General features: G+C 42.5%; 4 protein-coding genes, 1 long non-coding RNA gene and 1 other non-coding gene across 21 annotated transcripts in view; 3 read left to right on the forward strand and 3 right to left on the reverse strand.

Annotated features, from left to right (window-relative positions):
* Positions 1 to 4,672, forward strand: part of ASB8 (ankyrin repeat and SOCS box containing 8) — an 8,211-nt gene extending 3,539 nt beyond the window's left edge. For all 4 annotated transcript variants that reach the window (XM_033222275.1, XM_033222278.1, XM_033222276.1 and 1 more), the window contains 2 exons: positions 1,157 to 1,261; positions 2,469 to 4,672. In XM_033222275.1, coding sequence (XP_033078166.1) covers positions 1,157 to 1,261; positions 2,469 to 3,101 — 738 coding nt within the window. In that variant the 3' untranslated portion in view covers positions 3,102 to 4,672. The remainder of the gene's footprint in view (positions 1 to 1,156; positions 1,262 to 2,468) is intronic.
* A 1,666-nt stretch (positions 4,673 to 6,338) lies between these two features.
* PFKM (phosphofructokinase, muscle) lies at positions 6,339 to 53,902 on the reverse strand. 10 transcript variants are annotated; one of them, XM_033222262.1, is made up of 25 exons: positions 52,738 to 52,933; positions 51,601 to 51,691; positions 50,838 to 50,960; positions 29,750 to 29,842; positions 21,897 to 21,970; positions 20,944 to 21,021; positions 19,009 to 19,198; positions 18,627 to 18,792; positions 17,831 to 17,875; positions 17,277 to 17,385; positions 17,068 to 17,163; positions 16,723 to 16,815; positions 14,588 to 14,713; positions 13,065 to 13,129; positions 12,507 to 12,570; positions 11,552 to 11,701; positions 11,023 to 11,093; positions 10,576 to 10,663; positions 10,337 to 10,489; positions 9,470 to 9,634; positions 8,599 to 8,660; positions 8,260 to 8,371; positions 7,311 to 7,410; positions 7,124 to 7,229; positions 6,339 to 6,879 (listed from the first exon to the last, which is right to left on the reverse strand). In XM_033222262.1, the coding sequence occupies exons 2-25, from the start codon at positions 51,680 to 51,682 to the stop codon at positions 6,735 to 6,737; spliced, it is 2,556 nt and encodes an 851-aa protein (XP_033078153.1). In that variant the 5' UTR covers positions 51,683 to 51,691; positions 52,738 to 52,933; the 3' UTR covers positions 6,339 to 6,734. The 10 variants fall into 10 exon arrangements, with proteins under 10 accessions (XP_033078153.1, XP_033078151.1, XP_033078154.1 ...); XM_033222260.1 differs by having other exon boundaries at positions 52,868 to 52,928; XM_033222263.1 differs by having other exon boundaries at positions 52,797 to 52,928.
* On the forward strand, positions 52,746 to 117,816 carry SENP1 (SUMO specific peptidase 1). 4 transcript variants are annotated; one of them, XM_033222272.1, is made up of 18 exons: positions 52,746 to 53,021; positions 57,695 to 57,742; positions 61,017 to 61,147; positions 62,708 to 62,792; positions 70,463 to 70,622; positions 75,605 to 75,776; positions 84,568 to 84,671; positions 84,754 to 85,040; positions 87,647 to 87,701; positions 92,405 to 92,443; positions 93,661 to 93,745; positions 94,121 to 94,276; positions 95,496 to 95,627; positions 108,911 to 109,114; positions 109,956 to 110,035; positions 110,975 to 111,059; positions 111,584 to 111,679; positions 112,677 to 117,816. In XM_033222272.1, exons 2-18 carry the CDS (start codon positions 57,739 to 57,741, stop codon positions 112,737 to 112,739), a joined length of 1,938 nt encoding a protein of 645 aa, XP_033078163.1. In that variant the 5' UTR covers positions 52,746 to 53,021; positions 57,695 to 57,738; the 3' UTR covers positions 112,740 to 117,816. The 4 variants fall into 4 exon arrangements, with proteins under 4 accessions (XP_033078163.1, XP_033078165.1, XP_033078162.1 ...); XM_033222271.1 differs by lacking the exon at positions 52,746 to 53,021 and adding an exon at positions 53,029 to 53,647; XM_033222273.1 differs by lacking the exon at positions 52,746 to 53,021 and adding an exon at positions 53,029 to 53,592.
* Positions 73,623 to 74,329, reverse strand: LOC117090216 (V-type proton ATPase subunit F-like). Its single transcript, XM_033222279.1, has one exon. The coding sequence runs from the start codon at positions 74,287 to 74,289 to the stop codon at positions 73,930 to 73,932; it is 360 nt and encodes a 119-aa protein (XP_033078170.1). The 5' UTR covers positions 74,290 to 74,329; the 3' UTR covers positions 73,623 to 73,929.
* LOC117091170 lies at positions 77,576 to 77,681 on the reverse strand. The gene has a single exon (XR_004440290.1). It is a non-coding gene; the product is annotated as a U6 spliceosomal RNA (small nuclear RNA).
* A 15,131-nt stretch (positions 117,817 to 132,947) lies between the features above and the next one.
* LOC117091078 lies at positions 132,948 to 138,812 on the forward strand. The gene is made up of 2 exons (XR_004440229.1): positions 132,948 to 133,493; positions 138,404 to 138,812. It is a non-coding gene; the product is annotated as an uncharacterized LOC117091078 (long non-coding RNA).
* Positions 138,813 to 143,610: the final 4,798 nt, after the last annotated feature.

Genomic DNA, 143,610 nt, shown 5'->3' on the forward strand with positions numbered 1-143,610 from the left:
TTCTTGTTGAAGAGAAGTTACAGAGTAATTTTTTGATCACCAGAAAATGCATCCAGATGGTTACTTCTGTATATTCTAAGACTTCAGGCTCCTCATTTACAGCCTGGATCTCTGTAGCTGCTTCAGAGTTATTGGGCACAACTGGAGAAAGAAAAGTCATCCAGTGTTAGCTTATTCTCAGCAAAAGTGGTGTCAGAAGACTCCGCAGTGGAAACCTTGTCACATTCTAATTCTAGCTCTGCTGCTGAGTCATTCAGTGACTTTGGTCTGACTGGTATCTCCATCTCCTATGATTTTTTTTTTTTTTTTTTTTTTGAGACAGAGTTTCCCTCGTCGCCCACGCTGGAGTGCAGTGGCTCAATCTCAGCTCATTGCAACCTCTGCCTCCCAGGTTCAAGCAATTCTCCTGCCTCAGCCTCCCGAGTAGCTGGGATTACAGGCGCCCACTGCCACACCTGATTAGTTTTTGTATTTTCAGTAGAGACAGGGTTTCACCATGTTGGCCAGGATGGTCTCAAACTCCTGACCTCAGGTGATCTGACCGCCTCAACCTCCCAAAGTGCTGGGATTACAGGGGTGAGCCACCACGCCCAGCCTGTCCTTTGGTTTTGAATAGAAGCACCAGCAAAGGCTAGATGGTAAAGAATGCTGATACTTAGAGGCTACTTTGAAGATGTTTATGAATAAGGAAAAATAGTGTTAATATGATGCCACTATTAGTGATGGTCATTTGCTGAATGGCCAAAAATGCATGCCAGTTCTGGCCTCAGTCTGACAGACTCACTTTCCTACTTTTTCAGAGCATAGTGGCCATTGAAAGTGGATTGCTGGTCCAGCTTTCATGCCTGATGATAAGGTTTCCAGTGCTTTGACACATAAGATTATGTCTTCAATAATGTCCAGATGACCATCTGGCAGGCTCCCTTGTGGAGGAACTTGGTAACTTGATCTAAGGAATTAACAGTTGTTTTCTTTCATCTTCAGTGTACTCCTTTGGTTTGGACATTGGTATATTAATTAATAGAAAAGGAAACAAGGAACTAGCAGTGTACCTATAAAATACAAAACGCTCTGTCCCCTGAACTCAGTTCTGAATTCTGTCCTGCTGGGCAAGCCAGAGCTGAGCACACTGACTGAAGTTGTCTTCTGCCCACAGGGAGCAGATGTGAACTGCACTCATGGTACACTGAAGCCCTTGCACTGTGCCTGTATGGTGTCAGATGCTGACTGTGTGGAGTTGCTTCTGGAAAAAGGAGCTGAGGTAACGTTTTTAACACATTCACATTAATGATTCACTAAAACTTGAGCTTCATGCTTTCTTAGAATTTCTCCCCATCACTCCTCCATCTCTTCCCTCCTCCAGTCTGAAATTCTAACTCAAGGTAATGTTGGCATAGCCAATATTAAGGAAAATGTAATGGTAAATATATAAAATGATCTAAGGATTTCATTCCTTTGCCTTTCTGTCCCCACCCTGCTTGCCCCATTTTATGGTGCTGATACTCTGCTCTTCTTTCTTCTCCTTAACTTAAGTTGCCACTGGCCATCACTTCAGGAAGCTTACCTTGTAGGTGCTGTTTATATTTCCATTTAATCTTCTCATTGTTTATTGTCTATCCAGGAAATATAAACGCAGAGATCCCTCAACTCTAATTAAATCTAAAGTACCCTTAAAAGTACTTAAAGTACTTAAGAAGTGGTACTTAAAATAGGTTTTAGCCAAAAGAAGGTTGAACTTACTTAAATGTTTCAGGGTTTTCTGTTTTGTTTTGTTTTGTTTTTTTCATTGATGAGGGAATATGCTATTTGGAAATGTGAAGAAAAAAACTGCAAGTGATGCTGACTGTCAGCAAGCCAGCTGCTTTTCCAGCACTGGGAGATTTGTGTTCTTCCTATCACATACTTTCATTTGGGTTCTCTTGTGAACCCACAGCATATTTTTGGAAAGATCTGACTTACATTCTAACATTTTGAACTTCTCTGTATGGTTAAAGAACATAGCAAAAGCTATGTTTTTCAGTTTGATTGCTACATTAGCCACAGGCTACAGAAAGGGTCAGGATAAGTAAAATAATCCAAAACTCTGTGTAGTCAAGCAACTTTCCAGTAAATATCTTTCTGAGCAGTTACAGGGACTTAGACTTCCTCTATTCCTGCCTTACCCTTTACTCTGTGGTAGAGTTTCTAACGAATAAATGAACATTGCAGCAAAAACCAAAATAATGCAGACCAGCTAGTCAATGCACATAATAGTGTTGACTGTTTGAGGACAGTTCTTTTCCATTTTGCTCCTAAGTTCCTGTCATATCTTCATATTTATCACCAGCACTCCCTGGGAGTTGCTTGTTGACCCTCTTGTTCAGAGCACTGCATAGCAAAGGTAGTGGGTAACCATGTAAGCTTCTTTGCTGCTGTCCTGTCTTCCTCTCAGTAGTCTGTCTACTGTAATAGTTCCTCCCTTTTTACAGGTGAATGCCCTGGATGGGTATAACCGAACAGCCCTCCACTATGCAGCAGAGAAAGATGAGGCTTGCGTGGAGGTCCTATTGGAGTATGGTGCAAACCCCAATGCTTTGGATGGCAACAGAGATACCCCACTTCACTGGGCAGCCTTTAAGAACAATGCTGAGTGTGTGCGGGCTCTCCTAGAGAGTGGGGCCTCTGTCAATGCCCTGGATTATAACAATGATACACCGCTCAGCTGGGCTGCCATGAAAGGAAATCTTGAGAGTGTCAGTATCCTTCTGGATTATGGCGCAGAGGTCAGAGTCATCAACCTAATAGGCCAGACACCCATCTCCCGCCTGGTGGCTCTGCTAGTCAGGGGACTTGGAACAGAGAAAGAGGACTCTTGCTTTGAGCTCCTCCACAGAGCTGTTGGACACTTTGAATTGAGGAAAAATGGCACCATGCCACGAGAGGTGGCCAGAGACCCGCAGCTATGTGAAAAACTGACTGTTCTGTGCTCAGCTCCAGGAACTCTAAAAACACTTGCTCGCTATGCCGTACGCCGTAGCCTGGGACTCCAGTATCTCCCTGATGCAGTGAAGGGCCTTCCACTGCCAGCTTCTTTGAAGGAATACCTGTTACTTTTAGAATAGCCCGGAGAAGGTGTTTGCACCATCATGCAGGCAACTCTGGGTGAGGTTGTGCCTGCAGTACTCTTTGTCACAGAAAACAGAAAAACAGTTGTTCCTGTTGTGTGGTTTATAGATTTTGAAGCAACATGTCACAACAGTAACCTCCATAGCACCTCCCCTTCCCAAACCAAACAACCAAACAAAAAAAATCCCTCACTTTTGTTTTCTGTTTATTGCTTACTTGGCTTTTTATATTGCACTTTGCAAAAGAAGTCTCCCTCAATCCTCCCCCTTAGGGAAGGAGTCAACAGTGCAACTAAATTTCTCTAGGAAGATGGAAAGTACTTAAAGAATGTGTGTGTGGTTTTCCTTTGGGGACATGGTTAATGGTCCAGAAGAATCCCTTCTAGAAAGCATTTTAGGCCAGGCTTGGTGGCTCACACCTGTAATCCCAGCACTCTGGGAGGCTGAGGCAGGCGGATCACCTGAGGTCAGGAGTTCAAGACCAGCCTGACCAATATGATGAAACCCCGTCTCTACTAAAAATATAAATATTATCCAGGCATAGTGGCATGCGCCTGTAATCCCAGCTACTCGAGAGGCTGAGGCAGAAGAATTGCTTGAACCTGGGAGGCAGAGGTTACAGTGAGCGGAGATCACGCCATTGCACTCCAGCCTGGGCAACAAGAGCAAAACTCCATCTCAAAAAAAAAAAAAAAAAAGATTTTAATTATCTGTGAAAAAATTTAAGAAAATCACAATTTCAGCTAACAGCAATTGTGTCCCAAAGATGAGGATACTATAACCTCAAATGATGCAGATCCAGAACTGGGCTGGATGACATCCCTAGTGTGCCATGTCCTGGGGCATTCAGAAGGGACTGGAACTCTTTCCCCTCATCAAAGGAAACAGCAGTCTTTGCCTGTTTCTCTTGGTTGTGCCCAAGGGCTACACAGTAGCTCTGAAATAATAAGAGCTCTGCAATAACAGTAATAAATAGCTCTGAAATAACAGTCCTAAGCTAAAGTCCTGAGAACTTCTCTTGTAATGCAGCTTTTTCTCTTCCTGAGAGCCAGTGTGTTCTAATGAGCTTCGCAGGCAGTTCCTACACCTACAGTGTGTGTTCCAGCAGGGAGGACTTATGGGCTGGGCCGCCTTTTCCCATGGGTCTTCATTCCCAATGGAAAGCTCACTCTGCTTAGTTTGGAATTATTTTTCTTTCAGTTGTTCTGGAACCTTTGCTTTTTATTGATTTATACAATACAATTGGCGGGAGGGTGGACTTGGGATGGGAGTGGGAAAAGCATGTAAGAGCTTCTTTTGTGATGGTCCATCTACCCAAAAGAGATCTGCTTTAGTGAACAATACTCTTTCATTTCATGTTTCTAAACTAGATCAAGTTGTTATTGATTTTAGATGACTCGTATGCAAATTTGAAAAACTTTTTTTTAAAGCTGATTGGGCGCTACAAACAATGAATGGAATCTACTGACACAGCTAATTGGAAAACAGATGTCTTTTGTCCTATTGATGCTGGTGTTTAAAAAACACCATTAAAAAAAAAAAGAGGAATAAATAGTTCTAAAAGCAAGTTTGGCAATTTCTACTTTTCGTACTTTTCTCCAACCCCCCTTAGAAAAAGTTCTTCTTTTACTGCCTGGCTGTACAATGTAACTTTTCATCCCAACCTTTCTCCCATTAGCAACAGTGATTCTGGGCATTGCTGGAGTGAACAGGAGGGCTTGGGCAGAGTATCTGAAGAGCTTCCCCTTCCTTTATACCTTCTCCCACCCCAAATTTGGAATTACTACTTTTATGTTCTCAACTCCAGCTGCACATAAAATTACTAAGAAAGCTTTTTAAAAACACTGGTGCCAAGACTTCACCTCATACCAATTCTTTGGAATTTTCTGGTCTCTGGGGGCTTGAGTGCTTCAGATGTAGCCAGGAATGAGATCCCACTGCGTTAGTCAGTGGGTCTCAAGTCTAGTTGTTAATTAGAACCACCTGGGAAAAATTTTAAAAATACTAAGGCCCAGGTTCCACCCCCACAGATTAATTTAATTGGTCCAAAGCAGACCTAGTAGGGCTGGCCACAGTGGCTCATGCCTGTAATCCTCACTCTTTAGGAGGCCGAGGTGGGAGGATCATTTGAGACCAGGAGTTGAAGTCCCAATCTCTACAGAAAAATAAATAGACCTGGGCATGAGTATGTTCAAAGGCCTCAGGTGATTCTAATATTCTGGTAGATTTATAAACTGCTTTAGATGCTATTTCATTTCTCATCATAGATACTTAATATTCTGGAAAGAGAAAGTTTTGTCCATGTGGGAAAAAATGTTACCTGTTTCTCAGTTACTTCATGATCACTTGTGGTTGGTGGCTAATAACTTCTGCTTCACCTCCACTTAAGAGTTCCAACACAATTTCACTTATCTTTTTAGCTCTGGGGAAATAGCATGCACCTTCATAGGTTTTCGTTTTTTTGTTTTTAAGTGGTCTTCACTATGCCTTTTTTTCCCCCGATCGTATCATCATCCTAATTTTTTTAGTCTTTACAGAGTGACATTTTCCCTCTGATTAGCTTCCCCTGAGCCATCCTTCCCTCTTCATTTTCTCGAGGAAACAGCTCTAAGATTAAAGATAGGAAAGAGAACCTATAAATCAATGGCAGTTAGCATTTAAAATGTTCTGAATGAATGCCTGAACTTTCCGTTTCACTTCATTTTCATAGGCCTTATGGTTCTGGGGATTTGATATGGCATGGTAAGGAAGCAGAGGAATGGGGAATGAGGATGAGGTTTGAAGTCAGAACTGAGTTTTGAGTTCTACTTGAATAATATTGAAGGAGACATTATGTAATCAATCATCTTGAGCTCCAGTGTCCTCCTTTCTGAAGTCAGGCTGTCACCATTGCCCTCCAAAAGCTACTTTGAGGATTCAGTGATGAAATCCTACCACAGTGCTTGATATTTATTGTTAATTTCTCTTCCCACTGAAGAACTGTGCAAAGAGTATCTGGCTGCCTTAATCCCTGACTCCAGCAACAAACATTCTCAGTCACTATTTAGAACTGTTTTTAGAGTTTGGCAGTGATAATTTTTCAGACAGCCAGCAAGTAGTGTACTAGAGATAATCCCTTCCTCCACCCGCTGTGATACCCTTAACATCTTTACTGCTTCATCAGGCAAGTGTCTGATACATGGGGCTGACAGTATTACATTCCATTTGGGAAGATGATAACAGGAGAAGCGAAAGCACAGTGACCAGTTGGCATTTATTAGTGTAGTTACAATTTGTCACTGTAGTAAAAGTAGTAGAGGAACCAAGACTCTTTGTTATCACAAAGAAATAAATAAAGCTTATTTTTAGGAAAATTCTAACTGAGCAAGTGATATCTAGCAGTAGCACTAGAGGTGCCCAGCCTTGTGTGACAGATAAAGCTGGGGCAGAAGTCATGTTAAATTCTACCTAAAAGGAGCTCCCACCCACTGCCCCCTCCTCCAGCTCCTGGACAGGACTGATCATGGCTGCAAGGTACAGAATAAAAGGAAACCTAATGAAAAAAACAGCTAAAACACTGAGAAGATGTGGACTTATCAGGGGGTGAGCTGACCATGATCAGATAATCTGTTCCCCTCACTCCAGAGAGGTTTAAACAGCAGCTTCCCCAGACCGCTTCCGGGTGATGTGCTCCAGGTGGGCATGGTCTGAAGTGTCCAAGTCAATCTCGTACTTGGCTAGGATTTTGAGGATGGGCCTCAGTTTCAGCCACCACTGTTCCTTGGGGATTCGATGCCTACAGAGGAATGAGGTAGATGATGATATAATCTTTTAGTACCCTAATCAACTTCTACCAAAAGTTTATAGAAAGAAGTTGGAGAGAAGAGGTTAGATTTAGGACATGTGCATCACATCTGAAATGGGTAAGAATACAGGTGTTACTCCTTAAAAAAAAAGGATTAAAGACAGTGAACAGGTTGAGGACAGTAGAGCTTGAAACTACCAGGGAGCGAACCACTCCAGAAAGCAGATGTACTCACTCAAAATCTGTCTGGTCCTGCAGCTCAGTCACTGGTTGGAAGACCAGAGCCCTCTTACGCATCCCCAGAACACAGCCCGAGTCTGGAGTATTGGCGAAGATCCGCCCTGCAATAAGGGATGGTCAATCAGCTTCTATACTGGGGAACTAGCCTCTACAGAGGGCACTCGGTCTCTCACCCCACCTACCATTACGGTAACTCTCTTTGATTTTCCCAGACATCCAGTTCATAGCCTTGGCACCCATCTTAGTGGCAAAATTCCTATCAAATGGGGTTGGGCTCCCACCCTGGAGAAAGAAACATAAAAATTACAGAGGGAAGGACTCTAATAAACTGGCAGAGATATCGAGACACACAGAGAAAAAGGAAAGATGGGCCCCAGGTTTACGGCCCAAAACAGGAATCCAGAAATCAGACTATGAAAGGGTGTCCTGAGGCAGTGCCAGGATCCAAGGCCAGGCTGGCCCAGCACATTTGGCCATGCATCAGATATAAGAATAACTAATTAAAGAAGATGATTGGCCCCACAATCCCCTCTTTTAGCTCCACAGCTGCCAGATCCTGTTTTAGTCTTATTGGCCAAAGGGTCAGCTGCCTGCCCCTCTTCAGCCCAGCAGCTTTTGTTGGTCACTGTCAATGATGACACAAAAGTGCTTTTTGTGGCCCAATCTGGCTGCCCTTGGTAGCACCTCAGAATAATATAAAATATCATACAGATTTCCTTTGAATTAAGAGGAAGCAGGTGGGAAAGTGGGAATGTTTGGAGACATTTTTGTTACAATTGGGAGTGAGAGGAAGGTGCTACTGGCATCTAGTGGGTAGAGACCAGGGATGCTGTGCAACTGTCCTACAGTGCATAGACAGCTACCCATAACAAATCATCATCCAGCCCCAAAAGGCAAAGCTGCCAAGGTTGAACACCCTCCCCTAAATGAAAAGGATAGACCACATAATCTCTAAAGTCATTTCCAGGGTAAAGATGTTTTGATTCTATGACTGGAAGAGACTGCAGGCCCATGTTCTATGATGGCACTAACAGGCTCCTCCAGAAGACTGGAAAAGGCCAGTGGAAGCCTCAGTGGCTGCTGGCAGGCATGGCTGTCTGATGAAGGGCATGACTAGGGTGTCTTCCCTACCTGCTGCATGTGACCAAGCACATTCTTCCTGCTGTCGAAGATGCCCTTCCCCTCCTCAGAGTACAGGTTGAAAATGAAGTCAGTGGTATAGTTCTCATTGCACTTTTCATTCCTGCCAGGTGGAGACCAAAAGCCTGTGACTCTGTGGTTGGCTTTCCATCCCCCCTTTCTGCCTTTGTTCTTTCCTTTCAATTTTTATCTCCTCCCAGGATTCAAGGGATAGGCTGGCCCCCTCCCTCTATATCTACAGATTCCTCAGGGTGTCCCAACCCTGGCCATTCTATGAGTTTGAGCCAAAGCTTATTTTTCTTCTCCACTTAGGAACCATGGATGAGGTACCTTAACACCAAGCCCCTTTTCACAGTTGTTTTCATCTTTTGCACCAGATGTTCAACATTTGCCTGAAAATGAAAGAGTAAATCCTAAGCCTAATCGGGAGTGGAGAAGGTTGGATATAAATCTCTCTTCTTCCACACCACACCTCTCCAGGAAGGAAGAGAGACATGGAAGAGAGTTGTTTACAATCCTGGGCCTCAACTGGGCCTAATTCCTTTAAGAAGCTCAGCGTGGACTAAAATTTAAACAACGACTCCAAATGAGACAGAACTGGAAGAGGGAGCACTGCAGACAGCTGCACTAACTCAGTGTTCAGCCCCTCACCCTCTCCAGTCTCCCTTTCCAAGCCTTTCTGGTTCCCCTTGCCTCAGAGGGCTGACTTGTGGTCCCAGTGTCAGTCCTAACACTTTATGTCTCTGTTTTGAGACAGCATCTCTCTCAAAAGCAGAACGGGAGTAAGGGAAATCTGAAGGGGAGACATGATATAGTAAAAAGATCACTGACTTTCTCAATCAGTTAAACCATCTGCTCACTTAGGAGTTTAGAAAAGTTTTTTAGCCTCTCTAAACCTTTCTGCGTTATATGGAGATAGTATCTTCTTTGCATGTCTATTGTGAAGATAAAATGCAAAAATGCCCACAAAGGGCTTAGCACCAGGCCACCTGATTCAAAATGAGCATTCCAACAATAGTAGCTGCGGTCATGCCTGTGAGGTGACACCAGAGAATGCCTGCATAGTGCTCTTTCTGGTCTTCACAGGATTCCACAGACCAACCAGCTCTGTCCTCAACTTGAGCTCTCATAGTTCAGATCACTGTGGAAACAGTCTGGAGACAGGGGAGAGCTACCTAGCAGGCTCTGGGAGGCCAGCTACCTGCAGATCTCGAATGGTGAAGGGCTCCTCAAAAATGTAGGCAGCATCGGCCCCAGCTGCCAGTCCAGCCATGGTGGCCAGGTAGCCACAGTAGCCACCCATAGTCTCAATGATAAACACCCGACGCTTGGTGCCAGCTGCTGACTGCTTGATGCGGTCACAGGTCTGCAAGGACAATGGGTTATAGTTAGAAAGACATGATCAGGGGCCTGATTCTTGTCACTCTTTAATCTTTGCCACTAATTAAACTCTAGAACTATATTCTCCATAGGCTGGCAGGGCCCCTAGAGCAAGTTCTTGCATTTAGGGTAACAGGCGTATTTGCCAACCACACTGCAGAACGTCTCTCCTGGGAAGGAAGCTGTACCTATCCTTTCTACTGCTCAGAAAATTAGACTGCATGATCTCAGAAAGAAAAAACAAAACATTTGGTATTCAGGGTATTGGTGCATTTCCAGGTGAGGAAACTGAACACTTTGTCACCCAGGCTGGAGTAAAGTGGCACGATCTCTGCTCACTGCAACCTCCGCCTCCCAGGTTCAAGCAATTTTCCTGCCTCAGCCTCCCAAGTAGCTGGGATTACAGGTGCCTACCACCACACCCAGCTGATTTTTGTTATTTTTAGTAGAGATGGGGTTTCACCATGTTGGCCAGGCTGCTCTTGAACTCCTGACCCCAAGTGATCTGCCTGCCTCAGCCTCCCAAAGTGCTGGGATTACAAGTGTGAGCCACCACACCCAGCCAAAGAATCGTTTTCAGACATTCCCATTTGTTTGGTACAAAGAGAAGCTCACTTTTCAGGACCACACTCAGTTGAAGGATTATAATCCTCGCCAAAAGGGATGGGAAGTGGTGGTGGGCTCTCACCGTGCAGATAGTATTGAGTGCTGTGTCAGCCCCAACGCTGAAGTCTGAGCCAGGGACGTTGTTGGAGACTGTAGCAGGAATGACCACAAATGGGATGCAGAGCTCATCAAACTGCTTCCTGCCCTCCATCAGTTCCAGGCCACCTGTGTAAGCCTAAGAAGAAGAGAGCACAAGGGCAGGATTGGGGAGAGGGAGAGGAGGTGGGCGGGAGAGAGGGAGACACAGTGGCTGGCACTCACCTCAAAGCCCCCAATGATGACAAGGCCCTGAATGTTAAACTTAGTTATATTGGCACTGATCTGTTCAAAGCTCTTCTTGGGTAGAGTCCTAGTTGACCAGTGATGGGGGAGACGGGAATGGGAATTTGCGGAAGAGACAGGAAAATTGAGGGAGAGAAAAGCTAGAGTTAGAGGCACTTTATTTTTAATTTCTTGACCTGTGCCCCACTCCCTAGCCCACCCTCTCAGTCCTATCCAAGGATACATACTGGAGTTCTAAATTGCCAGAGCTGCTAAAAGATGTTGAGATGGGCATGTCTGCCCTCTTGGCAGCAACTGTGAAGTTGGGGGTGGAGGACCCAGACAACAGGGTGGTTGAAGCAGACCCTAGCATAATGAATTGATACCCAAATCCAAGGGCAACTTGAAGAGGTCACTGGGAGGAGGTGCCTCTGCAGTACTACTTACCTTTTAGTCCCAAGTTTAGAGCCACCTTGGCCAGTCCAGCCCCCAACATAGCTCCAGCCAGCTTCCTCTATCTGTGGGGGAAAGCCACAGAGCTCTGCTCAAAGCTAAAGCACTAGGAGGCCTATGTGGGACTGGTGCCACTGCTTGAGTTCTAACCCACCCCTGGATCCCCCTTGGTTGGAAGAGGTACACCAGGTATTAGCTTTTCCCCATGCACTGAACTTCTTCTACCCTTACTGCTCATTCACCAATATTAAGCATCTACCTATGCCAGGCACTGTGCTGAGCTTTGAGATAGAGAATTAAATAGGACATGTTGTTTGCAATGGTGCATTCCAGTAATTCCTACCTGTTCCTACTGCCCTAACATTAAATATCTACTTCTGCCTGGACCCTGAGAGAGGAGAGAGAGGTAGTGAGGAATAGAGGAAGCCAAGAGAATGGACAGGTCATTCTTGCTACACTTATCTTCCCTATGACTGCTCCTGGGTCCTAGAATATGTGCCCTTCTTCCTTTTAGTCCCCATACCTGCCCCTTGGCCAGGCCCTCGAAACCATCATGGACAACGAGCACTCGGTTGCCCTGGATAAGTCCAATCCTCACAGTGGAGCGAACAGCAGCATTCATGCCTGCAGCCGGAGCCCCCACATTCATGACAGCCACTGTGTGCGAACCACTCTATACAGGAGGAAGCAGGGGAAAAAGGAGGACAGAAACCCAGTGTGGGAACAGGGAGGAGGTCAGTAAAGGAGGCAGAGCTCTGAACCCTTGTCATCCAGGGATCAGGACATCTGCCTGAGACAACACACACCCCTCTCCCAAGGAATGCCAGCACAACTTGCTACCACATACTATGGAAGCAAAATTCTTGATCACAGATCAATAAACAAAGCTGCTGTCCCCCATCGCAGATATCAATATTATACAATGAATGAGAGACCTTCCAGAGCAGCACTTCCCAAAGTGTGATCCTTGCATCACCTGCATCAGAATCCACTGGGGGAGCCTGTTAAACCTGTATATTCCTGGCCTCTACCCAGATATGAATCTCCTCTGAGAGAGGGGCCCAGGAGTTTGCATGTTTAATAAGCAACCCAAACAATTCTGGTAATATACTCAATAAGGACAACCACAACTCCAAGGGAAGAGGTGGCTCAGATACACTTAGATGTGATTATTCCCAGATATTCCCAGAGAAAAAGTACATAAGCCCTCTTTCCCATTCTTTGCATGCTATCTTGCCAGTCCTGAAGTGGGCATGGGTCTTGTGTTAGAGATATCCAGGGTACACTAAAAAGGGGGCTAACATCTGGGGTGGTTAAGAGAAAATCATTATAATAGGGCCAGGGACCCAGCACTGAAGATCAGAGTGGCGCAGAGAAGTTGGCAAGGTTTACGTTGTATGGACTGTGGTAGCACTTTATGAAGAGAGACTGGGGGAGTGAGAAGGAAAAGGGGAGAGGGCAAGTCAACTTGCCAGTACCTTAGATACCGGGGGTCTGACATGAGCTAGAAGCTTGTATACCTCCCAGTTGTTCATGAAGCTCCTGTAGGAAGTACAAATAGAGAGAGGTGTCTTTAGGCCACTCCCCACAGCCAGCAGCCATGGGGATCCTGGTCTGAAGTTTTGCTCCCAGAGGGAAGTTCCAGAGGGCAAACCTCTGAGGACAGAACTGGGGCAGAGCAGGGACAAGGCAGGAGCTGCAAAGGGGCCACAAGTTCATCCAACACTCACTCAGTACTCTTCTCCAGGCACTGTGCTCGGCACAAGAGACTGTCCCTTGCTTAGAGGAACTTATCATCTAGCTGGGGCTCACATATAGAAGTAACAGATTATAAAAGGTTGATGCCAGGGACCGCATCCCTGAGATGAACTGATCTTCCAGACACCTCACAACTAACTTTCTTGGGCAAGAACTTGCTGCAGAGAGAATCAGAAAAGGAAGCAGCAGAAGCTTATGTTTTGGGCCTGGAGTCATGGAGATCTTTGACTTCGGGCATCTGATTTCTGTAGCTAGTGAGCTTCCCATCATTTCCTCACCGGCCTCTCAGCTTCAGGGCTTCATCAAATTTCTTCTCACCCATGGCCTTGGTCACGTCTTTGGTCTGAGGGGGGAGCACAGTGACAGTTTCAACTCCAGGGTCACAATTCCGCACAGCTGGATTTCTATCCCACAGTCAAACTCTGCCCATCTCTGGGATTGTGACTAGATCCCGCCCATTCTATACCCCACCTTTCCTATGCCCCTAAACTTTCACAGAAGTATTTTTGTTTTTCCTGAGTTTTCTGAGTAATGAGCAGCAAAAGAAAAGAACTGATTCTATGCTGTTTATTTTATTTTAATTTTTATTTTTTTGAGATGGAGTCTTGCTCTGTCGCCCAGGCTGGAGTGCAGTGGCGCGATCTTGGCCCACTGCAACCCCCTGCCTCCTGGGTTCAAGCGATTCTCCTGCCTCAGCCTCCCGAGTAGCTGGGATTATAGGAGTGTGCCACCACACCCAGCTAATTTTTTTTGGTATTTTTCACCATGTTAGCCAGGATGGTCTCGATCTCCTGACCTTGTGATCTGCCTGCCTTGGCCTCCCAAAGTGCTGGGATTACAGGTGTGAGCCACTGTGCCCAGAACTATGCTCTGTTTATTAGAAGTATGGGTAGAGTGGAAGAATGCTCACAGATAAATAGTATCTTCCATTCCACACCCAGGTCCCCAGCCTTAAAGCAGCCTCTGAAGTCATGAGTAAATGAAGATCCTACAGGTAATCAAGTTAGGAAGAAGGACTGATCCCTGCTGTGTGCTTCTCAACTACTGATTTCAGCTCTGTGGGCCAGTGCCTTCGCTTTGGAGCTTTCACAGATACATTTCCAAGCAAGGCTGCAGGTCACTGGGACTCCTGGGTCTCAGAGAGAAGGAGGCCGGGAGAAGGGGAGCATTTAGACCAGCCCTCAGAACCAGGCCAGATACCCTAGCTCTCGCTCCCAGCCTCCCAGCCACCATGTTCACTCTGTGGTATCAACGGAGTGATTCCTTCATAATAAAGGCCACCATTTCCTGAGCACTCAACATTGGCTAGGTACTGCATCACATGCTAATATAGTGTATCTCTAATCCTTACAATAACCCTCAACGTGAGCATTAGTGACCTCATGTTGGTTCAGAGAAACATGTTCAAGATAGAATTCATAGAGACAAAAACTACCCAGCTAGAATTTAATAATATTCTCCTGCTCTTAATAAAGTTAGGAGGAATATTGCATTCTTCTTCCAACAAAGACATGATAAAAATGTTTGAGGTTGTATATTATGAGATACTGGGTTTCATTACTAAGGAGGATGTAGAATCTCCCACCTTCCTTAGGAACATTTTACTGATGGGAACACTGAAGCTTAGTTAAGAGCTCCTATGCAAAACCCACTGTGTTTTTTCCCCGTATGTCTCTTACTGTACCATCTTGCCTTTCCACCTGCTCCTACACCAGTGGCCTTAGATGTTGGTCTCATGCCCCATGAACTCCAAGGCAGGGGCTTGAGACTGTTAAGAAAGGGGTTTAGGATCAGTACTTACCACCTGGACACATTCCATGAGGGGCAGGCGCACAGCCTGGTTACCAGAGAGGCTTACTACACAGGCTGGGGTATCTGGGGTCCCCTCCAAAAGTGCCATCACTGCTTCCACACCCATTCTGCTGCCCTGCAGGAGTCCAGAGAACAAAGACAGTCTGGCTCAGGCTGCCTCATCTTGGCTCAGCCTAGAGAGTCAGGATACTTGAGGCCTTTTCCAAATCACAAGATTGAGTCTCACAATTAAGAAGGCAGCAAAGAACTTATTGGGCTTTACCTCCCCAAACAGATGTCATCTAAAGCTTGATGACTCTGTATTCTTGCCATCGGAACCTCAAGGATTCTACTTAGTTCTAGAGAAACATGCCCACTACAGTAACCAACAGGATTACTGGGGCTTAATAATGTTCCCTTCTTATTGACAAAACAAGGTAGGAGATTGCTTTGCTCTTCCAATGAAAATAGGATAAGAGGGTTTAAACTGAGTGTCTAAGGTTGGGATTACATGCCTGTAATTCCAGCATTTTGGGAGGCCGAGGCAGGCGGATCACCTGAGGTCAGGAGTTCAAGACCAGCCTGGCCAACATGGTGGAACCCCGTCTCTATTAAAAATACAAAAAGTTAGCCAGGTATGGTGGCGTGTGCCTGTAATCCAAGCTACTCAGGAGACTGAGGTAGGAGAATCCCTTGAATCCGGGAGGTAGAGATTGCAGTGAGCCAAGATTATGCCGCTGCACTCTAGTCTGGGTGATAGAGCAAGACTCCATCTCTAAACAAAAAAGAAGACTGGTCCCGGTGGCTTATGCCTGTAATCCCAACGTTTTGGGAGGCCGAGGCAGGCAGATCACAAGGTCAGGAGTTCAAGACCTCCTGGCCAACATGGTGAAACCCCATCTCTACTAAAAATTTAAAAAATTAGCCGAGTGTGGTGGCAGGCACCTGCAATCCCAGCTACTTGGGAGGCTGAGGCAGGAGAATCCCTTCAACCCAGGAGGTGGAGGTTGCAGTGAGCTGAGACCATGCCACTGCACTCCAGCCTGGGAAACAGAGCAAGACTCCATTTCAAAAAAAAAAAAGAAATACCACTATATACCTATCAGAATGGTTAAAATTTTAAAAAAAATTAAAAATAAAAAAGTGACAACCCCCAAATGCTGATAAGGATGCAAACATAACAGGTCATTTATAAACTGCTGACGGAAATTAAAATGTTACAGCTATTCTAGAAATAGTTGGGCAGTATCTTTGAAAAAAAACTTTTTTCAAGAAACAAAAAACTACCATACAACCCAATTGAACTCCTGGGCAATTACTCTGCAGAAATGAAAATTTAAGTTCACACAAAAAGCTGTACACAAATGTTCATAGTTGCTTTATCCCTAATAGCCATAAATTGAAAACAACTCAAATGTCTGAATTATTAAACAAAGTGTAATACGTCCACTCCATGGAGCACTGCTCTGCAGAAAACAGCAAACTATAGAAACAAACAACACCTTTGATAAATATCTAGAGAATTATGCTGAGTGGAAAAAAAAAATCCTAAAGGGTTGCATATTATGCAATTCCATTTATATAATATACATGAGATTAAAAATTAGAGACAAAGAGACAGATTAGTGGTTGCCAGAGGTTAAGAATGAGGAGGGATGGGTGGGGGTAAAGTACATGTGGCTGTAAAAGGACAACATGAGACATCCTGTGGTAATAGAAATGCTCTGTAGCTTGACAATATCAATGTCAATATCCTGGTGATGATATTGTACTACAGTTTTGCAAGATGTTACCATTGAAGGAAACTGGGCAAAGGGTATGTGGGACTATCTCTGTATTATTCTGTACAATTGAATGTGAATCTACCATTATTTCAAAATTCTTACTAAAAATATATGAAACAAAACGAAACAAAAAGATATTGCTCCTCACCATTAGGAAGGCAAAGTCTCTCATCATTTTTGTAACAGAAGGGGACCCTCAAGTGTATGGGAATGGGTCAGTGGCCAATGCAGCCCAAAGGCTGGTGGAGAGACAACACGACCAGTGGTGTAAGTCCCTATCTGGTGAAGTGCAGCCCTGAGGAGGAAGGACTACAAGGTTGAGGGTTTTAAGGCATGAGGGCCACAGAGCCCAGTGACTTACCAGAATTCTGTCAAAGGCCGATGGCGTCCCACCCCTCTGCACATGCCCCAAGACAGTAACCCGGGTGTCATATCCCAGACGCTTTACCACCAGCTGAAAGGACCAAGAGAGGTACAGAGAGAGGGTTACGCAGAGTCAAAGGAAGAAAACAAGCAGAGACTTGGGTGAACCGTGGACAGCTCAGCCTCTTGTCTTGCAATGGTTCTTTGTGGGAGGCAACCAGGGGCAGGGACCCAGGGAGAGATGTGCAAAAGGACCAAGGGGAGAAGCAGTGTCAGGAGACTCAGAAGCCAGAAAGGAACGGGCTATGGAGTCTGAGGCCTAACTGGTTTCATTCATACGAACATTCTTGATGTCTTCTGAGGTGATTGGTTTTCCATTCTTGTCAATTGCACCCTCAGCCACAATGATGATGTTGAGACGAGAACCACGAGTCCTTGTCTGGTTGAGAACAAAGGGTAAAATGATCAATGGAATGAAGCTGATGGGTAGGAAACAGATCATCAGTGGAACAGGGTGAGGGATTTCTTAAGGGCAAAATAAAGTGCCAGTACCTCGCTGAGTCGGCGACAAAGGTGCTCCTCCCAGTCGTCATCTGGTGGACATTCAGGAATAAAAACCCAGTCGGCCCCACAGGACAGAGAGGTGACAAGGGCAAGGTATCTGAGATGAGAGCCAGAAGCATCCTGCTAGAAGTTGTATTCTACAAATAGCCTCATCCATACCCAACAAGTTCTCCTAGTTCTCATAGTTGATAAAAGGTCTGGAGAGCCTCCATTTTATTCTTGGGGCAAGTGTAAGAGCACCAGGGCCGCTCAATGAGATTCTGTCTCTAACGGACACCTTCCACTTATGTTCACCTGCCACAGTGGCTTCCAGCCTCAGAGCACTGCCCACTCTTTACACCAAGCATGTGCCTGAGCACGTACACACATGCGTGTGTGGGGATGTAATGGAGGGGGATGGAGGCAGGAAAGGGAACCACACCACAAGGAGCATGTGCACCTCCAGATCTGCTGCTACTGAGAGACCTCACTGGACTATCCGGGGAAAAGGAAAGGGCTATTGCCAGGTCCACGGAATAAATGGGTCAGAATGAGGATCTTACCCACAGTGGCGGCCCATCACTTCTAACACAAATGTCCTCTGGTGGCTGCAAGAGATAGACATAGGACACAGTCCAAGAGACCGTATGGCCAAGATCAAGCCACCACCCACATCTAGGCCAATTACCCTCTCTGGGAGATACATGTATGCTGCCAGGCCTTCTAGCAGACTTCCTGAGACCAGGAAGACCCAGGGGAAATACTTTAGCCACAAGGTATCCTCCCCAGGCCTGAGAAAACACAGCAGTAAAAGGTATCTATACAGAGGTTCTGTTCCAGAGAGGAACCTGGTCAGGGAAGGAAAGGAGAGAAAAGGATAAGAAGTGAAGGGAGGACTGGACTAACTGGAATCTTCTAGGATTACCCTGGGGTAAGCGATTACCCTTCTATCCTCCCATCCTACATTGCCTCCCTCCAGCTCCTCTTATCTCTGAGCCATGGTGGTCATAGTAGCACTTACACTTTCTATGATATGGTTGGGAAGTGTAGCTCATGTCTGGGCTCCCTAGATTTGCCCAGTCTGAAGAATAACCATTTAGCCCAAAGATATGAAAGACCTCAGAGCTGCATATTTGGACAGTGGGCTAGACAGTGGCAAAAGGCAAACCATATATCATTAAGGGAGCAGTGCAATTTCAGTGCTCTAGATAATTTTTAGTTAAAAATAGTGTTCTAGCCCCAGAAAACTGGTCACTATAGTCATCATAGCTCAAACACTTCAGTCTTCAGCAGTCTCTAGCCCTTTATCCTGTCCTAGCTGCCATCTTCTTATACTGCCTACCTCCCAAGTCCCCTTACCTCTGGGCAGTGGTAGTGATGGCATCTACAATTTCCATGATCCGGTGCAGGGCAGAGTCAGTGCCAATGGTCATATCGGTGCCACAGAAGTCATTGTCAATTGACCCAACCAGGCCCACAATGTTCAGGTAGCTGGACTTCGTAGCCTCCTCATCTGTGATCTTACCTGACAATGACAAGCAAACCAGGAGCCACTGGGTGAGGTACCTGGCATGCCTAAAGAGGAGATATCTAGAGAGAGAAGAAACTCTAGCCAAAAGGAATTGTAGACAATACCAGAAAAAGGGGGCAAAGACTGCCTATTTGTGTCTGGGTAACATTTTTCTCCAATGGATGCACATACCAACACAAATAAGCAATACTGTTGTGAAAAATCTCTTACCTGCTTTCTGGAGGTCACCCAACAAGTCACTCCACTCAGAACGGAAGGTGTCAGCCCCAGTGAGGCTGCCATCACCCCCAATGACACAGAGATTGGTGATCCCACGCTTCACCAGGTTGTAGGCAGCTCGGAGTCGTCCTTCTCGTTCCCGAAAGTCCTTGCACCGGGCACTTCCGATCACCGTGCCTCCCTTTGGAACAGGTAGAAGTCAGCTCTCCAGAGACAGGGCTCAACGTGCTGAGATATCCCCTATTCCAACGCTGTGATGGCCTAACATAACTGTGTGAGTCCCTAGAAAGTTCCTTGACATCCTTAAGAGTGATCTGTCCTTCCAAAGGAAAGGGAAATGATGCTGGCTGAGGCATCAGAGGGTCATTCCCATATTTTGCTATACATCTTAGAAGACTGCTAAGAACCCGTTTCATTGAAGGCTTTGTCATCCATGACTATCCTAAAGAGAAAAAGTGAATACACACATATCTGTTGGCTTCTCAAATAATCTCCAACTTTCACATCTTAGAAGCAGTGACTCCAGTCTTTAGAAATTCTCCCTAATGGCCTGACATTAAATTATTATTAGGAGTTCATTCCAATGTGTTTTGTAGTATTTTTCCTCTCTCTACACTGAGATTTCTAACTGTACCCAGGTACTGCCAATCCTTTCCCCTCAGCTCCTTGTAATCCATGGTGCCAATGGCAGAAGCTGCAATATCCAGGTATTCACAGGAAAAATAGCTCTGGGTAAAGAAAGCCTTACAGATATCCCAAGAGAGGTATCTATAAGTCCCTGGGAAATTAAGGCTTTCTATCCCTGATTAGGTTTTCATATCTTTTTTTTTTTTTTTTTTGAGACGGAGTCTGGCTCTGTCGCCCAGGCTGGAGTGCAGTGGCCGGATCTCAGCTCACTGCAAGCTCCGCCTCCTGGGCTTACGCCATTCTCCTGCCTCAGCCTCCCGAGTAGCTGGGACTACAGGCGCCCACCACGTCGCCCGGCTAGTTTTTTGTATTTTTTTTAGTAGAGACGCGGTTTCAGCGTGTTAGCCAGAATGGTCTCGATCTCCTGACCTCGTGATCCACCCATCTCGGCCTCCCAAAGTTCTGGGATTACAGGCTTGAGCCACGGTGCCTGGCCAGGTTTTCATATCTTATGCACTCCTGTGCAGCCATGACTTTGGGATACTGGTGGAGAATTCTGGTTCAGAATCACCACTCAGACCACTTTATGGCAGGCACCATTACCTAGCACCTAGGTAGAGCCTTCACTAGATACTGCATATTCAATTTTTACCCATGGATTTTTAGGGAACTGAGCTGAAAAAAGGGGGATACAAATGTAATTTACGAATTTTCAGTAAACCAGCAAATGATTGTATTTCTCTCACTCACTGTGGGCTAGCCCACAGTGGATACACATGAGAAGCCTAACACAACATGGAGCAAGTAGCATAAAGGACTGTGGAAATCCTCAGGATACTCTTAGGATTTTTTTGAGACTCCAAAAGTCTGTCTCAGTTTGTCCTTTAAGTGGTCTGGTTTCAGGTCACCTCATCTCCATCACATGAGGACTGGCAAATTTCAGCTCCACTTCTGGCTCTGGCTCCAGTCCTCTGGTAAGGTTATTTTCAGGGCCAGACCTTCCCCGTGACCCTAGAGTAAGACCTGCTTATGTGTCAGTCCCCATAGTCTTGTTTATGACCTTTCCATAAAGAGCAAAGCATCCTGTGATCACTCCTCCACCCTCTCCCTGCCCCAGGAAACCAGGGTGATATTTTCAAATGCTAAGAGTAAAGGGCAAATAGGGTCCCTCTCTTGTCACTGAATTCCTTCCCATGAAACCACATGACAGGGAATTTGGGAGACCATGAGCCCAAACCAGAGTGGGATGAAACAAGGACAGAGCAAATATGGGACAGGGAGTTCTCTGGAACAACATACCAGCTGAAGCATCATCGAAACGCTCTCCCAGGTGGCTTCCTTGATGTTATCTCCACCATCCACCAGGCCTTGATAACCCTATGGGACATACTATAACTGTTAAGCCCTTGCTAGGCTTCTCCCTAAATTCCCAGGATTAAGACAGGATCCCTGGGAAGACGTTCTCTGAGAGTCAAGCCACCTCCTCCCACTAGTGAGTCCTGGATGCTCGTGAGACTATATTTAACACAGTCCAAAGAAGGAGACGTCAACTTTTGCAATACTCTTTTCTAGTTTCTCCCATTTTTTAAATATCGGGATGTGGATATCCTTCTGAATAATCTTAATTCTTATTTTTGGCTCACCCTATCTCCTCCAACCTGCTTCACAGGGGACCAATGATAACAGATGGTCTTGATAACCATGGAGAAAAGGAGAAGGGAAAGTTGGTGGGAGGGAAGGAAAGAAATGTGACTTGCTCTAAGAGACTATAAAATCTGATAGAAGAAAGCGGGTGGACCTTATAAAAAGAAGAGTGGGTAAAGCATGAGAGAGTACTGGGAGAAGGGTGCAAAAGAAGAGTGAGAACCTCAGGAAGTTATGCAAACTACAGAAATACAGCAAGGCTCTTCCCTCCTGGGGCTCTTCCCCTGGATATACTAAATTTGCTGTAAATACTACCCATTTCCATTTCTTTCTCTGTTTTGAGGGAGATGAAAGGAGGACTGAGAGTTACTTTTTCCTTTAAATTGAACAGGCAACATGAAGACCCAGTTTGTAGATGCCCGGGTCCCACCATCACTATTGGAGTCATGAGTAGGAAAGAGTGACTCATGAAGATAGGGAGCCAAGGAAAATCAAACAGAGCAATGTAACTAACTGGGAGGTAGGGACACAGAACGTGGGAAGGGGATAGAAGGCAGATTTAGAAGAGGGCAGAGAAAGAATGATGAAGAACAAAGTATAGAACTAACCTCATGGACAAAGAAGACACGGGCACCGGTGAAGATACCAACTCGAACCACAGCCCTGACAGCAGCATTCATACCTGAAAGGAGGGATAAAAGAAGTCACGGAGGGGTTGCTCCTAAGAAAAGGTGCCCTGGAATCCACATATATTACATTTGGCTAAAAAAAATGAATCAGTACTTTATTTAGTCTTTTCTCTGAATCTAGAATAATCCTCTCATCAAAGTCTTCTGACCTCCCCATTCCCAATTACTGCAGTCAACGTTACCGGAGCTTCAGATAATCTGTATTCATTGCTCCTCAAGCCCCCCAAAAATCCTGCCTTTCCCAAGACCTTTCCTTGATAGGACCATCTGGGAAATAATAACAACTAGAATAAAGCATTTTCCTGAATGTGTATTGTGGGCTAGACACTGCCAAGAGCTTGTCAAACATCATCTCATTTAATCCTGTCCACAATCCTGGAATTGTCTCCATTTTAAAGATTTGGAAACTGAAACTCAAAAAGGTCAAGGGGCACAAAGCTAGTACTTTTAGAAAGTTCAGATTAGAATTCAAGTTCTCAAATGCCTAAGTTAACACTATCAGCCTCTAAGGTTTGTCCTACTAATCTCAATGGCTGTACTAGGTTTTTCCTTGCTTTCTGCACTATATCGAGACCTCAGCTTTTAGTAGGCATTTCAGCACAAGGACATGACTCTATATGGTTCAGTAACCTGGCAAGTCACAGTCTATTCACAAGTTCACAAGTATATCTGTTACTGGACAGCTGATTCAGTCTACACACACACACACACACACACACACACACACAAATATACCCCTTTTTTGTGTCGCTTGAGTTGGTCTGTGTTCCAATGTGTGCCACACAGTTGTGATTCACTAGTTCCCACATTGCCAGAAGAGGCTGTGACCAAGTGTGCAGGAAGAATTGGTGGGGACTCTATTCTCTCACTGCCTTCTCCTGGCATCTCCTCAATTAGTCAACGAATATTTGTTTGTCTCTTCCTGTGGCCCTGTATATAAGATGTTTATGGGGAACTCGAAAAGTATGCTGTAAATCATTCTCTTTCTGCTTCTACTGGAAGAAAAACTTAGGACTAGGGCTGGTAACTCATGCCTGTAATCCCAGTACTTGGGAGGTCAGCTGGGAAGACTGCTTGAGCCTAGGAGTTCGAGACCAGCCTGGGCAACATAGCAAGACTCCATCTGTAAAAAAAAAATAAATAAAATTCAAACAAAACAAAACCAAAGCTTAGGACTAAAATACAGAGGCAATCCTTTTCCCTTTTTCACAGATGAGTATTATCCCTCTCCTAGTAGCTTTTCAGTGAAAAGAACTCTCTTCCAGGAGCACTGTGAAAAAACCAGCCCTTCCCAACACACAACACACAGCAGGTGTCCCATATGTGTGTTTCATATTAGGAACAATGCACTGATCCTGTGCTAAGCATGGCCTTATTGGTGACAGACGGGAGACATTCCTTTCCTACCATGTAATGTGAGGAGGAGCACATGGTGATGCACAGGGAATCTTACAGCCATGATGGGTCAACTTCTTGTGAATCATTTTAGCCACCCTCTCTTAGATATTCTACTATATATTTTTGTTTCAATCTAAAATCTGTTCATGTTGTCCTTAACCCTGCCTGGAGAAATGTAATATACCAGCAAGCACTAAGAGAACTAGTAATCGGGAAAACCTGCAGCACCGAACTAAAAACCATCACAAACTTTGGAGTAATCCAAAGCTATCAGGAATAGGATGGAATAAAAAAGATCAAAATGTTTCTTTTTTTGCAGGTTGGTATTACATGGCTATTAGCTCCAAATTGAAGGTTCATTTGTTCACTTAACAAATATCAACTGAACACCTATCATGTTCCAGGCACTGTGCTAGGCACTGGGGGTACAGCAATGACCAACACAGAATCTGGGAATACCAAGATAAAGGACTTGGTAATGGTCCTCAAGACATGTTGAGAATTACAATATGGTCTATTGGGCCCTATAAAAGACATGAGCCAGCACAACGGTGCATGCCTATAATCCCAGCTACTTGGGAGGCTGAGGCAGGAGGATCACTTGAGCCCAGGAGTTAAGTCTAGTCTGGGCAACATGGTGAGACCCCATCTCTCAAAAAAGACAGACAGAGGGAGAGAGATACAAAGTACAGTGGAAAGAGGGACATAGAGTATCTAAGCCTGCCAGAAGGAAGTCAGAGAAGGTTATACAGAAAAGACAACATTTGTCATGGGACCTAAAGGACAATTTCCTCTAAAATTTTTCTGTCAGGTGGAGAATTTGAGGGAGAGTGTTCTTGGCAGAGGGAATAGCACAAATAAAGGTGAGGGTCAAAAAACAACCTTAGGTAATTTGGTATTATAAAGAATATAAACTAGGAAGTGGTGAGAGATGAAGCTCTACAGGTAGGCAGGCACCTATGTGCCATGAGAAGTTTGAGTTGTGTTCTACAGGCCAGGGTTTAATTGGAGATCCATGGGTGATGGGTTTCGGGGAATCCAGGAACCCCACAAAACTGTATGAAAAGTTCTGCGGGCACGGACATTTCTTTTGAGAGAAGGTCCACAGCTTTCATTTGATTCTTAAAGGGGTCTGTGACCCCTCCAAAAAGAAAAGTTGCAGACAACAAAGAATCCCTGAAGAATTTAGAGAGCAGAGGGACATGATGAGATCTGCATCTCAGAAGGATAACTCTGGCAGCAGTGTGAAAGACAGCTTGAGAGAGGGATTTCTAGCATTAGGAGGCTACCTGGCATCCTAGATAAGAAATGTGGAAGACCTGGACTGGAAGAGTAGCATTTGGGACAAAACAAATACTAGATAGAAGACATCTAGGAAACAGAAGCAATAGGACTTATATCCAGTTGGCAGTGTGATTACATTTCAAGGATCAGAGAGGGAGAAAATGTCCCGTGATTGATTTAGACAAAGGGTAAAAGTGTGGTACCATTAACTCAGCAGAGGCAGGTTTTGGTTTGGGCAGGTTGGGGTGGGGGTGATACATTCATATTTGGATATGTTGAGTTTAAAGTCCTTATGGAGCATCCATGTGAACACAGAAGAGACTATCTCAAGAGAATATGTAGAATTATAAGGGAAAAAGGCAAGGAACGGAACCCTGAGGAAAACCAACATTGAAGGAACAGGAAGGGGAAGGGAGGTTCCATGATGAAAACTAATAAGGGGCAGCAGGAAATACAAAAGAACCAGGACTTAGCGATGTCTCAGAAGTCAAAAGGGGACAGTTTCAAGAAGTGGGAACAGTGCCAAATGCTTCTGATAACTGGTCTAAGGTAAGGCCTGAAAGGTTGGACTTGTCAACAAGAAGTCATTGGTGAGCACTGATGTCAAAGCTCACTTATGACATCACTAAGGCAAAGCCCCATGAAGTCTAGAAGCCTAAGTTCACACCCTTAAGTTGAAGGCATCAAAACCAAAAAATATGTGAAGAGAGGGGCTTTTCAGTAGCTTGAGAAATAGCCTATGTGTGTGAAAGGAACAAGGTCAAAAGTCAACACAAAGTCATCAATGCTTTAGGAAAGACGAATAAAGTCAGCTCAATAAGATCAGAATAGATATGAAACTAAAGTTTGTTTTCCAGCCTGTCACAAGGCCTATGGGATTCTCTTCTGGATACCTGGAGTTCTGGAGTACGAACTTGTAATTTTAGGAAATAAGGGAAAAAACTGTTCTGAAATGTATAGGTTGGAACATTGTTTCTTGCTCCCAAGCTGAGTAAATGTTCCTGCAAAAACTCTAACTTAATGCAATCCTGTTGGTATATCCAGAGTTAAGAGAGAAAAACAACTCAAAGGTTTTCAGTACAAAAGCAAACAACAGATGGTGGACAGGGACTATCCAAATCAGTTGGGCATAAGAAAAATCTCACAATAAGGAAATTATCTTCTCCCTCTGCCTTCTTCTTACCTCAACCCCACCAACTTCCAGAAGTCATTCATCCTGTCTCCAAATTGAATATCTGAGTATCTTCCTTCAAACCAAATTTTAGGATGCTCTTTGTGCACCTGGTACCTATGCCTCAAACCCCTAGTTCCCTAAAAATCACAAACTTTGGGGTACACAAATAGTTTATACTAAGGAGCCCCAGTAATTCTCTGAGCTCTCCCAGCCAATCTGACTAGCCTAGTCTGGCCCCAAGCCAGTCCTGGCCAGAGTCTCCTTGGCTGTTCCATGTTGCCCTAAATAAACCTCTATGGCAGCTGTCTGACTTATTAGAAGCAAGACGAAGGATAAGATTACAGGCACCATCCAATAAGTATTCTGGGTATAGTCAGGAGGGGCTCTGGAGAACATCATAAGCACGTAGTTTGGAGTCTCCAATTACGGCATATTGGGAAGAGGTTTTAGAAAGAAGAACTGTGGGTGATGGGTCTCTATGAGACTAGACAGAAAAAAATCTAATAAACGACTTGAGCATGACTTTTTTGAAAGCTGATACCAAATAATTTCTGTCTTAACTTTCATAAGATTTTTTAAAATATATGAGGAATAAACATTCGTTAGAGATGAATTGCACTTTCTAATGGATATCATAAGTAAAAATTATAAACCCTAGAATAGCAAGCCAGAGAGGTAAAAGAATCTCTGTTTGTGCGAACCTTTAAAAATAGAAAAGGCCAGGTGCGGTGGCACGTGGTCTGTGGTCTCAGCTACTTGAGAGGCTGAGGCAAGAGGATTGCTTGAGCCAGGAGTTCAAGTCCAGCCTGGGCAACATAAAAAGATCCCTTCCCATTTCTCTTTTTGTTTTTTTTTGAGACAGAGTTTCACTCTTGTTGCCTAGGCTGGAGTGTAATGGTGTGACCTCGACTCACTGCAACCTCCGCCTCCCGGGTTCAAGCGATTCTCCTGCCTCAGTCTCCCAAGTGGCTGGGATTACAGGCATGTGCCACCACGCCCGGCTAATTTTGTATTTTTAGTAGAGACAGGGTTTCTCCATGTTGGTCAGGCTGGTCTCGAACTCCCGACCTCAGGTGATCTGCCTGCCTCGGCCTCCCAAAGTCCTGGGATTACAGGCATGAGCCACCGCACCCAGCTGATCCCATCCCATCTCTTAAAAAAAAAAAAAAAAAAAGGATAAACATACATTTGTAATGGCTGGCTATTTGGAGACAGAGGGCCAGAGCAGATGACTGACAGAGGTCCTTTCCAGGGTTAAAATATGCCAATGTCAAAAAGCTAAAGGTAGCATAGTTTTGGTGGCTGAAGCCATTCCTAGGCTGGAAAGGGAATTAGGATTTGGTATGGCATCAGCCCAGCATCCCAGAGTTCTTTGTTTTTGAGCTCAGGATGCCCGATTCCTGGCCATTTTTCTACCTCAAGAGATGATTAGCTTTCAGCAAACTCAGCAGTTCGGGGAATGACAAAGCTGTGACCTCTATGGATTTTAGACAGCTCAATCTCACTTTCCCATGTGGCCCACAAACCCTCAGGGGAAAAAAAAAACAAAAACATTTCTGTGTTTTCTCCCTGGGAGAACTAGAGTCCATCAAACTCAGCTCTGGGCAGGCAACTTCTGAATTTGAGCTTCTCCTTCAGCTGGGACCTCTCAGCCCTATTTTGAGTTTTCCGTTTTGCCTCCTTGCCTCCATAGAATTTCAGTTTCTATCACTCTCAATCCCTAGTGATATGTTGCTGTGATGTTATGGGGATTTGCAGGTGGGATATTTCCCTGGATACACTATGCCCATCAGCTGGGTCCTTCAGAAATTAGCTTATCTATAGTCCATGCCTCCATAAAAGAGGGTCTTTCTCTTATAGCAGTGAGTTATGGCCATCACTAGATTAAGAGGGCCTCACGGCTCAGGATCAGAAGGTGGAAGGGCTCTGCTGCTCTTAGACCCAAGTTAAATCCTAGGCTGACCTTTTTTTCCCCTCTTTCCCTCTCTAAAAATATCTTCTTCTTCATTTTATAACTCTGTGTATCTCACTTGCATTGTTTAGCAGGCTTTCTTCTCTCTTCCCCTAATCTGACAGTCTGGGTCCACAGACCAGTCTACCAAGGTTTCAGGATCAATGCTCAAGTGCATGTTAAAGAATTCAGTATTGGCATGGTACTCTGCCAGCAGAGAAGAGAGATGCAATAAAAGCCAGGTCTGTGGTTTCTGTAAACTCAACTAGGACTCTGCATTCCTAATCTGGTCACTATTCCTAAACTCAGACCTCCGTACCCTCCTTCCTCAGTTTCTTCATTCTAGCACTTTCTGATTCATAACCTATATCACAACTATAACAAATATTAGTTTAAAAAGTCTAGCTTTACTAATATACTAATAATATCATAAGAACAAAGATTATGTCAGACTTTTTCACTGATGTATCCCTAGTGACCATCATCCTGATTGACACAGTAGATACAAATTCATTTTTAATTAATTAATGATACATGTATTGAGTATTTATGATGTGCCTGCTACTGTTCTAAGCATCTTACTTAAATAAAGAGTTCAGGGCTGGGCACGGTGGCTCAAGCCTGTAATCCCAGCACTTTGGGAGGCCGAGACGGGCGGATCATGAGGTCAGGAGATCGAGACCATCCTGGCTAACACCGTGAAACCCCGTCTCTACTAAAAATACAAAAACTAGCCGGGCGAGGTGGCGGGCGCCTGTAGTCCCAGCTACTCGGGAGGATGAGGCAGGAGAATGGCGTAAACCCGGGAGGCGGAGCTTGCAGTGAGCTGAGATCTGGCCACTGCACTCCAGTCCGGGCGACAGAGCGAGACTCCGCCTCAAAAAAAAAGTGTCTTGAAATCTACCTTCTCCATGAAGTTTTCCCTGATTAATTCAATCAGGGGCTATCATTTCATTATATAAGTAGATTCCACTTGGTTAATGCACACTTGCTTGTTTTTATTTATGTGCCTTATGTAAGAATTCTAGTTTCCTCATTAAACTATAAATTCCTAAAGGAATTCAACTTCTTCACAACATACAAGACAGGGCTCTATACAAAGTGGTCCTTAGCACAAAGTCTAAAAGAGCCTAGGGACAGTGGTGCTGAGGAGGGAAGCCTAGCTGAAATTGCTTTCCTTCTCTCTTTTTTCCATAATTGTCTCCATGCCCTGTATCCTTTCAAAGAAATTCTGCCTCTTTTCAATGTACCAGAATATATCAGAAGATCAAATGAGAAAAAGTTTTTTTAAAACAAAATCACATATTCTCTCTCTCCCACTCCGTGTTTCCTATATACCTAATTTTCACGACTCCCAGGTTTCTTAAATTCAATCTAGAAAAAGGTTTTTGCTGGCTCATTTTCTGCCCCTCCACCTCATAGTGGATCTGTATTGATTAACTGCTGCTCTTCCTATTTTTTCAAGGGGTAATGAAATGGAAGAGGAGGAAAGGCCAGAGAAAACCGAGTGCCTGACTGACCCTGGTCAGTGCAAGAACTCTCCAGACATCAGAGTGAATACCTGAAGACCTCGTTGGGACCCACCAAATACTAATTCTGGGTCTCCTCCCATCCCCACCATGACCAAATACATGAAGTTAATCCACTTACTGCCTTCTCAATAACTTTCTCTCTTTAGTTTCTTTCCAATGCTGCTTGAGAAAACACCACTCTTTAAGGTTTCCAAGGACCAAAAGAGTCCCCAGTCTTCAAAGAAACTTTGAAAGAAGTTTTATGAAGATGTGGGTAAATAAAAGCAAGGCAAATAAAATTCAAATGCACTTGAGGACTTAGGCCTCACAGAAATTTTTAGGAAAGCCCAAAATTCCAGTAAACCTACAGAAGAATAATTCTATTGTAAATGCCAATGGAGTCAGTAAATTCCAAAAGCCCCACCAGTCATGTTTTTCGTCCCCTCCTCCTTACCTTGGGCATCTCCGCCAGAGGTTAAGACGGCGATGGCTTTGCCAATCCCCAGGGTTTTGGCTGCATGGTGCTCTTCATGGGTCATGATCCACTCTAGAATTTAAGACAATGGTCAGTTAAGACACAGCAGGAATCAAGATGCCACTAGCTCAAGAAACGGCAATTAGACTGGCTAGAGCCACCTCACTCAGGCTCTCCCACTATACCAAGTCTGGGCTTTGCAGCCTGAGAGCTTTGGGCTTCTTCCAGAGGAGAGCCACACCCTTGTAGACTGACAAGCTGAAATGTTACGTAATCAAGCCCAAGACTACTAAGGTTCTAACTAATCCCTCTCTGATCCCTCCAACCCCAATTGGAACCTATATGGGGAATAAACTAAGGTCAGGGAAAAGAGAAGTTGACTAAACAGAAATGAGAAAGGGAGGAGAAAAGTTGAGTTAGCCTCAAGGATACCTCCCTTTTCAATGAAGGCATAGGTTATTGCAGAGAGCTGGAATCAGATGAGGTTTAGGGCACTGATGACAATCAGCAAAGTAGAAGTAGAAGAGCAAGGGTAGGTTGGATTATAATTAAGATTAGGGTTGGGTGTTATGGAATTGTGCTATTGGAATGGGGTTAGGTGATATGGAGTTGAAACTGTAGTCTGAGGTTATAAAGGCACATCAGAGTTAGGCAAGTTAATGGTGTCAGTCTCAAGAGTGGTCAGGGACTTTCTACGGCTCTTCCCTCTCAGGCTGTCAGCCTCCTGAGCATCTCTTGATCCTTGGTCTTTGGGTCTTGCCTCTCACATTACTACCTGCTATGAAATGAGAAGATTAATACAAAGTCACTGCCGTATACACACAGATGTGTACATATGACATGGAAACACCTTCATATTTTGTTCTTTAGGGATCACCTCTCTCAAAGGAACACATAAGAGGACATACTTTTGTATCCATAAAATGCCAGTGGAATTATCACTCTCCCAGTTTTCCAGGCTAAAACCTGTTATTTTTAATTTATCTCCTCCCTTCCTCTCAGATTCAAAACAGTAACTAAATCCTATTATTCTCCCTTCTTATTATCTTCCTTTATACATCCCCTTCTTTCTATCCTCATTGCATTTTCCACCTGAATTGCTTACTACAATAGCTGGTCTCACTGTGCTTGTGTTCCTTTCTTCACTCTATTAGACACACAAAATAAACCTTTATAGGAAGGTCATAGGTCCCTAGGCTTCAGCAGAGATGTGTATTCATTCACAGGAACCCAAGTTTTAAGGGCAGCTTGTGCTTGCTTCTACTCTGCATTTGGAGAACTCAAGGTAGCTGCCTATAGAAACATAGGTCACATAAACACACGAATCCACACAAATAATAAAAGAATGCAATGAGACATATATGAAGACATACATTCACAAACATGCATTGTGTTAAGAGACAGAGATTAATGAACGTACTACATATAATCAGTACTGACAGATAAGGTCCCAACTTGTTGGGTTGGCATTCGAAGCTTCTACAGTCTAGCCCTTGCATGTAGCTTCAACTTTTGGTCCTACAGATCCTCTGCTCCATTGTCACCTGAACATTACTTTGCTGTTCCCACTTTTGCGCCTGGGCATACTGCATCCCTTGTCCTGGTGGCTACCCTGGCCCTTTCCACAGATTCATACCCCATTCCATCATTTAAGGCCAGTGATAGTTGTACCCTTATTAAACCTTCACTGATTACCACAGGTCAAGGAAGCCTTCTTTTGGACTTCCTCTAATCACATGTTGTCTAAACTGGATCACCGCCTCCCAGGTTCAGGTGATTCTCCTACCTCAGCCTTCCGAGTAGCTGGGATTACAGGCATACACCACCACACCTGGCTAATTTTTCTATTTTTTATTGAGACGGTTTTCACCGTGTTGGCCAAGCTGGTCTGGAACTCCTGACTTCAGTGATCTGCCCACCTCGCCTCCCAAAGTGCTGGGATAACAGGCATGAACCACCATACTAGGCCTGCTTTATGTGGCATTTTAACTGTTTCTTATGCACTGAAAAGAGGGTTGGACTAGATCAGGGTCAGCGTACAACAGTCTGTAGGCCAAATCCAGCCCTTCTCATGTTTTTGTATGGCAGTAAGCTGTGAAAGGTTTTTATATTTTTTAGTGGTTACAAAAAGTACTTCATAACATGTGAAAAATATTAAGTTCAAATTCCAGTGTGTGTACCACCTTCATTCATTCACGTATTGTCATGGATGTCTTTGTGCTACAACAGTAGGATGGATATTGTGACAGAGACTCATGAGCCGGCAGTCTAAAATATTTACTATCTGGCCTTTTACAGATGAAGTTTGCCAACCACTGGACTGGATGGCTACTAAAGTCATTTTCCCTACGTAGACTGAGAACTCCTCCAGGGCAGGGATCATGATCATTTTTAAAAACTCTCCCACAGCCCACTAAAGACTTGCAAAGTCTATGCACATTACAGGACCCCAATAAATACTTGTTGAAAACAATGAACTGATGAACCACATGAAATACAAATGTATGAAAAACGTAAAATAGGCTTGGATACAGATATACCTCCATATTCTACTTTAAAACACACTCCTAACTTGGATTTCAGAAATCATATAGTGGCAAACAGTGAAAGGAACATACAGACACGTGTAACTAGAGACACTCTTATTTAACTGGAATGTTCATGTTCAAATTTCTGCTGTTTTCAAAAAAGAAAGATTAAGTGACTAGGGCAAACAGGAAGGAAAAAAGATGGAAAGAAAAGAACAAGACATCTGGGTATGCTGATCCCTTTCCTCCCGTTTTTTCTTCTCATTCACTCTTGGAGCTCATGACGGGGGTAGAATCCCACACAGAGCTATTCTACCCCTGGCAGCGTCAGTGAGGGAGAAAATAAGAGTGCTGACCTGTAAAAACCAGCTCATATTCTTCTACTGAAATCTCTACGACAGTTATAGAGGCACAGGACACAGAAATTCATGCAGACTCATGTATAAGCATCCCTTACAGACCCACAATGACACGCACGTAGAGAGAAACAGATATTAAAACATATCTCTAAAATCACGTGTGTATATAAGCACGCGGCAGGGAGAAACAGACAAGCAGCATCATAGGCGCACTGATTTGAATTGGGTTAGTGCCAGGGTAGGGTCAGGCAGCCAAGGGCAACCCGTCCGAGCCCCACCCACCCATCCCTGATTCCCGGGGAATGCAGCTGAGCCTGCAAGCGGAGGGGGCTGGCCAAGGGGCTAGGATTCTTCACAAGTGCCCTGCCCATCCCCCTCTCGGCTCGGCTTAGGATGCCGTATCTCCTCTTCTTTTCCTTTCTGCTCCTTTCAGTTCTCCCTACCGCCTACTCCCGGCCCATACCTTCCCGCCTCACTCCCAGCTCTCCCCCTTGCTCTTCACTCAACGGCCCCTCTTGCCTTTTAGTCTTAGCTCTCCTCCGCCGCTGCTTTCTTGCAGATTGTCCTTGGGAAAGGGGGGAGGTGTGCTGGACGAACACGGGGAGGAGCCAGGTGGAGGGAGGGGGAAGGAGGAGGGGGGAAGGAGGAGAGGCTTCCCAACCTCCACTAACAGATGCTGACAAGAAGGCTCCGCCTCCTCCTGCTTGCCTTTCTCCTCCTCTTCCTCCTCCCCCTAAGAACTCGGCTCAGATATGGCAGCGGCTTAGTTTCTTCACTCCCCAGAGTCTTTATTTAATGGGAATAGCATCTTTATTTAATGGGAATAGGAAATTATTTCGTTGCTTCTCTTGTTTTCAACACAGAACTTTTTCCTAGTCCAGACTCCCTGAGACACCTTGCAGTCCAACATGTTCAGCAACTGATAATAAAACCTGCCCCTGTGGCCCCCATCCGTCTTTAAGCAAACATTTATTGGGAGTCTGTGTGCTAGATTTTGCATTAGGTGCTGAGATATTTTTTAAAAATAAATAAATATAGTCCCTGTCTTTGAGGAACATTGAATTATGACATCTTCTATAGAATAGCCTCAAAAACTTCTTTTACATTTACATTACCTTTCTCAGAGAAAGTACAGAAAAGCTAGCTACTTGGAATGGAAGTGTCAAGAGGGAAGGGCGTGGCTGTGACAGCCACTTCTCAAGCCTGCTGTGGGGAGGGATGGGGGCGGGATTCTGGCAGTGAAGCAAGCATGTAAATTAGGCTTCACAGCAAACAGGATCCATCCTGGAAAAAGGGTCAGATGCTCCCAGAGCAAGAGGTGCATCCATTACTCAAGTCTCACCTTCCCTTGCTCCACCTATGCGTTTGCTTCATTGTCTCCACAGTCAGGTCTCCTCTTGCTTTTACTACTGCCCTCTTCCTCTTGCTTACTTTTATCTCTACCCCTGCACATTCTGGCACAAACAATACAAATGCAAGTGACTAGGAGATAAAACCCCATTTGACTACACAAAATAAAAGCATTTGTGCTCCAAATTATACCATCAAGAAAGTGGAAAGACAACCCATAGAATGGGAGAAAATATTTGCAAATCATATATCTGATAAGGGGCTGGCATCCAGAATAAAGAAAGAACTCATTTGCAACTCATCAAGAATGTAAACCAAAAATAAAATTCTAAGCCCCTCAACCATCTGAATAGACTTCTCCTCTCAGTCAAGGGTATTCCAAAGTTAGTCTGAAAAACTAGTTCAGACCTTGATGGAAAGGGGGAGCCAGACATGCTTCATTATATGCTCCTCCCTTTTGGAATTACTGATAGAACACACTCTTTAAGTCTGATAAGAACCATTTACAATCTATTCTCTGAAACCTACTACCTGGAGGCTCTGTCTACCTGATAAAACCTTGGTCTTCACAACCCCTTATCTTAACCCAGACATTGCTTTCTATTGATTCTAAGTCTTTGGACAGTAACTTAACTCTTTTCACCAATTTCCAGTCAGGAAATCTTTGAATCTACCTATGACCTGGAAGCCCCGCTCCCCGCTCCCAGTTATCCCGCCTTTCTGGACTGAACGAATGTACATCTTACATATATTCATTGATATCTTGTATCTCCCTAAAATTTATAAAACCAACTTGCGGCCCGACCACCTTGAACACATGTTCTCAGGATCTCCTGAGGGCTGTGTCATGGGGGAGCTATTGGTCACTCATATTTGGCTCAGAATAAATCTCTTCAAATGTTTTACAGTTTTACTCTTTTCACTGACAAAAAAAAGAAAACAACTCAATTTAAAAATGGGCGAAAGAGTTGACCAAAGAAGATATATACAGGTAGCGAATAACCATGAAAAGATGTCAACATCATACGTCATTAGGGAACTGCAAATTAAAGCAATGAGACACCACTACACACCTATTAGAATGATTAATTGATTAAAATTCAAAAATCCAGATGCTAATGAGAATGTGGAGCCACTGGAACCCTCATTAATTATTGGTGGGAATGCGCAATGCTATAGTCACTGTAGAATACAGTTTGACAGTTTTTTACAAAGCTAAATATTGTCTTACCACATGATCCAGCAAGAGCACTCCTAAGTATTTACCTGAATGAGCTGAAAATTATGTCCACACAAAAAACCTGCACATGAATGTTTATAAAAGCTTTATTCATAATTGCAAAAAGCTGGAAGCAACCAAGATGTCCCTCAAAAGGTGAATAAACAAACTGTGATACAGCTATATAATACAGTATTTTTCAACAATAAAAAGAAATGATCAAGCCATGAAAAGACACAGTGAAACAGGCCAGTGTGAAAAGGCTGTATACTGTATGATTCCAACTGTATGACAGTCTTGAAAAGGTAAAACTATGGAGACAATAAAAATATCAGTTGTTACCTGGGGCTTGGGATAGAGAAGAGAGATTAATAGGTGGAGCACAGGGGACTTTAGGGGCACTAAAATGATTCGGTATGATGCTATAACAGACACATGGCATACATTTGTCATGACATTATGCATTTGTCAAATTCATAGAACTACACGACCCAAAGAGTAAACCCTAATGTAAACTATGGAACTTAGCTAATAATAATGTATAAATATTGGGTTATCAATTATCATAACTGTACCACACTAATGCAAGATGTTAATAAATAGGGAAAACTGGCCGAGTGCAGTGGCTCACCCCTGTAATCCCAGCACTTTGGGAGGCCAAGGCAGGTGGATTGTTTGAGCTCAGGAATTTAAGACCAGACTGGGCAACATGGTGAAACTCCATCTCTACAAAAATACAAAAAGTTAGCCTGGTGTGGTGGCGCATGCCTATAGTGCCAGCTACTTGGGAGGCTGAGGCATGAGAGTGACTTGAGCCTGGGAGGCAGAGCTTGCAGTGAGCCAAGATTGCACCACCACACTCCACCCTGGGCGACAGAGTGAGACCCTGTCTCGAAAATAAAAAATAAAAAAATGAGCAAAGGCTTGAATAGACAGTTTTCTAAAGATGATATATAATGGCTAATAAGTACAAGAAAAGATGCTCAACATCAATAGCGATTAGGGCAATGCAAATCAGAACTACTTCACTGAAGTGAGAATACTACTTCATGGCCGGGCGCAGTGGCTCAAGCCTGTAATCCCAGCACTTTGGGAGGCCGAGACGGGTGGATCACGAGGTCAAGAGATCGAGACCATCCTGGCTAACACGGTGAAACCCCGTCTCTACTTAAAAAATACAAAAAACTAGCCGGGCGAGGTGGCGGGCGCCTGTAGTCCCAGCTACTCCGGGGCTGAGGCAGGAGAATGGCGTAAACCCGGGAGGCGGAGCTTGCAGTGAGCTGATATCCGGCCACTGCACTCCAGCCTGGGCGACAGAGCCAGACACCGTCTCAAAAAAAAAAAAAAAAAAAAAAAAAAAAAAAAAAAAAGAGAATACTACTTCATATCCATTAGGGTGGCTATTATCAAAAAAGAAAAAAGAAAGGAAGGAAGATAGAAGGAAGGAGGGAGGGAGGGGTGGAGAGAGAGAAAGGGAGGGAGGGAAGGAAGGCAGGAAGGAAGAAAGGAAGGAAGGAGGGAGGAAGAGAGGGAGGGACACAAAGAAATAAAGGAAGAAAGGAGAGAGTGAGGGAGAGAGAGAGGGAGGAAGGAAGGAAGGAAGGAAGGGAGGGAGGGAGGGAGGGAAAGGAAAAAGAAAGGAAAGTGTTAGAGCGGATGTGAATAAATTGGAACCCTGTTGCATTGCTGGTAGGGATGTAAAGTGGTGCAGCTGCAGTGGACATTTGTCAGTTCCTCAAAATGTTAAACATAGAGTTGTCGCATTAACTACCAATTCCACTCCTAGGTATATACCTAGGAAAAATGAAAACATGTGTTCACACAAAATCTTGTATACCAATGTTCATAGCAAAATTATTCATAATGCTGGCAAAATGTGAAAGAACCCAAAGTCCATCAACTGAAGAATGGATAAATAAAATGTGTCATATCCATATGACAAAAAGTGTCAAAATTTGTAAAATATTTGAAGATATTTATTCTGAGCCAAATATGAGTGACCAATGGCCTGTGATACAGCCCTCAGGATATCCTGAGAACACGTGCCCAAGATGGTCAGGCCACAGCTTCATTTTATACATTTTAGGGAGATATAAGTCATTCATTAATACATGTAAGATGTATTTGTTTTCCTTAATTCTCTTAGCATGCAAAAATACATGTAAAATGTACATTGGTTTGGTCCGGAAAGGTGGGACAACTGGAAGCATGGGTTTCCAGGTCCTAGGTAGATTTTCTGATTGGCAATCCGTTTAAAGAGTTATCATCAATAGAAAGGAATGTCTGGGTTAAGATAAGGGGTTGTAGAAACCAAAATTTTACCATGCAGACGAAGCCTCCATGTATCAGGCTTCAGACAGAATAGATTGTAAATTTTTCTTTTTTTTTTTTTTGTTTTTTTGAGAAGAGTTTTGCTCTAGTTGTCCAGGCTGGAGTGCAATGGCGCCATCTCTGCTCACCACAACCTCCGCCTCCTGGGTTCAAGTGATTCTCCTGACCGAGCCTCCTGAGTAGCTGGGATTACAGGCATGCGCCACCATGCCTGGCTAATTTTGTATTTTTAGTAGAGATAGGGTTTCTCCATGTTGGTCAGGCTGGTTTCAAACTCCTGACCTCAGGTGATCTGCCTGCCTTGGCCTCCCAAAGTGCTGGGATTACAGGCGTGAGCCACCACGCCCAACTAATTGTAAATGTTTCTTATCAGACTTGAAGGGTCTGTTCTATCAATAATTCCAAAAGGAGAAGGCATGTCCAGCTCCCCCTTCCCCTGATGACCTGAACTAGTTTTTTAGGTTAACTTTGAAATGCCTTTGGCTGAGAGGAGGGGTCTACTCAGATGGTCAGGGAGCTTAGAATTTTATTTTTGGTTTATAAAACATAAAGACATTATGCTACGTAGAAGAAGCCATTCACAAAAGACCACATATCATATGATTCCATTTATACGAAATGTCCAGAATAGGCAACTCTGTAGAAAGAGAAAGTAGATAGCAGTTGCCTGGGACTGAGGGAAATTGGGGAATGACTGCTAATGGGTACAGGGTTTCTTCTGGGGTTGATGAAAATGTGCTAAACTTACAGTGGTTGCAAACTGTATGAATATAGTGAAAACCATTGAATTGTACACTTTATTTATTTATGTATTTATTTATTTATTTTTGAGATAAGAGTCTAGCTCAGTCACCCCAGCTGGAGTGCAATGGTGCAAACTTGGCTCACTGCAACCGCTGCCTCCTGGGTTTAAACAATTCTCCTGCTTCAGCCTCCCAAGTCGCTAGGATTACAGGCGTGCATCACCATGCCCGGCTACTTTTTATATTTTTAGTAGAGACGGCGTTTCACCATATTGGCCAGGCTGGACTAGAACTCCTGACCTCAAGTGATCTGCCTGCCTTGGCCTCTCAAAGTGCTGGGATTACCAGAAAGAGCCACTGTGCCCAGCCGGAATTGCATAAATAGGTGAGTTTTATGATATTGGATTATATCTCAATGAAGACATTAAAAAACATTTAGAAAGAAAAAGCCTGAAAAGTTCCTGTAGGAAACTAAAATATGCTATTGTAAAATACACTTTGGCATATTTTAAGACAGCTATTCAGAGGCTGCGGACACAGGAAGGGTTCTGTAAAGCTGTCCTTTGTGGGGAGATTCGCATTTGTAGACGAAATCTACATGAGTGAAGTAAATAGTGGATGCAAACAGGCTTTCTCTTAGGCCCCATTATCTGCCTCATCCAGATCTAGGAAAGATTAACTCACAGGAAAAAGAGACTAAAAGTCTGACATTTGTCAATGTTCGATGGATAAACTTTTACCACCGGCTGAAATTTGAGAGGCAATGCATTCCTTTCTCTCTTTACCCACTACCAACTCCTATGTCATCATTAAAAGTGCTTTTAATGGGCTGGGCACCATGGTTCAAGCCTGTAATCCCAGCACTTTGGGAGATGAAGGTGGGAGGTTGCTTGAGCCCAGGAGTTTGAGACCAACACAGTCTGTGTTGGTTTATGGGGCAACATAGTGAGACTGTCTCTACAAAAATAAATGAATAAATAATTTGGCTGGACATGGTGGCGTGCACCCGTAGTGGGAGGACGACTGGAGCCCAGGAGGTCAAGGCTGCAGTGAGCTGTGATGGGACCACACTGTACTCCAGCCTGGGTAACAAAGCAAGTCCCTGTCTCAAAAAAAGAAAAAAGTACTCTTAATGAATTATTGCACTAATAACTCTATCTTAATTAGGTGAAGGCAAGGAAATGTCACTCATTTACTCACAGCCTTATCCCGAGACATTTAATCTTTTTTTTTTTTTTTTTTTTTGAGGCGGAGTCTCCCTCTGTCGCCCGGTCTGGAGTGCAGTGGCCGGATCTCAGCTCACTGCAAGCTCCGCCTCCCGGGTTTACGCCATTCTCCTGCCTCAGCCTCCCGAGTAGCTGGGACTACAGGCGCCCGCCACCTCACCCGGCTAGTTTTTGTATTTTTAGTAGAGACGGGGTTTCACCGTGTTAGCCAGGATGGTCTCGATCTCCTGACCTCGTGATCCGCCCGTCTCGGCCTCCCAAAGTGCTGGGATTACAGGCTTGAGCCATCGCGCCAGGCCGACATTTAATCTTTTAGATCCCTTTTTCTGTTCAGGGTGTTTAAAAAAATTATTCGATGATACTTGCTAAATAACTGTAAGGGGCTGGGTGCCGTAGCTCACACCTGTAATCCCAGCACTTTGGGAGGCCAAGGTGGGCAGATCACCTGAGGTCAGCAGTTTGAGACCAGCCTGGCCAACATGGTGAAATCCCGCATCTACTAAAAATACAAAAATTAGCCAGGCATGACGACGCATGCCTGTAGTACCAGCTACTTGGGAGGCTGAGGTAGGAGAATTGCTTGAACACAGGAGGAGGAGACTGCAGTGCCATTGCACTCCAGCCTGGGTGACAGAGTGAGACACCATCCCCACTCCCACCAAAAAAAAAAAAAAAAATCACTGTAAGAAAGACTTTATTCAGGACCATCGTGATAGGTATAGGGACCACAGCAATGGGATTTTGCAGTGGAGAAGACAGATTGGGTTCAACTCCAACTACAGCATGGGCAAGTGGGAATTTATGGCAGGGTCAGGGTCAGAAATTACTAAGAGAAAACATCAGGGGAAAGGAGGATTCTGGCTAAAACAAGCTAACAGGATTCTTGCTGAAGACAGACCAGGGTAATAAGGCATCCCCTGGCGGGTGGTGGAGGGAGAGAAACCTGATCAGATATTGAGGATGACCATATATTGAGGATGGGGGGGTGGGTTCTTCATAAACTGACTTAGCAGGGTTCTTTGCTAAAACTGGATTTTACAAGAAAGTGCATGGATAGGTCTAAGAGAAGGTTCAGGAACCTGACTAAAGTCTTGCCAAGCGGAAAATCTTTGTCAAAGGCTCAATCATCCCCAGGAGTTCCTGAAAAACTAAATGAGCACAAATTAAGAAAAAGAGGACACAAACAAATGGAAGAACATACCATGCTCATGGATAGGAAGAATCAATATCGTGAAAATGGCCATATTGCCCAAGGTAATTTATAGATTCAATGCCATTCCCATCAAGCTACCAATGACTTTCTTCACAGAATTGGAAAAAACTGCTTTCAAGTTCATATGGAACTAAAAAAGAGCCTGCATTGCCAAGACAATCCTAAGTCAAAAGAACAAAGCTGGAGGCATCACACTACCTGACTTCAAACTATACTACAAGGCTACAGTAACCAAAACAGCATGGTACTGGTACCAAGACAGAGATATAGACCAATGGAACAGAACAGAGCCCTCAGAAATAATACCACACATCTACAGCCATCTGATCTTTGACAAACCTGACAAAAACAAGAAATGGGGAAAGGATTCCCTCTTTAATAAATGGTGCTGGGAAAATTGGCTAGCTGTAAGTAGAAAGCTGAAACTGGATCCTTTCCTTACTCCTTATATGAAAATTAATTCAAGATGGATTAGAGACTTAAATGTTAGACCTAACACCATAGAAACCCTAGAAGAAAACCTAGGCAATACCATTCAGGACATAGGCATGGGCAAGGACTTCATGTCTAAAACACCAAAAGCAACGGCAACAAAAGCCAAAATTGATAAATGGGATCTAATGAAACTAAAGAGCTTCTGCACAGCAAAAGAAACTACCATCCGAGTGAACAGGCAACCTACAGAATGGGAGAAAATTTTTGCAATCTACTCATCTGACAAATGGCTAATATCCAGAACCTACAAAGAGCTCAAACAAATTTACAAGAAAAAAACAAACAACCCCATCAAAAAGTGGGCAAAGGATATGAACAGACATTTCTCAAAAGAAGACATGCATACAGCCAACAGATACATGAAAAAATGCTCGTCATCACTGGCCACCAGAGAAATGCAAATCAAAACCACAATGAGATACCATCTCACACCAGTTAGAATGGCAATCATTAAAAAGTCAGGAAACAACAGGTGCTGGAGAGGACGTGGAGAAATAGAAACACTTTTACACTGTTGGTGGGACTGTAAATTGGTTCAACCATTGTGGAAAACAGTATGGCGATTCCTCAAGGATCTAGAACTAGAAATACCATTTGACCCAGCCATCCCATTACTGGGTATATACCCAAAGGATTATAAATCATGCTGCTATAAAGACACATGCACATGTATGTTTATTGCGACACTATTCACAATAGCAAAGACTTGGAATCAACCCAAATGTCCGTCAGTGACAGACTGGATTAAGAAAATGTGGCACATATATACCACATAGTGCACATGGAACACTATGCAGCCATAAAAAAGGATGAGTTCGTGTCCTTTGTAGGGACATGGATGCAGCTGGAAACCATCATTCTCAGCAAACTATGGCAAGAACAGAAAACCAAACGCTGCATGTTCTCACTCAGAGGTGGGAATTGATCAATGAGATCACTTGGACTCTGGAAGGAGAACATCACACACCAGGGCCTATTATGGGTGGGGGGTAGGGATGGCATTGGGAGTTATACCTGGTGTAAATGACAAGTTGATGGGTGCAGCACACCAACATGGCACAAGTATACATATGTAACAAACCTGCACATTGTACACATGTACCCTAGAACTTAAAAGTATAATAAAAATACACACACACACACAAAATTAAAAAAAAAAAGAAAGAAAGAAATCATCATCTCAAAGGACACCTAGGCAAATTCAGGTAAGTTAGGGGTTGGGGGTCCTAGAGAAGGAGAATTTTCTCAGAAGCACTTACATCTTGCCTATGGTCATCTCAAGGCAATCCACAAACTGAAGACGTTGTTGAGTTAAAGTAGTAAAAACCAACACAAAATAGAGTAGCTGATGGAAGAAATACTTCGTATTAAGAAATGGCTGTAAATTTCTTCCTGACAAGAATCTTGAGAAACTCCTATTTGTTATTAATTAATTCATACATTTAACAAATACTTATTGAGGACTCATGTGCCAGCCACTGTGCCAGCTACTAAGCTATATAATAAGCTCCCAGGGAGTTTATAACCTAGAGGGCTTATCAAATGTTCGTAGGAAGTTTACATGTCATTGGATGTGGAATATAATTGAAAAAAAATCAATAACCCCATTAACATTAATAATGTATCATATTTTAATGACATGAATATATTAAAGCAGAAGGAGTAAAAATAAGTGGTACCTGGATAGTGGGAATTTGTCAGTGTTTACTCAGTATTGTTTACGGGAAAGATACCAGTGGATATGTTTTCCAGCATTAGAGATGAATGATATGATGAAACAGGAATAGTTCCTTAAAAATGGATTTTCTTTCCTTTAATCCTAAACTCCAAGACCATGCATTTCCCTTTTTTCCTAATATTCTATCCATCAAACAACTTTTAAATTTCAAATATAGCTTCCCAAGAACCTTAACAAATTGGACTCAACACTTTAGCTAGCTATTGTTGACTTGCCTTATTAATAAAAATTGGATTCATAATTTTATGGTGGATAGATGTTGGAAGAAAATGTCTGAGATCTAAGCAGTTCTAGAAAATATGGTATCTGTCCAATCGACATTCCAAGGGGTGGGAGCGAGGCTGAGAAGCATACATTAGGACAGAGTGTTGGTGTATGAAGCCTACAAATGAACACAGTGCGGTGACTAAGAAGAGTGGGCTGAGGAAGAGCTCTAAGCATTATCATACAAGCTAGGGTGACTAAGGAAAGTGTTGGGAGTAAAGTGCACAGCTCAGCAATGTTAGAGAACCATGGACAACAAGAGCAAAGAAGCAAGTTACATAGTCAAATAAGAGATGGCACAAACAAACTCTTGAGGCAACCAAACTAAGCCAGTAGCTAGATTTTCACTCATTCCAAGATTATTTTCATTGCTATTATGGTATAAGGGGGCTGGAAAATAACACCTTGGACCCTTCCTCCAGAGTAGAAAGCTGAAATGCACTAGGTTTGTGCTGGAAAAGAACCTGGGGCCCTCCGATAGGCCTCTCAAGAGGGCTTATGTCTATTCCAATGATTAAACTATAGGAATTCGCCATGATACCGCTGGAAATCTAGAACTTTGTCTAGAATACACCCAGCTTTCTTCAGCTGCTGAGGCTGGCAATTCAGAATTTACGGTAGCTGGACCTGGGAGGAAGCGAAAGAAAAAAAAAAAAAGGATTGAATGCTTAAGAGGGAGGTCAGGGCCGGGCGCGGTGGCTCAAGCCTGTAATCCCAGCACTTTGGGAGGCCGAGACGGGCGGATCACGAGGTCAGGAGATGGAGACCATCCTGGCTAATACGGCGAAACCCCGTCTCTACTAAAAAATACAAAAAACTAGCCGGGCGACGAGGCGGGCGCCTGTAGTCCCAGCTACTCGGGAGGCTGAGGCAGGAGAATGGCGTGAACCCGGGAGGCGGAGCTTGCAGTGAGCTGAGAGCCGGCCACTGCACTCCAGCCTGGGCGGCAGAGCAAGACTCCGTCTCAAAAAAAAAAAAAAAAAAAAAAAAAAAAAAAAAAGAGGGAGGTCAGTTGGAGCCAGAAGACCATGAGATTAAAGCCCATCATTCCTCTACCTTCAATTATCTGCCGGTGGTTTTCCTATTTTCAGCATTTGAGATAAAGCTGATGTGAACAGAGGAGAGCCAAATGATAATCTCATATGAGGATCAGCATAAAGAATATGCCTTTCAGCAATTGCTTTATGCTGATCCTCAGTGTAAAGGAAGACATTAAGAAGGTCCTCAAGCTTCTTAGAGCTCTCCAAGTATCAGCCAGCCATTGGCGTGTTAGTGAAGTCCAGGCACATAGTAGGGTCAAAAATTATAATTATTATGAAAGAAGGAATTCTGGGGGAGATAAGTATGAGATGTTTAAAGAAAATTCTCAGCTGGGTGCAGTGGCTCACGCCTGTAATCCCAGCACTTTAGGAGACCGAGGTGGGCGGATCATGAGGTCAAGAAATCGAGACCATCCTGGCTAATACGGTGAAACCCCGTCTCTACTAAAAATACAAAAAATTAGCCGGGTGTAGTGGCATGCGCCTGTAGTCCCAGCTACCCAGGAGGCTGAGGCAGGAGAATTGCTTGAGTCCCAGAGGCGGAGGTTGCAGTGAGCCGAGATGGTGCCACTGCACACTCCAGTCTGGGTGACAGAGCAAGACTCCCTCTCAAAAAAAAAAAAAAAAAGAAAAAAGAAAAGAAAAAGAAAGAAAGCAAGAAAAAGAAAATTCTCCAGCAGCTAGTTAGGTAGGACCCCTAAGTAGAGCTGCAGTGGTATTCTAAAATACCTAATACATATGCTCTGTCTGACCATTAACCCTGTATGTCATGGATAGGTAAATGAAGACATGCAGAGCTTTGGGCAATGCCCTCCAAACCAGGATAAAACCAAACATTACTGCCAGGCAGTTGAGTAGTTTATGTAGATAGAAGATCTCTTTGACAATGATTACCAGAGGCTGACACGGGGTGCGGGGCAGTAAGAGGATGCTGTATGCCATATACATGAATACATTCACCACCACGAGGATAGTATCATGTCTATTAAATAGGTACAGATCTATATTAAGACCACTGTGATGAAAAAATGAAGAAGATGAGGCTACTGATGGTGTACCAGGACATTTGGGATTGAGAAGTAGATATGGCAGTCACGCAGGTGTGACTCTAACCCAAGAGAAAAGCAAACAGCATATAACAGGTTTCATGTATCCATTCAATAAATACTGTAAACCTAGTACATGTTACGCACTGTTCTAGGCTCAAGGGGATCCCGAACTGGAAAAACAAAATGAAACAAAACAAATACCTCTTTCTTCATGGAGCTTACATGCTAGTGAGCAAAGCATGTAATAAACAAATTAGTCAAGTGGTGATAAATGCTATGAGGAAAAATAAAGCAGGGCAGAGAAGGAGAGTGACATGCATGCTATTTAAGTAGGGTGAACTAGAAAAACCTCACTGAGGAGATGATATTTAAAAAGAGGTCTAAATGAACAAGGGAGAAAACCATGCTAGGTACGATATAGGGGAACTGCTTTCAAATAGAGACAATAGCAAAGGCAGAGATCTGAGACAGGGAAAAATTAAGAGTGTTATATCAAAGGACCACTAAGATTCCTCTGGACTGGAATCAGAATTACACACGGGCAATAATGATTCAGCAGGTTGACGTTGTGAAACACTTGCAGCAATTAGGTATGGGTCTCTCTCTGGGTTGAAACAATTATATATCTGGCCCTCTCACCTCTACACAACCCATGGAGCTTATCTAGTCATTACCTGATGAATATACTGCTTGTTATCTGCTTTTCCCCACTAGAATGTGGCTCCATGATGAGAGACCCTGGGCACAGGCATGAAACCATTGTCTGGAGAGTCATCTTTAGCTCCAGCTGGGATAGGATGATTCCTGGAGACAAAGCAGACTCCACAAGTCACTAATATTGAGGTTCCTGACACAGGGCACCTGTTTGGCTATTCCACCTCACCTAGCAGGGACAGGCTGAGTTTCTTCAGGTACCCCAGTTGGTTTAAGACAATGGTTCTCAATTGACACTAGTAGAATCAGTATCATCTGCGAACTGGTTAGAAATGCACATTATTGGGCCCTACTTGGGATCTACTGAATCAGAAACTCTGGGGGTGGTACACAGCAATGTGTTTTAACAAGCTATCAGGGTGAGTCTGACACAAGTCGAAGTTTGATAAGAATTGTTCTAAGCTGTGGAGGTCCAAGAACACCATCACTTGAAGAATGAATCTGTCAGCCTCAAAAGTCTGGATGGCTCTTGTGGGGTCACTCACACTAACTACAATCAACTTACTGAGAGAGACAGTTCAGGGAAGAGGTCACAGGAGATAAGATAATTCCCATTATAAGCTAAAGCTACCACTTTCAAGATTTGATTATGGCAGAGGTAAACAAACTTCAGCAGAGGAATGTAGCCTCAACCTTGAGCCAGATAAACTTTTTCTTTCCTTAAAAAAGTAAGCTTTTGGGGATATCAGAGAAGAGAAGACAAATAATTATTGTATAACACAATCCTGGGAGTCTTCCTCTTCAGATCTGCTAACCCCTAATCAAACACAATGTGGAAGCCTTAGCTGTTTAGCAAGTACATAGTCCATGGAATATACCTCTAGGCCCGTAAATACACGTCCCTGGGTAACTGAGAGGTAGTTTAACATGGGACCACCCAGAGAAGGGCGGTCCAAGTGTATATATACAAAATGATGGAAGATGAAAGAAGTGTTCCATAGATCTATTGATATCCTTGCAGACTTGACTGAAAGAAGAGCATTTGTAAGGTGATATTTCCCACTCAATGACCTTCCCAATTCAGTTGGCAATGTAAGAGCCCTGAAAATTTTAGCTCTAGGAGAAGACTCAAGTTCTGTGGAACTGATTCTGGAAGTCTGGGGTCAGGAGGTCAATGATGAATGGTGACTATGTTGAGATTAAGGCAATCTTGATAGAGGCAGAACTCCCATTGATTTTCCTTCAGCAAGGGTCCAGCTTCTTGGATTGCTACAACATAGCATATAGAGAGAGAATCTTGCCTCTGATGCAGAAGGCAAATACACCTGCTTGAAGGGAACTTGGATCATGGACAGCAATTGTAATCTCTACATTTCAGTTGCACTCACAATGTTGGGGTAACTGCATCCTTGTCTGCATAATTCACCTAGGTGTGAGTGTACAGAATACCCAGGTACAGAGAATCAGAAGGGCAGCAGGGGGCATGGGCAATGCTGGTGATAGCTGGCCTAGATGAAGTGAAGAATATGATAGTAAGGTCTTATCTTCCAGGGAGAAGCTGTGACACAAGAAGCAAATGGGTGAAGCACCACTCCTTTGGAATGCTTCCCCATTTTCAGGTCACTAGAAGTAGTCTTGAGAGTCACTAGTTACCTAGGCAGGTTGCCCATCATCGAAGTCTTTATATACAGGAGAGGCTTTATGTCTAGTGGGCAGCTGGATCTGCTGGATCAGAGCCTGTACCACAAAGGTGCCTGCTACCCCTGATCTTTTGTCCTGGAGGTAGTTGTCCCACACTCTTACCTATCTTGAAATGCTAATCACCTTTCTTTGCAAAGCCTAGGGGTCAGGACATAGGAGTAAAGGGTACAGCCTAGGTGACTCACACTCTTGCTACACCCCAGTGCAGGATCAAGTGGCTTTCTTATGTCAGGAGCTGATCCTCTATGGGCCACACACACACACAGCCTGCCTCATTATAGTACAGGCAGAGCTGCTTATACTGATAGGCAAGATGTCGGAAAAAACAACAGCTGCTTCCCTGCCAGGTATGAGACAAGAAAGAAATATATTCCATTTTTCTTAAGGACTAGAGCACAGAATCTCCATGTACAACTGCACTTAGAACAAGAAGCAGAATACCCTGGAGGGAGTCCCTGTGAATTTCTTGGGCTGGCAGAAGCAGAAAGACATCAGGCCAGGGTTTTTTTATGTTTGGGTACCAGTAGCTCTGTGCTCATCTCTGCTGTTTGATGACATGAGTTCCTCACCATTTCACTGGTGCCCTAGAGTGATGCATTGCCTAGAGGTAAGAAATGGAGCAAGGCAGTGGCATTCATCTCATCAGAGCAGATAACTACCCTTGTACCTCTCCAATCCATCCCCCACCCAGGAGCCAGAAACATGTTTTAAAAGGCAACATGATCCTATCATTCTTCAGTGATTTCCCAGAGCTCAGAAGTGTCAATAAGACCTAGAAGGCACTGCACAATCTGGCTCTTACACCATCTGTACAGTTCACTCTCCCGCTATTCCTCCCATCATCAAGTCACATTGGCCCATTCTACTCTTTCCTGTTTCATAGTCTATTGTCCCCTTTTCTGGAAAGCTCTTCTCTCTTTACCTAGTTAATGCATACTCATCCCTCAGGCCTTCCTGAGAAACATTTTTCTGACTTCTCAGGCCATATTACATCCCCTGTTTTATCCTCTGATTACATGGTATGATTTTCTTTCATTGCACTAGCACCATTCTAGTTAAATAACCATGTGTGTGATTGTGTGATTACTGTCTTAGTCCCATAAGACTATAAACTTCATGAGAGCAGACAACGTACCTGTTTTGTTTACTACTTTATTCCCAGTGCCAACTACAGTACCTGACATAGTATGTGCTCAACAAATTCTCTTGGAAGGAAGTCAAAGGAGGAGGAAGAGTAGGAGGGAGGAAGGAAGGGAAGAGGAAAGGATGAGGAAGGAAGCAGGGAGGCAGGCAGAAGAGGAGGAATGGAGACCTTATTGGTGCTGGGAAAATACTGGATTTCCTTTCTCCAGTAGGAAAGCTGAAAGGGTTTAGAGTGGCCACTTACCTGAGCCGCACAGACCGCAGGGTTTAAAGGCAGAAGTTGAACATCAGAATTTTGTCCATGAGACAATGCTGAGTTCAAACCACAGAAGCAGGTCCAAATGAGTCATCAGAGCAAAGGGAGTCTGAGGTGAGTATTAGGTACATCAGAGGAAAAGGAGAATCAAAAAAGCAGGAAAGATGAGGACAAATAAGAAATAATCTGTACAAAGTCAATAAACAATAGGAAAAAGCTATCAGCTGGGTTTATTTCTTGCTGCTTTCTATGCAGGGGCAAAGGAAGTCTGATTAAAGGGATGTAGACCACAAACAGTTGCAAAAGGAAGAAAAGAAAAAAAGAAAAGAAAAAAGGAAAGAAAAGAAGAAGGAAGGAAGGAAGGGAGGAAGGAAGGAAAAGCAAAGCTGGCTCTGAGCAGTCAGCTGGTTCTTCCCTTCTCTACATATCTATGACTTCCTATTTTGAACCAATTCAAAATTTTGAACCAAAGTTATTAAGTTCTTAACTTACACATTGTTCCATATTATCTCCCCTCCTTAATCATAAGATCCTAGGAAACAGGGAAAGTGTCTAGTTCATTTTCTCACTTCCTGGAGAGTCTAGTCCAATGATTTCAAATGTGAGTGCTCAAAAATATGGCTAAATACTGATATATATTTCATAAGTTCTAGGAATTGCTACTTTAATGAAATTATTAACTTTCCGAGGAAAACCTTTTAGTCCTGAGCTCCTTCTGAAAATATAAGAGAGTTGAGCTAAATAATCGCTAAGGTATTTCCAAACTGTACGCTACTGGGGCAATGGCAAGGATATGTCTTATAAGTATGTTTTATAACCTATCATTTCTAGTATATTATTAGGCAAATAGTGGGAACTCGATAAAGATTTGCAGTGAGGCCAGGTGCAGTGGCTCAAGCCTGTAATCCCAGCACTTTGGGAGGCCGAGACGGGCGGATCACGAGGTCGGGAGATCGAGACCATCCTGGCTAACATGGTGAAACCCCGTCTCTACTAAAAAATACAAAAAACTAGCTGGGCGAGGTGGCGGGCGTCTGTGGTCCCAGCTACTCGGAAGGCTGAGGCAGGAGAATGGGGTAAACCCGGGAGGCAGAGCTTGCAGTGAGCTGAGATCCGGCCACTGCACTCCAGCCTGGGTGACAGAGTGAGACTCCATCTCAAAAAAAAAAAAAAAAAAAAGATTTGCAGTGAATTGACTTCAATATAGATGTAATTGAGACGAAACATACAGATGTGTTTCTGAAGCTTCGTATAAATTGCTTGTGAATTGAACATTATTTAAAACATACATGAGAAACCTATTATTAAACGGTTTCCTAAGATGAAAATTTTTTACAATATTTGGAATCATTTTGTAAAATAGTAACTCATTTAGTCAATTTTTTTAAGTTTCACATATTTATATATCAAGGATGCTGACAATACGATAAACCAGATTAGTAGTTTACAGTTATGAGCCAACTGATTTAATATTTACCAAATTGTTATTCTTCATAGAGAGAAACGTCCGTTTCCCTACAGTTTCCCAGATGATCCATCCTCAACTCTCTCCCTTTTCTTTTTCCTTTCCCTCCCCATTTGTCTTTCTCTTTCTCTCTCTCTCTCTGTTTCACACACACACAGACTTTCCCCCGTGGGTCTTAACTTGTATTTCAGCTTTACTTTAGTAGCTCTACCCTGATTTATAACACTATGCATACAACTTTCACTTTCCCATATTCCTTTGCACATTTCTTGCTGTTTACCCACATGCCTCACCAGTTTTGAAAACAGGTATGCTTCTCACAGTGTCTGGATCATCCAAAGTATCTAGACTCTTCAAGGTGTCTGTCTTTGTTGGTGGCTTTGGTATGAGCATGCTGGAAGTAGAAGCTTCCCCAGCTGAGAAACAATAGCTTTAGGTCACCCTCAAGGTGGGATTCAGGGAAGGGAGTGTTTCTTACTCCCTTTCGTTTTTCCTATGACTCTGAGCTGTTCAGGGCTTTCTTTCCAAAAATTCAGTGAAAAATTAGAGAAGCGATGACTGTTCTCAACAACTTTCTTACCTCAAAAAGATTCCATTTCCTTGACATACATGGGGGAAAAACAGAACATATAACTAGATACTTTGAGGTGGGGTGGATGAGAAGGCCATTTTTCCTTAAGGCTTGATTTACTTGATAGTTTTGGAGTGTCAGTTATAATGACAATAAAGATTCCCACAGATGAGCCCACACTGGTCAAAGTAATTCACATAACAACACAGAAATCAATGACCAACTCATGGGGTAAATTTTGTTCCCCCCTCAACTCTCAAGTCCTCCTTATCTGCCTGGCGACTATCACAACAAACCAGGTCAAAATCTTACCTGGAAAACACATGACTCAGTGATCAATATTTTATCAAAGTGAGAATGTGATAAACTAGTCAGTTGACCCCTCAAATCCGTATTTACACTAGAAAGCTTCACACCCTATATTGAGACTTCTTGTGAGAGAACTCATTCTCTGTCACTGGAGTATGATCAGGAAACAATGGTACCTGTTCTCTGAGGAGTCCTGACTAACTGGCGAGATTGAATCACACACATGAAAAATTTCAGATGAAACTCGTCTTTATGCATGGCTGCCTCCTAGAAATAGAGACAGAGTTTAATCCAAACGAACAGAGCTGTGGAATAAGATGTCAATGACTGACATAGACCAGTTACGCTCATTACTACTAGGCCTTAGGACTTGACAATATAAAAGTATCAGCATATGAGGCAACACAAATAATCTACTTTGATGTATTTGACAGGGCAGGATCCCCTGAACTCAGTAAGCTTCTGAGAGTATCAGAAAGGCTGGGGGCCTCCACAAACTACCCTATTTCACGTCTGAGCTCAGACTGTGCCTGTTGCTGTCATCTGAGCGTAAAGGACCTACTAAGGGGGCATTTCTCTAAGACTTCTACAGGGCCTGGGTCCAGAGGCCTACCAAGCTGAGGTGCTTGACAAACAGCCTGAATGAACAAACATATTTCTTCCCATTATTTTCTTTTAGAAAGTATGGCAGATTCCAAGTTAATCAATGTGTCCCAGGAACAACAAAGCCCTTCAGAGGTCAGAGGTGATTCCTGGGTCCTTCTCTATCTCTACCCAGAAAAGCAGATCTCTAGTGGGCTCCCAAAAGCTTTCCTCACAGCTCTGCCTGTCTTTCAAATTCCTCCAGAGTTCTCGAAGTTTCTACATCTTGCCAGCGTCTAGCCTAATCCGTCCTCAAGATGCTTTTTTCTTTTTTTTTTTGTTTGCTGAATGGTCAATCAAGCATGAGGTGGTGCAGAGTATAGGACTGCAAGTTAAGAAACTTGTTTCCTAGTCTTAGATGGGCCGTGCACTTAAAACCCTTGGGAAATCCCTTCACTTCTCTGAACCTGGTAACACTAAAATATCTCCAATAATCTTTACAAGCACTAACGTTCTGTGATTCTCAATAAAACACAAGATAGCCTGAGATCGATTTAGATCTCAGGTCCCCATCTGTCGCGGGAAGCCACAGGTTTCCGCAGATTTAGGACCACAGCGAAAAGCTGCCATGGAAACTGGAACCCAAGCAAAACTCGCCGTGCGGAACCAGAAGGCGGCGAGTGAGGGAGCTGAGGGAACAGAGAAAAGCATAGGACGAAGGGCTCACTAACAGTATTCCGAGTACGAGAAAGCGAAAACGCCCAGACTGAAAAGGGTACTGAGAAATTACAACAAGTCTTAAACGCTCCCTTGGCTTCTCGGGCCTCGCCACACCGCGCAGGCGTCCCACTGGTCCTTAACTCTGTTCTTTGACCTCCTGCCCCAGCCCCCTCCTCTGCAGCCACCTAGCGGCTCTTCCGGTGCTGTGAAGGCGGTTCCGGTTCGCGGCGGTTCCCGGGTTTTGCGTTCCGCGCCCGGCCGGAAACTCCTTCGCATGGCAGCCGGTTCCGGTTCGGTGAGTGGCGGCGGGAAGCTGGGGGAGGGGTGAGGATGGAGGGAGCCTGGTCCAGGAGACTGTGTCGGACCCGATGCGCCGGCCCGGGTTGGACTGGGCGGAAGCGGGGAGCACTGTGGGGCCGGCGCCTTTTCCTCTGCCCCGCCCCCTGGGACCACCTCCCCTCCCCCCTGCTGTCCGGTGGCCGCGCTGTGGCCGCCGGTGGCCGTTAGGCTACCTGAGGCCGTTCCTTCTGGTCTCTCTCTCCTGGGCCGCGGAGAGGCCGTCTCCCTGCCGTTACAGCAGGCCCCATCCCAGCGCCCAGCGGTTCTTGGGAAAAGGCTGGTTGCGATTCCGGGGCTTTCCCGCCAGAGCAGGGTCTTCTCTAGGGAGAGCTGTTTTCACCGGGAAGCTTGGCTTTCTGTGGTACCGGCTTCATCTCCCGCCTTCCTTGAGACCCCAGTGATATTTCTCGACTACTTCTGCGTCTCACGTAAACATTTCTCCAACTCTCTTACTCTGTGGTATCTCCCTGAGATGTGATATCGCTAGTGCCACCACCAGAAAGAAACGTCTGGACCCTCCTGCTCAGGTTATGAAAATCCCCTTAACTGCCACAATTTGCTTACCTGGCTCATCGCCTCCTGGTAATTCCCTTGAACCGTCTCTTTCTTGGTGTACCCTAACGTGATCTCTGGATCGTTTCTCTTTCCTTGAGCTTGGTGATTTCTGTTTATCGGTGCCTGTGCAGTATTTCCACTATCTGGTTGGCAATAACTTGCTCCTTTATCACTTTCAAGTCAGCCTTGTTAAAGTCATTTTACTTCGTATTTGGTACACTTACTATATTTGGAGTGGTGGTGATTCTTGTAATATTCATATAAAGCCTTTTATCTACTACCAACTATTTGACTGAGGGTCTTTGTTATAACTGGTTATTCTGGATGGATTAGATCACATCATCTCCTAAATCTTTATTCTTCATAAAAATAATTTGTGTTAAGGACTCATGTTGAAATACAGATTGCCCTGACTTTGAAATTACAGTTACAATGCAACTTTAAGCATCTCTTTAAGCATGATCCCTTAACCTACTTCCAGTTTACACCTCCCCCCGCCCAACCACCCTTTATTTTTCCTCTCTAGTCCCTTTTAGGAAGGCTTTTTCATTTTTAACTGACTTCAATTAATTATCCCAACTGCAAAGATGGTCTTCATATCACTCATCTAATGAGTTGTCTAGAGGGAGTGGATGGATACAAAAACAGGTTCTACTACTTCTGCCTAAGGGAATGCAGTTTTTGACTATTGCTTTGGAACTCTGTCCTTTTCTTCCCAACTTCTACATCTTCTATCAGTTGTACCAGCTCTACTGTCTTGCTGTACCTGTTTATGGATCTGGCTTTCCCTACTAGACAGTGAGCTGCCCAGTGGCAGGGACCCTTTCTTAATGCACATAGTTGGTGCCCGGTAAATGAATGTGTATGAAAGAATTTGAATACTTAGGGTTTACGGCGTTAGAGTATTAAGGTGTTTAAGGTGTTAGAGTCTGATTGGGAGAGATTACATGTAAAAATAGAGGGGAAGAACCCTCAAACACATGACGATATAATACACACTATTGTACACATAATTGTTTTTCAGAACTTGGAAAAGGGCGATTTCACGTGATTGCTTTCACACCCTTCTTATAAATTGTTCTAACCACATCTTGGTCCTGGATAAAGCTAACATTGCGTGTCTCTGTCTCTCTCTCTCTCTCTTTCTCTCTCTCTATATCTATATATAGATATATATAGGTTAGGTGAAGTTATCTCTATCTATCTATCTATCTATATATTTTGAGACGTAGTCTCGCTCTGTCGTCCAGGCTGGAGGGCAGTGGCGTGATCTCGTATGCCAAGAAAACTTTAAGCAGCCTTCCTTTGTGTGACTTTCATTATTGTGACCACAAAGAATGCCTATATAGATATATATAGATCTAAATATATATATATAGAGAGAGAGAGAAAGACATAGAGATACAGATATAGATATAGATTTTGTTTTTTTTAGGCGGAGTCTTGCTCTGTCGCCCAAGCTGGAGTGCAATGGCGTGATCTCGGCTCACTGCAACCTCTGCCTCCCGGGTTCAAGCAATTCTCCTGCCTCAGCCTCCCGAGTAGCTGGGATTATAGGCACCTGCCACCACACCTGGCTAATTTTTGTATTTTTTGGTAGAGACAGGATTTCAACATGTTGGCCAGGCCGATCTCGAACTGCTGAACTTGTGATCCGCCCACCTCGGCCTCCCAAAGTGTTGGGATTACAGACGTGAGCCACCACGCCCGGCCTCAATATATATTTTCTAGTGACTTCCTCACAGCCCTAAACATTGTCTTTTTCCCCTCTTTGCGTATGTGTAAGGTTATAAATGTTTCACCGCAGTTGTGAAGACTGTGATCTTTTTTGTTCTTTCAGATTTCCCATTGCCTTGTGTTCTGCTACTAACCTGACTTCATCTGAATATTTGTAATGGCTTATGTTCTTTCAGTAAATTACATGACCAGTGTATACTAGGAAATGAATTATTAGAATCATTTTTTAAAAAAGAAAACATTTTTATAGTTGCATGAATTTGGTGGCATCAAGGTTCCAGATCCAGCATTTTCATGGAGAATCTTGGGGTGAAATATTCCTTTTCCCAATGTAACTGCAAGTGGCTAAAAGAATGTACCGTAAGCACCCTGAAGAAGCTGGATATATTTGTATTAAAATATAAATGTGGGGTTTTAATTATTTAAAATTATAAATCAGTGTGGATTCCCCAGGGTTAGTGAGGGATTACTTTTAAATTGCCAGTGCATATGAATCTTTGAGGGTGTGTTAAAGGATTTGAAGTTGTATGATGTTTGAAATGTGCCTTTGCCCTGGAATCAGGGTACATGGATTCTTGTCTTCTTTTTGCCCCATCTGTGTGATTTCAGGCAAGTCATTTAACCTCTCTGGATATAATCGGTAAAATTCTTTGAATTTCTAGCTTCCTTTTCTCTTCACATCTATCTCAACAAAATGCAAGGAAATTAACGTGGGATTATTCTTTTGGGCACCAAGCCTTTAAGTTGGCATTCTTCTTCATAATAATTTTTAAAAGGCTAGTAATGACAGTTATGAAGCAACTTTAAAATGTCAAAAAGATGTTGCTAATGTATTGGTTGATAAGATTTTTTTCCCCCTTAATCTGGAACCAAAGGGAGTCTACTCTATTAAAGAAGAAAGAAGGGGAAAAAATAACCTGAAGAATTTTTAGATAAAGAAGTCTTTTAAGTTGAGCATTTGGAAATACATTTGAAGCCTAAATCTAAGGCTTAAATTCTTTAGGGATCCTTCCTGGCAATACTAGGTAATCAGATAATTACTCTGCTTAGTCTGTAGCTCTGCCAAGAAAACTTTTTTTTTTTTTTTTTGAGACAGAGTCTAGCTGTGTCGCCCAGGCTGGAGGGCAGTGGCGTGATCGCATATGCCAAGAAAACTTTAAGTAGCCTTCTTTTGTGTGACTTTCATTATTGTGACCACAAAGAATGCCTGTTATCATCATCCAGCCTCATGAATACATTGAAGCCCTGGTATTGCTATGTGGTTGATGAAGTGCTTGATATTTTTAAAAATATGGTTATAAGATTATAAATATATATAGGTGTGACTATTACCATCCCTAGTAGCCTCCTCCTCTTGGAAATCTGCCAGGACCGTATGTGCCGAGGATATGTTTATTAACCTAGTTCCAAGCAGTTTGGTTGTGGTTTTTTTTGTTTTTGTTTTTTTTGAGACAGAGCCTTGCTCTGTTGCAGTGGCGTGATATTGGCTTACTGCAACCTCTGCTTGCTGGGTTCAAGCAATTCTCCTGTCTCAGCCTCCCGAGTAGCTGGGACTACAGGCACGCACCACCACACCTGGCTAATTGTTGTATTTTTAGTAGAGATGAGTTTTCACCATGTTGGCCAGGCTAGCCTCCAACTCCTGACCTCAAGTGATCCGCCCTCCTCGGCCTCCCAAAGTGCTGGGATTACAGGCGTGAGCCACCGTACCCCGCCAGCAGTTTGGTTTTTAACATCTTTATGGAAAAAGTGGATATATCAGAGGAGACAGTAATTTTTATATAGGCAAAGGGGCTTTGGTTTGTAGCAGTTTGATTGATGATGTTGGGGGAAGTACTTTGTACTCCTCCAGAGTAGTCCTTGATTGTCGTTAGAGTATCAGGCTGCTGAGTAAGAGATGGAAGAAAAGTCTTAATAGGACCATCACAAAGTCTGTCACTTGTTTGTGAAGTGATTTAGCATGAGGTAATAGAACAATGAGTTGGGAAGAATTTCTAGGTAATAATTTCGGTGTAGTTGCTGACATTATGACTTTATGCAAACCACTCAGTCTCTTAAGGGTTGGCGCTCCCAGCTTGCTTCTTGCTTTAATATTCTGTGATTCTGTGGGTAGTCTGTAATTGCTGTTTAATGTAGCGCAGGTTGCAGAAATGTTTGGAAGTACCTCAAGCTAGTTTTAGTTTTTACCCTTTTCGCATCAAGTCAACTCTTTACCACCTTAGATTTTTCTCCACTAAGAACACAAACAAATGTCACTTCTAGTGGCTGTACCTTCTAAAATTAAGTGAAGTAGGCGTTTCAGTATGTAATTGTTCTGTTTTGTGTCTTCTTTTATAGGACTTTGTATCTTTGCTAAAGTCAGTGATGTGAAAAGACTTGAAATGGGTAAGACTAACTAGTTGTTGAATGCTTTTAGCTACTCTCATTGGTTAAGCTGGAGTGAAAGAATGGGTTTTCCTAACATTTTCAGTATTTGTATCTTTGTGCTTAATAATAATTTTAAGAGAAATCTTAATCCTAATTTTGTAATACTATATGCCAAACATAAATATTATTATTATTATTTTTTGAAACGTAGTCTTGCTCTGTCACCCAGGCTGGAGTGCAGTGGCACCATCTCTGCTCACTACAGCCTGTGTCTCCTGGGTTTTAGCAATTCTCCTGCCTTAGCCTTCCAAGTAGCTGGGATTACAGGCATGTGCCACCATGTCCAGCTAATTTTCGTGTTTTTAATAGAGACAGGGTTTCGCCATGTTGGCTAGGCTGGTCTCAAACTCCTGACCTCAGGTGATCTGCCCACCTCGGCTTCCCAAAGTGCTGGGATTACAAGCATGAGCCACCGCGCCTGGCCCACATAATTATCTTTTGGTTAGAACGTTGTTTATGTACTCATTTAGGAGTATTATCTCATTGATTGTATTGTGTACTAGACCCTGTTCTAAGTATTTAAAATATATTAGTTCGTTTACTCCTAACCATCTTACAAGGGTACCTAATAGTACCTACCAAGTAGGTTACTATTATTATCCCTATTATATCACAAGGAAACTGAGACACAGAAATTAAGAAGCTTGCCTAGAGTCGTGTGCTATAACTGGCAGAGCCAGGATTTAAACCTAGGCACTCTGGTTCTAGAGTTTTCTAGAGTTCTTGTTCTTTTTTTTATTTTGAGACAGAGTCTCACTCTGTCACCCAGGCTAGAGTGTAGTGGTATGATCTCAACTCACTGCAACCTCTGCCTCCTGGGTTCAAGCAGTCCCTGTCTCAGCCTCCCAAGTAGCTGGGATTACAATCATGCGTGTGCCACCACATCCGGCTAATTTTTGTATTTTAGTAGAGATGGGATTTCACCATGTTGGCCAGTCTGGTCTTGAACTCCTGACCTCACATGATCTGCCTGCCTTGGCCTCCCGCAGTGCTGAGATTACAGGAGTGAGCCACCGTGCCCAGCCAAGAGTTCTTGTTCCTTAGTACTATGTTATACTGACTTCTAAATGACAATTTGATTAATGTAAATATTTTATTTCATTTAGCTAGTGTTACTGAGAATTGTGATTAGGACATTTTTCACTATTTCATTTATAGTACTTTATGTCTGTTAAGGCGATCAATATAAGATCAGGACTAGTAGCTAATTTAGAAATAAGTTGAAAAATCTATACACTTAGATTTTATAACATCCCTATGTTCCTTTTACATTCACATTAGCTTTCTCTCTATTCTGTGTTTTCCTTTTCCTTAGTCTGCCTTCTCCTTCCCTGTTCATTTGTTTCCATTTTCTCTCATTGCTGATACTAGTGTAAGTCATTGAATTCTGTTACCTTTATTGCTTCTATTCTAGCTCTTCTGTAGTAATAAAGTTATCAAAAATGGTTCAAAAGTAAAATTCTGCCCTAATATTATAGTTATTGAGCTGATACCTGTTAAGAGCAATATGAATAAAACTATGCTTTTAAAAAATTTCAGGCAGATTATTATTATTATTATTATTAGAGACAGAGTCTCACTCTCTTGCCTAAACTGGAGTGCAGTGGTGTTATCTTGGCTCACTCCATCCTCCGCCTCCTGGGTTCAAGCGATTCTCATGCTTCAGCCTCCCAAGTAGCTAGGATTACAGGCATGTGCCACTATGCCTGGTGTATTTTTAGTAGAGATGGGGTTTTGCCATGTTAGCCAGGCTGCTCTCAAACTCCTGGCCTCAAGTAAGTGATCCACCCACCTCAGCCTCCCAAAGTGCTGGGATTATAAGTGTGAGCCACCACACCTGGCAGGTGGATTACGTCTTAAAGCACTTTTTTGTGTTAAAACAGGAAATGAACCAATGTTAACAGTGTTTGTTACTGAATGGTGAATTTTTTGCCCCAATCTTTTATATTTAAATTTTTTTCTGTAGTTAAAATGTTTAAAAAGTTTATTTTGGGAGCATTTTTGTTTTTTGTTTGTGTTTTTCTTTGTTGTTCTCTGAGACAGGGTCTCACTCTGTCGCCCAGGCTGGAGTGCAGTGACTCTGTTATGGCTCACTGCAGCCTTGACCTCCCCACGCTTGGAGGATCCTCCCAGCTCAGCCTCCTGAGTAGCGGGGACTACAGGCATGCACCACCACGTCTGGCTAATGTTTTGTTTTGTTTTGTTTTTTAATAAAGACGAGATTTTGCCATATTGCCCAGGCTGGTCTCGAACTCCTGGGCTCAAGCCATCCATCTGCCTCAGCCTCCCAAAGTGCTAGTATTACAGGTGTGAGCCACCTTGCCTGGTCTTGTTATTTTTAAAGCTTTAAATTAAGCTGTTTTTATATGTGTACAAGTTTTGAATTGTTTTGGAATTAACTGAGGCCATCTACCAATGAGCCAATTTCTGCACATGGACCTCTTTTGACAATGATAATATGAGATTTTTGCCTTTTGTTAGCTATGAAAGAGGCATTTTATTTTATTGCAGAGTTGTTCTTCAAGTTCTTTTTTTGTCTTTTTTTGTTATTATTAGACACAGGGTTTCTCTCTGTCACCCAGGCTGGAGTACAGTGGTGTGATGATAGCTCACTGTAAATTTGAACTCATGGGCTCAAGGCAGTCTTCCTGCCTCAGCTTCCCAAGTAGTTGAGGCTACAGACACATGCCACATTAGCTGGCTAACTTTTTTTTTTTTTTTTTTGAGATGGAGTTTTGCTGTTGTTGCCCAGGCTGGAGTGCAATGGCACGATCTTGGCCCACTGCAACCTCTGCCTCCCGTGGTCAAGCAATACTCCTGCCTCCACCTTCTGAGTAGCAGGTACCCGCCACCATGCCTGGCTGATTTTTGTATTTTTAGTAGAGACGGGGTTTCACCATGTTGGCCAGGCTGGTCTCGAACTCCTGACCTCATGATCCACCCGCCTCGACCTCCCAAAGTGCTGGAATTACAGGTGTGAGCCACTGCACCTGGCCTGCTGGCTCATTTTTTAATTTTTTGTAGAGACAGGGTCTTGCTATGTTGCCTAGATAGGTCTTGAACTTCTGGCCTCAAAAAATCCTCCTGCCTCAGCCTGTCTGAGTGGTGGGATTACAGACTTGAGGCACTATGCCTGGGTGGGAATTGTTTTTATTAGGTGAAAAGATTGGTTCATAGGAAAAACATTGTTGAAGAATTATGTGATTTGAACTAATCCAGACTCTCTCCCTAGATGATATTGCTGATAGGATGAGGATGGATGCTGGAGAAGTGACTTTAGTGAACCACAACTCCTTATTCAAAACCCACCTCCTGCCACAAACAGGTTTTCCAGAGGACCAGCTTTCGCTTTCTGACCAGCAGGTTAGGAGGAATTTTCTTCCTTTAATTAACTAATTATTTGGGCTCCTCATACGTTTGCATCTTATGTAGTTTAAATACCACACTCAAAAATACAAGCATGGATATAAACTTTTCAGAATCAGTAATTTTAGTGTTTAGAATTCTGCTCTATATATTAAAATTAAGACAAGGAAGTTAAGACAAAATAGGCTATGTATGAGTTCTTTGAGAACAGTACCTTTTAGAAAACTCATTGTTCTTTGAATTTTAAAATTACTTATATGCAGATCGGTGTTCTTTTAAACTAGCGCTTAAAATTGCTGAGCATTAAATGGGGGAGAAAGGTGAAAATACAGAGCAGCTCTGAGATGTCTGTGCTTGGTTTTCAAGGTCTGGTTCAGGACCAACAGCATCAACATTACTTGGGAGCCTGATAGAAATGCAGACTCTCAGGCTTTACCTCATGTCACTGAATCAGAATTTATGTTTTAAAAACATCCTCATTTGATTTATATGCACATGAAAGTGTGGGGAGCACTATTAATAAAGCAGTCTTTTTCAATGGGAAAGCCATTAGTAATTTGGATGAGATCGTTCTTTGATGTGTGAATCTTTCCTAATAGGATATTTAGCATCTGTGAGCCCTAGGCACTAAATACCTGTAGCATCCACCTCCCCCCATAATCATTTTAATAGTTAATGTATGTCCACACATTTCCAGATATGTACCCAGGGTACAGCACCACCTCTGATTAAGAACTATCTCTGTAAAGTTATCAAAAGAACCAAAACCAGATTGATTTTTCTCAGCCTTTTTAATATGTTATAACTGGCCTTCAGACAGGATGTACTAAATACATATTTACCTTTTAGTGAACATTCTTTGAATTAAGTTGTATAACAGATATTTTGCCTGTTTTTTTCCTTGAAGCCTGAATTATTTCATTAGATTGTCTATGTGTTTTCCTTTCTTATTAGTATATAGTACTAATATGTATAACATGTAAATATAATTATATTGAGTTCTGAAATAGTCTTAGTTCTGCTATAGTCTTTATTTATTTAGAGATGTGGTCTCTCCATGTTGTCCATTGCTAGTCTTGAACTCCTGAGCTCAAGTGATCCTTCTGCCTCGGCTTTGCAAAGTGCTGAGATTATAGGCATGAGCCACTGCACCGGGCTTATAGTCTTGTTTATTTATTTTTCCTAATATATGCTTTTATTTTATTGTTAAAAAACGTGACATGGCCAGGCATGGTGGCTCACGCCTGTAATCCCAGCACTTTGGGAGGCCAAGGTGGGTGGATCACCTGAGGTCAGGAGTTCAAGACCAGCCTGGCCAACATGGTGAAACCCTGTCTCTACTAAAAATACAAAAATTAGCCAGGTGTGATGGCACGTAATCCCAGCTGTAATCCCAGCTACTCAGGATTCTGAGGTAGGAGAATCACTTGAACTCAGGAGGCAGAGGTTGCAATGAGTGGAGATCGTGTTAGTGCACTCCAGCCTGGGCAACAAGAGTGAGACTTTGTCTCAAAAAAAAAAAAATGTGACTTAAGAAAAATCTTCTGCTTTGTTTAGATTTTATCTTCCAGGCAAGGACATTTGGACCGATCTTTTACATGTTCCACAAGAAGTGCAGCTTATAATCCAAGCTATTATTCAGGTATGACACATTACTTGGAGTCAAGGGACTGTATACCTTTTGGATTTCTTTATAGCATATCGTTTGTTTATCATCTCCAAAAGTAAAGACATTGTCAAAAACAAGATGGTATTTTCTTCACTAAAACATCATTCGAATGGCTTTTCCTGTGTATGTGGTTGCTATGATACTTTACTGATTTTGTCTCATCCAAATACTAGTTTTCTAGTGGGAAAGTGTTTTGAGAATCTAATCTAACTGTCCATTATACCATTGTAAAAAGCAATACAACTTTGTTTTTGACTTTTTTGGGGGATATGTGTATGTGATGTGTGAAAAGGGTGTTTGTTTTTGCATTAATTTAAATCACAGAGCTAGTTTATTTCTGTTCTACTTGAAACCATGAAACCTGAAAATTTGTTTCTTCTTGAGCTTGTCCTTATTTCAGGGCAGGAAATGTTAACTGTGTGTTTCTGTCTAGCACCTGCCACAGCCATATGCTTGCATATTCAAGGGCTTGCCTGTTTAACTTGTGATCCATGACAGAAGTCAGCATTCTCTAGGCTGTTCTTATCCTGTGACCTGCCTGACTTATCTATCATCTGCCCTCTTGCTAGGGTTTGGACTTCCAAGGGTCTTCTGCCTCTGCCTTGAGAAACTAAGAGTTTTGTTGGTAAGCCTCTTGGCAGTAGGACTCAGGAAGATTACAGTAGTCTTCCCAGGTCTTTTTACTCTTCATGCTTCAGTCTTCTTGCCATACCACAATATGGGAATACTAATTATACCATTGAAACTGCCTCAAGAGGATTTTTTTTTTTTTTTTGACACGGAGTCTTCCTGTGTTGCCCAGGCTGAAGTTCAGTGGTTTGATCTTGGCTCACTGCAACCTCTGCCTCCTGGGTTCATGCAATTCTCCTGCCTTAACCTCCCTAGTAGCTGGGATTGCAGGCAGCCACCGCCACGCCCGGCTAAATTTTGTAATTTTAGTAGAGACAGGGTTTCACCATGTTGGCCAGGCTGGTCTCGCACTCTCGACCTCGAGTGATCCGCCTGGCTCTGCCTCCCAAAGTGATGGGATTACATGTGTGAGCCACTGTACCTGGCTGAATTTTTATAAGGATAAATTGGGATGATAAATATGGAATGCAGATAATAATTATTCTTGTTATTTGGCTTCCTTAGGATTCTTTGTCAGTGAGATCTCCTCCCTAAAAAGACGTTAGTATGATGCTTTTTTAGATTCATACTATATTTAAATGTGATTTAGGTGAGTCATACTTTATCTGCCCTGGGCACTGGACTTCCATAGTACGTGCATAATTTGTGTAGAAAAATCAATTTTCTCAAAACGTAACTCTACTACCATTGTTATTGAGAAGGCTTTTTGATGAACAGAGTCTGAAATCTGGTTTGATAGCTCAGTATTAATGACGGAGGAACAGTTGAATGGTTAATGAAATTAGATCATCGGTATTTCCATTTGAACTCAGGCTGTGTTTGCTTATAATTTCATATGCCAGTTTACCATTGAATAAAATCTCTGCTTTAAGTTAAAAACAATTACTTAATAATAAACAGCTATATAGAAAATTCTACTGAAAGTTCCCTTCTCATAACCCAATTCTAATGTTTTATTTTTATTTTATTTTATTTTGTTTTTTTTGAGATGGAGTCTCGCTCTGTTGTACAGGCTGGAGTGTAGTGGCGCGATCTCGACTCACTGCAACCTCCGCCTCCTGGGTTCAAGCAGTTCTTCTGCCTCAGCCTCCCGAGTAGCTGGGATTACAGGTGCCTGCCACCATGCCCGGCTAATTTTTGTACTTTTAGTAGAGATGGGGTTTCGCCATGTTGGCCAGGTGGTTTTTGAACTCCTGTTCAAATCACTCAGGTGATTCACCAGCCTCGGCCTCCCAAAGTGCTGGGATTATTGGCATGAGCCACTGCGCCTAGCCTATTTTTAATTTTTTTTGAGACAGAGTCTCACTCTGTCACCTGGGTTGGAGTGTGGTGATGTGGTCACGGCTCGCTGCAACTTCGACCTCCTAGGCTCATGTGATTCTCCTGCTTCAGTCTCCTGAGTAGTTGGGACTACAGGTACATGCCACCATGCCTGGCTAATGTTTTAAAAAATTATTTATAGAGATGAGGGTCTTGCTGTATTGCACAGACTGGTCTCAAACTCCTGGGCTCAAGTGATCCTTCTGCTTAGGCCTCCCAAAGTGCTGAGATTACAGGTGTGAACCACTGCACTCCATCTCATCCAACTCTTATTTAATTCAAGTCTGTGTAATCTCTTCTGATTATCTGTGTGTACATAACTCGTACATGTTGCATGATTTGACACACGTAATCTTTTTTAACTCAGTATTTTTATTTTAATTTTTTTTGAGACGGGCGGGTGGTCTCTGTTGCCCAGGCTGTAGTGCAGTGGCACAATGACAGCTCACTGCAATCTGAACCTCCTGGCTGTGATCCTCCCACCTCAGCCCCCTGAGTAGCTGGGACTACAGGTGCATACCACCATGTCTAGCTAATTTTTGTATTTTTTGGTAGAGACGGAGTTTCTCCATGTTGTCCAGACTAATAGTTTTAGTTTTTCATCTGTCGACGTGTTCTTTTTTAATCATTTTCTGCTCATTTCTAATTCATGAAATTGATACGCACATCCACAATCCCTTATGTGCAATTCCAAATCCAAAAACCTCTGAAAACCAAAAAATTTTTTCACAACTCATTTGGCTTCAAAACCTGACCTGAGGCTGGGTGCAACGGCTCAGGCCTGTAATCCCAACACTTTGGGAGGCCAAGGCGGGTGGATCACCGGAGGTCAGGCATTCGAGATCAGCCTGGCCAACATGGTGAAACCCTGTCTCTACTAAAAACGCAAAAATTAGCTGGGTGTATTGGAGGACACCTGTAATCCCAGCTACTTGGGAAGCTGAGGCAGAAGAATAGCTTGAACCCAGGAGGTGGGAGTTGCAGTGAGTGGAGACTGCGCCATTGCACTCCATCCTGGGCAACACAATAAGACTTCATCTCCAAAAAAAAAAAAAATACCTGACCTGAATTCATTCCTTGGCAAAATCTACTTGAACTGACACTAAGCTGTTTATATTTTTTCTTCTTTAAAATCTCTGTAAAAGTGAGTATTTTCACATTTTGCTGCAGATAACATGTTTGATTACAGAGTGCTGTTACAGATTATACTTGAAGGTGTTACCTAATACGCCAGGTTATCTTTCTAAAATTCCAAAAATTTTAAATTTGGATATAGAACTGGACGCAAGCATTTGATTTGGGATAATGGGCGTGTGCCTTCATTTGCTTCATTATTTGCCCTGTGGTTTAGGTGCACATTTACCCTTAACCATTTTCAGCTGTTGTTAATAACATGCCTTAAAAGCATTGGTATATAGAGCTTTTTTTCTTCTAAGTTTCAGTAAACCCTTGATACTCACAAAGAATATAACTAAGGTTATCTTAAGTTCTAATGTAATATTTGGCCAGATTCCTTGGCTTTCTACTCAGTTACATACTTGTTGAGAGTTATATTTTTCTTATGTTTATCCTCATACCACAAGTTGATTCCCATATCAACAGTCTTACACTAAAAGCTTCATGTCTCACTTGAGTACCTTTTTTTTGGAGAAGAAAATAATTACAACAGTTGCTATATATAGATGATGAATAGAGAATAACAATAGTGAATAATAAAGCCATACTGAAATGGGGATGCTAAATTACTCACAGCTTGAAGCAGAGTACTCAAATTGTGTCTAACAAATCTCATCTAGTCCCTGATCAAACAAGCTTATGGCATGTCACAGACATCAAAGGTCACTTTCTAAAAATCAGTATTTTCAATCTGTGAATGTCAGTGGTCTTATATATACTTTTTTCTTATAATGAAGTCTTTAATTAAAACCTACTTTTTACTGTGGACTTTAAAAAAACTTCTTCCTCTTTCCATACTCGTTCCAATTATGCTCTCTCCTCTGGATATACTCTTTTCTAATAATCCCCACATCGATTGCAGTGGTCATCACCTTCTGCCTTACCTCTTGATTGGGCTAGACACGGACCCTCAGTTTACCTGCCTTAATCTGCTGATCCTGATTTTACTGGTATTTGTCTTCTCTCTCACTCTGCTGTCTCCTCCTCCACCAGGATGAAAATGAGCAGGAAGGCCCAAACTTTAGGATCTAGGATCTGGAACTTCTCCTTTATTGCTTTATTGGATTGACATCTCTAGATCAAGCTTTTTAAAAAATCTACCTCTCAATCCACTTAAGATTAGAGTATTTAAAATTTTGATTTTTTTAAAACTAAAGTTTTAAAAACTTTGTTACAGTTTACTTTGTTACAGTAAAACTTTATACGCCTGTAATCCCAGCACTTTGGTAGGCCAAGGCGGGAGTATCACTTTCTCCCGAGTTTGAGACCAGCCCAGGCAACATACTGAGACCCTGTCTCTACAAAAATAAAAATAAATTACCTGGACTTGGTGACATGTACCTGTAGACCCAGCTACTGAGGAAGCTGAGGTGGGAGCATCACTTGAGCTTGGGAGGTCAAGGCTGCAGTAAGCTGTGATGGTGCCACTGGCACTCAGCATGAGGGACAGTGGGAGACCCTGTCTCAAGAAAAAGAAAAAGTTTAACCCTAAACAGAGAAAAGTAGGATGAAAAGAAATGATTTTGCTCATGCTTAGAATCATTATCAATGTCTTCTCTTTGGAAAATATGTTAAATTAGGTTACCAGAATGATACTTGGTAGGTAAGATTATTTAAACATCCTGCTATTATTTAACTAAAGTTAACAGGAACAACTGGTAGTTGCTTTCATAGTAAGTAGTTACCTGACACATTCCTTTTTTTGGGAGACAGAATCTCGCTCTGTTACCCAGGCTGGAGTGCAGTGGCATGCTCTTGGCTCACAGCAACCTCCATCTCCCGGGTTCAAGTGATTCTTATACCTCAGCCTCCCTAGTAACTGGGACGACAGGCGTGTGCCACCATGCCTGGCTAATTTTTTGTATTTTTAATAGAGACGAGTTTCACCATAGTGGCTAGGCTGATGTCGAACTCCTGGCCTCAGGTGATCCACCTGCCTTGGCCTCCCAAAGTGTTGGGATTACAGGCATGAACTACCACACCCAGTCTTGACACATTCTTTTTTAATATGAAGTTTATTATATTCATAAAAGTATTGCTTGTCCCTGCAGAAAATTTGTATAGAAAAGTAGAAAAATACCCATCATGGCCGGGCGCGGTGGCTCAAGCCTGTAATCCCAGCACTTTGGGAGGCCGAGACGGGCGAATCACGAGGTCAGGAGATCGAGACCATCCTGGCTAACATGGTGAAACCCTGTCTCTACTAAAAAATACAAAAAACTAGCCGGGCGAGGTGGCGGACGCCTGTAGTCCCAGCTACTCGGGAGGCTGAGGCAGGAGAATAGCTTAAACCCGGGAGGCGGAGCTTGCAGTGAGCTGAGATCCGGCCACTGCACTCCAGCCTGGGCGAAGAGCGAGACTCCGTCTCAAAAAAAATAAAAAAGAAAAATACCCATCACTCTATCATTAGAACATAACCACAACTGAATTTTTGGTGTATTTTCTCCTAGTTTTGTGTGTATGTATGTACACATAAAAGGTAATCTTTTTTGTGGTGTTTGTAACTCTGATTTCTTACAGAAATCAGTGATGACAGACTATCATGTTAAACTCTCACTATATGTGGCCAGGCACAGTGGCTCACCTGTGTTATTTCAGTACTTTGTCTTTGGGAGGCCCAGGTGGGAGTATCACGTAAGGCCAGGAGTTCGATTCTAGCCTGGGCAACACAGTGAAACCCTGCCTTTCCAAAAAAATAGAAAAATTAGGCATGTATGATGGTATGCACCTGTAATCCCAGCTACTTGGGAGACTGAGGCAGGAAGATTGCTTGAGCTTAGGAGTTTGAGGCTGCAGTGAGCTATGATTGTGCCACTACAGTCCAGCCTGGGCAACAGGGTGAGACCCTGCCTCAAAAACAAACAAAACAGTATCTGTAGTTTCCTCTTAGTCTGTCTCTAGCTTTGCTTGATCCCATCAGCAACAGAACACCATTCAGCGATTGATTTCATTAAGTCTAGTTGGAACCACCTTTTTCTGTTTAAGCAGACTGCTGCCTGATCTTCTGCTTTTCTCCTTGCATTTTGAAGCTGCCGTCTCTGTCACGTGCCATTGAGAATGCTACTCTGACTTATCCTTGATCTCAAATTTCACACGTGTTAGGGTAATTTGTATTTTTGACAGACCAATTCCTCAGACAGATATCTCTATTTAGATCATGCCCTAATCAAATTTTTGCCAAAACGTGTGAGAGACAAATATTTCTACTGTTATGACTTTAAACTTAAGTATAGTAATTTTCTAGTTTTTTACTAAGACTCATTTTCATTAGCCTCATGTTTCTGTCCTCAAAGTTATAGTAATAGATGCTAAGCATAGATATTGATTACAAAGGAACAAAGCTACACTTCATTTTGAAAGTAAATTAGCTTATTTTAATTATCAGACTAAGGTCACCAACTATTGAACTAATTAGTACTAATACCACCCCGACTGCTTCTTTTTTCCTGTCTTATTTGCCCTACATCCTGACATCTTGATTAGCTTACAGAAACACAAAATTATATTTTTGAAGGCTGCCTATTTGGATAGAGTATCAAAAGATACATTAAATATTTTTAATAGCATACATTTACAATATTGTGAAAAGTTCTATAGTAATATGCTTTAAAAGAATATCTTCAAAATAATGTCAGCACTAGAAAAAAATTCCAGAAGTAGAGAATTATTATTCTTATGTTTTCACTGGAGCTCCTTAGAGTTCCGTAACTTAATGTCTGAAGTTATTTTGAGGGAGCTGTTTTAAATTGTCCAATTCTGCAGATAGGGAGAGAAGGGTATAGAAATTATTCTACCACTCCTAGCTGAAACTTCAGGAGGTTTTTGATATCCCAGATTGTAATCCATAAGTTAGAAAATTCAAATAGTAAGTAATTCTCAATTAATCTGATTGTAGTGGCAAACATTGGAGTAATAATCTATTTGATTATGGCATTAAATGACTGAAGATTATTATACCAGAACCAGATATATATGATGGGTCATTCCTTGCCATAAGCCAGCCAGAATAAGCAGCAATTAGGTTATCTCTGCTCTTTGAGAGAGTACTTGAGTCTTGAACATGGTAACTAAAAAGAAGAAAGTGACACTAGCTGCTTAGTAAGCAATAACTGTTGTTCATTTGAATTACAATTCTCATTGGCCCCCCACCTGCTTTCTTACTGGTCTGGCCTACCTTCTTTCAGGCCCAGGCCTGGGAGTGCTTGCAAGATATAGTTGGGGTAAAATGTTGACTTTTGGTGGACACCACGGAGTCACATTGATGCAGATAAGGCACATGGCTGTGGCAGGATTCAGCTCCTTCATCAATTTTCAGGTTAGTATGGCTGAATCAATTATAGTTTGTAGAAGTTCCCCTACTGCAGACTTTACTGGCAGTTGAGACTGGGATCTTTCTTCCATGAGAGACATGGTGATATGCCACATTACTTTGGAATACAATAGTTGGTCATGGTTGCAGTCATAAGGAGAACCACCTGTAGAATTTGTTTAATTTATTCAAACTTTTATTTTTTTAGATAATCCTTCCTCAGACAGTTTTCTTGGCTCAGGCGACTTAAGAACCTTTGGCCAGAGTGCAAATGGCCAATGGAGAAATTCTACTCCATCATCAAGCTCATCTTTACAAAAATCAAGAAATAGCCGAAGTCTTTACCTCGAAACCCGAAAGACCTCAAGGTTGGTGTTTTGTCATCTTAGTTCTCAAGCCCTTCCTCAGATATAAAAGAAAGTGACTAAAAGGTAGATAGTTATTACATTGGGATTTTAAAAGAATAACACCATTTTTGGACTTTAAACCTTAAGAATATGAACAAATCCATTTTACATTTTCAACTTCTCATTTACTTAGTGCTGAATTTTGATGATAGCTAAATTTTACTGGAAGAGATAATTTTAAGTAAATCTTGGTGGATATGAGAATATTGGGACCCTTCAAGATCAGTATGGCTCTTGCAAATCTTAAAGTGAAAATCAGTCAATCTCTGCAATTTGAGCAGGAGAGAAACACATTTTACAGCTGTCATGTGAGCAGAGACCTGACTTAAACTAAAGCAATTCTCTACCTCATGACATTAGTCAAGTAGATCAAGCTACTTCTATATATTAGAAAATAAAGAGTCACAGGCCAGACACGGTGATTCATGCCTGTAATCTTAGTACTTTGGGAGGCCGAAGCAGGTGGATCCCCTGAGGTCAGGAGTTCCAGACTAGCTTGGCCAACATGGTGAAACCCCGTCTCCACTAAAAATACAAAAAAATTAGCCATGCATGGTGGTGTGTGCCTGTAGTCCCAGCTACTTGGGAGGCTGAGGCAGGAGAATTGCTTGAACCTGGGAGGCAGAAGTTGCAATGAGCTGAAATCATGCCACTGTAGCTGCAGCCTAGGCGTCAGACTGACCTCGTCTCAAAAAACAAAAAAGATAGTCATAGAGAACTTTATCCTAGTTAGTCCAACTTTATAAGCTCTACCTAACAAAACTTACATGGATTATTAAAGGCAGATGAAATCTGGCTTAGAAACTTTTTCCCTCAGGTATTTTATTATATTATTATTTATTATAGTATTTATTGTATTAGTAAATATCTCTTTTTAAAAATAGTATTTATGACTAAATTCTGCCCTGGTGTATTTTAGGAATGTGGGATCATTTAATGTACTGTTCAGTCAAGTTTGAGCTTTGTGGTGTTGATAGAAGCCAACAAGATGGCTTTTATTTTATTATACACAGGGACTCCAGGAACATGTGTCAGTACTCCCTGGGATCATGTACCTCACTTAACTTTTAAAAAATTATACAGTAATTCACTCATACACTCACATTGTAGAAATCAATATGTTACCAACAAAACTGAAGATCCCTTGATTGCTACCCACAATCCCAATCCCTTCTCCTTGGTGTGTTTCCTTCCAAACCTTTTCCTATACCTGTTTCTTTCTTACTCTTTCTTACTCATATATAATATGATATATATGTTATGTATACTATTAGATGTATGATATTATTTTGTCTTCATTAAAAATTTTCTCTATGCATCATTTTGCAGGTGGCTTTTTTAATGCAATAAAGCCATACTGTTATTTTTTTTAAAAATGTTATTACCGAAATAGTACAAATACTTTGGAAAAATTTAGAAAATATAGTTAAGAAAAATAAAAAATAAAAACATCATATTGCCACCAGCCTGAGATCAACTCTGTAATATCTCAGTACGTATCCTTCTACATACTTTACTTTTTTCTAAAATGAGTTCATAGTGTACGTATTCTTTTGTCAATTTTATTTTATACCCTAAGTCATATTTAAATTTTCTCAGTTGACCCAATTAGTTTGGTTTTGCATCTGGAAGTTATTGGCTTTGTCTCTTATAACTAGAACAGCCTCCTTTTTTTTTTTTTTGAGACGGAGTCTCGCTCTGCAGTGGTGTGATCTCGGCTCACTGCCACCTCCGCCTCCTGGATTCAAGCGATTCTCCTGCCTCAGCCTCCTGAGTAGCTGGGACTACAGGTGCCCACCACCATGTCCAACCAATTTTTGTATTTTTAGTAGAGACAGCATTTCACCATATTAGCAAGGCTAGTCTCGAACTCCTGACCTTGTGATCTGCCTTCCTTGATCTCCCTTCCTGGGATTATAGGCATGAGCCACCATGCCCTGCCTCAGCCTCCTTTTTTTAAATGACATGACTTTTCTGTATCATGTTCTACTTTTTGGATTTGACAGGTTGCTTCCACATGGTATCATTATTTTGTCAAAAAATCACCTGTATTTTTTATAAGCTAGGTTTTTGATGTGACTAAAAGGTGATGCTGCGTTTATCACATTTGAAAAACAAACAGTATCTTGTTTTGGTTCTCCTATTATTCATGATGCTAGACTGATCTCTGGATTGAGGAACTGACAATCTGGTAGTTAATTGTACAGTTAGGTTTTTCCCCTGTGACTTGAATGTAATCTAAATAATGTTACTTTGGCATTATATGAATAATGAATTTCACATCAGCCATCACCTAATAATTAATATCATTTGATAATACTTACCTGATAATAGTTTTATTACAGTTAATGAAATAATATTTTTCTAATTTTATCACTTCTACACTTCTTAATTGGCATTCTGATTGCATTTTTCCTTTGCTGGAGCTATTAGAGTCCCTGAAATGTGTTTCCTATGGGAAAGGCAGGATAAATGATTAGATTTTACTTTTTCATTACCAGTTTTCAAAGCAAGGTTTTTGTAAAATAGACACTTCATATGTTTCAAATGAATTTGTCTGTTCCTTTTTTAGTGTCATTATGGATTCAGTGTTTTGCCATCCACTATAATTGTTATACTTTTAATGCTCACATTCTCAGAAATTTGGCTAGTGGAAGCCCCTTAATTAAGCTTGCTTCTCTGTTTGACCCTAGCTTATTGATTTTGGGTAACACCCTTGCTTTCTGGCATTGCAGGATGCCCTTGTACTGTTTGTTTAGAAGAGTAATCTTTTATGTTAAAAAACATGCATAGGCGCACACATACTCTGGGAAACACAAATACAAAAGACATTGTGGAGAATCCATCATGTTTTTACCAAACAATTACACTGCCCTTGCCATCTTTTCCTAGCTGCATCCACTCATCCTAAGAAAACAAGCCTGTTCCTAAAATTTTAAGTCCTTGCTCATTTCCCCATTCTTTTTTTTTTTTTTGTGAGAGAAGCAAGAATATGACTTTAATTTAACATCAATGACACTGTGTAACAGCACAGGGAAGAGGTAGTGGAGAGAGGTGGTCAGGCTTCCTGTTCCTTAACCAGCTTTGATTTTAACAGCAGAGCCCCAGCAACCTAGAAGTGCCTCACCTAGCCTCTTAATGGAGTGGGAAGGGGCAGGGACTTGGAAATTAGAGGCTCAAAATGTAAAGAAGGCTGATGGCAAGCCTGAGGAGAGGCCTGGAAACGAGGGAAGGGCTGAGAGCTGTGAGGAGTCCTCACACGAAGACCCTAGCGCAGATCTTCAGCAGTGAACATGCCCCTGGCCCTGCGCAGGATGGAGTCCTTGGTGGCATCATATGGGTGCTTCTTGGAGGGGATCTCCAGGACAGTGGGGATGGAGTGCTGGTGGGCATCCAGGGCCTGCCGCACCATTTCTGCGATGTACTGGTTGATGAGGATGATGCCGATGTCATCCCGGTTTAGAAATTGCCGGAAAGTGTCCTCGATCTCATGGATGGTTGTATCCTTCTCCATCACCAGGAAATTGGGGTGGCAGTTCTTGTTAAGCTCCCCTATGCCGCCCAGCAGGAAACCAGTCACCGTGTCCTCGTCTCCCATCACTGTGATGAGCTTCCCTCTTCCCGTCATCCTCGCAGCCGGGCAGAGCTCACCCCAGAGCACCAGAAGCCACTCTCATTTCCCCATTCTTGACACACGTACAAACCCAAGAAGACTTAAAGAGAATTATGCACTTTTTGATTTTCTTTAGATCTTGTCTGATTTGGATTCAGACCACATATAATGATTTTAAAGAGTTGATTTCATTGAATTTAGAATATTCAGCTGTGTTTCTCTAGTCTGAGTCTTGAAGAAAAAAGAAAATTTATTATGCTAAGAATAAGTACCTCAAACTTTCCAGGTAATGATAGATGAGAAAGAGCACATAGAAAAACTCAGAATTGGCTGGGTGCTGTGGTCACACGTGTAATCCCAGCACTTTAGGAGGTTGAGGCGGGCAGATCACCAGAGATCAGGAGTTAAAGATCAGCCTAGCCAACATGGTGAAACCCCGTCTCTGCAAAAATACAAAAATCAGCTGGTTGTGGCAGTGGGTGCCTGTAATCCCAGCTACTCGGGAGACTGAGGCGGGAGAATCACTTGAACCCAAGAGGTGGAGGTTGCCATGAGCCGAGATCGTGCCACTGCCCTCCAGTCTGTGTGACAGAGCAAGAATCCATCTCAAAAAAAAAAAAAAAAACCTCAAAATTAGTAAGCCTTGGGTGTGAGACGGGGTTTTTTAGTTCACAATATTCTTCATGCCAATTTGCCAGTTTTTCCCCTTAGATGGTATAAAGAGACAAAAAATTCTTCAGAGGAAGTAGATAGGCCAGAATGAGAATTTAATGACGCAGCCTAATAGTTGTTTTTAATGAAGGATGGGAGCCCTCTGTTGGGCTTGAAGGAAATTTTAAAATTCAGTTTAAAAGCTTAGTTGAGAGGCTTCAGCCTTTATGCATTTTTACATATTTAATCTTAATTTCCTCCAATAGGCTGAGTATCAGGGGTACAGGGAATAATAGAAAATGTTTTTTTTTTTTTTTTAGCATACCTGGAACCCCGGTCTTTTGAAGACATCTAATCTGTTATGCTTTGTCATACCACAAAGCTATATTGTTCCTGACCAAAAGAAATTCTAGATTGTGGATCTAAAAATACAGTTTTAAGTATTTGATAATTTTGTGTTTTGACAGTGTAAGATCTTTTAAGTGGCAGAACCTGATGCAGCATCCTTATATATCATTTATTCATTTATTGTATCTTTCCCTCAAATGGTACCACCTATTGTTTTACCTGTTTTGTTTGGTTGGTTTTATATTTTGAAAGTGAAAATAATCACTAGATTAGATTTATTTTACTTATTGTCTGTTCTTATCTTTCTTACAAACTCTTTTTTTTTTTTTAGTGGATTATCAAACATTTTTGCGGGAAAGTCAAACCATCACTGCCATGTATCTGCATATGAAAAATCTTTCCCTATTAAACCTGTTCCAAGTCCGTCTTGGAGTGGTTCATGTCGTCGAAGCCTTTTGAGCCCCAAGAAAACTCAGAGGCGACATGTTAGTACAGCAGAAGAGGTAAGGAAAACTTGTGACAAAAGCTACTAAAAGTTAGGATCTTTCCCTACATTGAGCCATTTGCTCCCTATTAATAATTAGGTGTTTAAGAACCATTCTATTTTATCCTTCCTGTGCTTTTTCTGTCTGAATTACTCTTTTTGAGTACTATCATCTATTCTAAAGAGATTAAAGAGATGTTTTATCAGGACTTCATTATTTGTCTTACTTTTATATTTTCTATTCCTGCTGTACAACTGACTTAATCTTTAGTGTCGCCTGAATGGTTTCTCATACATCAAACTCTCTCTCTTCTATCTTTGCTACACCCTTCCTAAACCCTTGTCTCCTGTGGTAAAACTGTTAGTCTTCCTCAGCAGTTTTTGATAAAGTTTGATTTCAGTCCAGCTGAGGTGGCTCACGCCTATGATCCCAGCACTGTGGGAGGCCAAGGGAGATGAATCACTTTAGCCCAGGAGTTCGAGACCAGCCTGGGCAACATGGAGAAACCCTGTCTCTACAAAAAATATAAAAATTAGGCGGGCTTGGTGGCTCATGCCTATACTCCTAGCTACTGGAGAGGCGGAGTGATCTGTGATTGTGTCACTGCACTCCAGCCTGGGCATCAGAGTGAGACCCATCTCAAAAAAAATTTTTTTGTTTTAATTTGATGAAATACCTGTTCTTCTTACTAGGAACAATTTTTCTTCAATATAAGAGAAAAATCAAGAAGCTAGTTAAACAATTTATATCCTTTTATTAGGAGTAAGACCTTTTTTGAAGTTACAGACTCCTGAAAAGAAAGATGTTTTGTTGACACTTGGGTTGTTATATTCATTCAGTAAATCTAAAAGAAAAGTCAATTTCATGAATATAATATAGCATATAATTTGCATGACAATGTGTGCACATGTCTGTTAGATTACATATTTAATGTACGTCTAATTGCTATGGTTGCTTAGAGATACAAATGAATAATAATTACCTTACATTTAAATAGCATTAGAGCTTCCAGTATATTTTCCATGTGTATTATTGTTTTTAATCCTTTTAACTCAGCAAAATAGGTAGAGATGAGGTAATAGTCATGTTTTATAGATTTGGAAAATAAGAGTCATAGGTTACATGACTAGTAAATGGCAGGCCTAGAACCGAGAACTTCTGAGGAGGTTTGGTCAAGTATGCTTTCTGTTGTACAACACAGCAATATGGTTCCTGCCCAATGAAGCTTACTGAGTATGGAGTCAAGAATACAGCATTACATGCTAAGTAATTACATAATTTGGTAATCAGTGATCTCTTAGGTGGCAAAACTTGATTATTTGTGATATGGTTAGTAAAAATGCTGTTCATATTTTTAGTTTAAAGTTTGTATTGAATCTAAAACGTTTGGCTGGGCATGGTGGCTTATGCTTGCAATCCCAGCACTTTGAGAAGCCAAGGCAGGAGGATTGCTTGAGGCCAGGAGTTTGAGACCAGCCTAGGCAACATAGTGAGATCCTGTCTCTACAAAAAAAAAATTAGCTGGGCATGGTGGCAGGTGCCTGTAGTTTCAGCTGCTCAGGAGGCTGAAGGAGGAAGATCATTTGAGCCCAGAATTTCAAGGCTGCGGTGAGCTGTGATTGTGCAGCCAGGGTGACAGAGCAAGACACTGTCTCAAAAAAAAAAAAAAAAAAAAACAGAAAAAACCAACATTCAAGTGGAGGGTGGCAGAACTACTAAGTCATTTAGCAGGGTAAGGGATAGACAAGAAACTGGCAACATTTGCCTTTGGTGGTAAAGCTGGACAACAATGATAAAAAGGAGATTTTTAAAAAAATAAACATTTTTTTTTCATTACACAAATTTTCATGTCATCCTTGTACAGGGACCATGCTAATCTCTATATTGTTCCAGTCTTAGTATATGTGCTCCTAAAATGAGCCCAAGATTTATTTTTCATTATACCTTTTATGCTATTGAATTTTATATTATATTTAAATTATTTTGTGCATAAATAATTACTGGAGTTGTGGGGTTTGTGATTATGCTGGAATCTAGACAGCCTAAAGGGTACAGAGAGACTTTGTGGAGGAGACAGCAGTAGCATGACAGCTGGGTACAGGGCTACTAACCCTCCCCTGCCCCATGTTTCTGTTGCTCAGTCTCACCAGGATCCTTTAATTCTGTGTTCATTGTAAGTTTGCCATTCACCCACCAGCTCTGTGGACTGCTCAGCCTTTCTTCCTTTTGCCTCCTCTGCCAGCCTGAGGACTGGGGGTTGCTTGGGCAATTTTACCCTTCCAAACAGCCCTCCAGGCCACTAGTTGGGTCAGTGGAGAACATGAAGCTGGAGTTTGCCTTCCTCCTGTAGTTCAAAGAAGAAGCTAATAATCTAATCTATGAAACAAGTGATGCAGGAAATTTTGCCTGTTTTTAGTTCTATTCTCCTAGTATGAAAGTCGAGCCACCTGTACTACAGAATAAGCCATATTACATGAGTAATACAAAATATTGGGCCAAACTTTATTATCAAACTGTCAACAAATTTATTTAGATGTTTATTTTTGGATATTACAAATAATTCAGATATAATACTTTTTAACCCTGGGACTAAATTTATTGATGGGAACTTACAAACTGGATGAAAAGTCACTTTCCATGAAACGTTGGGATCCTCAACAGAGGTTCGTTGGTTATGTTAAAGGAAGATGTATTAACCTTAATGCCGGATTTGTCCATCAACTTCAGGAATATGAAGTCTTCTACAAAATTAACAATTAAGATGATGTCACCACTGCACTGCTCAGTCTTACAGCAGAGGTTTGAAGAGAACACATGAAGAAGAATTTAGGTATATGCAAGCAGTGGCTGTGCAGAATGGCTGACTCAAGAGGCAACATCAAAAAGCTGTGCTATTCAGTAGGGTAATGGCTAGCCACCAGCACTGTTTGATTCAAATTCAAATTTAAAATTCAGTTGCTCAGTGACACTAGTCACATTTTAAGTATTCATTAGCCACATGTAGCTAGTGGCTACCATATTGGACAGGGCAAATATAGAACATTTCTATTATTACAGAAATTTCTGTTAGTGCTGTTATAGAGGATATAAAGTTCTGTTTGGAAAAGAGAAAATACTTGTGACAATAAAAATGTAAAATGGCAAAAACACAAGTAGTTTCTTTTCAGTTACATGTTACTTCTAGATATGCTTCTTTGCAAATTATTGAGCAACATTTTAAGATACTGGACTTTTGTAATAGGTGACAGAGATGGTTTTATACTTTTCTTAGAAATGCTTTAGAGTTTTGTCATAAGTCAAGCATTTGGGACTCAGAGAATTATTGAAATTTGTACTTTGCATATTTTATATGGTATAAAGTTATTACTTTAAACAAAATGAAAATTAGGAGTATTTATAAAGTTATTGGGGGTAATTTATAACAAAACAGTTTATTAGTGTCCTAAAATTTATTTTGTACTCTCTATTAAAAGTTTTATAATTTTACAGTTCTTTTATGATGGAGCCTTTTATAGAAACATCACCTAACTGCAGGACTCTGTCCCTTTTAAAAAATATAATTCAGCACCTTAATTAATTATTTTTATACTTCAAAACACTCGTCTTAGTATTTTTTCAGGTTTTAAAATGTAACATTAGCTAGCTTCTTTAACTCTATCATGCTATGCAATTATTGCTTCCTTTCCTCTTAAGATCCTAATTTTCTTTTTTAATTTGAGACAGAGTCTTTGCTCTCTTGCCCAAGCTGGAGTACAGTGGCGTGATCTTGGCTCACTGCAACCGCCGCCTCCAGGGTTCAAGTGATTCTCTTGCCTCAGCCTCCTCAGTAGTTGGGACTATAGGCGGGCACCACCACGCCCAGCTAATTTTTTGTATTTTTAGTAGAGACGGAGTTTCACCGTGTTAGCCAGGATGGTCTCGATCTACTGACCTCATGATCCACCCGCCTCGGCCTCCCAAAGTGCTGGTATTACAGGAGTGAGCCACCGCACCCAGCCCCGAATTTTCTTATTCAGTAAAGAACAGTTAGGGCTTTTAAAATTTTTAATTTATTTTATTTTATTTTATGAAATAGAGTCTCAATGTGTCACCCAGGCTGGAATGCAGTGGCGCAATCACAGCTCACTGCCGCCTCAACTTCTGGCTCAAGTGATTCTCCCTCTTTTGCCTTCTGAGTAGCTGCAACTACAGGCACACGCCAATATGCAGCTAATTTTTAAAAATTTTTGATGTGGAAACAGGGTCTCACTGTGTTTGCCCAGGCTGGTTTCAAACTCCTGGGCTCAAGCCTTGGCTTCCCAAAGAGTTGGGGTTATAGGTATGAGCCACTGTGCTTAACAAAAAGAACAAAAAACAGTTTAACAAATAATTTACAGAGAAAGATGTTTTCTTTTACTGATAGTACCAGATGGTCCAAAAAAGATTTTTGTTTAAAGTTTTAGGTAACTTTCATTTTGGCAAAGTGAAAAAAGTTACATGTGTTCTTTTGGGAAAGGAAGAAATAAGATTGTCACTGTTTGCTGACAACATGATCTTATATATAGAAAACCCTACAGACGCCACCAAAAAACTGTTCAAACTATTAAATGAATACAGTGTATATATGTGTGTGTATATATAATATATGTATATATGTGTATATGTGTGTGTATATATGTGTGTGTGTATATATATAACCCTACAGACTCCACCAAAAAACTGTTAGATTAAATGAATACAGTATAGTTGTAGGATACAAAGCAACACACAGAAATTAGTAGTGTTTCTATGCACTGTTAACCATGAACTGTGCAAAAAAGAAATCAAGAGAACAATCCCATTTATAATAGCTACAAAAAAAAATCAAATTTAACCAAGGAATTAAAAGACTTACATACTGAAATCGGTGGCTCAAGCCTGTAATCCCAGCACTTCGGGAGGCCGAGACGGGCGGATCACGAGGTCAGGAGATCGAGACCATCCTGGCTAATATGGTGAAACCCCGTCTCTACTAAAAAATACAAAAAAAACTAGCCGGGCAACGAGGCAGGCGCCTGTAGTCCCAGCTACTCGGGAGGCTGAGGCAGGAGAATGGCGTAAACCCGGGAGGTGGAGCTTGCAGTGAGCTGAGATCCGGCCACTGCACTCCAGCCTGGGCGGCAGAGCAAGACTCCGTCTCAAAAAAAAAAAAAAAAAAAAAGACTTATGTGCTGAAAAACATACATTGTTGAGAGAAATTGAAGATAAAATTAAATGGAAAGCTATTCTGTGTTCATGGATTGGAAGAATTAATATTGTTTAAATGGCCATACTACTCAAAGCAATTTGCAGATTCAGTGCAATCCCTATCAAAATTTCAATGTTATTTTTCATAGAAAAAAATGCTAAAATTCATATGAAACCACATAAATCCCTGAATAGCCAAGGCAATTGTGAGCAGAAAGAATAAAAAAGAAGCTACCACACTAGCTGATTTCAAACTGTACTACCAAGCTATAGTAATTAAAACGGCATGGTATTGGAAATAGACATCAGCCAATGAAACAGAATAGAGAACTTAGAAATGAACCCGTTATACCTGTCATGGGGTGGGGGGAGGGGGGAGAGAATAGCATTAGGAGATATGCCCAATGTAAATGATGAGTTAACAGGTACAGCACACCAACATGGCACATGTATACATATGTAACCTGCATGTTGTGCACATGTACCCTAGAACTTAAAGTATAATTTTAAAAAAAAATGAACCTGTTATATAGCTAGTTAACTGATTTTTGACAAAGGTGCCAAGACTACACAAAGGGAAAGGACAGTCTCTTCACTAAATGGTATTGGGAAAATTGTATTTCCATATGTAGAAGAATGAAATTAGGTCCTTATACCATATACAAAAATCAACTAAAAATGAAATAAAGACTTTAAGACTAGAAACTCTAAAACTGCTGGAAGAAAATGGGAAAAACTACATGACAACGGTCTTGGCACTGATTTTTTTGGATTTGCATGCAAAGTCACAGACAACAAAAGCAAAAGTAGGCAAATGTGAGTACATCAAACTAAAAAGCAAAGGAAACAATTAACAGTGTGCAGAGACAACCTACAGATTGGAAGAAAATATTTGCATCCATTCTATAAGGGGTTGATATTCAAAATATATAAGGAGCTCAACTCAATACCAAGAAAACAAAACTGTTAAAACATAGGCAAGACATTATCCTAGGCAAACTGATGCAGAAACAAAACCAAATACCGCATGTTCTCACTTATAAGTGGGAGCTAAATATTGGGTACAAATGGACATAAAGATGGGAGTAGTAGACACTGGGGACTACAAGACGAGAGAGTGGGAGGAGACCAAGGGTTAAAAAAATATATACTGGTGGCTGGGTGCTGTGGCTCACGCCTTTAGTCCCAGCACTTTGGGAGGCTGAGGTGGGCAGATCACGAGGTCAGGAGATTGAGACCATTATGGCCAACATGGTGAAACACCATCTCTACTAAAAATACAAAAAAAATTGGTTGGGCGTGATGGTGCACACCCGTTGTCCCAGCTACTCGGGAGGCTGAGGCAGGAGAATTGCTTGAACCAGGGAGGCGGAAGTTGCCATGAGCTGAGATCGTGCCACTGCACTCCAACCTGATGACAGAGACTCCATCTCAAACAAAACACACACACACAAAAATAAAAAAAAACCCTATATATTGGGTGCTGTGGCTCATGTCTGTAATCCCAGCACTTTGGGAGGCCAAGGTGGGCAGATCACTTGAGGTTAGGAGTTCGAGACCAGCCTGGCCAACATGGTGAAACCCTGTCTCTACTAAAAATTAAAAAGCCGGGGTGTGGTGGCATGCACCTGTAGTCCCAGCTATTCCAGAGGCTGAGGCAGGGGAATCACTTGAACCCGGCAGGTGGAGGTTGCAGTGAGCCGAGATGGCGCCCCTGCACTCCAGCCTGGGCTGGTCAGGAGATCGAGACCATCCTGGCTAACACGGTGAAACCCTGTCTCTACTAAAAACAAAAAATTAGCTGGGCATGGTGGCGGGCACCTGTAGTCCCAGAACATATTGAAATACCACGATACAAGATGCTGCTAACCCTGACATAATGTTTAAAATTATTTTGTGAGGATTGGTGGTTGTATTAAACTGTATATAAGATTAAAAATAAATTGCCAGGGCATATTACTAAGTGCTAGTGAACACAGCCCGTTGAGTCACGGGACCTGTATAGAATTGATGCTTTGCCGGGGTTATAAGTTCTTATATAATCTGGTTCTCTGTCAGGTGATCTCATTTCTTCCTACTCTTCTGATTCACATGGACCTTACTATTTTTGGAACGCATTAAGCACCTTCCTCTCTCAGGGCTTGGCATTTGTTGTTCCTCTATTTGGAATATTCTTTTTTTTTTTTTTTTGAGACGGAGTCTTGCTCTGTCGCCCAGGCTGGAGTGCAGTGACCGGATCTCAGCTCACTGCAAGCTCCGCTTCCCGGGTCTAGGCCATTCTCCTGCCTCAGCCTCCCGAGTAGCTGGGACTACAGGCACCCGCCACCTCGCCCGGCTAGTTTTTTGTATTTTTTAGTAGAGACGGGGTTTCACCATGTTAGCCAGGATGGTCTCGATCTCCTGACCTCGTGATCCGCCCGTCTCGGCCTCCCAAAGTGCTGGGATCACAGGCTTGAGCCACCGCGCCCGGCGGAATATTCTTTTATATGTTTCTAGGACTGACTTCTTCCCTTGGCTTTAGGTTTCTGCGGAAATACCACCTTTTTAAGAGAAATCTTACCTGTTCCTGCTGCTCTCCTTCCATAACTTTCCATTCTCTTACCCTTTAATTTTCTGCATACTACCTGACTAATTTTTTGTTTAATTCCTTTCACTGCAATATAATCTCCACAAGGACAGGAACTTTATTTTATTCGATGCATTCATTATCTTTAGTGACTGGAGCATAGTAGGTGTTCATGACAATGAATGAATGTTATGAAGTATATGGTTTTCCCTAAATGTAGTATTGGGGCTTAAAGGAAAAATAAATAAATAAATGTTGGAGATGAAAATTGTCTCTGGGAAGTAACTGCACTTAAATAAAATAGGAAACTGTTGGCAAGATATTCCACTCTAATTGTTTTGGACTATTCTGGTTACTTCCTTGTGATTTTTCTAACAGGTTTCAGGAATCAAGGGATTTGTTGGAATCCTAATTTAGAGGCCCTTTATTTCTGGGACTCTTTTGACTCAGAAGTGATTACCTGCTGCCTTTCTGGTTTTATAGCCTATAGCTTCTCTGTACTATTATTTAAATATATGTTCCATAATTTTTCAAAGTATATTATCTGGTATTTACTCAACCTCTCTTTTACACATTTGATAATTATATATTTTTTTTTTTCTTTTTTTTTTTTTTTTTTGAGATGGAGTCTTGCTCTGCCCCCGGGCTGGAGTGTAGTGGCACGATCTTCGCTCACTGCAACCTTCGCCTTCCAGGTTCAAGTGATTATCCTGCCTCAGCCTCCCCAGTAGCTGGGACCACAGGCATGTGCCACTACAGCCAGTTTTTTTTAGTTTTTCTTTTGTAGATTCGGGGTCTCACTATGTTGACTGGGCTGGTTTTGAACTTCTAGCCTCAAATGATCCTCCCCGCTTGTCCTCCCAAAATGCTGGAATTACAGGCATGAGCCACTGTGTCAGGCCCATAATTCTTAATTATCTTAAGGATTCTGCCTAAGCTTTGGCAGAGCTAGGATTCCATTTACATGCTAGTTTGAGAAATACTTGCCTTATTCCATGTGTTTAAACTGTTTTTTTGTTTGTTTGTTTGTTTTTATAGACAGTTCAAGAAGAAGAAAGAGAGATTTACAGACAGCTGCTACAGATGGTCACAGGGAAACAGTTTTCTATAGCCAAACCCACCACACATTTTCCTTTACACCTGTGAGTCATAGAAGCATATTTCAGATGAATTTAATTCTACAATTTATTATTTGATATTGAAACAATATTCTTTTCTTGCTAGGTCTCGATGTCTTAGTTCCAGTAAAAATACTTTGAAAGACTCACTATTTAAAAATGGAAACTCTTGTGCATCTCAGATCATTGGCTCTGATACTTCATCATCTGGATCTGCCAGCATTTTAACTAACCAGGAACAGCTGTCCCACAGTGTATATTCCCTCTCTTCTTATACCCCAGATGTTGTTGCATTTGGATCCAAAGATTCTGATACTCTTCATCAACCCCATCATCACCACTCTGTTCCACATCAGCCAGATAACTTAGCAGCTTCAAATACACAATCTGAAGGTAAACATGGTATCATATAACTACATTTTTAGTCCTAATAGCCAATTAACTGTTTATTAGCTCTATTACAGGCAACATTATAATATACATATAAATAAACATATACAGTTTGAGCATACCGAATCTGGAAATATGAAATCTGAAATGTTCCAAAATCTGAAACTTTATGAATACCAACATGATACTCTAAGGAAATGCTCAGTGGAGCATTTGGGATTTTGGATATTTGGATTTGGAATGCTCAAATTGTATAATGCAAATATTCAAAAGTCCAAAAAATCCAAAATTTTTAACTTCTGGTCCCAACCGTTTTGGATAAGGGATATTGAACTTGTAAGACATGTACTTCCATACTTTAAATACATGTGATTCAGTTAACCATGCTATGAGTAAACTAAACCCACAAATAGGATATTCTTTTTTTCTTACCTCAAGATGCAAATGATTTGATACATTTTATTGAAACAATTAACTTCCTAAGTAGAGGCTAGAGTCAGAGTATATATACTCAGCCTAATTGCTTCAGCACTTTCTCTGTTTCTGTGACTTTACAGTGGTAAGTAAGAATTCTGAAGTTGTAGGAGTTTTGAAACATCAGATAAGTATTGAAGCTTAAGTACTTAGGTTTGTGCGTTTTAGAATGATTGTCAGCATTGGAAACAAAAAGCTTTCTACCTAATTTTCAACTAACTGAAATATTCACTCTCTTTGCATTCCAGTTAATTAAGGTTTTGTTGTGATTTCTTTGTTTCCTTAATTTTCCCCTTCTTTAGGTATGTATTATGTATCAATTTATGGTATGTACTTACGTATGTAACTTAAAACAAGTTTTAGGTTAAATGGTTAAACATCAGGGATTTTTTGATAGATGGAGCACTAGTCGTTCCTCTCCTTTCTCAGGTTGAGTTTTGTTTTTTTTATCTACTTGTCACTTTATGAGAATTCTCACTCAGGATTAAACTTTTTGGCAGCATCATTATATAGCTACACATATCCATGAAGACTCTTGTTATATTTTGTGAGGTGATGTACTGAGAACTGTAAAGGAAAAAAAAAAAGCCAAAAAAACCAAACTCCTTTAACCTCAGAAACATACATTGTGTTGCAGATATTATACAACTAAATTGAAACAAATATACCACATTGCACTGTTTAATTACTTTCCTTGTACCATTTAATAAATACTCTGAGGATCTAATCATAGCACTTTAGAAGAACATGATTCCTGCCTTTGAGTAGTATTCAACAGAGAAAATACATAGTAAAATGATAAAATTTGTAATTTTTAGACACCTCCTGGGGTGATATTTCCTTCCCTGTCCCCCTTCCCTCCTTCTTCCAGTTTCCTTCCCTCTTCCTTTCCTCCACCCCTTTCCTCCTTTCACCTAATTCAGTCTCATTGTAGATCATGAACTACAGTAGTTCCCCCTTATCTGTGGTGGGAGGAAATGTTCCAAGACCCGCCCCCAGCCAGTGGATGCTTGAAACCATGGAGAGTATGCTATATATACTATACCCTATACACATCATATTTTTTCCTATACATACATACTTATGATTATAAATTAGGTGCAGTAAGAGATCAACAATAATAACTAATAATAGAAAAATTATAACAATATACTATAATGAAAATGTTACTTTTATTAAATTAAGAACTTTCACCCTTTCACTTAAAGGAAGTAGTTTTTTTTTTGTTTTTTTTGAGACTGAGTGTCACTCTGTCGCCCAGGCTAGAGTACAGTGGGACCACCTTGGTTCATTGCAACCTCTTATCTCCTGGGTTCAAGTGCTACTCCTGCCTCAATCTCTTGAGTAGCTGGGATTACAGGTGTGAGCCATCATGCCCAGCTAATTTTTGTATTCTTAGCAGAGACGGGGTTTTACCATGTTGGCCAGGCTGGGGAAGCACTTTTTACACCTTCTCTTTGGCATACCTGAATTGCCAGCATCATTACTTTTGCCTTTTGGGGACGTTATTAAGTAAGGGTTACTGAACACAAGCACTGCTATACTGAGACAGTCAATCTGATGACTGAGGTGACAACTAAATGACAGGTGGTGCATACAATGTGGATATGCTGGACAAAGGGATGATTTCATGCCTGAAATAGAGCTGGATAGAGATTTTTATCACATTACTTGGAATGGCATGCAATTTAAAATTTACTAATTATTTCTGAAATTTTCCATTTAATATATTTGTACCATGATTAACTATGAGTAACTGAAACCGTAGAAACCAAAATTGCAGATGGAAGACTACCATGAAGACTTTTAAGGAATCCTGCCATTTTCTTGTTCTCCTGAAACAGACAGGAAGCACAGGGAGCAAGTGCAGCCTAGGAGTAGATGCTGAAGGGCAAATATACTTGTATTTCCCAGGGACTTTCTTATTTGTGAAGCAAGTTCTTCACAAAGACCTATTTCTGTTCTCAGTGACAATGGACTTACCTCTCTTTCTCTCCCATCTGAACCTTTGTTCTTATGTTATTTTTGTGGAAATAAAATACAGCAAAGTATGGAAACTTAAACTAAGATATCTAGAAAGTATAACTTTGTGGAGTTATATTACTAATGAAATGCTCTTGTGTTTCTTTATTTAGGATCAGACTCTGTGATTTTACTGAAAGTGAAAGATTCCCAGACTCCAACTCCCAGGTAAACTTTGGAAAAAGTTTGTTCTTTATTAATTAATTAATTAATTAATTTTTTTGAGACGGAGTCTCGCTCTGTCACTCAGGCTAGAGTATAGTGGCGCAATCTTGGTTCACTGCAACCTCCACCTCCCTCGTTCAAGCGATTCTTCTGCCTCAGCCTCCCAAGTAGCTAGGATTACAGGTGCCTGCCACCACGCCCAGCTAATTTTTGTATTTTTAGTAGAGATGGGGTTTTGCTATGTTGGCCAGGCTGGTCTCGAACTCCTGACCTCAAGTGATCCACCTGCCTCGCCCTCCCAAAGTTCTGGGATTACAGGTGTGAGCCACTATGCCTGGCCTAAAAGTTTGTTCTTAACATATTGTTTTCCCTTTCTTTAATCACAACTTTTTCACTAAAAGTTACACAATGTAAAACTACCTCAATTCAGATCTCTGTCACATATTACTCGAATTATTTCAGTGGCTTTGTAATTGTTCTTCCTTCAGCCTCTATTTTGTTCTTCATTCCATCTTCCACCATACCATGTTCTTGAAACAATTCTTCTGCCTTGCTCTTTTTTCATTTGTTTTTGTTTTTGTTTTGAGACAGGGTCTTGCTCTGTCACCTAGGCAGGAGTGCAGTGTGGCACAATCATGGCTCACTGCAGCCTTGAACTCCTGGGCTCAAGCGATTCTCCTGCCTCAGCCTCCTCAGTAGTTGGGACCACAGATGCATGCCACCTTACTTGGCTGATTTTTAAATTTTTCTTTTGTAGAGATGGGATCTCGCTATGTTGACCAGGCTAGTTTTGCACTCCTAGCCTCAAGCGATCCTTCTGACTTGGCCTTCCAAAGTGCTGGGATCATAGGTGTGAGCCACTGCACCTGGTCTACTTTGTTCTTTAGTCCATCTTCCATGCTGCAGTCAGAGTGATCTTTCAGAATTCGTGTCTGATCATTCATTAAAGGGGTTTAATGATTATTTGTTAACCTCCTTCAAGGGTGGTTTATTAGACATCGAATTAAGCTCAGGCTCCTTACTATGCACTTACAAAGCACTTCTTTCACAAGCCTCACTTTCTCACTTTAACAAGTATTTACCAAGGGCCTACTGTGTGCCAGGTACTAGTATAAATATTGAGGATAATAGTGAACAATGTGAAGTCCCTATTCTCAAGAAGCTTGCATTCTACTTGAGGGGAAGGATGAAGGACAGATAGTGAACAAATAAACAAACGTATATGCCTTGAAGTGATAAGTGCTATGAAGAAAATTGAAGCAGGGTAATATATAGAGTAGGATTGGGAAGATACTATTTGTATAGGGTGGTCATGGAAAGTCTCTGATCAAGTGACTTGAGCAGAGACATGATGGAGGTAAGAGGGAGCCATATGGAAATATGGGACTGTTTTATGTATTTTTATAAGCTGGACTATTTTCAGTTTATAAATACAGTAAGCATTTCTTGCCTTCACATTCGGTGTTCTTTTTTCCTGGAATGTCCTCCATACCTCAACTTTGTCTGTCAGTAGTGTTTTATCTTTCAGGTCTCAATTCACATGTGAACCTCTGCATGAAACTTTACTTATCTGGAGGTATCAAATACTTCTTGCTCTGTAATCCAGTAGGTTACTATGATTCGTGTGCCTTTGCCATATATGGCTTTGGGAATTCAGTTGCTAGGATGAGAATAACATCAGTTTTCTATTGAGAAGATTAAGGGTAATGAAATATTCTTTCTCATCTCAGTTCCCCTACTTCTTTGCAGCTCCCCCATATGTTCTAAGCTTTAAATATTTCTTAAAATTCTCTATTTGTTAAGTCTTTGGGGGAGACTTCATAGTTTGGATTCTCTATTTCTTACATCTTTTTTTGGAGTCAGATCTGCCTTCTGATCTTGGGTTGAAAAAGGCTTCATGTAGCTTTGGACAAGTTACTCTTCTGAACCTCAGTTTCTTTATCAATAAAATGCCAGTATTAATACCTTACACTTAATTGTGAAGATTAACTTACAAATAAAACAGTTATTTTTATAAGTGCTTCATGTGAAATGCCACAAGATGTGTGCAACTTTCTTGGGAAGAAGTTGATTTCTCAGGTAAAGAGTTGATCTCAGTTCCTTAATCGTTCTTTACTAAAACTGCCTTTCCTTTACGGAGGATTTCTCCTAGTGATGACTAAAGAATGAATTGGCAGGAGAAAGGGTCTGTAGGGTAAGGCTGTTTGAGTGATGTTCTTTGTCAAAGTTGGAGCCTACTCTGCTGGTGTTTGGTTTATTGGCTCTCTACTCTTAATTCTCCACTACTGCCTCCCAGTTAAGTTCCAGTAATGAAGATCTGCTTTTATTTCCCAGAATATGCTATGCTGTGTCATACCTCTTTGCCGTTATACTTTCTGTTCATTCTGTCTGGATGTCCCTTTGTCTCTCTGTCTACTTGATAAGCTCTTATTTTGCTTTCTTTTCTTTCTTTCTTTCTTTCTTTCTTTTCTTTCTTTCTCTTTCTTTCTTTCTTTCTTTCTTTCTTTTTTCTTTTTTTTTTTTTTGTGTGTGTGTGACAGAGTCTTGCTCTATCACCCAGGCTGGAGTGCAGTGGCACAGTCTCTGCTCACTGCAACCTCTGCCTCCCGGGTTCGAGCAATTCTCGTGCCTTACCCTCCAGGGTAGCTGGGATTACAGGCACATGCTACCACACCCAACTAATTTTTGTGTTTTTAGTAGAGATTGGGTTTCACCATGTTGGTCAAGCTGGTTTTGAACTTCTGACTTCCAGTGTTCGACCCACCTTGGCCTCCCAAAGTGCTGGGATTACAGGCATGAGCCACCATGCCTGGCCTTAATTTTGCTTTTCAAAATCTCACCCAGGTGTTATTTTTTTTTCTCAGAAGATTTCTTTGACTTCGCCAAATAACATTAGTTTTTCCTTCCATCCCTCTACCTTGTTTGTTACTAATATCTTTGTACCTGTCACCCATTGCTGGTCATGGTGCTTGGCATATGATGGGTGCTTAGTAAATAAATCTTTGTTAAATAAATGAATTTCCTAGGTAGGCTGAAGCGCTCTCTTGAGTAGCCCAAGTACTCATTTCCCCCTGACTTTTTTTTTAATGCTTTGATCTATTGAAAGGCACAGTCGAAAGAACACAGTCTTTGGAATTGGACAGATAAGACTTCTAATCCTGGCTTTTCAAGATAAATAATCTTTTTGAACCTTCTTTTGCATTTCTCTACAGTATGAGTAGTAATTCTTTTTTTTATATTATGTTGAGGTTTAAATAATATGGGCATTTTCATTAGGCTTAACTAATACATAAAACATCTAGAGCAGAGTTTTACATGTAGAGCACTAAGTTTGTGCTCAAAAACAGTTGTAGTTATTATTACTATATGCCTCAATTATATGAGAAATAATGCATCTCTTTGGAAAAGCAGATTTTCCCTGCATTTTGTTTTCCTGAGCCAGTGGATACCTTGATCCATTGAAGAAAACTGCTGGCCCCTACATTACCTGTTCATTCAAGAAATACTAAATGGCTGGGCATGGTGGCTCATGCCTGTAATCCTAGCACTTTGGGAAGGCCAAGGTGGATGGATCACCTGAGGTCGTGAGTTCGAGACCAGCCTGGCCAACATGGCGAAACCTCGTCTCTACTTAAAAAAAAAAAAAAAATTAGCCGGGTGTGGTGACAGGTACCTGTAATCCCAGCTACTCAGGAGGCTGAAGCCAGAGAATCTCTTGAACCTGAGAGGTGGAGGTTGCATTGAGCCGAGATTGTGCCACTGTACGCCAGCCTGGGCAACAGAGTAAGAGTCAAAAAAAGAAAACTAAATGCCTATTATGTGCCAAGAACTATTCTAGTTGCAGAGGATTTTGTTTTGTTTTTAAGAGACAGAGTCTCCCTGTGTTGCCCAGTCTGGTCTTGAACTCTTGGCTCAAGCGATCCTCCCACCTCAGCCTCCTAAAGCACTAGGATTAGAGGAATGAGCCACCATGCCTGGCCTCTGATCCAGGTCTCTTAACTCCCAATTTGATGCTGTTTACTTATTGTCTATATTTAAAAGTTTTCTTTGGAAAAGTGTTCACTCTTTTTCTTTTTGTTTCTGTGATAGATCCTGCCTAGTTAGAAGTTTGGAGATAAGGAAGTTTGAGAAAAACAAGAGGCTCTAGGACAATTAATCATGCCTGTGGCTCTGCTCAGCATATCACTTGGGTTTGTCAGCAAGAGCCACATGGACCTAGAATTGACCTGTCATCTTTGGAATGAAGTTGTGTTGCTGATTCTCTGCTTTGGCTCATTGGCTTGTTAGCCATTTGATGTAGATTATTTTGTGGGTGGGGATTTTTAATAAATTTTTCAATCTAAATCATTTGGGAAGAGCAATGTTCTAGCTTAATGTATTATTTTGAGAAGTGATGTCCTCTTTCACATAATGTTGGTCTCTCATGCAAGTAGGGAGCGATGCCAAATATAATATCTCTGCTGAACTTTGGGTCACCTTTTTAACTAATATGTATCCATATGATTTTAACTAATATATATGCATAAGGATTGTGTCTCCTTATTTCCCAGTTAGTTATTTTATGTCATTTGGATTCCTTTTACTTATTCCATACTTGTAAAGCATTCGTATAAACTATTTAAATTATTGTTTTTATTGATGAAAATATTTTCATTTTCTCATAAGCCTCCTGCTCATTTGTCAAATTTTTCTTTTCCTACCCATAGTTCTACTTTCTTCCAGGCAGAGCTGTGGATCAAAGAATTGTAAGTTATTTTTGGTATCATTTTTCCTTCTCAATCACTTTGTTTTTTGCCAATAAGAAGTACCTGTTTAGGCTGGGTATGGTGGCTCACGCCTGTAATCCCAGCACTTTAGGAGGCCGAGGCGGGTGGATCATCTGAAGTCAGGAGTTCAACACCAGCCTGGCCAACATGGTGAAACCTCATCTCTACTAAAAATGCAAAAATTGGCTGGGCGTGGTGGCACGCGCCTGTAATCCCAGCTACCTGGGAGGCTGAGGCGGGAGGATTGCTTGAACCTGGGAGTTGGAGGTTGCAGTGAGCCGAGATTATGCCACTGCACTCCAGCCTGGGCAACAGAGTAAGACTCCGTCTCAAAAAAAAAAAAAAGAAGTACCTGTTTATACTTTTAAGTTGATGAGTTTTCAAAATTTTGTTGGAGTTGGAACATTTCTGTACTTAATGTTTATTAAATCTATAACAATTGTTGAAGCTAAATTAAATTGGAAAAATAGAGTTAGCTATTATGTAGTAGGGACAATAAATGATCCTATTTTTGCACTTGTAAAACTAATTTATTGAATAATTCATATTTCTGGACTTTGCAAAATCACTGAAAGCATTTAGTCTTGTTTAAGGAACTTACTTTATTGAGTTATCCAAACCCCTTGGTCTCGGTCATTTTTTTTAAATCTATCAAAAATATAGTATTTGAATTAAACTTCAGCGATATCTTGTATTAGTTTCTCCTTTGGGGTTCAATCCCATTTTTGGATTTCCAGACTGAAGTTTCGCTTTCATTATAATCTTAAAAGCATGTTAAGAAAAGAACTATATGTTTACAAATGTTAACACATCATCTGTTCACATTTAGCAGTGCACTGATATTTTTAGTAATTTCAGTAAAAATAGTTTGGGTGTGGTGGCTCACATCTGTAATCCTAGCACTTTGAGAGGCCAAGGTAGGGGGATCGCTTGAGCCCAGGAGTTTGAGACCAGCCTGGGCACCATAGTGAGACCCTATCTCTATAAAAAATAATAATAATGTCCATAAAAAGAGTAGAGTAATTTCAGTAACATTATGTGGTTTCACTCTATGTCTTAAAATAAGGATGATAAGTTAGTGTAAGGATTTTAGACTTTCTTTGTGAGGGTCCTGTATTTAATCCTCAGTGTACATCAACAATATGTTTGATACTGAGAGTGGTCTACATTTGGTCACATTGCTTTTCATCTTCTAGAACTAGTGTTTATGATTCTCGAGCACGAGAAAGATTGCGCCAGATTGAAGAACAGAAAGCGTTGGCCTTACAGTTTCAAAACCAGGTAAAAAAGAAAATTGGAATAATATTGCAAATAAATAGTACGTCGAAATAGAAACTATTTTGGAAAGTTACCCAGATTTGGGTAATTGCTGTTGTAATTCCAAGATTGTATGGTAGCATAGCATGTTATGATATGTGGTAAATGTTCTCAGTCTGTCCAGTCAGTACTACTCATTGTACATAAGACAAATATACATAGTCCCCTACTTGTGATGGTTTGACTAATGATTTTTTGACTTTACAAAAAAGCGAAAGCAATAGGCATTTCAGCATGCTCCTTGACTTATGACAGGTTTATTGGGACATAACCCTATCATAAGTCAAGGAACAGCCACAGATTTCTTTATCTCGCTTATTCTGAAGTTTTATCTTTCAGAGATTGCAGGAGCAGGAACATTCAGTACATGATTCAATAGAACTGCATCTTCGTGTACCTCTTGAAAAGGAGATTCCTGTTACTGTTGCCCAAGAAACACAAAAAAAAGGTCATAAATTAACTGATAGTGAAGATGAATTTCCTGAAATTACAGAGGTAAATTATATACACTTAATATCTACACTACCAAGTATTATGTTTAGAAAGAATCCCTGGGATGAATTTCAAACATAAAAGCAATAGTGGTCAAGCACGGTGGCTCACGTCTGTAATCCCATCACTTTGGGAGGCTGAAGTGGGTGGATCACTTGAGGTCAGGATTTCGAGACCAGCCTGGCCAACATGGTGAAGCCCCATCTCTACCAAAAATACAAAAATCAGCTGGGCGTGGTGGTAGGCGCTTGTAATCCCAGCTACACAGGAGGCTGAGACAGGAGAATTGCTTGAACCCGGGAGGCAGAGATTGCAGTGAGCCGAGATCGTGCCTCTGTACTTCAGTCTGGGTGACAGGCCAAGACTCCATCTCAAAAAAAAAAAAAGCCGTAGAACACGTGGTATTTAAGTTTTCTTGTATATTTCTGCTTTCACTTATTTTACATACCAATCTGGGCTTTATTTTTAAAATACTGAAAATTTATGAAAGAACTATTGGTGGCTTTTAACAACTTCAGTGGAGAAGTATTTAATACATTTGTCTTTCCTGTCATGTGCATTTTTACTTACTGTGCACATACAATAGTTTGACCCCAAATTGTAAGCTGAGGTTTGCTCCTTTTTTAAGTAATAAAACCCATTATAGAAAATTTAGAAAATACATGGAGGTCTGTGTACATTTTTAGATAATCCATTTCTTTATCCATACTTCTCTTTAAAACCTACCTTGTAGCTGGTGAGCATAACACACTTACTATAGTTGTACTGAATTCCGTATTTTATATTTAAAAAAAAAATCTCTAAGAAAGTAATTTCTAAAAGATACTGCCTTTACTCTGTTACTATAACCTTTCATGAAAAAATCTGTTTCTCAGGAAGTTGTTTGGACCAGAGATATAAAATATAGTTGATTTTTCTCATGGCTTAGAAAATTTGATAGCAGAAGGTTATTTCAGATTTTAGGAATTAATATGGAAACAAGGATCTGAATGTTGTGCTGAAAAAGAGAAGGGAGGACTAGATGAAGTATAAAGAAGTAATCAGGGATTACTGGGAAGGAATAGAAATCAAAATGTTACATAGAAGTAAACTGATTAACAGTAAATTTATAAACAATCGAATGGTGATAAATATAGTCTGAGGATTACATGGGGCTTGGTGAGAAATATGGTTTTTCTGAAGCCACGCATGTTTGATGTCTTGACACCTTTTGTTTTCTTAGGAAATGGAGAAAGAAATAAAGAATGTATTTCGTAATGGGAATCAGGATGAAGTTCTCAGTGAAGCATTTCGCCTGACCATTACACGCAAAGATATTCAAACTCTAAACCATCTGAATTGGCTCAATGATGAGGTAATATTGCATCTATTTTTACATACAAATAACAAACATTAAGTGGCAGTTAAATTAAGGCATTATCTCACTATTTCTCAAAATGTGGTCCATGGATGACCTGCATTGAAATCATCTCTCATAGGCCCCTTCATTCTTGTAACCATGAGGGAGTGTGGTGGAGACAGGCATTTTTAACAAACATCTCAGGTGTATTTAAGAATCTGAGAACCACTGAATTTACCTTTTCTTGTATTGAAGATTTGAACACTGAAGAAGACATTCACTCATTGGTATTCTTACTCTCTTTAAGGCTCTTATTCTGCAGTTCATCTCTTCTGAACAAATAAGTATTAGCTGACCATGTTGCAGCATGAAGGAATACTTTGGGATTTCTTTATAGGAATCCAGTTTTACTTCCCTTTCTACCTAAGTTCTACTCATTTTAGATTGCTTACATTATGAATGATAAGCTTTCCAAAATAGCCTCCATTTATGTATGATTTTTTTAAATGGACATTGACAAAGTTATATTATTATTAAATATATGAGGTATTGGGGAAGTTACGGTCTTCACCTCCTAACTCCAGTTTATTTTAAGTATGTTAATTACACTACAATTTTTAAACTGATCTATTCCTAAACCTAAACCTGTAGGTACCTGTTTTATTTTAGAAGGTTATTTTTACAGCAAAGGAAAACTGGGTTGGGTATCTTTTCCTAAGTACCTTCTTTCCGTGAGCATCCCTGCCTAATCTGGGTATACTCAAGCTTCACAGCTGTGGAGGATTTTTAGTTTCTCAGTGTAGTAATCATTAAATATTTTAGATATCCATATCCTGTTTTTGCATGATCAAGACCTTCCAAATAATATTTGCTAATAACTATTGATCATTTACCTCATTAGGTACGATTCATGTTTTATGTGTTTTATTCTTGTAATAGTCATCATATCTTTGGAGGTAGATATGATAGTTTTATCATCTCCATTCTACAGATAAAGAAACAAGGCATATAAAGATTTAAAAACTTGCAAGGTTATACAGCTAGTAAACAGCAGAGCCAAGATTAAGACCCAAGTATTGGGTCTTATCTACTATATCTTACCACCTCAGAATCTTAGATTGGATCCTGGTCTTAGGATCAGATATATAGAACTTAGGAGCCATGTATCATGTCCAGGATGCTGGTTTTCTCTGGGGCCAGCCCCATTCTTTTTGCCACTAGTTGGTTTATAAGATAAAAATTTCAGAAGTTCATCACTCCCTGAATAATATCTGTGACCAAGAATAATAAGGAAGACATGGTTTGTTACTATCTTTCTTTAGAAGAAACCCTCTTTGCTTCTTTTGGCTCAGATATTAGAACATTGGTTCAAATAATAGAAAAAAAGAGTTCACCAAATCAAAGGAGGAAATGAAAATCAAGGATAGTTTTAAGTATCCACTGTTAAGTTATTTTTGATCTGTGGTCTTTTGCCATTGTTTTTCCTGCCATTGCTGGTGGGGAGAGGTCAGTTATTCTAAAGGGATAGTAGGCTTTAGTTTGTTGTAAATCATGGAAAACCTCCTAGAGGGCAGCAGTGAGTAGGATATGAGCTGAGTTCTTGCGATTTACTGTGGCATTTACCTCAGTGAGATTCCTTACAGAGACAGCATTCAGCAGGACATATTTTCCATTCACTGGGCCCATCAGAGGCTGGAGTTTTAGCAAGCTAAGTTAATGGAAATTACATTATTTTAGAGGAGATGAGAGGAAGGAAAGATTCTTTGTCTGCTTTATCCCTACCACACCTAGCCATAACTTTTGTAGAAGGAGTGCATTTCTTCTCAGTTCAGAATAATGTTATCCTTGAAAGTGAGTGCCAATTCACATGTCCATAATAATGATGGGAGCTATCTTAAAAAGCACCATTTTCAAAGTACCATGCTTCGTAGGCTTTCAAAGTTACTGCCCTTGAGAAGCTAACATCCTGATGGAGTATTAGTAGATATCCTTAAGTATTGATACTCATTGAAGAATAGTGAATTTTGGCCAGACACAGTGGGTCATGCCTATAATCCCAGTGCTTTGGATGGCTAAGGTGAGAGGATCACCTGAGGCCAGGAGTTCAAGAGCAGCCTGGGCAACATAGCAAGACCCCATCTCTACCAAAAAATTAAAAATTAGCCAGCCATAGTGGCATGTGCCTGTAGTCCCAGCTGTTCAGGAGGCTGAAGCAGGAGGATTGCTTGAGCTAAGAAAGGAGGATTGCTTGAGTTTAGGAGTTTTAGTTTATAGTGAGCTATGATCGAGCCACTGCACTCTAGACTGGGTGACAGAGCAAGACTCTGTGTGTTAAAAAGAAAACAAAACTTAGTTCTGTTTCTTAGTTGTGAACTATCAGTCTTCTTTTGCAAATGATTTGTCCTCTGTTCAATTCTCTTCTTCCCTCAAGTAGATATTTTCATTAATAATCATTTGTTTTTTCTGTTTCCTTTTTTATAAGATGTATTAAAACTTTCTCCAAAATAAGTGACTGATATATTATTCTTACCATTTTATAAACAAAATACCATACTTTGTAGGCTTTCAGAGTTAAAAAGGAATATAAGAGCCAGGAAGTAAAAGGAATCAGATTCAGTTTATAAGGAAATTAAAACCCAGAAATCCTATTTTTGGGATATGTATGGAAAGCCGTTAGGATACCCCGTTCCTAAAAGAAAAGTAGACCACAGTACCTATTCATACAGTAGGTTTTAAAAATTTTTTCATAAATGGATTTCTCTATAGGTGAGTTTGGTTAAATTCCGTACAACTTCAAAGGACTAATGATTGACAGGATTAACATAATAAAACGTCTCAAAAATGGAATGTGGGAACTGGCTGCCATATAAAGAATACCAAAGGAGGCAAGAAGACTGTTAAAATCAAGACACTGTAGATGGGGATTTCTGTTCTGGGTCAGGAGATCAGTTATTAATAGAAATATCTAATTAAGGAAGGGAGGATGGAGTTAAAGCGAGGAGAAATTACGCTGGGAGCAGTGGCTCATGCCTGTAACCCCAACACTGGGAAGCTGAGGTGGGAGGATTGCTTGAGCCCAGGCTGTCGAGGCTGCCGTGAGTTATGATTGTGCCCCTGCACTCCACTCCAGGGTGGGTGACAGAACAAGACTCTGAGACCCTATCTCTTTAGAAAAACAGAGAAAGGAAAAATTAGTTGCAAAAGTAGAAGTAGATTGAAACAGTCAAGAAACAGAAGGAAATATTTTCAAATGGGTGTCATTATTAGAAACTATGCATTAATTCCTGGAGATTGAATTGGATGACTTCTGGAATCCCTTCCAACTTTAAGATTCTAGGTTTATTGTCCTGAGTACTGCTTTAGGCTTTGTGTTTCTCTTTATGGCCAAATGGTTCTCCTTTGAGGGACTAAGGATTGTTTTAAAAGGCATCAGATAAATTTAGAAATACATAGATATAATTTAGGTATACAAGTAAATAAAACTGACTTTTGCGTCTGGTCATGATAAAGGAAACAAGATTTACCCTTTCAGCTTAACTAGAAAATTAGACAAAACATGAAGCAACAATTTTCAGACATTGGGTAACAGGTAGTATCAGGCAGTGATCCCTGAGGGAAGGGAAATAAAAGGGATGCATGCTATAATATCCCCAGCTTTCTAGGGTAGGGTGTGTGTGTTGTGAAGGAGGGACCGGTAGAGCCTGTGCAGAGGGGCTTCCGTCTAGTCTTTGGCTGAGTACCAATTTGTGCATGTATGAGAAGAAGCTACCGGAGGCTGGGGAAAGAACCACCAGAAAGAAGGGATCAGCACAGTTTTAGAGCCGGCACAGGTGTCAGTAGTTTATGTTCCAACCAGTTAGAGTAGAAAAACCTCCTAAGTCACAGGGCATTGAATAGAATCCTCAGAGGGGTATTGCCTCAGAAATAGGGCGAAACTGAGGCCAGAATAAAGGCTGCTCTGGACCCATCATCACAAAGCCTAAAAACAAGCCTCAAAAGCCTGAAACCAATCCAGATAACCTATATCCCAGAGAAAAGCCTAACAATATTTAAAGGAATACAACAAATTCCAGCAACAACAAGGCCCAACATAAAATTTGCAATATCCAGCATCCAACTAGAAATGACCAGAAATACACGAGGAAGGAAAGTACAATTTATGATGAGGGAGAAAAGAAACACCCAGAAATGACCAAAATAATAGAATTAGCAGACAAGGATATTTAAAAAGTTACTATAAATATCTTCCACATATTCAAGAAGTTAGAAGAAAATGGACATCATGAGGAGGGAAATGGAAGATATTTTTAAACAAGACTGACATTGAATTTCTAGAAATGGAAAATATATCTGAAATAAAAATACATAAGGTAGTATTAATAGTAGATCAGACACTTCATAAGAAAAAATTCATAAACTTGAATAGCAGTAGAAACTTGAATATGAGACACACAATAAAAGTCAAAGAAAGATGTCAAGAGCATCAGTGAGCTGTGGGATTATACCAGACAGGTTAAGCATGTAATTGGAGTCCCAGAAGGAAAGGTGGGGGCATAGGTGGTGTTAGAAATTTATTTAAAGAAATAGTGATGGAAGATTTTCCAAATTTGAAAACTGAACTGACAAGTTTGAGAAGTTCTCCATCCCCCAAGTAAAAGAAACATCATGCTAAAATATATAGTAATCAAGTTGCTGAAAACTGGTGATAAAAATACTAAGTGCAACCAGAAGGAAAAAGGCACATTAAGTACAGAAGAACAAAGATAGGTATAACTGTCAGAAATGATGTAGGCCAGAAGACAATGTAGCTACATCTTTAAAGTACTGCAGAAGAAACAATAAAAATTCTATACCCAGCAAATATATATTTCAAAAAATAAGGCTGTACTTTTCCAGACAAACAAATGCTGATAGAATTCAGCACCAGCAGACCTGTACCAGAAAAAATATTATGTGTTCTTCAGGCAGAAGAAAAATTGCAAATGGAAATGTCAGTCTACACAAAGGAATGAAGAGGAGTGGAGTTGCTCTCATTTTTTCATATGTCTAGAAGAGAGGTGACTAAGGCAGAACTAAAACAACATACTGTGGGATTTATAACATATAGAAGTAAAATATAATCACAGCACAAAGAAGGAGACAAAATGGACAAATATACTATTGGAAGATCCTTATACTCTACATAAAGTGGTATAATGTTATATGAAGGTAGACTATGATAAGTTAAAGGCGTAGTAAATCATAGAGTAACCACTAAAACATAAAAATTAAAAGCAAGGTATATTTACTAAGTCAATAATGGAGATAAAATGGAACTTTAAAAATTCAAAAGAGTTGGAAAGAAGAAAAAAAATAAAAAGAACAGATAGAACAAATAGGAAGAAAGAGCAAGATGGTAGATTTAAACCCAACCACATTGATGTTAAATGTAAATTACCTAGGTCAGCATTGTCCAACAGAAATATAATGTGAGCCACATATTTTAAATTGTCTAATAGTTACTTTTAAAAAAGTAAAATGGGCCAAGTGCAGTGGCTCATGCCTGTAATCCCAGCACTTTGGGAGGCCAAGGCGGGTGGATCACTTGAGGTCAGGAGTTTGAGACCAGCCTGGCCAACATGGTGAAACCCAGTCTCTACAAAAATTACAAAAATTAGCCACACAGGGTGGTGCATGCCTGTAATCTCAGCTACCTGGGAGGCTGAGGCAGGAGAATCGCTTGAACCTGGGAAGTGGAGGTTGCAGTGACTGAGATCACACCACTGCACTCCAGCCTGGGCAATGGAGCGAGACTTTATCTCAAAAAAAAAAAAGAGAAAATAAAATGAAACAAGTGAAATTAATTTTAACATATTTTATTTAAGACCAGGCACAGTGGCTCACGTCTATAATCCCAGCACTTGGGAGGCCAAGGCGGGTGGATCACTTGAGGTCAGGAGTTCAAGACCAGCCTGGCCAACATAGCGAAACCCTGTCTCTACTAAAAATACAGAAAATTAGCCCGGCATCATGGTGTGCCTGTAATTGGGAGGCTGAGGCAGGAGATTCACTTGAACCCAGGAAGCAGAGGTTGCAGTGAGCCGAGATTGCGCCACTGCACTCCAGCCTGGGTGACAGAGCAAGACTCTGTTTCAATTAAAAAAATATACACATATATAAAAAATATATATTTAATATATGTTATATATAAATAATATATTTTTATATAAAAACATGTATAATATAGACCGGCCACAGTGGCGCACGCCTGTAATCCCAGCACTTTGGGAGGTAGAGGCAGGTGGATCACCTGAGGTCAGAAATTTGAGACCAGCCTGACCAACATGCTGAAACCCCGTCTCTACTAAAAATACAAAAATTAGCTAGGTGTGGTGGCAGGCGCCTATAATCCCAGCTACCCGAGAGGCTGAGGCACAAGAATCACTTGAACCCGGGAGGTGGAGGTTAAAGTGAGCTGAGATCACACCACTGCACTCCAGCCTGGGCAACAGAGTGAGACTTTGTCTCAAAAAAATATATATATTATATATAATATATAACATATATAAGATATATATAAATAATATATATTTATGTGTAATATATATTTGATATATCAAATATATATTTTGTATATAATATATAAAATAAAATAACATTATTTAACCCAATATATCCAGAATATGTCATTTTGGCATATAGTCAAAATACTATTGAGATATTTTACCTTCTCTTTGAAATGTGCTATGCAGTTTACACTTACAGTATATCTCCAGTTGGATTAGTCACATTTCAAGTGCTCAATAGTCACATTTGGCTAGTGGCTGCCTTACTGAACAGTATAGGGTAAATAAACATCCAATTAAAAGGCAGAGATTGGCTCTCCTTGGGGAGGCCAGCAAATTTCCAGATAAGGGGAACTGGTGGGCAGGAAAAAGGCATGCAGCGGCCCTCTTGAGCCAGAAGAATATCTGCTGACTGATGCCTGGGGGACCAAGCCCATAATTGTGGAGCTGAAGCTGCACTGTGTCCCTTGCTTCAGTCTGACCTTTGGGGAGCCTGCACAGTTCTGACCTCAGTTAAGAGCTGAGGGGAGAAATTTGAGAATGTTTGGCCCTGTGTAACAGCAAAAGGATTCATTGGTGAGGGTGTCTGGCAGGTATCCGTAAAGATAATAAGATGAAAGGAACATCGCTGTTTGGAAAGTGTCATGATACGATACACAAGTTGTGCTGCCTCTGTGGCTGTAAGGCCTACCACCTTCAGGAGTCAACCTGTGGCAAATGTGGCTCCTCTGCTAAGGGCAAAAGAAAGTATAACTAGACTGCCAAGGCTAAACTAAAATACCACTGGCGACTGGTTGAATGAAGCACCTAAACATCATATACTACAGATTTAGGCATGGACCCTGTGAAGGAACAACACCTACACCCAAGAGGGCAGCAGTTGCGTCATCCAGTTAATCTTAAGAATTTCAGTGATTAGTCATGCAATAAATATTCCGGTTTTTAAAAATGTATATATGTTAAACATATGTTTATATGGATATGTTATATCTGTATTACATATATGTGAAAAGAGGCAGAGATTGTCAGATTGGATTAAAAAGCTGTTTGTAAGAAACCATTTATTTATTACTTATTTTTGAGATGGAGTTTTGCTCTTGTCACCCAGGCTGGAGTACAGTGGCGTGATCTTGGCTCACTGCAACCTCAGCCTCCCAGCTTCAAGCAATTCTCCTGCCCCAGCCTCCCGAGTAGCTGGGAATACAGGCACCTGCCACCACACCCAGCTAATTGTTCTATTTTTAGTAGAAATGGGTTTTCACCACATTGGCCAGGCTGGTCTTGAACTCCTGACCACAGGTAACCCACTGCCTTGGCCTCCCAAAATGCCGGGATTACAGACGTGAGCCACTGCGCCTGGCCAAGAAACCATTTTAAATGTAAAGACATAGGTTTACAAAAGTTAAAGGGCAGAAAAAAAATACCCTGCAAACATGAATCAAAAGAAAAAGTGACTTATTAGCATTATACAAATTAGATTTCAGAACAAGGAATATTATCAGTAATAGAGACATTTCTTAATGATAAAAGGGTCAGTTCATCAAGAAGGCTTAACAACCGAAATATGTACACACCTAATAACAGAACTTCAAAATGGGTGAAGCATAATCTGATAGAACTGAAAGGAGAAATAGACAAATCTATTACTATTGGAGGTTTCACTGCCTCTGAGTAATGGATAGAATAAGTAAAAAATCAGTAAGGATGTAGAAGACTGAAACAGTTAGATCGATCCTATGCACCCAAATGTTTGTACACCAGAAACACTTTTTCCTCTACTCAGCCCTCTATGCCCTATCCTGCGTGGAGAAGCAGGATAACTGGAGCATTTCCTGTCTCTCTCTTATTTTCCCTCCAAGACCCTATTCTCCCTCTCATTCCTTGCTGTCAGTTTACGTGGATGAATTGGAAAAATAGCAAGCTGACATGTCTCGTTTTTGGGGGATGGGTTCTACTCTACAAACACATATTAGTTATTACCAGTTGTTTCCAATTGGAAAAGCATTGGACTGTTGGAATACAGTATTTCTAACTTCACCAGCTAGTGAAAGGCCAATGAGGACCAAACTCATAGGAAATATAGGGGACAGGAGGATGGTGAAGGAGGAATTAAGATAGAATCTACATAGGGGACTGTAATTACATTGAAGCCACAGCTAACCAGGCAGACTAATTACCTACTTGGTAAGCTTCATCTCTGAAAAGGAAGAGATGTCTCTCGGCTGTTCAGCATCACAATAGCCTAGTGTATAGAGAGCATATTCTTACTTGATTGGTAGTATAAAATAAGAAGTAAAACTTTATAGTGGAGTACCAAAGTCACCTGATTTTTATTGCAGAATCAGAATCTGGAACCAGAGCTCTTGCATTTTGATGAACATTCTTTTTTTTTTTTTCCCTGAGTCAGGGTCTCACTCTGTAACTCAGGCTAGAGTGCAGTGGTGTGATCATAGCTCACCGCAGCCTCAAACTCCTGGGCTAAAGTGATCCTCCTGCCTCAGCCTCCCAAGGAGCTGGGACCACAGGAATGTACCACCATGCCTGGCTTTTTTGTTTATTTTTAGTTTTTAGAGAGAAAGTCTCACTATATTGCTTAACCTGGTCTCGAATTCCTGGCCTCAAGTGATCCTACCACCTTAGCCTCCCAAAGTGCCAGGATTGTAGGCAGGAGCTCACGCCCAGCTTTGTCTAGCATTCTAACTTTCAGAACATATATATATATTTTTTTATGGGAATGAGGGGAATTAGTAGTGTTCATAGTTTGATAATTGTTTCCAAGGAGTAGTTAAATTTGAGTGATGCTCAGTAAAGAGAGGAAACAGCCTGCAAAACATTTAAGTTCAACTAGACAAACCTAGCCTTAGGAATGGTTTTCCTTAGAGAATAAAAGCTGATTGCATAAGAAGGAAAAAAACTAGGCAAAATGAAATAAATTAGTTAAGTGAATATGATGAATCCACCATGTGCTGTACACTTACGTGTGGAATAAAATGATCAGAACTAAAGTTTTCTAACATGACTCTTTGGCATCCACATTATTATGGTTTATCTCTTTGAAGTGTTTCTCAATAGAACTAGCCCTGATTAACCGGGGATTTATGGAAGGTCACATGGAGAGTAGTAGTTATTCTCCATAAATGACTCCATTAACATGTTGCTTGCCTGTCTTTCTCTAAAATTTTAGCTATAATTCTGATCATTTGTTCCTTGAATTGGCATGTGAGAAAAATTCTGTGTGCATGTTCGCAGTGAGGGAAACCTGCCTTTCTGGTTTCTGTAATATTACTAGGTTAGCTCCTATGAGTGAATGACCTGACCCATACTATTCAAATGCTGCTGTTCAGTTAGTCTTTTGGACTTTGTGGTTGACAAGGGTAAATTTAATTTGAAAAATCAGAATGGGGAGGTCAAGGTGAAAATCTAGAGAGGTAAAATTGGAAAAATGGCTTTTGTCCCCCCAAAAGTTGTCTTGATCTCTGCTCAGAAGTATTGTCATGCACAGGCCTTTTAGAACATTTTTTTCTCAAGCTGATTAGACGGGTTCAAAGTATAAGCATGAGAATGGCTAAAAATCAAGACTACTGGTAGTGAAATATTTTATTTCTAAAAACATGAGAAAACAATAGTTTGGCTGGTTTACTGGGGAAGAGGGAAGATGCAAATGGCATTGGTCATTTATGTCATTGTGGTAACATACAGGAAAAGGGGATTGAATCCTTAATTTGAAAACATTGTAGGCGTTTCTCTGAAAGAAAAGCTTTTTTCAGCTTCAGCCTGGCGGCTCTTCAGACAAAATCTCGGAGGAACAAGGCACTATAAACAACCCATCCATCCCTAAACATGACTGCATAGACAAGTAGATGCTTATGGCCAAGGCTGCGAAGGCAGCAGGAAGGGCAACTCCTTAAGCACCAAGAGCCACAATGAGCAAATAGAGGCAAGTGTGGGTCCCAGAAAAGGTGACAGGTGGACTGACGTTGACAGTAGTCCTCAGATTGTGGTATATTGGCAAGACAAACAGCAAGGACAGGGCTGATCTACTTTTAGCTCCTTATTTCAAAGGGAATTTAGGATCTGCTGGTGCTAAGAGAGTCTTGTTTGAGGAAAGGGCTGTTGCCAACTTGGCGTAGGGAACCGTTGTCTTCACAAAATGCAAGCAAATGCTGTGACCATCGCTGCTCCTCTTTAATCTTGAACACTGTGATCCCTTCTCTCATTTCTTTTTCCTTCATCTTCAGCCCTCCTCTGTGAGATGACATGTAGGACTTCTTTGTTCTCAGCTTATTTTTTTGGTATGATGGTGTCTTGGCTGAACTATGGCAATTTTCCTCATTTGGATGGAGTAATAGCTAAAAAATTGAGGAGAAAGACTTGAATCTAAATTCTGCCTCAGATGTCAGATTTACATTCTCAGCTAATGTGGGGAGCATTGAGGTCACCAAACTCCCTCCTACTGGGATCTAGGGGAAATGAAAACCCAGATCATTCCTTAGAGCTAATTAACTAGTTGACTTTGGAGGAGGCTATTTCCCTCTCAGTTGAGAAACTTTGGTTGGGTGCAGCAATGGAAGAGGAATTCTCAAAGGGAACAGATACCATGCTGTCTGATCACTGGGGTTCTCTGTTCTTGTTCAACTGTGTTGGTCTTGAGCTTTCTAGTGAACCCTCTCGAGGTGAAAAAACAAGCAAAACTCAGGCTGTGTAAGTCCAGCTAAGCTTCCTTGGTTTCTGGAACTCTTTCCTCTTGAAAAATAGAATAGTGATGTATAGCATGACACTCATTTATGTCATTCTTTTTTTTCTTTCACTTCAGACTTACAATTCCAGAGGTAATCTCTGATAGACACCTAGGGGAGATGTATCTCCATGGCTGTCAGGTGCTTCACCGTCCTTATCTCTCTGCCTGGTTCCTTTCACCTCCTGCTTCAGTCCTTATTTCTTGTTGGAGTATATAAGCTGTCTGCCCCATGAAAGGTTTCACTTACAGTGACTGGCAGGTCATCTGCTTATGTCTTGGATTGAAGGGCTTACCCTATAATGTGGCCAACATTTGGGATGGGTAGAAGCCTAGAGGAATCAGTGAATTCCTTCTTGCCAATTTTTCCTTATTAGAGAACATAGTTTACAGCCTAGAAATCTACTTGCTAGGAAGATCCTACTGCATTTGTGGCTGCCTTCAGAAACCTAGAGACATCCTTTAGCACCATTATCCTGAGGGGCAGAGTTAGATTGGAAACTTATAGTTGAGAAATATCTGATTCTAATTGTGTCTTGATTAAGTATCATTATCTGTAACAACTGAGCTCCAGTTATCTGTTGGGCATCACACTAGGCAGAAAGTAAGCCACAACCCGAGTCCTTTGGGCTGGCTGGGCCTGTTGCTCAGTCATCAGAGCTGCAGAGAAAACAGTGTCTTTCTTCAGTCCTAGCCTTCCCCACCTCAGAGTTCTGCCTCATGGCAAGTGTGGTTTCCCCGCAGCTGCCTAGGCATCCTCATCTATAGGGCCTTTCTCTGGTCTAGACCATGCTCCGGTGTGTTCCTGGCAGTGTTCCCTGCTGCCTACCCAGTATGTCGTTGCTTACTGTTGGGCAGTAGCTCACTGTTCTGGCATCCTGGTGTGTAAATATTTGTCAAAGAACAGGGGCATTTTCCCATTCCCCAAAAAGCATTCTGAAAAATGTGCCTGTTTTCTTAGTCATATTTCCAAGCCGTGGATCAGTTAGCCCATTCATTCCTTGCAGTTGACAGACACTGGCATGACCTCAGCTGGCCACATAAAGTAAGTATGCAGTAACTTCCGGCACAATAACTTTCAGGTTTTAGTACCAAAGAGTCCTGGACCTAATGGAACCATACACAACACAGTCACTATTAGAGAAGATGTTGTTTCATTAACAGAAAGAATCATACATCTCCCCACTCAGGCATTGTAATTTCTTTCCACACTTGATAGTGAAGGCATAAATGGAATCAACGAAGATGAGAAAGCTAACCATATAGATTCTGGGGTAGAACTTTACTCTTCATGTTTGTGACTTGACTTTTAGGTCTCATATAAGGTAGGTTTTTATGCTTCCATGTGTGCCTTTATATAAAGGTGACATTGCTGAGCTACTATCAGTTTACAGGTGTTTTTCTAATATAATTGATGGCTTCTCCTGTCACTTAGTTCTACTTGAGACCAAAAGAGTTTGTCTCTGCAGGATGGGTTATTAAGTTGAAAAGGCAGTCTCAAACCATGGAGCAGAGTTTTCCACTTTGTGCAAAACCATGTGGCTCTGATATAAAGTGTGAATTCTTGATTTTAACTTGACTAACACTAGGCTCTAACTGAGCTCAGTATCTACTTAAATTGCTGTCACAGTTCCAGTAGGTAAAGGTAACTGCTAATGTATCTTATTAAACTGTTTGCATGCCTTCCTTTCCTTTTCTGTAAGCCTCACCTAACATCCTTGTCTTTCTGCAGTCTTTTGACCTAACCTTCCGTCTTCTGCAAGCCTCGCCAGCGTCTGCCCATTTGTACTCCCAACCCCATAATATATGTCAGCTTTTTCTCTTTTCACTGTTTATAGCACTTCAGCCTTCCCCCTTCTAGTCAGAATTTGATTTAGAGAAATGAGTCTGTTGGATGTTGAAGACTTAATTCAGTTTATTAGGAAACAATTACATATGCTATTCAATACAGCACCTGCAACTGCTTTGAAAGGCTAGGCCTGAGTGTCTATTCTAATAGGTGTAATTTCTTCCCACAGATCATCAATTTCTACATGAATATGCTGATGGAGCGAAGTAAAGAGAAGGGCTTGCCAAGTGTGCATGCATTTAATACGTTTTTCTTCACTAAATTAAAAACGGCTGGTTATCAGGCAGTGAAACGTTGGACAAAGAAAGTAGATGTATTTTCTGTTGACATTCTTTTGGTGCCCATTCACCTGGGAGTGCACTGGTGTCTAGCTGTGAGTACCCCTTTCATTTTTGATAAAATGTAAAAGCTATATAATTATAGAACACACAGAGGGTAGTGAGTAGTAGTTCTACATTTTCCCTTGATTGTTGAGAGAAAGAGTGTTTAGTAGTAGGTTGACTAAAATCAGATAGATCAATGAAGTTCCTATCAAGATTGGGATATAGATTTTGAAGAAAGCTATGGAATTTCCTTTTCTGGAAATATTTAAAAGAGAGTTGTAGGGGGTCTAAGCAGCCTTAAAGGAAGGCATGGGGGAAAAAAAGTGACTTATTAATGATGCTGCCATCAGATTCTGTGACTGTTATTTTCAGCCTAATTGTGACTTACCTTGCATACTTGGTAATTTAATATTTTTATGACTGTGAGCATTAGCTTAATGTGTTAATAAAACTGTTTCACAGTCTATTTTGGATTACATTTGAAAACCATAAAGCTAAAAGGAACTTCTCAATATAAAGAAATAAAACCCAGAATCTGCTCACCATCTTTCTGAAACTGTGGAAATGATTTTGAGATACTCACCTTATATTCCCTGAAAATCATGTAGTTTCTTCACTGTTGCCCACTTTGCAGAGGGAGAAAATGAACATTAGAAAAAGGCTTCACAGCAGTAATGGGGCCACCCGTTGATCACTGCCATCATAGTTTTATGTGAATAACCCTTTATTTTTTTTCTCTGCAGATTAAGCATAATATAATGCAAAGTATCAGTCAGACTTAACATGATTTTGTAGGAAGTCTGGCAGAAGGTTCCAAAGGGCAGGAAAGGGAAAAGCTTAAATCAATTTTCTTTACTTCATAAACACCCAGATTTTTTTTCTTATTCTCAGGTTGTGGACTTTAGAAAGAAGAATATTACCTATTACGACTCTATGGGTGGGATAAACAATGAAGCCTGCAGAATCCTCTTGTAAGTAGGGAGTTGAGGACAGAAGAGTTTGATATCGGGTATATGTGATGTTTTTCCAGTAATAGAACTCAGTTGTTTGATACCTTCAGTGGAGTGATTGATAAAATCTTCATATTAAGTAAAAATGCATATTTTGTGTCTAAGTAAGTTTAGTTTAAAAACAATACCAAAGTAAGCCCTAATGGGAGCAGTTACTATCCTAATGCACTAAAATATAGACTAGATATAAAGATATGCATGCTACTTAGAAATCATTTAATCCAACCTCCTCGTTTTTCAAATGAAGAGACCAAGGCCCACAGAGGTGCCTTTGATTTGCCCAGGTCCTATTAGTTAGTGGCTCAGGTGGAAACCAGAATACAAATCTCTTTATGCTCCACCTGTTTCATTTTCCGAAATACCTATTCCTCACTATACCACTCTGATGGCCGGGAGGGAGTAGATTCCACAATGGTGAACAGTTTGCACTTAAGAGTGCTCTATCGAAGGTATGTACTCAATACATTGTTGATTTGGATTTAATTTTTACATAGGAGAACCAAGCCTAACAATAGTAAATAAATACCTCAGTAGTGCCAGAAAAGCACTTTTCTTCCATTAGATTGAGTTCTAAAGGACCATATAAACCAAGGAAAAGAATAAAAAGAATTGTTCCTCAGAAGGAATCGTACGTAGAAGGAGCTTAACTATTATAGGCAGAGGTTGTGTTCCTTTTGAGTTGACAAGAGTGGACATTAGAAGAGGCAAGCTAGAAGAGGCAAGCTCAGCTCTGGAGAAAACTGAACAATCCAGGGATTCCTTGCCCAGCATTACATACTCTTTTCCTCAGAAGAGCAGATGAAACAAATTTGTTCCTAGGGGTTGTCAGCTGCATTCTTAGTGTGGCAGCTGTCATCCATGTTCTCCACTGCTTATCTCATTCTCTCCTGATACCTTTAGGCAATACCTAAAGCAAGAAAGCATTGACAAGAAAAGGAAAGAGTTTGACACCAATGGCTGGCAGCTCTTCAGCAAGAAAAGCCAGGTACTTTTCATCTTGATGAAATAAAAATCCTAAGAGTAGGGTATCTGGGGAGGAAAGAATTTTACTGCTTAATTCCCAGGGACCACCTGTCTTAGTGTCTCGCCTGACTTCAGCTTGGTTGGTTGGTTTCTGGGGGAGGATAAATTAAGCTATCCGTAGGAAAACAGATAGTGTGTTTCTTATGTAGAACTAGGTTTGCTAAATGCCCAGATATTTTCCTAAGCTTTTCACTCCTAAGGGGAGTGTTTGCTGATTATTTGGCCTCTGGGGAAGGGAGCAGTTTTTATACCTTTAGGTGCCGTGGAAGTCTGAGATAGTCTCCAGTGTGATTACTATGAAGTACATAGACCTGACTGGAATGTTATATTTTGTTTCTTTGAGCCTCTGTTGTCCTGACTGAGGGCGCCAGAGTCATCTGTTTATAATTTAGATAAACCTGTATAATTTATATCCTTTCGTTCTTATTTTTAATCTAAGGAGAGAAGCTTGGAAAGATGTCATTTTTGTTGTTGTTGGTCTTCCAGGAAATTCCACAGCAGATGAATGGAAGTGACTGTGGGATGTTTGCCTGCAAATATGCTGACTGTATTACCAAAGACAGACCAATCAACTTCACACAGGTGAACTGAGCCTTCCATAGGGAGCTCTAGGATTACCTTGTCTCCAAGCTGCCCTGTAGATGTTTTTCTCTCCAGTTCTCTTTAGGGGCCTCTGCCCTAACCTTTAGCATGCTTCAGCCCATGATTCATAACACTGACGGTTACTGCCTGAGGCACATCACAAAAGAAAGAAAATTAGTGATAAGCCACGTCCTGGGTTACCACACCTCAGTTATTGTAGTAAAAGTTTCCTGGTCAAGAGCAGAACCTTCTCTGCCTGTCTCCTCTACCTACTGTAACTTCTAAAGAGAACTGGGACCAGAGCAAGTTTCTTTAGTTCCCTTGCATTCTGTTAGTAGTCAGGTTTGGGAATAGGCCATACCTCAATCTCCTAGTGTAATTTGTTATGCTGCCCCCTCCCCTGACCCCTCACTTGATGAATCTGGTCAGTCTTCTCTTAGAGAGTGATTGGTCATTTCTGTCCATGTGGTCCCTCAGACCAAAGTGGATTGAGACTAGAGATTATGGTTTATTCTGATGTGTTCTCCACTTCAGTCTTTTACTTCTGTTTGAATCAGTGGCTTTACCAGGTTTTTCTACCATAGCCCTTTGTCTAGACCAGCCTGAACTGACTCTTGAAGTTCCCTTAATTCTTCTAAAAAGTGAATTTTTTATTTTTAGGCCTAGGCTCATATCCTCTTAAAAGTTCAACATAGAGGACTTATTAGACACCATTCTCAAAATTCTTAGAGACATGTGGGCATAGTCTGGGGATTCCTGGAAATACCCACTGTAACTTCTAAGGCTATAACGATGAAAAATAGCAGTAGAAATTACAATAGAAAAAACAATGAAAAGAAAAAAACCACATGTAACCAAGAATGAATAATTTAAAAGACCAGAAATGCAACTGAGACTGTTTGTTGAAAACCTTGCAAAAGAAAGAAGTATGGGGAAAGGAGTTTATTAGGTCTAGACAAAAGCATTGAAAATTAAGGGTGTCTCTGTGTCTCTACAGCAACACATGCCATACTTCCGGAAGCGGATGGTCTGGGAGATCCTCCACCGAAAACTCTTGTGAAGACTGTCTCAGTTAGCAGACCTTGACCATGTGGGGGACCAGCTCTTTGTTGTCTACAGCCAGAGACGTTGGAAACAGCTGCTCCCAGCCCTCTGTTCTTGTAACACCCTTGATCCTGGACCAGGCCCTGGCGAGATGCATTCACAAGCACATCTGCCTTTCCTTTTGTATCTCAGATACTATTTTTGCAAAGAAACTTTGGTGCTGTGAAAGGGGTGAGGGACATCCCTAATCTGAAGAGAGAGACTGCTTTTCACTTCTTCAGTTCTGCCATCTTGTTTTCAAAGGGCTCCAGCCTCACTCAGTCCCTAATTATGGGACTGAGAAAAGCTTGGAAAGAATATTGGTTTCATATAAATTCTTGTTGTTAGGCCTTACTAAGAAGTAGGAAAGGGCATGGGCAAAAGGTAGGGATAAAAACCACCAGCATATACATGGACATACACACACACACACACACAATTTTCACGATGTATAGTAAGGAATGTGACTGTAAACTGGATTTTGGGGCACAGGCAAAAGTCCCCTCCTCCAGGACCTTTCCTATTTATATGTCTCTATACAAAATCCACCTGCTTTTATACGTAGCTGTTTTATCATCTGTAGCTTCATCCTATCCGGAGGCACAGCACATGAGCCCTGGACAGGTCCCAAAGTTCCAAGCAGTCCTTTCCTTAAAAGCAGGGGTTTGCATGTGCTACCAACACATGATATGGGGAGACCCACCCAGGGAGCGGTTTCAGTGGCGCAACAAAGCACCACTTTTACTGTTGCCTGCTTCTGACCAAGAAGAAGAAGGACCTTAGTATTTAGCATAAAATTCCAGCGTTGGATGAATACAGGTCTAGTTTGGTCTGTGGCTAGTTTAAATATGTTTCTAACCACAGAGAATTTCATATGTATACATATATATATACATATATATGTGTATATATGTATAAAATTTCACAGGGATATGCTTTTTTTTTCTTTTTTAAAGACTGAATGTGTTCACCATTTAGCCTGTAGATTTATTTCCATTTTCCAAATTCCAGCACACAGAGATCCCAGCCCCTATGAGTAGGGTGTTTGTGGACTACCTAATGGAATATTTTGAGGCCTGGATGAACTTTGCCATATGGGTAGAGGTTACAGAGGGGGGATGATATTTTCAGCTAAAAAAGAAATGGGTGGAGTTTGGACTGATCAACTTGAGATTTTAAAACTGCTATTCCTTTTCTTTCTAGCATCTCTCCCCACCCTCTGAGAGCTCCTCAGGCTTAGATAGTGAAGTGATCCAATGCCAGTGTCATTTTGTACTTAAGTTCCAAAGTAGGAACATTTTATACTTTTTTCTGTATTGTAATAGGTAGTTTTGTATGAAATCTTTTCTCTCCCCTTGTACCGCATTCTTTCCAGCATTGTGCTTTTTCCCTGGGCTTATTTGAAAATTTTACTGTTTTATACAAGCTTGTTTAGTACATTTTTCTATGTTTTACCACAAGTTACAATTTGAAAAGAAAACTATTTTTTTTAAATATTCCATTGTTAACTGAATGTTACTGTTTCCACTCCAGCAACTACATGTCCTACCTTCAACTGCCTGCATTTTGGGGAAAGACCACCTTTTGTGTGCTTGTTTTCTCTCTCTCTCTTTCTTTCCCTTTCTGTTTCTGTCTCTCTTTATTTTTCTTTCTTTTTCTTTGTTTTTGAGTTTTCTGTAGGAAATAAATAGCTTTCTATATATGAGTTGCTGGGGACCTTCACATTCTCTTTTAGAAAGCTGTGGCATGCAGGCTCATTGCAGGACTCCTGGAATATTGTCTAGTTCTTGGTATTTACTGTATGTAAGCAACAACTTGAAAGGTGGCAATATGATACAGATTTGGACTATAAATCAAAAGACCTTTTTCAGGTTCTTTCACTATTGTCTGGGGGACTCAGAACAAGATTGTTCTCTGTATTTATTGTTTGTCCATTTAGATAACATCTGTCTTACCTTCCTCACAGACTTTGTACAGACCAAAGCAACAAATATTTATTGCCATGTATAGCAGAAAATGAAACATGCAACAAAAGCACTTTGAAAAATATATAAGGAATTGTTGAGCCTGTCTGAATTTGGGCCCCCTTTCTGACTAATGCAGTTTTGCACAAGGTAGAAGTTAGTGACCCTGAGACCATCTTACCACCCTGGACCTGGTCCAAATACAGACTTACACAGTGGACCATTCTTTCCTGAGCTAGCCAACAAGATCAGGAGTAGTATCTGGCAACTTTCCCCTTTGTTTAGGGGTAGGCTTTGATGACCAGGAAAAAAATATATATTTCTGCATTTTATGGCCCAAAGGCATGTTATTAATATCTTATGTAATTTAAACTAAGTAAGACTTTTTTCTCCTGTCTTCCCCTTTCTCCTGTGTTCAGTGCTCATATTCACCTGCCTTCCCTAAAAAAGGAATATTTAAGGGATGATAAGCACTAGATGCCAGCTATAGAGATCTCAACAGAAACCGTAGTCCCAAGAATCACTCTGAGACCCTGAACAGAGAATACCAGATAGACCTTTCTTATCCATTTGAGAAACACATGGTCTGAGGCACAGAGGCTAGTTACATCCCATTTGTCACCTGGGACCCACCATTGCTCCCAGGAGTCCTATTTAGGGTTGAATGTAAGAGTACTTTTCCCTCATCCAGCCTGGGGAATTTGTGTCAACTGACTCCTCTATATGAGATGCTTCATACTTTTATGTGGAATTAATTTCTGTATTCTTTAGCCGCTGTAATCATGCTGGCATCTTCTACCCACTGCCCCCAGCAATGTTAGCACCAAAATCCTGAGGTAGAAACACAGATAACCTAGAAAAGCACTTCCACCAACCCCATCCCATAGCCTGTCCATTACTGCCTGGTTTTACATGGCCCTTAAGCAGCTCTAGTGGGTAAAGGGGGAAGAATTCCCTTAAGAGCCCCAATGTTTTTATTGTTGCAGCTTCTGGTCCTGTGCCATCCTTCCGGCTTTTAAATATGTCTTGCCGGAGTAAGAGAGAGGACTGACACCTGAGGTTTCTTTTTGTTTGGTCCACCTGGATGGACCAACATGAGGTGGAATATGATGCTTTCACCCTGGGAGTTCACATACCTAAGAGAGTCGGAAAAAGAGGTGTTAGGTTAGTAGGCCCTATTGTTAAACAGGCCATGTGCTAAACTCCTGGGAAGGGTACCTTATTTCCCTGCCCAGGAGCAATGCATCCACAGCTTGGAATTCCAAAAATAGGGGAAGGGACAAGGCTCATCCCAGCATCCTTTATTATAGTCTAGGGCCTTGTTTTACCTGTACTGACTCCTAACATCTGTCTACTAAGAAAACACATTACTATTCCCAGCTTTGAAGGTGGAGAAGGAAACATGGGACAGAGGGTTATGCGGGTCACCTGTTAAAATAAAGGATACTTACACATACTTCCTTTGTGGGAGAGAAAAGAGTGGCTAGGAGGCTTTCAGCTGGAGAGGGACCTTGAGGAAATGTTATTGCGGGCTGTCTCTTTGGCCTGTCAGGGAGATGGTAGGGATAATTCCAATTGTGTGAATGGTTGGACCAGGTGTCCGGGGGCCTTATCAAACTCTTAAGATTCTGGAATGGTATTAAGCGCCACAATGCTGCTGGGAAAAGGAAGTCAAGGCAGAGATTCAAAGTTAAATTTTTAAGGCCACTGGCTTAACACTGGCTTGGTTTTAGAGTTAAGGCGACAAGACCTTAGCTGCAGACTTTTCTCCATTCCAATCTAAGGAGTAGCCATCAATTCCTTACTTCTGGAGATTGCCTTATCCTTTACAGAACACAAGTGCTAGGAAAGGAAAAAGTGTGGGAGAGTGGCACACAAGAAGTCCAGAGTTCAGTCCACTGGAGACCCCTCATTCAATTTACTTTGATTCTTTTCACAAATACCTACTGAGTAATCATATGCAAATCCCATCTCTTTGATGCCTTCCCTGATCACATGATCTTAAAATCTCTCATCTGGACATCTGCAGCCCTTATAATCAGAAAATAATATAAGTCCACATTGTATTTGTATTGTAATTCACCTTTTGCATCATGAATGGACTGAGACATGTAGCCATCAAGGGCAGGTAAATGATTTAGTGCTTTTCTTTCGAACCAGGAGTAAAAGCTGTTTCTTTCTGGCCTGCCAGTGATGAGGTAGAGGTAATTATTCAACATTTATTTAGAAAGACAACATTGTGGGCCAGGCACAGTGGCTCACACCTGTAATCCCAGCACATTGGGAGGCTGAGGTGGGAGGATCACCCGAGCCCAAGAGTTCGAGATCAACCTGGGCAACACAAAAAAAATTAAAAATATATATATATATTGTGGAGGGTGGAGGAAGGAGGACTGCTCATGGCAGCCTGCAACCTCCTTTGTGGTCCCAAATTGTTCATCTCTGGCCTCAAACCTAATGCCTCACTCTGCCCTTAACAAAAACAATTTCCTCAGCATTTAGCATGCTCTTTGGGGTGGGTGGGGGTTCTCAGTCTCTATCCCAGGGTCCTCGTGGAAGTATTTTCTCTAACTACACAGCTTTCCGTCAAATACAGTTTCCTCCATCTTTTTTATTTCTGGTGATATTGTGCATCCCTCATAGATTGAGACTCTGAGTCTCTTACTTCTAGGAAGCCCCTTAGGCTAGATATTTTACAAGCACGTGTTTAAGCACTGGGCTTAGGCACCCTGAAGAGTAGAGTGAAAAGATGGTTTGACTATGGAAATAAAAGGCACCTTGTCCTCAGGGTTTTATAGCCTGCTGACCTTGTTCTGAGGATCTTAGAGTCTATATTAGAGTCTGTAGACCTTATAGTTAACTAATTTAGGAGGCTAAGCAAACACCAAGCAATACACCTTATCAAGAAGGCAGACTCTTAGGCATGTAGTTCCATACAAAGCTAGAAATAGAGGATGAAGGGGCAAAGGTGGAGATTAGTCAGGGATAATGTTGCCTTTATCTAACTGTCTATATGATTCTTCCTAATTTTTAAAAAGTTGACTTATTTAAAATAAACTGTGGATCTTGCTTTCTTGCTTTGACTGGAAACTCCATGATAAAAAGGACTTGATGGTGTTTGTCTCTCTGTCCCCCTGTCTCTGTGACTGTTTGCTCTGTCTCTGTGCCTGTGTCTCCTGATCCAAGCTGGACCAGTGATTGGATCCTCAGTGTGGTCTGGATTTCTGAGTCCACCCCTTACCAGGAGTCTGAATACTGTTCATTCATTTATTTCATCCCATATACCTGGAAGTGAAGACTGGAACGCAAATAACATGCAAATTTGTGGCTCTTTGGCACTTTTAAAAACCAAACCTGTCTGTGGAGCCTGCCAGAGAACTTTCCTGAGGCCAAACACACCAGTCAGGACTTCCAACTCACCCTGCTAACTGTGGCCTTGTGTTCTTGCTCCTCTCCCGCACCTCTTTCTTCTCAAAATATAACTTCAAAGTGAAGTACTTGCCACTTTTCTACCTGTAAAACTCACATTCATGACAGTAAAACATAAGAAAGCACCAACTTCTCAAAAATCTATTATTTGGGGGGAACAGTTTTCTCCATGTTGGGTTAGAAGATCATCTTCTGGTCCCCAGGATGTTCTCAAATTCTAAGGTTTTCTTTTAGTCATGGTTAAGATTTTGAAGCCAATTGAATATGGAGTGAGTAGGGAAATCTTCAAGCCACGTTCACTCTTCTGATTCCTGAATGTGGTTAAAGATAGCTGTCAAATGCCTGGGCCTGCACTGGGTATCACCAGGCAGGCAATAGACTGTCCCTGAGAATGGGGACCTGGACCTAACCATGAGTCAGAGTCAGCCTTTATCCCAAACCACTCCCTGGGTACCTGGTCTGGTCTTGGGCTCTGCAGAAAGTTACAAAGGGAAGGGGGTGGGGTGCCTGTTCCTTGAACCCTAGGAAAAATATTTTACTTCCTCACCTTCCTGTGCCTCATTTTTCCGTTGTCCCATCACCAGCGAATCATCTCTGCCTGTAAGAGTCAACCCACTGCTTTTCCAGTAGCATCCCCTACCGCTCTCCCCTGCCCACTCTGCCTCAGCCACAATGGCCTCTTTGATGTTTGTCTAAGAAGCCAAGCTTGCTTTTACCTCAGGGCCATTCTACTAAAGGCTTCTTCTGGGCTCTGGTGGAATGTCACCCTATACCCCAATTCTCACACCCCATAGCTTTCATACCCTCAATTTTTCCCCACAGTACTTAACAGCATCTAACTATATTACAAGTTGACTCTGCCTTATCTGAAATGCTTGAGACCAGAAGTGTCTCAGATTTTGGAATATTTGCATTATACTTACCAGTGGAGCATTCCAAATCTGAAACCCAAAATGCTCCAATGAGCATTTCCTTTGAATGTCATGTCAGCACACCAAAAAATTCAATTTTGGAGCATTTCAGATTTGGGATGCCCAACCTGTATTAAATGATTTGTTTTATCCATCTCTCACTAAAATATCTGTTCTGGTCATTATGTATTCCAGGTGCCTAGGATAGCTGAAGGAGAGAATAGTTGAAGGGACAAATGAATTCCTGTTATTTAGCATCTTTGACCTGTGCTTCACTTGCATCATGAAGCCTCCACCCTATTCCAAGTTCTCACCTCTTTGTATCTAGTTTATCATACTTTCTACCTCAGAGTCTCTGGCTTCAAGTTCATCGTCCATTTGTCAGTTAAGAGTTGTTGTCTTCAAATAGTGTTAATGATAATATAAACATTTATTGAGACCTTGGCCTGAGACTTATATGTGAATTACTTTATATGTATTACTTCATTTAATCTTCACAAATCTATGATGTAGGTATATTATTATCCCCATTTCTCAGATGAGAAAGTCAGGAGGATAAGAATTGAATAATTTGCGGCTGGGCGCGGTGGCTCAAGCCTGTAATCCCAGCACTTTGGGAGGCCAAGACGGGTGGATCACGAGGTCAGGAGATCGAGACCATCCTGGCTAACACGGTGAAACCCCGTCTCTACTAAAAAATACAAAAAACTAGCCGGGCGAGGTGGCGGGCGCCTGTAGTCCCAGCTACTCGGGAGGCTGAGGCAGGAGAATGGCCTGAACCCGGGAGGCGGAGCTTGCAGTGAGTGGAGATCCGGCCACTGCACTCCAGCCTGGGTGACAGAGCCAGACTCCGTCTCAAAAAAAAAAAAAAAAAGAATTGAATTGAATAATTTGCCCAGAGTCTCACAGGTTTTCAGTGACAGAAACAGGGAGCATATGACTCCAAAACCCCTAAAAGTGCAGGAATCTCCTGCTTCCACATGGCCACACGACTTCATCTCAACAGGAAAAACGCCTGACCTAGACTCCATGGGGACTCGACCAAAGTGAAACCAAATAAGATAGGCATCTCCACACCACCAAAGCCAGAGCTTGGTTCTCAAAGTCATCTCCTGCTTTTCTCTTGTGAGCAGGATTGAGGTCCTTATTTGTCTTTTCATCATAGTTTGGAGATCAAGGGGAATGAGAAAGTCCCTCTGCCATTGGGTTCATTTTCACTTGGCTTCTCCAGACAGGGATAACAAGGAATTCTCCTCACCTCTCCCATGACAACCCTTTCCCGTCTGTCCTTTTTCTTTTTGGCTCCTACTTTCATCCTCTGCTCTTGGCATTAGCATTAGCAAACCTCTTTTCCCTCGAGGTCTCTAGTCTGAATCCAGAAAGGGGAACCCTAGGGATTGAAGGTGGTGAGGTAGGGAGACACCAAGTAGATTCAGCCTGTCCGCACCGAGGGCCTCAGCAATCCAGTGTGTCAGGTGGTGGCCCTCTCTGGGGATGACCTGAGAACCTATACTTGTAGGAATTTGGAAACATTTCTAGTGCTCCATTTTATCTTTTTGCTTTGGTCTGTGTCTCCCGCTCTGTCTCTTCAGCAGGGAGTTTCCTCGGCTATTCCTACTGGTTTGAGAATGTCAGGAATGCAGAGGCTTGTGCCCTCCCTCTCCTCCACCTCCCACCCCCATACACTGAGCCCCTCTGCCCTGTAGAGGTGGAAGTTAGTTCAGCTAGAGGCTGAGGGGGAGGGGTGCCGCCCTGTTACCGGAGAAGGAAGACAGCACACACTCTGGCTCAACCCTTCCTCCCACCCTCTCTCCTATTTCATCCCCAAAATCAGTCTGCCACTTTCATCTTCCTCTTCAACAGACAGCCTTTCCCACCCTCACCCCTCACTGGAGGCCTCTCTTGATGGTAATTACTCCTAATTGTTTTCCCTTGGCTCACGAAGCCTTTCCTTGCCTGCCCTGAGCCAACAGCTCTCCTGTGTCTGCTCAGAAAATGGGCTCAACTCGCACGGAAAGAGAGGCTAGCCTCTTTGGGCCTCAAAACCGTGGCTTTCTAGATCTAAGTCAGAGGGAAGGCACCCACTTGGGTTCTCTCAAGGCAAACTGCAACAGAGAATAGTGACCAAAATCCCAGCAGCAAGGTTTCCTGAGGAGCTCTGAGCATTTCCCTGAAGATCTCAGCACCAGAGAAGGTCCTTTGGGTCTGGCAAGGAAAGGGAACTACAGGACTCTTGAATGAAGTCTCCAAGCCCCACAGTTCTGGCCTTGGTGGTGTGGAGATGCCTCTCTCTCATCAGCCATTCCCCTCCTCACCAGAGGACCATCCTCCACCTCCCATACCCCTCAGTTCCATGTGCCATCCTACACCCCAGCCAATAAGGTGAGGAGTCCTTTCCCCAGAGCTTGAGACCATCTCACATCCCCTCACTCACTTGGTCATGCACACACAGGCTGGCTTTATGTTGCTCCCTCCTGGTAGCCCCTGCTTCTGTATCATCACCACAGTAACTGGTGGTAGGGGTGAGGAAGGAGGGCGAGGATCATGGGGAGTGGGGTGGTGAGGAGGTAGATACACTGTCCCTTTCTCTTGCAGCAGGGCTACTGATCCTGATTCATTCTATCCTCAGAAGAAGTTCCCTAGTGGTCTAGGGCTCTTGAAAATCCTGTCTACCCCCAGAAAAGGATCTTGTGATATCACTGAGAGAGAAGAGCACATAGAAATATTTTATTTATTTATTTATTCATTCATTCAATAAATAAATATTTAGTGAACACCTACTGTGGTGCTGGAAACTTTCTACATCTCTTGGCCTAGGCATGTAACACTTTGCACTAGCCCCAGCCTAAGATATCCTGTCCCAGGACTCAGTTTCATGGCACCTGGCAGCCTGAGCCACATCGCCTCCCACCCCCTCCACCCCAACTCATTGCTGCTTTGTGCAGCTATAAAGCTTCTTCTAGTGGACAAAACAGCTTCTGCAAGAAGAGGCCTGAGACGTAGACATAAGAATGGAGGAAAAGCCAATTTTACCAAATCCTAGACCTCTAAGGAGTCTCGAAGACACACCATAAAGGGCCTGAGCTGAGAGATTTCCCTTAAACTCAAAGATAGCATGGTTGGACCTTCTGAAGCTGGGTCTCTTCTTCCTTCTTTCCTATTTTGGGGCCAGGGAATCAAATTTGATTTTTATCAGAATGTTTACATGAATCTAAGAGTCTTCATTTATTTATTTACCCATCTCTCCATTCATCCTTCTATTCATTCAACTGCTTACTCACTATTCTAGGAGCTACTCTGTGCCAGGCATGGGGATAGAGGGAGGAATGTAGTATGGTCACTGGTCTATGGGCCTATCCTTTGGTCCCCAAGTTCTCTCTCTCAGCCTTGGCTACTTCAGATCTTCCTTCTCTCCTTGTGTAGGGGACCAGACTCCAACCCAGGAAGTCTCTCAGTGGGTAACTGGAATTCCTGCATCGGAGGCCACTGGTAGTCAGGGCCAGCCAAGGGAATAGAGGCCGGGCTAGTGATAGGAGGAATGAGGAAGGTGCTGCCAGGCCACTGAGCCCATCACTGTGGTTTGGCTCCTCTGGTGAAAAAATAGCAAGCCTGGACAACCATCTCCCTGTGTCCTGAGCTCTGGGTTGCTCCCAGATGGGAGTCGCCCCATTAAACAAACCACAGCCAAAGGCAATAGGGGCCCAGGCCCAGAGAGCACTAGAAAGGGGAGTGGGAACATGGGGCCCAGGACAGAATGTGAGCCAAGCCTGTCCATCACAGGCATAGTGGTGTGAGTGAGGCCCATTGGCTGGAGGGAGAGATGAGCCCATGTAGCGGGAGCTGCAGGTGAGTCAGGGAATGAGTTGCCACTCCCAGACTCAGGCACAGGACAAATCTGAGACAGCCACAAAGCAAATAAAGTCAGCTTTCTAGAGTCCGATTTAGGAATTAGCTGAAGATTCTTCCCCCAAAAGTGCCCAGCTGGGTAATAGGTTGAGAATAGGGTTGAGAAGAGAAGGTTATGACCAGACACCAGTGGGGTGAGGAGCATGTGTGCAGATGTGCATGTGCTATTTTGAGTTTGGGTCTGTGTAATTTCTTTCTCCTGTGTCTTCTACTTCAGTCTAAAACCAGAAGAACTCTGAGTGGTTTGGGCTTCCACAGGCCTCTCCTCCCCTTTCCACATGTGGCTGAGGGTGAGTTAATGGGACCTGCACACACAGAGGCTCACACAGCTTTGCAGACAGAGGCCCATTCATACCAGGAGTGCGCGGCACCTCTCTCCCGGGCTGGCCTGCAGTGCTGGTCCTGTACCACCAGCATGTGAGTGAGGGACGTGCGCCCTTGCACATGCAGCCTTGCTCTTCAGCACACACACACGGCTACACTCAGCTCTTTTAACCCTTCACCACCATGTGCAGGGTGGCTCTTGGCGCGTGACTTGGGCTCTGGCTTTGCCTTTTTTAGTCTCTTTTACCCAATCCGGGACCCACCTGAGTTAACCCTTAAACAAGCTCCTCAGAACCCCAGGCAGTCCACCTTGGTGGCACTTGCTAACCTTCCAGTGCCTGGGTAGGGGAGTGAACACAATTTCAGCCAAACAACAGCATGGAGATGCCACCTTCCAGTGCAGGGAGAGAGAAGACTGTTAAAATCTCGACGTAAGCCACAGCCATGCCACTAGCAAGCTGTGGGACTTCAGGCAAGTTATTTGACCCCTCTGGACTTCAGTCTCTGAACTGTGAGGGGAGAGAAGAGCTTGAGGAGGGGTAAACCTGAGGGCCACAGATAACCCCCTGAAATGATACACAAAACATGTAGAATTCTACATTTTGCTAGAAAGAGGTTTCATGAATTTAGCCAGCTTCTTCTGGGTCCCTTGAAGCCCCTCAAAACCTGAGAACCAGTGAACTTGAACATTCCAAGATTCTGTATGAGTCAGTTTCTTTGTAAGTGATGCAGATATGGCTATTAGAGTACACTCAGTCATCTAAGGTCAGTGTCAACGTCACCCTGACCCTAGTGCCTGAAGTTAGTTCCCCTACATGACCCCAATCCTATATCCCTAGGTTGTGGAACCACAGGCCCCTATCACATCCAGGAAGAGCTCAGCTCCAGGTCAGACTGATGCTTTCTCATCCGATGGACCCCTTTGTTATTGGGGTCCAGTCTAGCAGGAGCCATGGGCCAAGATAGAATGGAGGATGGGTGAATATCAGGAATAATACCACGATACTGGTGTCTACTGAGTGCTTACTATCTGCCAGGCATTGTGTAACAAGCCACTAAAACACATAATACCATTATTTCCATTTCACATATGAGGAAACTGAGGCTCATGGAGATTGTCAGTTGCTTAGGATCACTCAACCAGCAAACAGAAGACACTAGCACTGAGAGAAGATCTATCTGACTCCAAAGTCTCTACTCCTAGAAGAGAAGGAATGAGAGGACATTGCGGGGATGACCCCATCTCTAGTAACATTTCAGATGCATTGGGCACTGTGGTACAGCATTTGGGGCACAAAGCTGCATGAGGGATCTCTTTGGTGAGAAGAGGCCAGAGCCAGCAGTCTACCTGAGCCAGTCCTTGGGGGTATGAGGGCAGCTGGGAGGCTGGCTGAAGGCACTGGCTCTCCAGAGCTTTCACCGAGGCCTCACTCAAAAGCCTCTTTGTTCACTGTTCCAGCTTCCACAAGAAGCTCTCCACCCTGGGTCCTCAGGGACCTTGGGCTGCTCCACCAGCATACAGGGGTCTCCAGTCCCTCCCACCATCGGCCAGAAAACAGCCAGCCCTCATCACTCCACAGGATTTTTAAAAGGATGAGTGGCTCAGGGACAAGGGACAGGACTGCTAGGGAGATAGGGTGGGCAGGGGGGACTGTATTAGGAAGAATCAGTGGAAGATCTGTAAGCCAGCTGCTCACCAAACAAACATTTTACTTATTTCAGAGGCCAGGAATGAAAGATTTATTAGCTGTTTATATTACTTAAAAGAGTTTGCAAATGCTTATTAATTTGCAGTTATTAATATTAATTATTATTGATTATTAAAGGACTCAAAATCCACTTGCTAACACTGTTTCTCTGTCTTCTTCCTGTAATCTCTCCCATTGCCCCCTTCCAGCCTCTGTGCTATCAGAAAAAGTGAGGAAGACTGGAAAATATGCCAGTGGGATACTTGATGGGTACCCTTGAACTGAATTCTAGCCTTCTTCATCCCCAGACTGGCATCTAGAAGGAACCAGAGTATGCAGGAAGGAGTCCCAGCCTGAAGGTTCTGGAGGGTAGAGTCAACTCCACTGGGAGCAGGGAATCAGGGCATCTCTCGTGTCTTTTCTACTCCTCTTACTGGACACTCCTAAGACTGGTTTTCTTTCACTTTTTGCTATGGCCCTTCTGAGGTCTGTCTCCTCCTGAGGGTAGGGATGGTGGTCATTGTTGCATTTCCTAAGCTCAGGAAGAATATGATTTACAGCTCTGTGGGAGCCTAACTTTCTGTGGCTCCTCCTGCTTGCCTGGGCCCCACTCCCGAAACCCCTCCTGCTCCCTGCTCCCGCTGAACAGTCACCTTCTGCTCCGCTCCAGTACAGCCTGTCTTTCTGCTCTGCAGCTTGTGGTGGTAGGAAGTCCTTGGGACTAGGTGGGCCAAGGACAGACTAGAAACTACTTAAGACACAGGAAGGCAGGGGTACGATATAAAAAATTAAGATTTGATTTCTGATATTTCATATTTTTAAAGCATCAAAGTAATCCTCATGGCAAAAGTTAGAACTTCGTCAGACTTCTTTTTACTTAATCGTTAGAATTGCTTTTATTTTGAAGACCAATCGTTTCAAAACTTGGTATTTGTAAAGGTTTTAATCTAGCTCCAATAGTTTTGCACTGTCCCTAAACAAGAGAAAAAGCAGCCTGGAAAAATCAGCCCTGCATGGCCCCAAAATAGGGGTGGAGGGATGGCAGAGTGCTATGAAGAGCACAGCATTTGGGGCCAAGAGGCCTGAGTTCAAGCCTCAGAGCCATCATTTGCTAACTGAGGGCCCTTAGAATTACCCTCTCTGATTCTCCATTTTCTCCTAAGATGGGCATAATCTTATCTATCTACTACCTACATAATATTCGCCAGTTACTTCGCATATTGTAGTGAAGGCCAAATGGGACTGCAGGTGTCTAAGCACATTAAAATAGTCACTGCATCAACATTAATCGTCATTAGAGCAAAGAGTGGAAGGAACATCCCATAGCGACCACTAGAAGCTTTACAACAGCATCTTGTCTACTTCCCAGCCTCCAGTCTAACTCAAACATATCCAGGGAGTAGATCCCAGCCCACCTCACTCTAATTCTGGGCTCAAAACTTAGGAAGGTCTTTCTGTTGCTGAAATAAACACCTCTTGGTCACACGAACAATCGTTTAATTCAAGGCAAATTTCTAAAAGTGTTCCCTTTGCTTTACGAACACCATCTGACCAGGCCTGCAAGGGAAGGGGAACCATTTTAAGGAGGCCCCACCGTGTAGGGCCGCTTGATCACTGTGCTGTCGATGAGGACATCATCTGCAAGGTCACTGTTTTCCCTCTGGCCGTGGTCGCATGAAGCCCAGTGTGCTGTTCTCATTGTTTGGACACAGCATCACAGGCTATGAGTTGAAAACTGGCTCTCCTTGGATCGTCCTCAAGCACTGCATTTTTTTCAGTGACTCTCACCAGACTCACAGGTGAATTTATCTTCTCTGTGTGTGCCTTTCGACTGGTTCTGTTTCAGGGAACCGCAAGCTCAGTAAGCTCCACTCTTCCACCAAGCTGAACAAACAGTCACGTCTCTGTTCTCTCGGCCAGACCCTGAGGCCTGGAGCCCTGCCTTCAGGATTCCAGAATTCTAGGAAGTTAGAGCTAGACAAGACCTCAGCCTTCATCTAGTCTTGCTCCAACCACTGTACATATGGGGAAACCGAGCATGGACTGGGGATGACTCAAGGAGTATAAAATGTTGGGCTTTCTTTTGTCAAGCCTAGCATGTGCCTCCTATAGGCACCAGTGGTCTTTGCAAGTCCTGGCCTGCTGGCCTCGCAGCCACAGAGGGCTCGGACTCTCTCAGGCAGCTCACTTCATTGCTGGAACAATAGCAATGTTCTTCCTAATATTGGGTGAAAATTGGCCTCCCATCTTCCTTTAATGCTCCTGCTTATGCAGTCTCCAAGGATAGACAGATCTGGCCTGCATAGAACAATTGGAAATTAATTCATCCTTAAAGGAAGTGGAGCAGACTGTCCCAGGTCATTCTTGGGGAACCTCTGCCATCAGATTGGAGAGAAGGCCCAGCACTCTGGGTCTACACAGGTTCTGAATATAGAGACCTGGATTCATGTTCTGCTGCCTAAGAGCTATTAATACATGATGGTGAGCATGTTACTAACCTGTTTAAGCCTCAGTTTCCTCATCTGTGAAAACAGAGATAATAGGAGTTTCCTATGTTGGGTCATCCTCAGTGTGGCTCACTCATGATCCTAAGATGGCTACCTAGAGAAACATGGCTAAAGGAATGGGTCATTCCCTCTTGTCTTGCTGGCACCATACAACTTGGAGAGCCTGTTCAGATATGCTTCCACAGATTTGCTCCATAACCCTGGCAGGTAGACAGGGAGGTTTATTATTTATGGTTTACAGATAAGAGAACCAGCCTGGGAAATTCTAAGTGATTTGTACAAGATCACCTAACTAAAAAGCAGGAGAACTGGGACTTGAATCCAGGCCTCCTGAATCCAGTGTCAGTGCAGACTCGGTCCTTGCCATCAGGCCTGGCTCCTGGGAAGGAACACTTTGAGAAGCCTTAGTGGGGTCTGGTCTTGTGCCTCACCCAGGGCCCGGCCATAGTGGGTGCTTAGGGGACCTTTGTCTTTTCTGCCACAGCCTGAGCCAGAGTGGAAGCTGGACTGTGCAGGGGAGCAGGAACCCAGCAGGTGGCAGGGACAACCCGGCTGTGCCTGCCTTCTCCGTTGGTGGTGGGGACCACATGCTAAGCGACATCTGTAAACATGGCCACAGCCTCTTTCTGATCCCTTGAGCTCTGTGTCTTTGCATACACGTCTCTTGGTTTTCTTTCTCCTTTGGCTTCACTCTCCTCCCCACTCTCCCCATGCCCCTCCTCTGTCCTGGACTTGATTTTCTGTCTCCTGGCCTCCTCGTCTCTCTCAACATCCAGTGTATCTTGGTTTTTACTCTTGTTGACTTCCTCTTTCCCTCTCTCTCCCTCAGTTCCTCCTTTGCATCTTCCTGGGTCGAGCAGACAAGTGAGAGGCTTCTGCTGTGCTCAGGGCGAGAGGCTGCTGAGCTACCCTTTCGTCCCCTCCTCCTTCCCCACGCATCCCTCTCCCTTGCCCTGGCCCCTCATCACCTTAACTGGCTCCTCCTTGATGCACGGGCTGAGGTGAAGGTACAGGGAGGCAGTTAGAGCAGCTTCCCTGGATACAAAAGCTTCTTTCTACCCCTCGGAGATGAGGTTTCCAGGCAGGTTATTTTTATAGCAGGGCTCAGGCAGGATTCTTCAGAGAAAATAAACAAAGTCATACACACCAGTCCTTCACACCCTTCAGCCCCTTCCTTGGAGAGGGGCCCAGCCTAGCTGTGTCGATGCAGGGACGCCCACCACCCCAGAGGGCCTGTAGGGGCTGCTGCCAGGATATCAAGAGGCCAGGGGTCTGGGATGGGGGAGGGGGCACCAAGGGGGGAGACTGACAAAGGTCCCCTGCAGCCCCAATCAGGCCAGGAGGAGATGGCTGAAACATTGGGGTCCTTGCCTCACCACTGGGGTCAGAGTCTTGGGTCCGGCATCTGTAGGGGAGAATCAGATTCAAATGCAGGCTTAACCCAAATTTTCTAAATGCCTACCAAGTGCCAGGCACTGTGCTTCCAGTTTACAAACACATTTTACTTATTCTTTGTCACTGAATTCAGTAGAAGTCAGTTCTACAAATTGCCATTTAGTATTGGTCTCTATGTGCCTGGCACTCTGTTAGGTGCTAGGGAGACAAGATTAAATGACACGTGGAGGGCTATTCTCAGTCAGCTTTCCAACTGGTGAGGCATTGATTAAATCCCTTACTCTGAAGATTTCAAGGTGGATATTTTTATGCTCATTTTGCAGATGAGAAAAGAGACTCAATGAGGTCAAGTGACTTGTCCAGGGAAGCTTGGACCTTTGATGTCAAAGGCATAAGGGATCAGGGACTCAGAGATCTCTTGGGACAGGTTTCTTGGGGTAGAAATTTCAGCTAAGAGGGTGTAAAGGGCAAGAAGCCTGAGATGGGTTAGGCGAACAAAGTACAAATCCACGTGCAGTTTTCCTGGGTTCTCGAGCCATTCCAGACCTAGGGTGGGGCACACGTGGTCCCTCATTCTTGAGGGCAGGCAGTCAACAATACCTTGTCTAGCAGATCCCAGAAAGGAAGGCCTTTCATAAGGAGGTTGGCTGCAGTCTTCTCAAAGCTCCTTTATGAGGAAGTCTCAGGTTAAAAAAACTTCATAAATCATGTGCATTCCCCGTCGGGCATGACAAAAATACATGGCCCCTGCGGGTCCCTGCCCAGTGAAGGCAAACAGCTCACTGAAGCAATGCTGGGAGTGCACACAGGCCTGCCACTGTCCTCCACCTCCCTCAGCCAAGCATGTTTCCCAGCTCAGGGCAGCCCCCATCATCCTTGACAGGACAGGGAATTCCAGATACCAGACAATCATTCTAATGACCCTTCAGGAGTGAGTTTCAGTGTGCTGCCTCAGCCTCCACAGGCATTCGGCCTTTTTTTTCTTTTTCTTTTGAGACGGAGTCTCACTCTGACACCAGGCTGGAGTGCAGTGGTGCAATCTCAGCTCACCGCAGCCTCTGCCTCCCAGGTTCAAGCAATTCTCCTGCCTCAGCCTCCTGAGTAGCTGAGACTACAGGCGCCCGCCACCGTGCCCAGCTAGTTTTTGTATTTTTAGTAGAGACGGGGTTTCACTGTCTCTACTGTTGCCCAGGATGGTCCTGTTGCCCAGGATGGTCTCCATCTCTTGACCTCATGATCCGCTTGCCTCAGCTTCCCAAAGTGCTAGGATTACAGGCATGAGCCACCACTCCCGGCCTCATTTAGCCTTTTTATGACTAATTCTGGAATGAAGGAATGTGTCTGTTTCAGAAGTTCCAAGTATCAATAGGTAGAGTTCTAGTGAATTCCCAGAATCTGGGGAGCCCCAAAATAACACATTCTAGTGTCTACATTTCCTTAGATTTAAAAGGGAGCTAATAATACGTCTTGGGGTACAAAGAGTTTGCAGACAAGCAGTGCCGAGCCCAGCGCCTAATGCATGACAAGCACTCCAGCCTCCTCCTGTGTGCCAGGCTCAATCTCCACTCATTCATCAGGTGCGCACCGAGTGCCTGTGGTGTGCTGAACGTGTGCTGGGAGCGGGGTTCAGAGTCTCCTGGGGCCCAGTCCCTGTCCTCCAGGAGTTTACACAGAACAGCCTCTGGGACTCCCAGCATCAGGCAAGACAAGCTGGCGGCCCTCCCCAGCCTGAGTCAGGGGTACCCCCCTCAACTCCCCAGTTACCTTCCCACCACTCTCCAAGGTCTCAGTTTATTGTTTTCTCATTCTACCGCGGGCTGACCTTAGTTGTGGTTTAATGGCCTTTTCCTCCTGCGGCCCCTCTTCACTGACACCTGGAATGCCTTTCTGAGCTGCCTCTCGCCTTTCTGTCTCTGCTAATGAGGTTTCTGACAAAGCCATGTGTCACTGGAAGTCTGCTCATAGAGGGACTGCTGGACTGTAGCCTGGGGCCCCGGGCTCTGTGGGAGGAAGGGGATGTGGCAAAGCAGGAGGGCCAAGGCAACACAACATTTCTTTCAGAAAAGTCTGAGGCCTGGGGCAAGGGAAGGCAGTTTCCCTCTGAGCATGCTCCAGGGTGGCGGCCACAGGCTGACAGCTGGAGAACTCGCCCCAATCCCCAGGCTCTGGAGCTGTCTTTGTAGCCACCTGAGCAAGGGCTGAAGGACTAGGGCCTGGACCTTGTAGGGTGCACCTAGCTTAGTGCCTGGCACAAGGAGACTCTGGGTGTGTGCTAGTGGCTTCTCTCTAGTCTGTCCACATGGGTGGGCTTCAGAGAAGATGGCCTTGAGTGTCCCCAGGCACTGTCTTCTCTGTGCTGGGGAAGGTCTATATGCATCCCCAGCCAGGTCTGCTTCTGGAGGACTCCATCTCCTAGGCCAAACTTGACGGAGGAAGACAGGCTCCACGAAGAGCCCTGGAGACCAGACCTTCCAGAGAAGAGACAGCTGTGCAATAGGCCAGGAATAAGTGCTCTCCAAGTCTCCACAGGGCTGTTAGATCCAGAAAAGAAACTCAGCTCTCAGGCTCAGGGATCAAGAGATTGTATGTAGAAAACACCTCGTGGTACATCCGTAATCAGCCAACAGATACCTGTCTAGCACCTACTCCCTGGACAATGAGTGCTGAAAGGCTGCTCTCGGCAAGAACTAAACTCTAATGAAGGCACAGCCATGCAGTGTACTTGCTGTTACTGTGAATATGGTACTGTCTTTTCATTCAGTTCTCCCAACAAACCTGGGAGGAGGAAGATGTTGCTGCCATTGCCCCCATAACAGATGAGGTAACTGAGTAACCGAGAGGTTAAGCAATTGGCTTAAGCACACACAGCTGGCAAGCAGTAGTTGTAAGATTAGAACTCAAGCCTGAACTCGAGCATGATGCTGTACTAGCTGTCCCACTTGCAGGGAGGGGGAGGTTTGGGAGCCTGGGGGAAGATGGGGGAGTACGAACAAGTCAGAGGCCAGTGGGCGATTCGTGTCAGCAGAGCAGTCGAAGCAGAGGGGAACCAAAGGGAAGAGCCATGCCGTCCTGGCCCTGAGTACCCTGGGCCTGGTGGAGAGGCCAACCAGGGACAGAGACAGGAAAGCTGGATGAGAAGGGCCTTGGGTGCTGGTCTGAGGAGCTGCCCTGGGCCTGTAGACAGTGTTTCAGTAGAACAAGTCTGGCTGAGTGCAGACTGGTGCGGGACAGGCAGAACCATGACCGAGGGAGCCGGGACAAGTCACTAGAGCTCTCTGGATAAGGAGCAGGTCCTCTCTCTGACCAGCCTGGGGCAGGACCGCCCTGTGTAGATCAAAATTGTGTCCATCAGACTGCTGTGTCCAGACAGCTCTAGGTGAGGGCTGAGATCACATGCAGTGTTCCTGGATCGATTTGCCAGATCTGAGGGTCACCTAGACTATGACTGTTTTTATGGTTTCCTTAAGTCAACTTTCTCATTCTCTTTTACTTTACTCAAGTTTATTTGAAATGAAAACTCTGTAACATGGGATTGATATTCTACCTTTTCCTCCAATAGTTATTAAAATAAATACATTTTGCAGGTTTGGTCTCTGCCAAAATACATACACGTACATTAAAATATAGATACTATATATAACACTATTAGAATGCAAAACTTTCATCCAAGTTCTACCTAAAATCACCCAGGGACCTTTGCACTTAGGAAACATTGCCTTGTGATGTTGCTCTCCAGTTGAAGTGACTTCATTCAAAGATTTCACACTTGGAAAAGGCAAATCAGAAAATCACTCAGAGCCAAGGGAGGGAACGAGGCCAGGCTTGGGCTAGGGGCTGGGGCTGGGGGGCACCCTGGTGGGTTTGAGACCCAGGGGGTGGGGGCAGGCAAGTGAGCTGCCTGGGGCCATGAATGAGGCCTTGTTGAGAGCTGTGGCAGCTCAGCAGTGTGCAGAGACCGTGCTGCAAATGTAAAGTTTCCAATAACTTTTATGGGTGGTTTCTTAATAAACATCTGAGCAGCCTGTCTGGACTGAGAGCTGTGTTGTCCCAGGCGCCCAGAAATGGAGCTGGGTGAGGGGCTGCTGTCTGCAGTGTTGGCCTCTGCACCCCACCCACAGCCTCCCACGGCACCCCCTCCCCATGTCCCCTTTGTCCTCCTCTGTCTTCCTTTTTACTCTAATGAGAACAGCTTCCATTTGCTATTTGTTGACTGAGTCCGGCACTGCACTAAGCTCTCTCTACATTTTGTCTTAGTGCTTGCAGGCACTTTATAAGGAATATGTGAGTATTGTGCCACTTTTACATATCAGGGAACGTATGAACACATCAGGTTGCTCAGCAATGAAGTGGAAGAGCCTCGATAGCCCTTTGGGCACAGATCTGTGTGCCTCCAAAACCCATGCTCTGAGCACTGATAACCTCTACCCCTCTTCTTCCTCCCCTTGTCAGCATCAGCACTCCACCTTCCCTTTCCTCATCCGTATTGCATCTCAGAGCCAACTTCAGCTATTGCCTCTCCCTTCAGAAACACCTCCGGGAAATACCTCCTCCCAGATCACCCCTGCCAGAACCAGCAACACCCATGAGTACAGCACATGGGTCTGCAGGTCAGTTGACTTGTCTGTGATGGGACTAATTAATCGAATGCTGAGAAACCTTTGTAGCCATTTGAAAGCCATTTGGGTTATTGGCCCTGGCTTCAGATAAACACATTCAGATACCCTTTCTCAGAATTTGGCACATCAAAGTGAAGTCCTAGATGGAAGGGTAAACTTCTCACAAGCACCTTCTAGTGGAGTCCCTTGCTTTGTTTAGTTGACTTTTCACTAAACATATGGGGTGTAAGGATTGATAATATGTTTTGTAAAAAGGGCAGATACTCAATGGCCTTATTGGGCCTATCCAAAGATAGAATGCTATGGGAAAGGAAGACGCCTTAAGAAGAAAGGTTCTTGGGGGAGGTGCGGTGGCTCAGGCCTGTAATCCCAGCACTTTGGGAGGCTGAGGTGGGCAGATCACTTGAGACCAGGAGTTCGAGACCAGCCTGGTCAACATGGTGAAACCCCGTCTCTACCAAAATTACAAAATTTGCCAAGTGTGGTGGCGGGTGACTGTAATCCCAGCTACTCAGGAGGCTGAAGCAAGAGAATCACTTGAACCTGGGAGTAGAGGTTACAGTGAGCCAAGATCATGCCACTGCACTCCAGCCTGGACGACATGGTGAGATTCTGTCTCAAAAGAAGAAGAAAGAGAAGAAGAAGAAAAAAAAAGAAGAAGAAGAAGAAGGAGGAGTAGAGGAGGAGGAGGAGATGGAGAGGGAGAGGGAGGAGGAGGTGGAGGAGGAGGAGAAGGAGATGAAGAGGGAGAGGGAGAGGGAGAGGGAGAGGAAGAGGGAGAAGGAGGAGGAAGAGGAAGAAGAAGACGAAGAGGAAGAGAAGAAGGAGAAGGAGAAAGAAGAAGAAGAAGAAAAGAAGAAGAAGAAGAAGAAGAAGAAGAGGAGGAGGAGGAGGAAGAAGAAGTTCTCAGATGTCAGGAGACAGAAATGGTGACCTTGAAGTGTAAACACTCAACCCTTGACTTCAACCCTGTATTTCTTGGGTCTGGAGCCTTTTGTAGGGTTCCATGGGTGTATAAATATTCTGCAAACTCCTAACCTGGAAGCAGTCATTTGGTGGCTCTAAGCTGTGAGCAAGAAGTGCTCCAATTATCTGATCATTAAGATTATTCAGAACTCTGGGTCACCAATGCATATATGTGTGATGCTGAAGCACTGCCTTCCAGCCTCTCTCCGGTTGTGTTTGTCTGATAATTATGAGATCTGTGAGGACAGAGGCCACAGATCAGGGATGTCCTTCTTCCGAGATGGAGACAAAGGCAGAGCAGGTGGCAAATTGTGGCCTCGGGTTCCAGGGGGGCGTGTCCACACTTCACACTCTGATTGTGCATCTGGCTTGCAGTGTGGCTGGGCCTCTCGGGTTGGAGCACTCTCATTTGTTCTACCCTAACACAATTAAGAAAGATAAAAAAGAACACTGTAGCCAGGGAATCTCAGCTGCTGTGCCAATCACCAGCCATTCATTGTGTGGGACTGAAGACCTAGCTGGGAGTCAGGCCTAAGAACTGGTTCAGCTCCTCCCCTTGCCTCGTCTGTGAAGGCTGCTCAGAGGAAAGGAACGTGCACCCAGGCTCTCGAAGCCTTCACTGAAGGACAGAGAGTGCTTGTTACAGGCAGTTCCTTCAGGGCTGAAATTCCATTTCAGGTCTCAGCACCTAAAGTCATTTTTCTTTCTTATTTATGTTTCCTGTGGAAAGTCTGAAGAAAAACTGTGGAGCATCTTTTGAGTTTGCATTTGGAAGGGAGAAAATATGCTCCTTCTCTGCTGGGCAAACATTGCAAACATTGGTGCTTTCACAAACCAAACACAAGCTGGTTTTCAAAGCCTCCGTTTGGCGACCCAGGGAACTGGGTGGAGGGGAGGAGAAGGATGCAGCCACCTGGGCTGGGGAGGTTTGCTTTGGGAGCAGAGCTTGGAATTTGTGAATTTTCTACTCCAAGAACATCCAAATAGTGCAACCCCAGCCCCCTCCTGCGCGAGCTTGCTCAGGCAATAGGGGCTCTACCTGCCTGGGGTCTGGATGGAGAGCCAGGGCCTTTGATGACCACCTCCTTGCCCCATTGCAGCCTGGAGTGAAGTGGGGAGGGGAGGGGTGAAGAGGTGTAGGAGAGACGGTGCAGATGAACCAAGATGGCCTCAGGGATTCTGGTCCCTCTCTCTGGGTGATGCTGAGGATAGAGAGCAGGGGTGAGAGTGAGAAGAACATGGCTCTGCACCCTCAAATTTTCCAGGCTTTCAAACACTGATCAGGCAAGCCACTGGGCAGTTGTTCCTATAAAGCTAAAACTATGAGAATAGCAGATGTATACTATGGTCTGGTTCTTTCAGTGTAGTCTGTAGCAAAGGTTTCCTCCCTCCCTCCCTCCCTTTCTTCTTCCTTCCTTCCACTTCTTTCATGACAGAATAATATAAATTCCCAAGCACTCATCACTAGCTTTAATAACTATCAACTAATGGCCAATCTTGTTTAATCCATAACTGCATCTACTTCACCCACTCTTTGTCCTCCAACTGAAATGTTTTGAAACAAATTCTAGACATCATATCCTTTTATCCATAGATATCTAGATTTTAAAAATATTTGATATTGAACTCTGATGATACAGGGAATCTCCTTCCCCATATCTTAGGGAAAAAATGCCCTTCATAAGTCTACATATACATTTTGCAAATCATTGTAGGGGTTCAGGGAACCTCCGAAGCTCATCCAAAGACCTTAAATTTAAAACCTTGGTATGTAGGGTAATCACTAGCTCCCATGGAACACACTCCTTTTGGTAGCCTGGAGCTATTAGCTGTTCCTTTGAAGGAGATTTACTTTCTTGTTTTATTTGCAATAGGTGGGCACTGAGTGCATTGCGACCATGCTGGGTTATTGTGGGTAAAGGTGAGAGGAGGCAGGGCACACAGGGCAGATGATTACATTCCTGCAGGGAGGGCTGGAGAGCCCTTGGAAAGCAGCAAGCAGCCTGCAGGCTGAGGAAGCAGGATCTGAGGAAGCAGGATCTGCCCTCAGGGGCTGCAGGAAGGAGGAACCTTTTCTGAATAAGCTTTTCTGGTGGTTTGTTTATTGGCCAGCGTTAGTTAGGTCTCTGAGTGGTTGTTAATGTGTTTGTTTAGGGTCCATTGTAATGTCTTTGAGATAAAGACCTGCTCAGTTTACAGGCAACTGTCAAGTACTGGGCTTGGAGCCCAGGGAGCCAGTGAGGGAAGCATTTCCAATATGGCGATCAAAGCCACACTTAGGGCCTTCTTAAGCTCCTGAAACAATCTTAGAAGGTACTCCAGGAGAGCGTCAGCAGCAGGCACAGGGTTAGACTAGAGGGGCCCTTTCAGGCTCGACAAATAGCTGTTTGATAAGGAAACTGACTTCTTTGGTCTCTTTTTGTTTTATTTTGAGAGAATGTATAGGAGCAAAGCTGTTTTAGATGCTAGAGGTTATCTGGAGAGAGCCCAGAAGCTTTCTGATCTTAATATCCAACTCTTTTGCTATTTCCCCTACCTCCTCATCCCACCTCGGGGTCAGCAAATCTCCATGTCTGCAGACCCAGGGACTTGTAGTCAAGTTGCATGGAGCCAAAAAAAAAAGGCGGGGGGGTGGGGACTATGGTGCTGGTGCTTGGATACACACAGCAGGGGACACAGAAGTACTGAGATGGGCACAGACAAACTCTGGAATTTATAGTAGAGCGAGGATGGCATTTCAACCAGTTAGGAAAGATAGACTTTTCTTGCTGTCTCCCAGGCTCGAGTGCAGTGGAATGATCTCGGCTCACCACGACCTCTGCCTCCTGGGTTCAAGCAATTCTCATGGCTCAGCCTCCCAAGTAGCTGGGATTACAGGCGCGTGCCTCCATGCTGGGCTAATTTTTGTATTTTTAGTAGAGACGGGATTTCGCCATGTTGGCCAGGCTGGTCTCGAACTCCTGACCTCAAGACATCTGCTTGCCTTGGGCTTCCAAAGTGCTGCGATTACACATGTGAGCCACTGCACCCAGCCAAAATAGACTTTTCAATAAATGTCCCAGCACAAATGGACAGACATTTGGGAGAAAAAACAGTAAATTCAGATGTATATCTCATACCTTAAAATGAGATCAATTGTATGTGGATCAAAAATTTAAATGTAAAAATTTAACCCTAAAAGAACTCAAAGGAGCCAGGAGAAAAAAATTAAAATCTATGAATGAAACCAGAAACCATAAAATAAAATAACAATAAATTTGACCATATAAAAATAAAAAGTGTTTGCATCGCAAACAAAAAGAATCATCATAAACAAAGTCGAAAGCCAAAATGAGGCCAGGCACAGTGTCTCATGCCTGTAATCCCAGCACTTTGGGAGGCTGAGGCAGGTGGATCAGTTGAGGTCAGGAGTTCAAGACCAGCCTGGCCAACATGGTAAAACCCCGTTTCTACTAAAAATACAAAAATTAGCCGGTCATGGTGGTGCATGCCTGTAGTCCCAGCTACTCAGGAGACAGAGAGAGGAGATTCGCTTGATCCTGGGAGGTGGAGGTTGCAGTGAGCCGAGATTGTGCCACTGCACTCCAGCCTAGGCAACAAGAGTGAGACTCTGTCTCAAAAAAAAAAAAAAAAAATTGAAATGAAAATCATCAAGAATTGCCTGCAACTCTTATTATAGGCAAGAGGTAATGTTGCCTATATAAAGATCTCACGTAAATCAAATAAGAAAGAGAACAACAGTTGAATAGAAAAGCAAGCAAAGCATATGAACCAACAGTTCCCAGAAAATGAAACAAAACCAATACAAAAAAAAGAAAGAAAGAAGAAAGAAAGAGAAAGAAAGAAAGAAAGGAAGAAAGAAAGAAAGAAAGGAAGAAAGGAAGAAAGAAAATGCAAATTAAAACCACACTGAGGTAGCATTTTTCACTTTTCAGATTGGCAAAGACCAAAAGAACTGATTACTATACAAGGAGTGGCTATGGTGGTGAGATTTTTCCTCTGTAAACCATGGCAGTGGTAGCTGGCAAAGGTTTGGTGAAAGAGGCATTGGCGTACATTGTTGATGGGAATGGCACATGCAGTGTTAAAGGGAATTTAACAATATCTGTAAAATTTTTTTGATATACTTCAATTTTGACCCAGCAATTCTGCTTCTAGGAAATTATCCAACACATAAATGTACATGTGCAAAATGACATATACACAAATATTTACTGCAGCATTATCTCAGCAAAAGGCTAGAGATAACCCGAATGTCCATCAGAAGGGGACTGGTTAAATAAATTATGGTATATCTGTACAATGGAATATTAAGCAATCTTAAAATAATGAGGACTTCAAAAACATGTGGGTGTGGAATCTTTCCAGGACACAGAAAGTGAAAAAGTCCTGTGTAGACCAGTGTGTGGAGTACCATTTGTGCCAGGAGAAGAGAGGGGTGATTTTTACCATTTGAGATGGGAGTAAGGGATGATTTTTAAACACAGTTGCTTGCATATGCTTGGAATCTCTCTGGAAGGAGACGTGAGAACTAGTAATATTGGTCCCCTATGGGGAGGGGAATGAGTGGAAGCGGAGGAGACTTCACCTTTTGTACATTTGGAATTTTATTTATTTATTTTATTTGTTGAGACAGGGTCTCACTCTGTTGCCTAGGTTGGAGTGCAGGGGTGTGATCACAGCTTGCTGCAGCCTCAATCTCCCGGGCTCAAGTGATCCTCCCACCTCAGCCTCCCAAGTAGCTGGGACTACAGATGTGTGCCACCACACTCGGCTAATTTTAAAATTTTTTCTGTAGAGATGGGGTCTGCACTATGCTACCTAGGCTTGACTCGAACTCCTGACCTCAAGCGACCCTCCTGCCTCAGCCTCCCGAAGTGCTGAGATTACAGGCATGAGCCACTGTGTCTGGCCAACTACTGGAATTTTGAATTGTGTGAATGTATGTCTATTTTAAAAATAATATTAAAATTATGATTTTCTTGTTTTAAAAAGAGAAGAGTAAAGGAAAGACTATGACACAATAAAGGAAGAGGAGACAGGCCAAATGTCCATTCCTTTCTTTGCAGCAGACGCAAAGTGGACCCCGCTTAGTTCTTGGTGGCAGCTGAGCCTCGCTTCACTCACTTCCCACCTTTCTCCCTCTTTGTGGGATTCTTAACAGCCACACTCACAGAGATTTTTAAGGAGTGTGTTTCCTGCAAAATCTCAATACCAAATGATGATTTCCATAAGTTTCCATAAGTTGGTAAGTTCCAAGCCTTTTCTCCAAAGGAGCATGGTCATCCCCATAGATACAGGACATGAATGACAACAGCGCTGATGTTGGGCAGGGAACATGTACTTGCTCTGAGAAAACTGTGTGGGAATCACATGACTCTGAAGTAGAGAACCCTGGAGAAAAAGGGGGCCAAAAAAGATAAGAAAAGAGAGAACAAGAAAGACAGAGAGAGAACAAAAAGAAGCAACCGAAAGTCCATCAATAGGCAATACAGAAGACCATGTCATGCAGCCATTACAAAGAAAAAGGAGCAGGATCCTTGGTGCCCAGTTGTTGAAGATTGTTCACCCTCTGTGTACCTGGGGCTGTGTTCTATGCCCTGAGCACCAGGTGAGTGGGAGACACACAAGTGTAGTGAAGCCTGATCAGAGACACAAAACTCTTTGGAAGGATGTCAGCTGGATTTGGAAGGAAAGTAAGGGGTTTCTGAAGCAGTGCAGGTGAGAGAGGATTGAGCTGGGGCACTGGTCCACATTTTGATATGTTTTCCTAGATCTCTTTTCTCACTGCAGTGTCAATATTTTGATAGTATCTCAACAATAGTGCCTTATTTAAGGAATAAATCTTCAGTTTCTGGAATTTTCAAATACAGTTGCTTCTTTGACTAGGCAATAACCATGTGAAAGTGTTATTATTCCACAAGTTCACCACCCTGCCTGCTGGAGCTCTCTACTTGTTTGGAGAAACAGGACTTTGTACTTGAAGCTGACAGAGAAGAAGGAAGTGGACAAGTTAGAAGACCCAAGCTCTCTTTTAACCTCTTGATCAAAACTAGTGTCACCTTGGGCAACTCCCTGTTCTCCCTGTCAGGGCCAGGCCCAGGATGCACACTTTAAGAGGCACCAAAAAACTCAGTCATCAAGATACAGACTAGTTTAATGCAACATTTTAAAAATAAAAATTAATGCAAAAATCTATAATGAACAAAATACCAGACATTTAAATAAATATAGGATCAATATTACTATTCTTCCTTTTGCTGTGGGCTCCATTATGGCTGGACACAGCATTGTCCCCAAGGCCTCATTTTCCGCATCTCTAAGTCAAGAGGGTTGGACCATTTGACCGCCCAGGAACCTGCTGGGCCCCGTTGTTTTATGGCTCAGTAATGAGGTGCCACTGAAAAATGAGAGAACATTTAACAAAGTGCTAATTGTACAGCCCAGACAATAGTGCGGGTGGGGTGACGGGGAGTCTTCATGGGGACAAGGGACAGCAATAGAGTCCAGGCAGCTGGGGGAGATAACAACATTTGGCCAGCTTTCTCTTTGTCTCCACTGGACACAAGCTCACCTACCAGCGACAGGAGGGGGACAATGCTCCCGAGCCTCCTCCCTCTTTCTCCCCTGGAACTGTGCTCAGACCTAGTCAGGGGACAGGGAGAGCCTCTTTCACATGTGGCTTGTGGCCCAGTGACCTGCTGGCTAACACAGCTTTCTAAGGATATCTGAGAGAAGCGTGGTACCCCATAGGAGGAAGGGAGCGCAGCAGTGGTGCTCTGCCCGATATCCTGGGACCCAACCAGTGCCGCCCTCTCGCCTCATCCCAAGATGGACAGAGCAGCACGGCTTGCTCTCTTGTAACCTTCCTGAGGGCACCATTGTCTTGACCGAGTCCTCTAAGGCCCCCATAGAATGAATGCGTGAGAACAGCTGTGAATACAAAGATTAGGACATTCTGTGGACATGTTGAGACAAATTAGCTAATAATCATATAGTTAGGGAATCCCATTTCCAAAGTGAATAACTTGCACCTCCCCATCACCCAAGTCAAGGATAACATTTCTCAGTGAGGCTTCAAACCCATGTTCCACATGGGGCTGCAGCTCCACCCCTTGGGGCAGCCTTGCTGCTCGTGGGACCCATTTCCTGAAAGGCGGGTCTCAGACTGCTTTTCCCAAATCCTTACCAGTTCAGAGACGAAGCTTCATCTCTGCAAATGTCATTCATCACTAGAAAGTAGCTGGGGCCTCTGATGTCCTGTTCAGATCAACAGGATGAGAGAATCCCGCTCTTCAGGAAAACCCACCTCTTCTCTTTGGCCCCAGTGCCCCTCGCATTCTTGCCGAGCTGCAGGAGGGCAGCTGAAGACAAGTGACATTGGAAAAAACAGTGGCCTCCACCCTGCACAGGAAGAATGGCTCCCTTCATCGGGACTGCTCTGGGATGCCAGGGTTATCCAGGTCCCAGAGTGAGGAAGTGAATCAACTCTTCCCAGCCTTCAGTCATGCAGGCTGCTTCTGTACCCTTCAGTGGTGTGGTATTTAGACATGTTTTGTCAAAAACTAATGAACATCTCACTTAGATATTGGAAACAAACATAAGCCCTAGCCAATTCTTACACTTGCTGAGGATGAATAAGTCCCTTTGGCTTCCCAGCTAGCTGGGTCCAACAAGTGAATTTAGAGGCTGAGAAGTGAGTTGTTGGCCCTCACATGGACTTACCATCTGAGTGCGCCCTTGGCTGGCTGCACAGCCTGAGAGCAGCGGTTCTCAACCTTAGGCACAAATTGGAATCACATGGGGGGCTTAAAAAACACTGACCAGAGTCCCCTCACCAAAAAAATTTCTGATTTAATAGTTCTGGGGTGCAGTCACAACATTGGGATTTTTAAAAGCTCCCCAAGTGATCCCAATATGCAGTCAAGACTGAGAATTACTGCCCCACCCAGACCAGTGCTGAAACCTTAACATGTAAACAAATGACCTCAGGATCTTGTTAACATGAAAATTCTGATTCAGCAGGTCTGGGGTGGGACCTGAACTTTTGTACTTTTCTTTTTCTTTTTTTTTTGAGACGGAGTCTCACTCTGTCACCCAGGTTGGAGCGCAGTGGCGCAATCTCGGCTCACTGCAACCTCCGCCTCCCGGGTTCAAGTGATTCTCTAGCCTCAGCCTCCTGAGTAGCTGGGATTACAGGTGCATGCCACCACACCCAGTTAATCTTTGTGTTTTTAGTAGAGACGGGGTTTCACCATGTTGGTCAGGCTGGTCTCAAACTCCTGACCTCGTCATCTGCCCACCTCAGCCTCCCAAAGTGCTGGGATTACAGGCATAAAGCACTGCACCTGGCCAAACTTCTGTATTTCTAACAAGCTCCCGGGTGATGAGATGCTGCTGGTCTGCAGACCACACTTCAGGTAGCAAGAGCACACTGCATTGTCCAACATGGTAGCTAACAGTCACACATGTTGCTGCTTAATTAAAATTTAAAACAACTTAAATTTTAGAAATTCAGTTCCTTCACTGTGTTAGCCACATTTTATGTGCTCAGTCACCACATGTGGCCAGTAGCTACCGTAATGGATGGCACAGAGAGACTCTCCATCATCACAGAAAGTTCTTTGGGGCAGTGATGTCTTAGAGCATCTCCTTGTCTCTAAACTTCTGTTCAAGTTGCCATCTCTTGAAATGTGAATTGAAGCTTCCTTGGTGGCAGGGACTATGAAACAGTCCCTTATACTCCCCACGTTGTGTCTGTGAACTAGAAATGTAATAGGTGCTCAGTTAATGCTTGCTTTAGTTAGGGTACTTGTGTCTTTGTCCAAAGACTACCACCATATAAACACTGACTGATTAATGTCTACTTGGGCATCAATGAGCAGTCTTATGGAGTTGCATCCACTGGTTCAGTGGACACGTCAGCTTGGAAGAGGTCAATGATCAGGTTGCAATAGGAATGCTTCCTCTATCCCTGGTTGGCCCATGGTTCATGACAAATAAAAAAGCAGGGCTCCAGGTGGCCTCTGTCAGAACATCTGCCCATCATTAGTCATTTAGCCTGGGAGATGGGCCGAGACACTCAGGTTTACCGAACAGGACCCTTCATCTTTCAAGCCCAATTCAGAGGAGACAAATCTAG

The sequence above is a fragment of the Trachypithecus francoisi genome, unplaced genomic scaffold (genome assembly GCF_009764315.1).
Source record: "Trachypithecus francoisi isolate TF-2019V2 unplaced genomic scaffold, Tfra_2.0 Lachesis_group11, whole genome shotgun sequence".
In the NCBI taxonomy this organism is placed as follows: Eukaryota; Metazoa; Chordata; class Mammalia; order Primates; family Cercopithecidae; genus Trachypithecus; species Trachypithecus francoisi.

Excerpts from the sequence above, each read along its gene's own strand:
- SENP1 (XM_033222271.1), top strand. The coding sequence starts at position 53,596 with ATGAAAATCCCCTTAACTGCCACAATTTGCTTACCTGGCTCATCGCCT. Across the intron at positions 62,793-70,462 it reads TAATCCAAGCTATTATTCAG|ATAATCCTTCCTCAGACAGT; the intron begins GTATGACACATT and ends TTATTTTTTTAG. Across the intron at positions 111,060-111,583 it reads TCTTCAGCAAGAAAAGCCAG|GAAATTCCACAGCAGATGAA; the intron begins GTACTTTTCATC and ends TTGGTCTTCCAG.
- PFKM (XM_033222262.1), bottom strand. The coding sequence starts at position 51,682 with ATGCATAAAGACGAGTTTCATCTGAAATTTTTCATGTGTGTGATTCAA. Across the intron at positions 21,022-21,896 it reads GTGTCTTCTTTGTCCATGAG|GGTTATCAAGGCCTGGTGGA; the intron begins GTTAGTTCTATA and ends TATGTCCCATAG. Across the intron at positions 7,411-8,259 it reads TGCTTGGTCACATGCAGCAG|GGTGGGAGCCCAACCCCATT; the intron begins GTAGGGAAGACA and ends TTCTTTCTCCAG.
- LOC117090216 (XM_033222279.1), bottom strand. The coding sequence starts at position 74,289 with ATGACGGGAAGAGGGAAGCTCATCACAGTGATGGGAGACGAGGACACG.